General features: G+C 41.9%; 1 protein-coding gene and 1 non-coding gene across 2 annotated transcripts; both read right to left on the reverse strand.

The window, feature by feature from the left end:
• Positions 1 to 13,354: 13,354 nt before the first annotated feature.
• Positions 13,355 to 13,461, reverse strand: LOC138082481 (U6 spliceosomal RNA). The gene has a single exon (XR_011145110.1). It is a non-coding gene; the product is annotated as a U6 spliceosomal RNA (small nuclear RNA).
• Positions 13,462 to 20,276: 6,815 nt separating this feature from the next.
• On the reverse strand, positions 20,277 to 48,961 carry BEND4 (BEN domain containing 4). The gene is made up of 5 exons (XM_068975718.1): positions 48,484 to 48,961; positions 40,319 to 40,885; positions 26,986 to 27,077; positions 24,033 to 24,273; positions 20,277 to 20,494 (listed from the first exon to the last, which is right to left on the reverse strand). The coding sequence occupies exons 1-5, from the start codon at positions 48,959 to 48,961 to the stop codon at positions 20,277 to 20,279; spliced, it is 1,596 nt and encodes a 531-aa protein (XP_068831819.1).
• Positions 48,962 to 144,179: the final 95,218 nt, after the last annotated feature.

The raw sequence follows: 144,179 nt of genomic DNA on the forward strand, positions 1-144,179 counted from the left end.
CTCTCACAATAATCAGTAGACACTGATTGAAAGTCTTCTATATACGTATACAGAAGATGTGAACAACACTATCAACTAACTTGATCTTTTGACATTTGTAGTACGTTCCCTCCTGAAACAGAAATACACATTCTTTTGACGTTCACTCACATTATTTACCAATAAAGACCTTATGCTTCACCATAAAACATGTGTTGATAAAATTAAAAGGATTTCAATCATGCAAAGTATATTCTTTGACCAAAATGGAATTGAGTTTCAAAACCGATACAATGTAGAATTAAAATATATGACAGTAATAGCACAAAAGGACAGGAATAGAGAAATAGAAGACTCTCACACTATTAATGAAGTGTTACACTTGTATTTCAAGGCAGCCTGAGCAAGGCTGAAGGACACTATAGCAATGTGTGTGTTATAATAATGTGTGTTTAGCAAGGCTAAAACACATTATCAGCTCTACCTCATAGAAAAGGGGTGTAGCTGATAAGCCAACAGTGGAGATGAAATGGAAATATAATAAATATTCAGTAAATCCTAAACAAGGAATAAAGAAAAGATGAGAGAAAAATCAAATAATAAGATGCTAACTTCAATTCTTATGTTAATTCAAAGTGGTAGATATTTTACAGATAAGGAACCTGACAGCTTTAAATAACTTGCCTAAAGTGACACAGCCAGGATGTCCTGGGGCTGGGATTTCAATTCAGGTCCCCTGTCTTCCAAGATCTCTGCCCTTTATTTAATGCCAAGGTACTGTAGTGGTAGGAGCAGGGTGCGTGTGTGTGTGTGTGTGTGTGTGTGTGTGTGTGTGTGTGTGTGTGTGTACTTTCTAGCTACTGCTGCTACTGTGTGGCATTCTCAGCCATGTCCAACTCTTTGCAACCCCATGGACAGTAGCATGCTCACTCCTCTGTCCCTGGAATTTTCCAGCTAAGAATACTGGAGTGGGCTGCCTTTTCCTTCTCCAGGGGATCTTCTCAACCCAGGGATCAAACCCCCTGTCTCTTGCACCGCCTGCATTGGCAGGCGGGTTCTTTACCATTGTGCCACCCGGAAATCCTTTCTAGCTACTATGTGTACAGAATATAATTTGGACAACTAAACTTATGTCTTCCAACATTTGTGCATATAATTGACATTTACATTTCTGCATGCCTATGTAACTAAAATATATTCTCACTTTTCAAATTACAGTGACATTATATAGAATTATTTCTTGGGGGTTTCCTATCTGTCTTCACTCTCCAGCGCAGGTCAGGATATGCCTAGGTTCTCTACAACTGAGGGAGTGGGATGAGACGGTGTCAGTGTTGTCCGGCCCTGCTTCACTGACCACGGTGAGGATGACCTAAATCTCTTCTCACAAACCTCTTCAAATCTTTATGAACTTCTTGCTGTGTTCATCATCTATGTATAATACACACATATGAGCATAGTACACTAACACATTAAACATGTGTTGGCACTCCAGAAAATATGCAAGATTCTGTGGTAGGCAAAAGATATTAAAAGATGAACAAATTATGTCTCCTGATATTATAGAATTAGAAGTCTGATGGGCATGCAAACTTTATACAGAGAATCACACAAATATACACAATTTTGTCATAAATGATATGAGAGCAACAGGTTATCATGATTGAAAATTGGATGACCTATTTGCAGGGTCATCAATGGAATAGGCATTTTCTTCTTTTACAAATATATTGAAGACTTTGAAACTATTACAAATACTACTATTATTTGTAATACTACTACTATGCTAATACTATTAGTATTCTAGCCACCAAGCTAAAAGTTGATGTTTTAGTAATACTACTACTATACTAATACTACCCTAGCCACCAAGCTAGAAGTAAGATAATTAATAAAAAAATTATTTCAACTTCAGCATGCTTGGAGCCATGTGATATATTTCTAACGGAATATATTTCTATTCTCTTGAATATGAAGTGCTGTCACTTGCAATTATTTTGAAAGTTATTCAGCCTTTTCTTTCCAATCTGCTAGAAGAATGATGGTTTTTTAAGAGTAAAGATTAGCTAGGAATTTTTCATTACAATGCAGGCTTTAACTACAGGACTTTAGAATAAAACTCTTCACTTCCAGCAGTGCATTTAAAAAATGGCTGTGGATGCTTTTAAAAGAGCAGTAAAATCAGCTGTAGCTGATAGAGTGTAAGGGGCTCACCTAGACCCTGCTGTGTTCATTCTGAGCTGTGTTCTGGGGGAAGCTGAGCAGGAGTGATTCTGGGAGTAGCCCACTTCCTTGTCTCAACAAGACCAGATCACACTGGGGCTATTTCTGATTCTCTCCAACCAGAGTCCACCGGTTGGAGCCCAGTGACCAGCTGCAGTCAGTGTGAAAGCTGCACCATATCACTCTGAAAAGACCACAATACTCTTTCCTTCAGATCCCATCTTTCCCTGGTGATAGGGAAATAGAGACCCAAGGACAGGCCCAGGACCAACCACCTGCACAGTGCCTACACATACTGAAGACTCAATAAATGCTTAGAAAAGAAAAAAGTAAAACAAAATTGAGTGTGTTCAGATAGCTCAAAAGGAAGATGGAAATAAAACTAATTTTTGTTAGTTGTTGGATAAGAACTGGAGCAGGAAAAGACAAAAAATAATATGACCAACAATCCTACTACTGGGCATATATACCGAGAAAACCACAATCTAAAGACACACGTACCTCAGTGGTCACTGTAGTGCTATTTACCATAGCCAGGACATGGAAGTAACCTAGATATCCATCAACAGACAAATGGATAAAGATGTGGTACATATACACAATGGAATGTTCAGTTCAGTTCAGTCGCTCAGCCGTGTCCGACTCTTTGCGACCCCATGAATCGCAGCACGCCAGGCCTCCCTGTCCGTCATCAACTCCTGGAGTTCACTCAGACTCACGTCCATCGAGTCCGTGATGCCATCCAGCCATCTCATCCTCTGTCGTCCCCTTCTCCTCCTGCCCTCAATCCCTCCCAGCATCAGAGTCTTTTCCAATGAGTCAACTCTTCGCATGAGGTGGCCAAAGTACTGGAGCGTCAGCTTTAGCATCATTCCTTCCAAAGAAATCCCAGGGCTGATCTCCTTCAGAATGGATTGGTTGGATCTCCTTGCAGTCCAAGGGACTCTCAAAAGTCTTCTCCAACACCACAGTTCAAAAGCATCAATTCTTCAGCGCTCAGCCTTCTTCACAGTCCAACTCTCACATCCATACATGACCACAGGGAAAACCATAGCCTTGACTAGACGGACCTTAGTCGGCAAAGTAATGTTTCTGATTTTGAATATGCTGTCTAGGTTGGTCATAACTTTTCTTCCAAGGAGTAAGCGTCTTTTAATTTCATGGCTGCAATCACCATCTGCAGTGATTTTGGAGCCCCAAAAAATACAGTCTGACACTGTTTCCACTGTTTCCCCATCTATTTCCCATGAAGTGATGGGACCAGATGCCATGATTTTAGTTTTCTGAATGTTGAGCTTTAAGCCAACTTTTTCACTCTCCTCTTTCACTTTCATCAAGAGGTTTTTTAGTTCCTCTTCACTTTCTGCCATAAGGGTGGTGTCATCTGCATATCTGAGGTTATTGATATTTCTCCCAGCAATCTTGATTCCAGCTTGTGTTTCTTTCAGTCCAGCGTTTCTCATGATGTACTCTGCATAGAAGTTAAATAAGCAGGGTGACAATATACAGCCTTGACGTACTCCTTTTCCTATTTGAAACCAGTCTGTTGTTCCATGTCCAGTTCTAACTGTTGCTTCCTGACCTGCATACAGATTTCTCAAGAGGCAGGTCACTCAGCCATTAAAAGGAATGAAATTGGGTCATTCATAGTGAGGTGGATGAACCTAGAGTCTGTCATACAGAGTGAAGTAAGTCAGAAAGAGAAAAATAATGTATATGGATGCGTGTATATGGAATCTAGAAAAATGGTATAGATGAACCTATTTGCAGGCCAGGAACAGAGGTGCAGATGCATCGAACAGACATGTGGACATAGGAGGGGAAGAGCAGGGTGGGGCAAATTGGGAGAGGAGCATCGCCGTATATCCACTGGCACACGTGAAACAGCTAGTGTCACGCATGGGGCTCAGCAGCATAGCCCAGGCAGCTCAGCTTGGTGCTCCCTGATGACCTACAAGGGTGCTATGAGGGGTGGGAGGGAGGTTCAAGAGCAAGGGGACATTTGTAGACATACAGCTGATTCACTTCATTGTACAGCAGAAAATAACACAGTATTGTAAAGCAATTATACTCTAATGAAAAAAGGAGAAAAAGAAACAGTGACTTTAAAGACATTTTACAAAAACACTGGTCATTGTCTGATGACTTGTATGTAAAAATTGCTTTATTTTGGGAACAAATTTAAGTGACCGGATTTTAAACATTCTCCCCAAGTATTTTCCTGGTTAGACACTTAGTACCTAGGCAGTAAGGAACATCTGCTTGCTGAACAGATCTCACACTGTAGAGTAAAGGCACTCAAACAACGGCATTTGCTTTTCTGATTAGAGTGAAGGGGAGGGAGGGGAGGCAGGAACATGGGGGAATAATGTGGGTGGCTGAGTCTGCAGTGCCTGCCTGCTTGCAATATAAATTGGCAGCTTGTCTGCTTAACAAAGTGGGAAGGATTGTTTCTAGCACAGAATAACCATCCTTAGAAAATGTTTTCTAATAAATATTTTTATTAGTATACCATAAAGTTTTTAGTATTAATATTAAAGAACCCACCAGATTAAGGCTGAGCATCATTTTGAGAAGGTATATGCATTTGTTTTAGGGTATTTGGGGAGCAAAGCTGCTTTGTTTCAATAAAGATTGTAGCACAATGCTTTTTTAAAAAAAATAACATTTGCTCATTTTGTGCAGGTGATGTTTATTTATTATTGATTAATTAATATTAATATTTTGGCTGTGCTAGGGCTTCATTGCTGCATGCGGCCCCTCTCTAGTTGTGGTGAGTGGGGGCTACTCTGCACTGAGGTGCGTGGGCTTCTAGTTGCGGTGGTTTCCCTTGTGACCCAGCACGGGCTCTAGGCACGTGGGCTGCAGCAGTTGCAGGGCTGTGTGGCAAGTCCCAGTGCAGTGCTTTCTTAAAAGTGGGATTTCAACTTTGGAACAGGTTCGTCCATTTGTCTTTCTGATATCCTCTTTCTAGCCTAATAATTTGGGCATAACACTTTTAATATTTTACTGGAAAGCCTTTCAATGTAGCCAGCAACTACTAAGAAGAAACAAAAAAGCTGTGGCATAAGCTGCCAGGGAAAAAGTGATTCAGAGCTGAGGAGAAGGTTTTAGATTAGTATAGGAGTTCTTAACATGGGGGCCATGGATAAAACTCAGAGTAAGAATCCCTTGGAATTTCCTGGAAAATTCTGAGTGTATCTAGGGAGAGAGCCCCAAGTTTTTATAAGATTTTCAGGGTGGTCTTTCCCCTAACAGTTAAACTCCTGTAGTGTGTGTGTGAGTCCAGATAGACTAAGTTATGCTGCAGTAACAAGACGATTTTGAGACCTTGATAGCTTAAACCCCTAGTGCTTCTCACTCCCTAAATTACTTCCACTTCCCACTTGTGTCAGACAACAGATACTTGTTCAGAGGGGCTTCTGCTCAAAGTCTCCTAACTTAACTAGGGCCCCAGAGAGAGAGGGAGCAGGTCCCCTGGACATCACATGTCTTTACCTCTGGACAAGTTCCTCATTTTTCCTTATCCACCAGATTCAATTTAAATGATTGAAGTTTAGTTAATTTAAAAGTTGTATTAGTTTACACTGTACAGCAAAGTGAATCAGTTGCACATATACAAATATCCACTTTTTTAGATTCTTTTCCCGTATTGGGCATTAGAGTATTGAGTAGAGTTCCCTGTGGTATATAGTAGGTCCTTGTTAATTATCTATTTTATGTACAGTAGTGTGTATATGTCAATCTCAACCTCCCAATTTAGCTCTCCCTCCCTTCCTCCCCGATAACTGTAAGTTTGTTTTCTACACCTGTGACTCTATTTCTGATTTGTAAATAAGTTCATCTGTGCCATTTTTTTTTTAAGATTTCATATATAAAAGTGTCATATGATATTTGTCTTTCTCTGCCATCCACCAGATTCTTATCCTCATTGCAAAGAGGGGAGAGAACCCTGGCAGGGACGTGACCACAAGGGTTGAGAAAATAGATTCCAGATAGGTAAGTCGGGACAAGTAATCTGAATTGTTTTTGTTAGTGCTGGGCAGGGGTAGGTGGGGTAGGTGGCAGAAAGGGGTGAAGATTTCTAATTTCTGGGGTTAGCTTTTGAACATGACAATATATGTTCTAGCAAGCATTCTAATATACTTATCACCCATACTTCCTCTATTTCCAGGTAAAAATAGTTCATAATAATAAAGCACTGTTACAATAAACTTTCAAAGATAAATGCAAAGATGAGAAAAGAAAAAGATGGCTGGTAGTGGTGGAGAGTAAGCAGCTGGAAAAAGTGAGCTAAGGGAAGCTGCAGTTGAGATGTAACTTAACATTGGTCTTCCTGGCAGCCGTGGGAAGAAAAGGGAAGAACCAATAAGAAATTTGGACAAGTAGCTGTAAAAATTTTATGGTTCTAGGGTCTTAGAGTTTTGATATTCATATAGGCACTGCTAGCAAATAACTGCATGAACTTAACAGATTACTAGAATGTTCTGGGCCTCACTTTTCTATAAGTGATAGTAATTGCCTGCTGAATTAGACAGTATCTAAATTTGTTTTATTCATAACTTCTCAATTATTAATGACACTTCAAAGAAATGTCTTCCTTTATATATTTCATTAGGATTACTCACTTCTTCATTAAACATATGTTTATGGTTCACAGTAGATTCATGAGATTTTCCTCATTAAGCATTCTTAAAGAGAAATGTGACAGAATTATCTAATCTTTCCTAATTTTAAGGCTAACATATATTTCACATGTCACTTGTTTTTACTTTGACATTCTTCTGAAGTCACAGAAAAAAAAATATCCAAAATTACATAAGAAATGAAAGGGTAATTATTTAGTACAATGTGTTAATAGAAAACAACACAAGTCACAATCAAACACAATTATTATGTTTTAAAAATTGAATTGAAAATGCTTCTGTGTTGCCAGGAAGGAGAAAACAATCATCGTCACTGGGACCAAGAAAGAGACAGACTAGAAGACATGTCCCTACCCCTGTTCCTCACATCTTTACAGGGCCTGCGTCTTCCTAGAATCTGGCAAAGACTGGAGAATGTTTTAAATCTTGCTTACCGCTGGGAAGTGCACCGTAGCCTTTAAAAACAGCCTATATTTATACATTTTCTGGTCTCTCTGTGTGTATCCAACCACACAATTTATTGTTCACTATATTTCATTTTCATTCGTGATATTCTTATATATTCTGTGCCTTTATGAATTTTTATTTTTTAGTAGTAAAGAAGTTAAAATAAAAAATCAACACTAATCTGGTCCATGACATTTTCTTTTTCGGCCGTGTCATGCAACTTGTAGGACCTTGGTTTCCTGGCCAAGGATTGAACCCAGGCCCTTGACAGTGAAAGCCTGAAATCATAACCACTGTGGTCCGTAACATTTTTGTTAGGTGAGAATGAAAGTTGTATTTCAAACCCATGTTTTAACCTAATTTATTGAAATTTGACAATGGATCAGAACAAGTTCAAGACAGTCTATTCTGATGTATCTCACTCTACCTTATCTATTATCTATCAATCTTCTATTCACTCATTCATTTACAGAAGCAAGCATATGTATTAAACATCAGGATCAGTGAACACAGAGGACTACTGATAGAGGCATTAAGATCTCTATGGAGCTTTAGGACTGAATCAGAAACAAGACTCACCTGGGACCCAGGAATTGCCCCACTATTCATTGGGGCATTTTTTGTTTTTAGGATTTTGAGCAGTTTTTTCATGCCATTGAACAGATGAATTATAACTTCATCAGTCAAAGCTGGGTAGACTTAAGAGGTAGCTACGGGCTTCCCTTGTGACTCAGCTGGTAAAGAATCCACCTGGAATGCGGGAGACCGGGGTTTGATCCCTGGGTTGGGACGATCCCCTGGAGAAGGGAAAGGCTACCTGCTCTGGCCTGGAGAATGCCATGGACTGCCTAGTCCACGTGGTCGCATTCGGACACGACTGAATGACTTCTACTTTCACTGTTTTATCAGCGTTATTGTTACAATTCCTTTTCCAGCCTTAAAGATCTTCAAAGATCAGTTTTACTGGCGTGGATGAAACCTGGGCTTCTCGCCTGGAGCTGGACTGCCTGGATGAGCATCTTGCCCTCAGCACGCCACCACCACTAGCTCTGTGACTTTGGGCCCATGTCTCTAAGCATTAGTTCACTCAACTCTTGAGCAAGCCATCCTATTAAGTTTTCCTCACAGGCCGTAAGAAGTTCCACTGCAACAATGATAGCAAAGCATTAAGCTACTGGCCTGAGATGTTAACTATTCAAATTATTAAGAACTAAAATGTCATTTATGTAAAGTCAACTCTCAGGATTTCAGTGAAGGGGAACCAAAGAGATCCTTTGAATTCACCAACTCGTCCCTGTCATCAGTTGTGACCAACTTCTTCCCTTTACTCCGTCTCCACCTTTGCTCTGAGTCCCAAGGTGCTGACCTGTACGGGCTTCCACGTGCTCTGCTGCCCTTTGCTTTCCAGGTTCTTTCGGCTGGAGAGGAGCATCGGGAGACAGAAAGAGGGAGCTCAGCGTGGTGGTTCTCCTGGCTCCTCCCTGCAGGCTTTGCGGAGTCCAGCCATGTTTCCTCACATGGAGACCACATCTCCTAGCAGGCACTCCCAATTCCAGCGCCCCACTGCTCACCTCACTTCTTCAGGCTGATAACAGTACCCTGCCAACGCGAGGGCAGGATGCCACTCCCCACTGTAGTTTCAGGCTAACCTGCTCCCACCTTTGGACTGTGTTTTTATCAAATTTTTCTCAAATCAACTGTGCCATCTATTTCCTGACCGACTGGTTGAAACACCAGGTGTGTATCACTAAGGTGGTGTCTTAGTGAGGCCTGAAAAACAGCTTTAAGAGGAGGGAGGAATTATGATACAGAGTCAACCAGGGTTTGGGAGCACATCAAATTATATATGAATAATTCCCTGAACTGGCATGTACTTTGGCTGAGATGCTCAGATTGAATTATCTTAGTGTGACAGAGACAGACATGTATTTTCTCTTTGTATGACTGATGTGGTTTTTAAAAAAATATTGAAGAATGAGTTGCTCAGTGGAACTTAGAATTTTCTCATAACAGGTGTTGGTCCTTTTACTCCAAATAGTTACTTACCCATCAGCTGTATTTATTCCATTCTTGGGACACAGTACCTGTACAGTGCCAGGCAATCAGGCTCTCAGTAAATATATTGCATGAATGTATAATCAACTTGAAACGGTTAATCTATGATGTAGAGTTCTGCCAGGAGAACGCACTGGTCAGAGCAAACACCCTCTTCCAATAACACAAGAGAAGACTCTATACATGGACATCACCAGATGGTCGACACCAAAATCAGATTGATTATATTCTTTGCAGCCAAAGATGGAGAAGCTCTATACAGTCAGCAAAAAGACTGGGAGCTGACTGTAGCTGATCATGAACTCCTGATTGCCAAATTCAGACTGAAATGGAAGAAAGTGGAGAAAACCACTAGACCATTCAGGTATGACCTAAATCAAATCGCTTATGACTATACAGTGGAAGTGAGAAAGAGATTTAAGGGAATAGATCTGATAGAGTGCCTGATGAACTATGGATGGAGGTTCATGACACTGTACAGGAGACAGGAATCAACATCATCCCCAAGAAAAAGAAATGCAAAAAAGCAAAATGGCTGTCTGAGGCGGCCTTACAAATAGCTGTGAAAAGAAGGGAAGCAAAAAGCAAAGGAGAAAAGGAAAGATATACCCATTTAAATGCAGAGTTCCAAAGAATAGCAAGGAGAGATAAGAAAGCCTTCCTCAGCGATTAATGCAAAGAAATGGAGAAAAACAATAGAATGGGAGACTAGAGATCTCTTCAAGAAAATTAGAGATGCCAAGGGAACATTTCATGCAAAGATGGGCTTAATAAAGGATGGAAATGGTATGGACCTAACAGAAGCAGAAGATATTACGAAGAGGTGGCAGGAATACACAGAACTGTAAACAAAAGATCTTCACCACCCAGATAATCACAATGGTGTGATCACTCACCTAGAGCCAGACATCCTGGAATGTGAAATCAAGTGGGCCTTAGGAAGCATCACTACGAACAAAGCTTGCGGAGGTGATGGGGTTCCAGCTGAGCTATTTCAAATCCTGACAGATGACGCTGTGAAAGTGCTGCACTCAATATGCCAGCAAGTTTGGAAAACTCAGCAGTGGCCACAGGACTGGAAAAGGTCAGTTTTCATTCCAATCCCAAAGAAAGGCAATTCCAAAGAATGCTCAAACTACCACACAATTGCACTCATTTCACATGCTAGTAAAGTAATGCTCAAAACCAATACAGTATTGTAAAGTAAAATAAAATAAAAATATAAAAAATAAATAAATAAATAAAAGCAATAAATGTAGAAATACCTTTTATCAAAACAAAACAAAAGTATCAATTATTCATCACTCAGCTTTCTTTATAGGCCAACTGTCACATCCATACATGACCACTGGAAAAACCATAGCCTTGACTAGATGGACGTTTACTGGCAAAGTAATGTCTCTGCTTTATTAATATGCTGTCTAGGTTGGTCATAACTTTCCTTCCAAGGAGTAACTATATTTCATGGCTGCAGTCACCATCCGCAGTGATTTTGGACCCCAGAAAAATATCAGCCGCTGTTTCCACTGTTTCCCCATCTGTTTCACATGAAGTGATGAGACCAGATGCCATGATCTTAGTTTTCTGAACGTTGAGCTTTAAGCCAACTTTTTCACTCTCCTCTTTCACTTTCTTTTTTTTATTTTTATCTTTTTTATTTTTTTGAATCTCTTGTTATTTTCTTTTTAATTTTTATTTTTATTTTATTTTACTTTACAATACTGTATTGGTCTTGCCATACATTGACATGAATCCACCATGGGTGTACATGCGTTCCCAAACATGAACCCCCCTCCCACCTCCCTCCCCACAACATCTCTCTGGGTCATCACCGTGCACCAGCCCCAAGCATGCTGTATCCTGCATCGGACATAGACTGGCGATTCGATTCTTTCATGATAGTATACATGTTACAATGCCGTTCTCCCAAATCATCCAACCCTCTCCCTCTCCCTCTGAGTCCAAAAGTCCATTATACACATCTGTGTCTTTTTTGCTGTCTTGCATACAGGGTCGTCATTGCCATCTTTCTAAATTCCATATATATGTGTTAGTACACTGTATTGGTGTTTTTCTTTCTGGCTTACTTCACTCTGTATAATCGGCTCCAGTTTCATCCATCTCATCAGAACTGATTCAAATGAATTCTTTTTAACGGCTGAGTAATACTCCATTGTGTATGTGTACCACAGCTTTCTTATCCATTCATCTGCTGATGGACATCTAGGTTGTTTCCATGTCCTGGCTATTATAAACAGTGCTGTGATGAACATTGGGGTACATGTGTCTCTTTCAATTCTGGTTTCCTCGGTGTGTATGCCCAGCAGTGGGATTGCTGGGTCATAAGGTAGTTCTATTTGCAATTTTTTAAGGAATCTCCACACTGTTCTCCATAGTGGCTGTACTAGTTTGCATTCCCACCAACAGTGTAGGAGGGTTCCCTTTTCTCCACACCCTCTCCAGCATTTATTGCTTGCAGATTTTTGGATCGCAGACATTCGGACTGGTGTGAAGTGGTACCTCATTGTGGTTTTGATTTGCATTTCTCTGATAATGAGTGATGTTGAGCATCTTTTCATGTGTTTGTTAGCCATCCGTATGTCTTCTTTGGAGAAATGTCTATTTAGTTCTTTGGCCCATTTTTTGATTGGGTCATTTATTTTTCTGGAGTTGAGATGCATAAGTTGCTTGTATATTTTTGAGATTAGTTGTTTGTCAGTTGCTTCATTTGCTATTATTTTCTCCCATTCAGAAGGCTGTCTTTTCACCTTGCTTATATTTTCCTTTGTTGTGCAGAAGCTTTTAATTTTAATTAGATCCCATTTGTTTATTTTTGCTTTTATTTCCAGTATTCTGGGAGGTGGATCATAGAGGATACTGCTGTGATTTATGTCGGAGAGTGTTTTGCCTATATTCTCCTCTAGGAGTTTTATAGTTTCTGGTCTTACATTTAGATCTTTAATCCATTTTGAGTTTATTTTTGTGTGCGATGTTAGAAAGTGATCTAGTTTCATTCTTTTACAAGTGGTTGACCAGTTTTCCCAGCACCACTTGTTAAAGAGATTGTCTTTACTCCATTGTATATTCCTGCCTCCTTTGTCAAAGATAAGGTGTCCATATGTGTGTGGATTTATCTCTGGGCTTTCTATTTTGTTCCATTAATCTATATTTCTGCCTTTGTGCCAGTACCATACTGTCTTGATGACTGTGGCTTTGTAGTAGAGCCTGAAGTCAGGCAAGTTGATTCCTCCAGTTCCATTCTTCTTTCTCAAGATGCTTTGGCTTATCGAGGTTTTTTGTATTTCCATACAAATCTTGAAATTATTTGTTCTAGTTCTGTGAAAAATATGGCTGGTAGCTTGATAGGGATTGCACTGAATTTGTAAATTGCTTTGGGTAGTATACTCATTTTCACTATATTGATTCTTCTGATCCATGAACATGGTATATTTCTCCATCTATTAGTGTCCTCTTTGATTTCTTTCATCAGTGTTTTATAGTTTTCTATATATAGGTCTTTAGTTTCTTTAGGTAGATATATTCCTAAGTATTTTATTCTTTGCATTGCAATGGTGAATGGAATTGTTTCCTTAATTTCTTTTTCTACTTTCTCATTATTAGTGTATAGGAATGCAAGGGATTTCTGTGTGTTGATTTTATATCCTGCAACTTTACTATATTCATTGATTAGCTCTAGTAATTTTCTGGTGGAGTCTTTAGGGTTTTCTATGTAGAGGATCATGTCATCTGCAAACCGTGAGAGTTTTACTTCTTCTTTTCCAATTTGGATTCCTTTTATTTCTTTTTCTGCTCTGACTGCTGTGGCCAAAACTTCCAGAACTATGTTGAATAGTAGCGGTGAAAGTGGGCACCCTTGTCTTGTTCCTGACTTTAGGGGAAATGCTTTCAATTTTTCACCATTGAGGATAATGTTTGCTGTGGGTTTGTCATATATAGCCTGTATTATGTTGAGGTATGTTCCTTCTATTCCTGCTTTCTGGAGAAAAAATATGGAACGCTTCACGAATTTGCATGTCATCCTTGCGCAGGGGCCATGCTAATCTTCTCTGTATCGTTCCAATTTTAGTATATGTGCTGCTGAAGCGAGCACTAATTGATACTTTTGAACTGTGGTGTTGGAGAAGACTCTTGAGAGTCCCTTGGACCACAAGGAGATCCAACCAGTCCGTCCTAAAGATCAGTCCTGGGTGTTCATTGGAAGGAGTGATGTTGAAGGTTAAACTCCCAATACTTTGGCCACCTGATGCTAAGAGGTGACTCATTTGAAAAGACCCTGATGCTGGGAAAGACTGAAGGCAGACGAGAAGGAGACGAGAGGATGAGATGGTTGGATGGCATCACTGACTCGATGGACATGAATTTGGGTAAACTCCGGGAGTTGGTGATGGACAGGGAGTCCTGTCGTGCTGCAGTTCATGGGGTCACAGAGTCGGACACGACTGAGTGACTAAAGTGATGTAGTATGTTTCTCATTCCTTTTTGATAATTGAACACTCCATTTTGTAGATATACCACATTTTATCTGTCCATTCATCACCTGATGAATGTCAACTGATTTCACTTTTTGGTATCATAAGTAAAGCTCTATGAATATTTATGTGCAAGTTTTTGTTTAAACATTTTTTAATTCTCTTGGGTATATACCCACTAGTGGAGTTGATGGGTCAAACACCACTGAACTTTGTAAGGAACTGCCAAATTGTTTTTCAAAGTGACTTACAGCATTTACATTCTTACCAGCAGTGTATGGATATTTCATCTTTCCATATCCTATCTGTTATCACATTACCTTTTTCATTGCTATTTCACTGTGGTTTAATTTGCATTTTCCTAATGACAAGGGGACTGCAAGGAGAGCCAACCAGTCCATTCTAAAGATCAGCCCTCGGTGTTCTTTGGAGGGAATGATGCTGAAGCTGAAACTCCAGTACTTTGGCCACCTCACGTGAAGAGTTGACTCACTGGAAAAGACTCTGATGCTGGGAGGGATTGGGGGCAGGAGAAGGGGATGACAAGAGGATGAGATGGCTGGATGGCAACACTGACTTGATGGATGTGAGTCTGAATGGACTCTGGGAGATGGTGATGGACAGGGAGGCCTGGCGTGCTGTGATTCATGGAGTTGCAAAGAGTCGGACTGAGCGACTGAACTGAACAAGTGGTGTTAACCATTTTTTTGTGCTTATCGGCCATTTGTATATATCTTCACTGGAGACATGTATATTCAGAACCCTTGCCCACTTTTAAATAGGTTATTTGTGCTTTAATTAATTAGGTTGTGTTTATTATTGAGTTGTAAAAGATCTATATATTCTGGCTATGTCTTTTATCAGATATATAATTTGTAAGTATTTCCTCTCATTCTATGGGCTTTTTGTTCTTTATGTTGCTTTAGAAATGTAAAAGTTTTAAACTTTGATGAAGTACAATTTATCAGTTATACTTTCTGGTGTTGTATTGAAAAAAACTATTGCTTAACCCGATTTACTCCTGTTTTCTTCCAAGTTTTGTAGTTTTAGCTCTTCCATTTATTTTGAATTACCTTTTGCACATGGTATAAAAGTAGGGGTCCAACTTCATTATTTTGGATGCGGATATCCTATTCACTCAAGATAATCTGTCAAAAAGGCTATTCTTTCCTTATTATCTTAGCACCCCTGTTAAAAATCAACTGACCACCAATGTAAGCATTGTTTGCATTTCAGTAAGAACTTTAGGATAAGGTGGTCCATTTCTGCAGAGGTCACCTGAGATTTGCTCAGGAACTGCAATGGACTCGTAGATCAGTCTGGGAAGTACTACCATCTTAGCAATACTGATTCCTCCACTTCACTATCCTGCAGTATCTTCCCAGTTATTTAGAACTTTTAAGATTTCTTCCACTAATGTACTGTAGTTTGCAGAATACAAGTCTGGCACTTATTTTAAAAAATTTATTCCTAAGGGTTTGTTTCTGATATGATTGAAAATAAAATTGTTTTTTAAATTTCAGAGTGTTGCTAGTATATAGAAGAGTTGATTTTAATATACTGACCTTGTTTCCTGCAACCTTGCTGAATTTGTTCCTAACATTTGCTTGATTTGTAGCTTTTACTGTGAGACCTGCTACAAAATATTAAAAACCCAAGTGACTTAATAATCCTGTTTCAATGCTTTAGAATAGTAAAATAATTTAAATTTCATTTTAATTTTATATCCCAATTCAAACTCAAATTATTTGGACTGAATTGCATTTTCATCCAAAACTGCTGTTTAGGACACTCACCTTGTAGTGAAAGAAACGAAACATTTTCCCTAAATGAAAAAATATATTAGTTTTAACTTGGTCTAACTTATGAATGATACATTCAGCCTCACTGTTCAATAATATTTGATGTCAGATTTATTTTATGTAATAACTAGTGGGAAGCCACCATGCCACCTTATTTAGCCATAGCTACTTTGCTTTTGTAATGAGGTCACTGTTCATAAACAATCAACATCTTTTCACTGTTAAAAGGTCAAGAGAAGACATTGTAGCATTCCTCCTCTCCCTGAACAATGGAACTATAGAAGCATGTATTTTTAAAGTGTGAATGTACAAATGCTGGACAGAAATTTTGGATCACATGTTACTTTCACTTAATCACTGGTTGTCCCTTTCATTCACTAGATCAAATGGATTTTTTGGAGGAGTTCTGGTCAGTTCCCTGACATAACTATCTTTCACATGGGTGTTAAGCATGTAACATTTTCTTAGCATTCTGAGTCAAGCAGAAAAGCCCTAGTATCAAGGCAAAAAAAAAATTTTGTTAAAGAAAAAAACATCCAGAAAAGCATCTTGAATAAATTTGAGAAAGATGCAAAAAGCAAGTTAAAACACTTAACAGAAACTTGACATTTATTGTGCAACTTTATCTCCAACGGAACATGTGGCATTCTAGAGGTATATGAAGTAATAAAATCAATACTCCAATTAGAACACCTGAAATAACTGGCTCTAGTAACAAATGTTTCTTATAATTAAAAATATTGAATGTTTAAAAAACTCTTATAACATTTTAAGTTCCTAAAAGAAATGTGCCTAACACTTAAAAAACAACTTACTCTTCTATATAAATTGTTCACAAAAAATCTTGCTATCCTGTATTACACTATGCATTTATAGTTTTATTAACATATCTCTAGTGGGTATTAACTCTACACAGTACAATCAAATAGAAATTATTAATAAAGAATCAACAAGACTTCAACAATAAAAATATCAGGATCAATGGATTTGTCACAGTTTCTGCACATGTGTTCTTCATAGAAAATAGAGTAAAGGCAAGTTGGCCCCAGTGTCAGGCTGCTACAGGAAGTTCCAGAGAGGAGACACACATACAGAGGCAATGCTTAAATAGGGCAAGGTCGGACTGCAGCAGCAACCTTCAAGGTTTCAGGACCCCTCTCATGGCCTGGCACGCCCTGTTCCCTAGAAACAAACCCAGGCTCTGATGGCCGAGGCAAGCTCTTGAAACTTAAAACACAGCCAGAGGTGTCAAAGCCACAAGTACAGGAAAGGATCAACAGATTACTGTATTTTCCTACAAAATCTCCACGACAATTCTCACAGTGACGTCATGGTTAAAACCCTCTCTTCCAAACCAGACTCATCAAATCTAAGGTTACGAATACAACAAATGTGAAAAGTGAAGGAATGCTGGCTAACTGATGTCCAGTGCCACGTCTAACATCTATCTGTTCCCGAAGAACATCACTTCACTGAGTTCAAACTTTTGCTTTTATATCCCTGCATTTTTGTACTGGGAACCCTACGATGGAAATGTGAACAAATTAGTCATTTTTTTCACTACTTTGATTAAACAATAAATCTATCCCAAAGTGTTGATGGGTTTTGAGAACTGGAGAAAACTGGAACTACTGGAGAAAACTGAACGAGTCATTCCACTATCTAAACCCCAGGATTTCCCCTTACTAGCTGAGTAATAAGCTCAATAAAATGGGATAACAATAACAGCCTAGGGAGTGCTTGTGAGGATTAAATGAGAGGAGGCATAAAGTGCTTAGCAAAACACCTGCACACAAGGACTCTGAACTATAAGCTATAGCTATTGTCAGTGGTTTTGAATGGGCCTGAATAGTTTTCCAATGCAGGGAAGACCCATCAGGCTACTTGTACTGGGGCAATTCTGACAATGAACGCACTTTTGAGTAAGTCATCTTAGCAGATATATTTTTTATTGTAATTAGGGGAACTGTGATTCAGTGAAAGCCTAGTGCTTCTATTAGCCAGTTTTGGACAGCCATGAGGAAATTTAATCTGGTACTTTACCACAAAGATACGGTAATTCAGTACTATCAATAAGCCATACTGACCGAGCTGGTCATTAGATGAGTGAAGTCCTCTGAATGTTCTTTGCAACTGGATACACCATGGAGGGTAAAAGTGGTCTCTAACAGGTAAATATACTCATTATAATTTTGAATTTTAATTAGTAGGCAAGTACTGGTGAGTTATTACTTTTGCACTTCATGTTGTCCAGCATTAATTCTTCACTGTCCTCTAACCACTGGCTGATAATTCAAGTAACTGCAGAGGGCCCTCAACTGGGTGGCATTTTCCACATCATTTCAAGTGAAGTGGTTATTTTTATCCAGTACTTACATGACTGAAAGAAGCCATCACTATGTTTACAAAAATATATCATAATGATACATACTGCTGTTTAGAGACATTTACACTAGCGTTCTGACTCAAGCATCCTATTTGACATGTTTTGCCAAGCAGTTTTGGCAAGTGTCACCACATTGAACACACACCAGCAAGACTTGCACCATATGTTGAAAATCACTATTACATTTTTAAAAATTGGTATATAAGAGCTGTCAAAAATTATAAGCATCTGTATGGTGAAATGACACAGCATTGAATGAGAAAAGTTCAAATCTTTTCTAAAAATGAAGCTATCCAACAATGAGACTTTTTTTTAAAATGAATGAAATCTAAGAAAAACTAAGGAGGTAGTCTGTGGGCATTAGGTTCAGGTTCTAGAGTACATGCTGAATGACAGAATTCAAATGAGGGCAATATTCATTTGTTTTCCTACTTGATACTCCATCTATTTTCTGATAGCATCAGGAGGTCAAGCCATTAAAAGTGGCAGGAAAATGCAGACATCATGAACTTGGAGATTACCAAGCTTGTACCGTCGTCTAGATTTTGGGAAAAGAATCTGCTATTATAAGAATTTACTGGACTTAACCATCCTATCGCTATCTGACACATGGAGAAGCTGGATCAAATAATATATTAATATATCACCTTATAATTCTGATGAAGGTGTGTTTATGACTGGCAGAAGACTACACAGTCAATGTTTATGACCAATGAAGGGCTAAGAAAGACCCAGAATAGGAAATCACCCACTTGCTCTATGGCTGTGAAGTAGCCACATATATAACATCTTTCAATTTCCCTATCAAAAGAGATGATGACTTTTTTTTTTTTTTAAACAAATGCTCTAATGTTATCCTCTCCATTCCCAGTGAAGCCTAAAACAGCAGCAGCCTTTAATAAAAGCTGCCCATTTAGCCCTAAGCTTTACAAAGAATGCAGTTATCTAGATTAGGGTGATAAAGGAAGCCTCCCCTCCTACCCACACCTTAAGCAGGAACAGATTCTATCATCTCTAGAGCATCTGGTGATACGAAATGATTCCAAAGACACTACTACAAACTTGAGCTCAACAAATTAAACTGGGGAAAGCAGGCGGGAAAGGTCCGCGCTAACTCAGCCAAGGCCAGAAATTCAGGGGAATATTGGAGGGAAGCAAGTACAACAACTAGGGTGAAACATTTCCATTGGTGACAAAGAGAAACAAGATTTATGCAAATTCTAAAGATCAACTCAGCACAAAAAGACCCTCAAATTTCAGAGAAATTACAAACAAGCCCGTTGCATAGTTGTCAGAATGGCCTTGAAGCTGTGTGTATACAATTCCAGAACAAATTCAGTGAATACCATTGGCCTCACCACTTGTTTGGTCCTCAGTGCACCAAACGGCTAGCTGATTGAAATTCTCATTGTTCAGCCCATCACTTTGGCATTGTGTCAACAGAGCCTGGTTTAAGGCTGTGGAAATTGTGCATCTATGAACCTACAAAATTGAGCATTTGAAAATGGTTTTGGATCTTTGGATGTTTCTTGACTGACACAGTGAAAACTTTTACTGTTTGTCAATCCCAGAGATCATATAGTGCCTTCCTTATCAACATAGTAGAAATTTTATTTTTTGGTCAAAAGTAACAAAGAGAAAGAGCTAGCTTCCAACTCATCATTGTCTAGAGGTGACCTCTGATCTCTGGTTTCTGTTTTAGTAACAGGTTCTGTCAATGTAGACACAACATACAATGTCACCTATCCCATGTCTTTGCTGAGAAGTATAAATTCAAGTCTTTGGAAAACATAAAGACAACTTATCTGAACTAAAATGAGAATGCCTGTTCCGTGTCCCTCAGGACAATGCTGTGTCTCAAGCTTCTCCCATGAGCACGAAACTAACCTCCATGGGGACCAGCTCTGCTCACGAAGCAGAGCTTACCTGAAGGCGTCAGAAAGGCGACCAAGAACTCGCCTATCTTTTTTCACCCTCACCATCTAACTAGTCATCATCTGAAATCAACTGTAGTTTTTTCTTCGTATAATATAGTATTCTGAAAATCTCTGCAGGCTCCATACACTTTCCAAACAACCCGAAAATGGGCTTGTATTGGGAGCTGTTTGGCAGTAGGTCAAGAGAGTTAAGGTTTAGGATGTGTAAAGTCTGATAGAGTGACATGCTTTGGATTCTAAAGTGATGGTAATAGAACATTCACCACTGGAACTCGAGAGGAGTGGCTGCTCGTGTGGAAAGATTTTGTCCACTAATCACCAGATCCATCCTGGGAATTTTTATTGAAGACTTCATCCTGGGAAGGTTGGTGATCGATCCCTTCGTAAAAGGAGCCTCCGTTGTGCAGGAAAGTGCCCACGGCTCGCCCCTGCCGGGCGTGACCCACAGCATCGCTGAACACTTTGTTTATCTGCTCCTCTGAGGGCATCCACCAGTCGGGGTTGGAGGTACAGTGCATCCTAATGAATTCTGTGGGAATATACACAACAGTAAAAAAAAAAAAAAAAAAAAAAAGAGAGAGAGAAACAGCTGGTTTTTGCAGTGGATGATAGGAAGGATGCTTAAACTTTAACAGCAGCTCTATAAGGAAAGCTTTATGGGACATCAGATGTAGTGCCATGATGACGTCACTTATTAGACTTTAAAACTTACACCATCTACATTTTCTACTCACGTGCAAAAATAAAAATTATGTGAGTGGTCCCTCTAACACATTTGCATAAAAGGTAAATCTAATTTGTGAGGCATGGTCTGCACCATGCTAGGTTCAAACCCTGTTGCTACATGCCCACATTTTTAACTCTTTCCAGAAGCACAGCAAGTATCATTAGCATGGCATTCTTTAACCAGCTACTAATTTGTAGATTAAGTGCAAAAAAATAAAATCTCAGTAAGAACCTGCAAAGGTTTTGGTTCGGAAGAGATTTCCACATTATTACAGGCTGTATTTATGTCTCTAATTATGATATCTATACATGTACTGACAAATATTTTTTAGATGGAGTTTTCCTCTAAATATTTAATTTCACCAGATACAATTAGGAAGAGATAGTGTATCAAGAGTAGCTAAGATTCCAATAAAACAATCTCAGCCTCCCTCCAGCTGAGTTCAAATCAACCTTTCCTGTTTTCTCAGAGAGTCAGGGGACATGCAGAGTTCCCATACAGCTATTTCATTAATAACATGGGCATCTGAAAACTGAAGTGAGCATTCTGGAAAAGGTCCTAAGTCAAACTGTTTTTTTTCTGTTTTGCATAGCTGATTGAAAGTTCAGGGTGACTGCTATTTACATATCATTTCTTCTCCAGCACTGCTCCCTCTATAAGACAGCAGTTCTGGTCACAGGATTGGATTTGTCTGAAATTTACTTATGAAAGCCTGATCCTATTTGCCCTGAGAAGCTGATGCTTTTAAGAACCTGGACCAGAAAAATCTCATGAACTGAACTGTGTCTATCTTAGCAGATAAACAGGGCCTTCCCTTCAATTTCATGCCTGAGGTGAGAGACTCGTTCGTCTTGTCGAAGTCCTAGCTCCGGTGGCCTTCCCTGGGCTGAGAACTGTGTTTATTCAGCATCTCATCCTGCAAAATTGTCAGGAACCAGATGGCTGATGGTGGGGTGCAAGCCTAGCAAACACTGAAGGACACCTACATCCTCAAACCCAAGCCATGGCCACTACAACACTGAAGAGCGAGAAAGCAAGTGGGAGCACCAGGGCTCACATAGCAAGATCTCTCCCTATTATCTCCCTGTGTTCACACTTAGGCACAACTGCAACTGTCCTCAGATTGCCTCCAGCTAGGCTGCGAGCTCCACAAGTCAGGGATTCTGTTTTCTACTCCTCTCTGCCTTTCCCAGGTCTCCTACCTCAAGTATTCGCAAGTATTCCGCAACAGTTTAAGGAGTTCCCCTACCTCTGTCCAGATGCCCCATTCTCCCAGGAACATCAAGAAATGAAAGAAGGTGCCCATGAGCAGAAATCAGCCCTGCCACTCTGAGAATGTGCTGCTCTGGGATACCTACACTGCCCCCTCTTTAGCACCCACTGTTGTGACAGGACTTCCCCCAACACTGTGCCAGACGATTACAAGCTCCAGGTAGAGGTCATTCTGTTACACAGACTGGAAGCACTGTCACGTAACTGACCCCCTCTTCCTGCTGGAGACAAACCACTCCAGGGAACAGGCCCGCCTAGAATTTGATTTCATTCCCTGAAGCACCCTGCTCTCCATCCCTCAAGTGTCCAAACCTCTGCAGCTTCCTTAGCCTTCCTACGCTTGCTGACCACAAGGACGTCACCCTGGGAGTCATCACACCTGAACCTTCAGGAAAGGAATCCCATTTAGGTCAAAGAAGGCCCCAAGAGTTCAGCCTTTGGGACAGACACAAGGGCTCTAACCAGCTGCCCTGACACATCAGCAGTTCCTGCCTATGCCTTCTCCACCCATGGGCAGGGGAGGCCTGTGCATCCTGACCAGCTCTCCTGTGCTGGAGAGAACATGTTCTGATTGGGCAGCCTGGGCTGCATCGGTGTCCCAGCGGGCCTGGCAGCATTCCCAGGGCAGAAACATTAGTGCTTTGGGGTGTAAGTTAATCCCTCAGTTTCACAGACTTGCTCATTAAAATGTAAAATGTTTAACAAGGATTTATGGAAAGGGACAGTGAGCCCCCTTATCCTGATTCCTCACAAGCCACAGGGCAAATTCCTGAATCCATACTGAGCAAGTTCTCAGCAGCCCCCTCCCCCTGCTAAGCTTACCACCACTCTGGTGCCTCTGTCTGCTCTGATGATACCGGGGAATAAACGAACCTATGGCTAGTTTGCTAAGGCCGACACTGGAAATTCCCGTCACCCAGACACTCTAAATGGAATCTTTAGACTGGCCAACAAGGGGCGCTCCAGCGCACCTGCGCCAAGTTGTTAATAACGATGGTATCTTCATTCTAGGTGGCTCTGTCAAGCCTGGGCCACCTGAATCAATCATCTGGGGTGGTCGCGAGGTGCAATAATGCACGCCTCCCCTGTCCTTCCCCCAGACCGCTGAATCGGAAGTTCAGGGTGGGTCTGGGGATCTCTGTTGCTAACAAATGCTGCACAGGCACCCTAGTCGCTGTGGGTGTCTGGACAGGGGTGCAGGAGTGAGTGTCTTTCTGATGATGAAGGCCTTATCAGTGATAAGGTTTTTCCACTGTGACTTCTTCACCAGGAAATATTTTGATTCCTATCAGGAGTAAATCATTATTTAGTCCTTCCAACCAATAAAATCACTCAAACTATACAGGTTAAGTCTTTCCAGCCAATAAAATCACTCTTGAACTACATTCAAGTTAATATTCTGATATGGACTTTTCAGGTGCGAACAGAGCTTACGTTGGCAACTGTACTGTTTCTGCTTGTCTGTGCTGATCTGCAACCACCAAAGCAACCGTTTACATCTGGCTTCTTCCTCCTCACCCTCTGCCTGGCCTATCCGTAGTGTGGATCAGCTAGAGTCATCAGCTGTTAATACTGATGAACAGGTGTCATCTGAGCAGTATTTTTAAAATACGGACACTTAAAAAAAACTAGAACAGAATCTGACTGGGCGAGAAATACTTTAGGCCTAGGGAAAATTAACTAAATAAATTTAAGGAGCAGGGGCAAGTATTCTCGACAAGGGTAGCTAGACTGGGGTAAATTTTAAAATCTCTTGTCTTCTTTTCCTCTGTGCTTTTCCCAGTGTTCCAGCTTTCCTGGAGGTGGCCTTCCCAGGCAGCAAAGAAAATCTGAACTTAAAGCGTGAAACATGAGGTGCTATGCAGTGCTTATGTGCCACTAAGTGCTAAAGCAAACAAAGAATTTTTAAAGAACTTCTCGATACCAAAGAGATGGGCTACATGAAGCCTATAAAGTCTCAGCGGAAAAAAAACCAAAATACAGTCACGGCTGAACACTTGCACGGGGAGCCACAGCCAATGCGGTGAAATGAGATCACAGATGGACACTGAGCGGAAGGATGCAGTACCTCGGAGGCATGTTACTTTAACTGGATCCAGAGGGCGCCTCTCAGGACCTGTCTCTCCTGACTGCACTGACCTTTTCCTTTTTCCAAGGCCGCATGAGTACTTAAGCTCATCGGTAGTGAAAACAAATCTGATGAGGTATCGAAGGAGCCGCCTCCCATCTTTCTTTGAAGAATTTACAGCCTCATCCCACTGTTTGCTCGTTATGTAGACAGGATAGTTGTTCAACAGCTGCTTGCTTCCCTGGAAAAGCGAAATATTTTCTCATTACTTACTTAGCCAGCCAGCCAGCAGCCCGGGCGATCTCCATTTCAAAGGCAAACATGCTTTTTAACCAAGTGGCTATGCTGACAATGAACCAGGTACTGAAGAGCACAAGTAATTGCTCACTCTCAAAATGGGCACTTTTCAAATTACATTTGCATTTTCTATAACAAGAGCCAATGAGGTTTAATGAACACCTTTGAAAGAGGAGCTATTTATAACTTGCATTTTAACAGGTAGGTTAAAACGTGTCAAGATCCAATGACAGGAAACACGATTTAAATATAACCTGTAACTTTCCTTTTCAATCTATTAAAATATGCAAAAATGACTTTGAAGAGCGTGATCAAACAGGTTTCCTCATCCTTTGGTTGGCGGTTAAGTACTTTTAGAAATGATGCTGGTGGGTTATTTCCATAAGGTATATTTTTTGTGTTTAATGTACCTAATATCTGATAGCTGCTGCATTTCAGTGAAACAACATTAAAAAGTGAATTTAAAAAAAGTGGAATTGTGGAAACAGAAAAAAAACCACTAATAATAATGTAAAACAAGTTTCCTCGAATTATAGCTTCTGCAAATGCCACTATTATATCAACTCAAATTTTTCTTACTTTTCACCTTTGTAATTTATGTCTGCTATAAAATTCCCAGGCTAAATAGCTGCAATGGGACTAATTATAGGAATTTCTGTAACATTTATAAGCCATGTTTAGTCAACTGCACCTACACAACCATTATTTTAGCTCTGGTTGTCCATAAAATTCTACAGTCCAGGACAAATTAATTAACCCATGATCTCAGTTTTAATGTACTTCTTCCCCAGTAATTAAGGTGTACAAAATAAAGAAAGGAAACTCATTCAGTTTTACAACTTTGCCAATTTACTACAGGTTATAAATTGGCACTGTTTGGGTCTCACAGGTTTTTATTTTAAAAAGTGCTCTGTTAAGGTCTGAGGAGGGCAAATGGTACAGGAGCCAACAGGAAAGGAAGAGGCAGCAGCTATGAAACTGTCGCTAGATTAGACCCACAGAAACTCATCACCGCAGCGTCATACTCCTGTGAAGTAGCAGGCATGTGACTGACTGTCCTTTTTATAGGAAGCAACTGAGGGACATGGCTTGAGGTTGGAATTTAGTCAGTTTGGGTTTGAACTGAATCTTAGTTCTGCATCTTATTTGGTGTTTCTTGAACAAGTTACTTCAACTGAGAGGAAGAACTAAGTTATCATAGGTTTAAACTATGAGTATTTGGGAGCATAAACCAGCATATGTAGCATATGTCCTACGTATGATCAAAAGATGGGCAGGAGCCCAGAGGTTCCTAAGGGCCCCTTAGCCCAGACTGCTGTTTCATGGCAGGAGGGGCGAGACAGAGGGTTGACTGGCATGTTGTGGCAGTGCAGACAGGAAAGCGGGGGTCAAAGACGTAGACCAAGGGGGCTGGGCAACCAGTCCCGTGAGCCAGGCTACGGGGACTGAGGTGTTGCCGATTCCCAGGTGAAACGAGACATCCTCCACTAAGGTAAGCAACAGAGGGTTACGGTTGGGGGACGGAGGCGGCAGATACTACTGAGGACCAGTGTCTACGGCAGGTGCAATGAACATCTATTGAATGACGACTGCAGGGACTCCCCTGGTGGTCCAGGGGTTAAGACTCTGTGCTCCCAGTGCAGGGGACACAGGTTCGACCCTGGTCCAGAAAGATCCCACACACTGCAGAGCAACTAAACCCATGAGCCACAACTGCCGAGCCTACACTCTAGAGCCTGGGAGACGCAACAAAATGAGAAGCCCACACACCAGAATGAAGAGTCGTCTCCGCCTGCCTCAACTGGAGAAAGCCCATGCACAGCAACGAAGACCCAGCACAGTCAAAAATGAGAGAGAGAGAGAAAGGAAAAAAAAAGAAAGGAATGGGGAATCAGAAGAGTCCTGACACAAAGGCCCACAGAAAGAGAGGTGCAGGAGGGAAGAGAGGCGAGACTCTGGGGATGAGGAGGGCTGGGAAATGGGCCCCTGGACGGGACAACTGGGAGAGCAGCCTGGAGTGGGGTAGGGGGCAGCTCTCTCAGAGCATTCTGATAAGGAGTGGAGGTGCAGCCAGACTACAGACAGGGCAGAGCAAACAGAAATAAGAGTGGAGAAATGAACACAGACCAGTCTTTCAAGGGTCTGATCACTGAGGTTACCATTCAGCAAGTGCCTTCAACGACAGGAATGGGGCTGAGACCTGAACCTACCCTTCAAGGAGCAGGATGCGTTGTGCTGTTAGGATGAAAGTGCCGCAGGGTGCTTTGGGTGATGGAAGGAGAAAGAAAAGATAATCGTTGAGGAAGGGAGGGAGCATCAAAGAGGGGCTGATTTTCAGAGTGGGAAGACTTGGAACAAACACTGTCTCTGCCTGAGGGAATGACAGGTGGGTTCCCCCATTTCAGGTCCCTCTGAGCCGAAAGAACATTGCCCACGATATTAAACTTCTGTTTTCCCCCCTCAGAGTACAGAGGTGAATGTACTTCATGATGCATGGCCTTTCTCCACAGGATATATCCTCATTCATAAGGCTCAAGAGTCTACCAGGCCTTTTGTTGGCCAATCTGTTCTGGGGTACAGGTAGCTAAGCACCGAGATGCTTCGTCTTAAGGACCTTCCGCACGGGGCACCGTTTACCTCGCCACTGGAGACCTACCTCGGTCGGCTGGTCAGCTGGCTGTGGGATCATGAGCTGGTTGTGATGCTGGAGCACCATCTTCAGGTAATCTAAGACGGTCTGGCAGGGCACTGGGTGGAAGAAATTGCAACAATTGCACATGAGCTGAACTGTGCTGGGAAAACAGAAAGCTTTCAAGGTTTAAAAAGATTTTTGATGTAAACATCTAAAAAAAAAATCGACTCATTTTCTAAAGGAAACAGAATCTTCTTTCATTTGACATCCGCAGTTATTTCAGTTTGTAAACATGGAACAGATGCTACAGTTTGGGGAGAAATTTTGGGTTCAGCACAATTTAAGTCAAACTGACTCTAAGATGAATTTGGGTCAATAATAATGATGTCACACTGAACAAGCCACAGAAAAGACTTGTCTTCTTTGATTCAAGTTGTAACATGAGTACCCAATGGTGCTTTTGAAAATTAAGGTACTGAAGACTGTGATGTTCCACTCATTTAAAATTGATGATACAATGCTCATTATTAGTGCCATTCATCCCTAGTTCTTCAGGAAAGCAGTTAAGTCATGCACTTTAGACCTGCTTCCTGACATGGACATGCCTGACCATGTAGCGCATCCCCTCTCCAGACACTCCCCTGATCTGGTCCAATTCAGATTCAGTTAGTATGTATATCATTAACTGTTGTACTATATTTTTTGAGGCATAGTCTTATAGAACTATTGAATAATTACAATAAAACTGAACACATGAGCCCAATATACAACCTGATATATTTTTGTACCACTGCAGAAATAATTCTTACATCTCAAGATTTATATTACAGCCCTTTCTGAAGTATTAACTAATTGCTTTTAAAGGTCTCAGTAGCCTAGTTAATAACCTAATTGACATGGATCACTGGCATTATCTGTCCTGGCTATGTGTTTTCTTAGAATGTTTTTGTCACGTTAGAGAAAATAGTAAATATTTAACCTAAACCTTACTTTTAAAGTATTATCACTGAACTTTCTTCACTTTTTTTTCCTCACATTTTTTTTTTTAAGAGAGCAAACCGAAGTTATCATCTTTATCCCCTGCTAATAGCTCTGGGTTTTTTTAGGTGACATTACTCTGCAACGTAAGAAATCAAACACTGTATCAACATCCTTTGGGAGAATTTGAATGATAAGTAGCAGTAGGTTAGGAAATTCTTCTTCTTGCCAAGAAATATTTTCTTAAATAACATCCTTACAGATTTGTCTTACACATCAGTGTCACAGGTCACTCTTGCATAGTCATCTGAATATATTTTTAAAGAAGCATTTTGGGGACAACCACAAAAGTCAACAAAAAGAAGGCATATGTGTTTCAGTTTGAAGCAGGACTTTCACTAAGCCAAAGTTTAATAAAACCTGTCAAGTATCTCTAATTTTACCACTGTATTAAAAGCCTAACTCACTTTAAAGTCCATCCTGATGTAACTAAATCCTGTGATTTACAATTCTGCCAGATCTTGCCCAAATTCCTCTTAAGGGGTGCACTTACTGGATAACAGTTTTATGTTCTGACAGACACTTTTACCCTGGATATGGCTGAGTAGGAAGTTTGAGTCACTGAGAGCTAGAAAATCCACTTTCTAAACCATACCATTTCTGCTCGGGTATGCAAAGTTCATGGAAAAGTCTGAGCAAGTTAACTGAAAGACAAATAGTAATTTCCCACATTACTAGAGTTCCATAAACAAACAGTCCAACCCACTTGCTGATGCCATAGTGAGTGAGAATGAATCTTCTGGCAATGGGAACTGATTACAGGAAAAATGTAGAAGACTTGAGAAGCTAATGGAGACAGGAAACAGGTTTGCTATTGAGTTCTGGCTTTTCGCTGACTGTGTGGCCTTTGGGACTCCATTTAACTTCTGTGTCTAAGTCTCTTCTGTACATTGCCAAATATAAGGGTTTCAGGAGCAGCAATGCAGGAGAAGGCAATGGCAACCCACTCCAGTACTCTTGCCAGGAAGGTCCCATGGATGGAGGAGCCTGGTAGGCTGCAGCCCACGGGATCACCAGGAGTCGGACACGACTTCACTTTCACTTTCATGTATTGGAGAAGGAAATGGCAACCCACTCCAGTATTCTTGCCTGGAGAATCCCAGGGACAGGAGAGCCGGGTGGGCTGCCGTCTATGGGGTCGCACAGAGTTGGACACGACTGAAGCGACTTAGCAGCAGCAGCAATGCAACTGTATGTATGTCACTGCATTGCAAAGCAACCTGTGCAAGGTATTATTCTGGATTTAGTTTGGAAGTTTTAGTAAAATTTGTAAATACTCACTGACTGATTAGGATTTGAATGAAACTCCTTTTGCTACTTTATCCATATTTTACATATGTTTACAGAAAAATGTTTAAGAACAAAATGCTTATAAAACTGAATATTCAGTGTGACCTCAACCGTGTTAAAAATAATTATGTGCAAAGAGAAGAGACTGGAAAGAAACAAACCAAAGCATCAATAATTAAAAATGATCTTAAAATTATTTTAAAAAATTAATTTAAAGTAATTAAAAACTTTATCCTTTACCATCCTTGTAAAGACCAATTTAAAAAAATCTCTACAGTGGGCATAGACCATAACTTCAAAGTTGTTTAAAGAATGTCTACGTAACTGTCATCTCCCCTTCCTTTGCCATCTATGACCTTCAGTAGTTCCTTGTATAGGCTTGGAGGCAGACTCTCCCATCTCTGCACCCTGAATATTCAGGCAGCAGCGCTAACCTCTGAGCAAGGCCAGCTGACCCAAACATTCTAGAAGAAAATGGAATTTCACCTGCATTTACCAGCCATGGGGCTCTGCTGAAGGCAGGTGGGTCCTGTGGGCTGATGTCTGGGCACAGGGCTGAAGCCAGGAACACTGAGGACTAGGCTCAGGTCTAGCTACTTAAATCGACTCTGCAGAGCTGGCTGCTGTATGGTCTGAAAGCCTTGTTAAGTAAGGTTCTTCCACGGAAAACTGCTCTTTTTGCCCTTGTTAAGGGTGCTTGGGTGTCAAGTACCTAATTTTCCTGGCAGACCACTGCATTAACATCTTGATCAGCTTTTCTTCCTGTTCATTCAGCATTATTTAATCTACTCTGCTATATCATTGTTTTTAAAGACTCAAAACATTTACTCAAAATCCAGCACATACTGTTTCATAGGGAGACTGAACTCATTCACCATCCTGACAAGCATGCCATCTGTGTGCTGTATCACCTCTAAGCATCTGCCCTAGTCGCACTGTCTCTGGAGAGTATAAGTTCCTGAATTGTAAACATCTAGAAATAAACAGTGAGCTTTAAAAAGTTCTCAGCCTACAGACACATGGCTGTTCTCTTGATAATGAAAAGGTTCTGTCTCTGATTAATTTAATTGATATGTATAGACGCTATAAGAGAGCATGCCTGAAACTTGGCTGGAAATCAGGGATACAAGGATGACTCTGACTTACGTCTCTGCCCTCAAGAACCTTACATGGCCTGCCTCTCCTTGTATCAAGACACCAGGAGAGACAAAGAGTGAAAACTTGCCCTGCTACTGACTTCAAAAGAAGCAAGCATGATGTGCTACAGAAAGTGGTTAGTTCTGCCTGGGAACTGGGGGAGGGGTCTGGCAGGTAACTGTCACCTGCCTGGGATGTCACCTGAAGGGTGAGTAGGAGCTCCTCGAGTGGGGAAAAGGGAGGGTATGTCCTTAGACTGGAGGGACAGCAGGAGTTAAGGGAAGACCAGAAGCAAGAGGTAAAGAAACTGCCTGCCAGTGCAGGAGACATGGGTTCAATCCCTGGTTCAGGAAGATTCCCTGGAGTAGGAAATGGCAACCCACCTCAGTATTCTTGCCTGGCAAATTCCATGCACCGGAGCCTGGCAGGCTACAGTCCATGGCGTTGCAGAGTCAGACATGACTGAGTGATTGAGCATGCAGAAGCAAATGCATGGAGGTTTAGGAATCACAAATTGTCCAGAGGGGTTGGAGTACTCGGGGCCTGGTGTGAACTGAAGGGCGAGCCTCCAAAATTGAACAGGAGGACTCAGGTAGCGAAGGACATCATGCCATGCCACACTAAGGGTGCTGGAATTTACTCCATGCACCACGTGAAGCCGAGAGGCATTCAGCAGAGGGTGATGTGTGCTGTTTCATCTGGGAGAGCCTGGGATTGAACAGATACTGCAAGAGGCCACATTCTGAGTCAGGTGTGGATGAAAGCCGTGGGGAGAGAGACGAGGACTCCATATGGATGGGCACATACAAGGTGGAATCCAAAGGACAGAAGACCGACATGAAGTAGGAACAGAGATGCTTATGAACGGAGCTGAAGTTCCCCACCTGGGTAACTAATTCAATGCCCACCTCTTTACAAGGTTAAGACCACCACCACCAACCTAAGAAAACCACTTAAGATTTCTGTATTCTCGGGCACAGCACAGTGTCCCTCTTGGTCTCTTAAGGTTGCTGCTCTGTAAGGAGTGTTTCCTAGAAGATCTAGCAGGCACTTGATGAGCTTAATACTTCATCATTCCAGTGTTACTAACCTCATGGTACAGAAAACAGAAACTGAGGCTCAGAATGGTTATGTAATTTGCCCAAACCACTGCTAGCAAGTAGTAGGAGCAGGAATCCAAGCCCGGGTTTGGCTCTAGAGCCATTTTCTTCGGCTCATGCTCTTTTGTGTCCCACAGTCTCTCTCACAGCTTACAGCAAGAGCTGTGTGACATTTACCAATCCTAAGTCAAAGAACTCAATTGTTTCCTCCTCTGTCCCTATCACTTGCTCTTTTTTCTTCTCAGAACATATTTGTGTCTCTTCATTCTCCCTAGAACGCCCACATTAAATATGATCACTGTGTGTCTCAGGGACGGAAGTCGACCAGAGCCTTCTCCCACAGGCACTTCTGGCACGTGTGAGCTGGAGGCGGTGCAAGCAAGGTGGGCACTAGCAGACACTGCGGCTCCTCCAGGGCCTTTTTGTTCTCCCAAAACTAGTTATCCAGAAACAGACACTGATTTATCTTTTTAAAACCTTCTTACAATATCCTTACTTAAGATCAGACTGCATAATTCAGAGCTTAGCCTTGTCAGTTAGTGCAAGTGATCCTCATTATTTGCAGATTCTGTACACTTGCCTACTCGCTAATGGACTTCCCAGGTGGTGCTAGTGGTAAAGAACCTCCCTGCCAACGCAGGAGACATGAGAGACTCAGGTTTGATCTCTGGGTCGGGAAGATCCCCTGGAGGAGGGCCTGGCAACCCACTCCAGTATTCTTGCCTGGAGAATCCCATGGACAGAGGAGCCTGGTGGGCTACAGTCCACAGGGCCGCAGAGAGTCGGAAACGAATGAAGTAACTTAGCACACACACCTGACTCACTGACATGAATCTGTAATGGTCAAATTCAAATTTGGGGTGCTCTTGCTGGCACTGGAGGACTTTGGCAGGTCACCAAGAAACCCGAGTTGCTGGAATCATACACTCCTGGCTGAGGCTGAACAAGGATATGCTCTGCCCGCTTGTTTCAGCCCTCATATGACAGTGAGGGTTCTTTTCATGGTCTAGTTAGTGCCACGTTCTTTTCATTTTTGTGCTTTTCTTGTGTGGTGATCTTGCTGTTTAAGATGGGTCCCAAACGTAGAGCTGAAGTGCCATGTAGTGTTCCTGAGCACGAGGCTGTGATGCGCTTCAAGGGGAAGATGTGTATGAGATAAGCTTGGCTCAGCTGTGAGTCACAGGGCTGTGAATTTAGTGTCAACCGACCAGCACTATATATTAAACAAGGCCTCTTTAAACAAACACATACTTAAAATGAGGTTATGAACTGACTGGTTGATGAAAACGCTGCGACCTGAGGCTGCACAGAACTACAGTGAACGACAAGAATCGACTATATTTTGAGGGTGGAAGAGGGTAATAAACTAGCTCTGTAAAATGTGAACATTAATTTTTGTTTGGAGTTATAAAGATAAATCGAGATGATAAAAAAATGTACATTTAAAAAAGTAGAATGTTCTTTAATAATATCAACAATTAAGTTTACCTTCCCTATATCTGCACTTAGAAAGTTTCAAGGTATGTTTTATGTCATAGTTGTTTTACTTTGGAAGTTACCATTATTTCTAAAATTTTATTGAAGTTGATTAACAATATCATGTTAGTTTCAGGTATACAGCACAGTTATTCAGTTATATACGCATGAAAGTGAAAGTCACTCAGTCATGTCCGACTCTTGAGACCCCATGGCAGATCATGGGATCCTGCCAGGCTCCTCCATCCATGGGATTCTCCAGACAATACTGGAGTGGGTTGCCACACCCTCCTCTAGCAGATTTTCCTGACCCAGGGATCAAACCTGCAATTTTATGTCCTACATTGGCAGGCAGGTTCTTTACTACTAGCGCCACCAAAGAAGCCCTCAGTTACATATAAATATGTGTGTGTGTGTGTATATATGTATGTATGTATTTTTTTCCAGATTCTTTTCCCGTATAGGTTATTACATAATATTGAGCACAGTTCCAGGTTCTACATAGCAGATCCTTGTTGGTTGTCTATTTTGTATAGAGTACTGTTGGAAGTGGTTTTTTAATTACCATATTTTATGTTTTTAATACCTACATTTTGTCATATTTTAAAATCTCTAAACTTGGTGTTCAAAGACAATTATAAAGGGCAATTAAGATTTGAAGTGTTTTTTCTTCTTAATGGAACATAAACTACTGGTGTGTCTTATATTCAATGAGGGTTGAAATTAGATGAAATATGGCCTTTTATACCCAACTCCCTTATGAGTTCCCTTTAACCAGTGCTGACTGCAAGCTTTCTAAATAAAAGTGACTACTGTAACTTGACACCTTCTCCATTGAAATGTCTGCCCATCATTTTTCTTCTTTTAATAACCTCTCAGCTCTCTGTATCCCTGACCCCAGTATCTTCCTTTTGTGACTTTTTTCTTTAAACCTATTTCTTTTAAAAAATGTAAACTTCTAAAGACTCCGTAATTTCTCGTGTGATGTAGTATCTAGTGTAATGTCTAGTGTAACTTCTAATACAAAAGAAAATGTGCTAATCTACCTCCTGGGATAAAATATTTAGTTACCTACTTCTGCAAATAACTCTGGAAAGTAAGTTAGAAAGTACTTTCTAGAAGCCCCTCGCTTGCATGTAGCTGATACTCAGTACAACTTTGTTGGACGTTTCACAAATAATACAATAAACAAAGGCTGTCTCAGGTGGTGCTGGAAAGAACACCTCTTCCCAGTCTCCTTCCTTGAGGTGAGGGCTGGCGCCTTCCTGTCCCCCTTTTATAGCTGAAAGTACCTTCCCCCTGTAGACTAAATAAGACTCATTTCTTTTGAATTCTTAGTTCAAGAACTACTCCCAGGTATGAATGCCTTATTTCAGGGAAAAACAAGAAGAAACCGGAATCTCAGACTGCTCAATAGCATGACTCTGGAGAGAGGGACGCGCCCGAGGAACTCCTCCCCTACTCCAACCCGCAACAGGTGCCCCCATCATCTCCGGGACCTGACTCCCTCTGCTCACCCCGCATGCTCCTCTCCCCATGCTCCTCTCCCCTTTGTACTCATCCGCCTGCTTGGCCGCAGGAAGAGTGGTCCTGTGACACAAGGGCAGATCCTACGACAAGAAAGCCCCAGGTGCTTCCACGGAAATATACCGGCCTCTAGGATAACAAAGGCCCGCTGTGATCGTTGGGAAGCGTGGACACTGCTTAGGGAAAACTGACCTCAAGTCTCACAGCAAAGTTACTGCTTGCAAAATACTCCGGTTATGTGCAAAACCAGACATTATTTGCCACACTTTTCTTCATACGGGAAAAAATAACAGATTCCCCTGACCCCCAACACCAAAGGGAGAGCTAGCTCATTACAGCTAGCCAGACTGCTTTCTTGGGCCATCACCTACAGTCTGGTTTGTGTTTAGCCAAAGATGGAGCCTGGGGGGTGAGGGCAAGAGGTCAATGATGTCCTTCTGATTCAAGTGTTCATCTTAAGTGGCACTTTCAACCTGACGCCCAGCACTCATGTCCCTGGGCAATGAATCCATGAGTCAAGTAATCAAAATAGCTCGTCTTTCCTGCATTTCACACTGTTTTTTACTATACATAATGGACAAAGCGATTTTTACCTATATAGTTGAGTTTCAGTATGGACTAAACTCAACTAAACTCCGACATTAAAGAAATCAGTGAACTAAAATGGACCTGAAGGGGCGAATTTATTTCAATGACCATTATACCTACTATTGTAATTCTCTGCAATTTGATCTCTGGTTCCTCTGCCTTTTCTAAATACCTACTTCCCTTAGAAGAAATGGAGTAGCCCTCATAATCAACAAGAGTCTGAAATGTTGTAGTACTTGGGTGCAATCTCAACGACAGAATGATCTCTGTTCATTTTTAAGGCAAGTCATTCAATATCACAGTAGTCCAAGGCTGTGACCCAACCACTAATGCCGAAGAAGCTGAAGCTGAACATTTCTATGAAGACTTACAAGACATTCTAGAACCAATACCAAAAAAAGATGTCTTTTTCATCATAGGGGACTGGAATGCAAAAGTAGGGAGTCAAAAGATACCTGGAATAATAGGCAAATTTGGCCTTGGAGAACAAAATGAAGCAGGGCAAAGGCTAATAGTGTTTTGCCAAGAGAACGCACTGGTCACAGCAAACATTCTTCCAACAACACAAGAGATGACTCTACACATGGACATCACCAGATGGTCAATACTGAAATCAGACTGATTATATTTTTTGCAGCCACAGATGGAGAAGCTCCATACAGTCAGCAAAAACAAGACAAGGAGCTGATTATGGCTCAGATCATGAACTCCTTATTGCAAAATTCAGACTTAAATGGAAGAAAATGGGAAAAATCACTAGGCCACTAAGGTATCCATTCAATTCAGTTAAGTTCAGTCACTCAGAAGTGTCTGACTCTTTGTGACCCCATGGACTGCAGCATGCCAGGCTTCCCTGTCCATTGCCAACTCCCAGAGTTTACTCAAACTCATGTCCATTGATTCAGTGATGGCATCCATCTCATCCTCTGTCATCCCCTTCTCCTCCCACCTTCAATCTTTCCCAGCATCAGGGTCTTTTCTACTGAGTCAGTTCTTTGCATCAGGTGGCCAAAGTACTGGAGTTTCAGCTTCAGCATCGGGTCCTTCCAATGAATATTCAGGACTGATTTCCTTTAGTATGACCTAAATCAAATCCCTTATGATTATTTAGTGGAAGTGACAAATAGATTCAAGGGACTAGATCTGATAAGACAGAGTGCCTGAAGAAATATGGATGGAGGTTTGTGACATTATACAGGAGGTGGTGATCAAAACCATCCCCAAGAAAAAGAAATGTAAAAAGGCAAAATGGCTGTCTTAGGAGGCCTTACAAATAGCTAAGAAAAGAAGTGAAAGGCAAAGGAGAAAGGGAAGCATATACCCAACTGAATGCAGAGTTCCAAAGAACAGCAAGGAGAGATAAGGAAGCCTTCCTAAGTGAACAATGCAAAGAAATAGAGGAAAACAATACAATAGGAAAGACGAGAAATCTCGTCAAGAAAATCAGAGATACTAAGGGAACATTTCATGCAAAGATGGGCACAAGAAAGGACAGAAATGGCATGGACCTAGCAGAAGATATTAAGAAGAGGTGGCAAGAATACACAGAACTATACAGAAAAGATCTTAAAACCCAGAAAACCATGATGGTATGATCACTCACCTATAGCCAGACATCCTGGAGTGTGAAGTCAAGTGGGCCTTAGGTAGCATCATTATGAACAAAGTTAGTGGAGGTGATGGAATTGCTGCTGAGTTATTTCAAGTCCTAAAACATGATGCTGTTAAAGTGCTGCACTCAATATGCCAGCAAATATGGAAAACTCAGCAGTGACCACAGGACTGGAAAAGGCCAGTTTTCATTTGAAACCCAAAGGAAGGCAATGTCAAAGAATGTTCAAACTACCATACAATTGTACTCATTTCACATGCCAGCAAAGTAATGCTCGAAATTCTCCAAGCACGACTTCACCATTATGTGTACTGAGAACTTCCAGATGTTCAAGATTTAGAAAAGGCAGAGGAACCAGAGATCAAATTGCAGAGAATTACAGAAAAACATCTACTTTTGCTTCACTGACTATGCTAAAGTCTTTGACTGTATGGATCACAACACACTGTGGAAAATTCTGAAAGAGATGGGAATATCAGACCACCTGACTTGTCTCCTGAGTAACCTGTATGGAGGTCAAGAAGCAACAGTTAGAACCAGACCTGTAACAACGGACTGGTTCAAAATGGGGAAAGGAGTACATCAAGGCTATATATTGTTACCCTGCTTATTTAACTTATATGCAGAGTACATCATGCAAAATGTTGGGGTGGACGAAGCACAAGATGGAATCAAGATTGCTGGAGTAATATCAACAATCTCAGATATGCAGAAGACACCACCCTAATGGCAGAAAGCGAAGAGGAACTGAAGAGTCTTCTGATAAAGGTCAAAGAAAGTGAAAAGGCTGGCTTAAAATTCAACATTCAAAAAACAAAGATCATTGCATACAGTCCTATCACTTCACAGCAAACAGGCGGGGAAACAATAGAAAACAGTGATGAACTTTATTTTCTTGGGCTTCAAAATCACTGCAAGATGGTGACTGCAGCCACAAAATCAAAAGACGATTGTTCCTCAGAAGAAAAGCTGTGACTAACCTAGACAGCATATTAAAAAGCAGAGACTTTAGTTGGCCAACAAAGATCTGTCTAATCAAAACTATGGTTTTTCCAGTAGTCATGTATGGATGTGAGAGATGGACCGTAAAGAAAGCTAGCGCCAAAGAATTGATGCTTTTCAACTATGCTCTTGAAGAATCCCTTGGACTGCAAGGAGATCAAACCAGCCAAACCTAAAAGAAATCAAACCTGAATATTCATTGGAAGGACTGATGCTGAAACTGAAGGCCGCCTGATGGGAAGAGTCAACTCATTAGAAAAGACTCTGATGTTCAAAAGACTGAAGGCAGGAGGAGAAGGGGACAACAGATGAGATGGCTGGATGTCATCACTGACTCAATGGACGTAAGTTTGAGCAAGCTCCGGGAGATGGTGAAGGACAGGGAAGCCTGGGGTACTGAAGTTTATGGGGTCACAAAGAGTCGGACAGAACTGAGTGACTGAACAATAAATGGACTAATTAAAGCAATCAAGGTTCTCTATGTAGAATGGCTATTCATTCAAGTTCATGGAGGTGACTCTTTACAGCAGCAGTGGTGGGTGTTTACACTAACACTGGGGATCATTAGCCTACTTTCAACAAGAGGCATTCAATGTCTGGCCATCAAGAGGACTCAAGAAATTGCAGCATTTTTGTTTTTCTGGGCAGTCGAAAAAGACGATTAGTGGCAGGCCAGCAATGATTTACTCCTGACACAGACATTTCACCTGTGCAGATTCAGGAAAAAGCAGGTGGAGTGAACCTCACATTGGCTGAGTAAGTTTACCAAGGACAGACGGCTTGCCACACATTCCGGATGAGGAGTTGGGCAGCAGTGCTCTGCGTGCGTGTCACCCGTCCTTGCACCGTGAAACCCCTACCCACAGTGCTGAACGGCTAATTCAAGAACCTGCAGTTGGCTGACCTCAGGACACCGTGTTCTCCCCTAATGAAACAGCAGTGGGGAGTGAGATGCGACATACCCTTTTGATATTAAACCCCACAGTTAATGGATCATAATTCACACAACTGTGAAAAAAATGCCAGTCTGTTAGCTGCACCTGTATCTCTCTGACCAGGAGAAACCAACAGGGCTCTGGTTCTACTGCATTCTTCTGGGTTCCACCAGTCTCTCTCCTGGAGTTAGACTTTGCATCTAACTCCAGAGCTCAACTGCAACAACCAAGAATGGATTTACTTCACCTCTTGGTTGTCTCCCACAGGACAAACTGCACTCAATCTAACTCCAAGATATTCTGAGCCAAACCTCAGCACTATCCGGGAAATGCTTTAAATAAAAGGACAGAAGGAAAGTAAACTTTTTGTTTGGCATTTCTAATAAACAAGTGGGTAACTTTAGTCAACATTTCCTTCTTTCTATGTAAGCTGCCAAACTGTGTGATGCAAAGACATCAAAGAAGGAAAAAAAACATAATTTCTATTTATGGATCAGCCTTAAAAATTTTAAATGTATTATGTACGCTTTACTTTGAACATAATGTATTAGTATAGTAGTACATGCAGGTAAATAATCAATGGATGTGTACACTGGTGGATACATGCTCAAAATTTTTTATCAATGGGCTGCATGATTAAAAAGGTTTTAATGTCTCTTGTTTCTTTGGCCATCCCTTACAGCTTAGTTCCTGGACAAGGGATTGAACCCAAATCCTTGGCAATGAAAGCAGAGTCCTAACCACTGGACAGCCAGGGAGTTCCTATAAAAAAAGGCTTTACTATCTTTTATTTATTTAGCATTGCTATATATTCCTTTTAAAAAACTGAAGTATAGTTGATTTACAATATCATGCCAGTCTCTCTGCAAAGCCACAGGCAAGTAGCAATGAAGTCAAAGCTATATACAAAATCAGAACCTTCCCAAATAAGGAAAAAATGGCTTTGCAACCCACAGAAGATCTTGCCATAAAGATGATTTTACTACTCTGCAAATCTAGTGTCTCTGAGAGGCAGTGAATGCCTCATGTTTAGCCAGGAGCACAACTGGTTTGGGACTAGCCTATCTTTGAGCTATTCCTTTTAGTTCACAGTTGCTTGTTAACTTTAGGGGGAGTCTGCATGCTAAAGAAACCACACCTGTTGAAACTTAACAAGAAAGGCGGGAGATTAATGGAATGGAAGAGACAATTTGTTCTGAGTTCTGCCTTTGTAGGTGTCATTTCATTTCAATTTCTATCACAGACTGATAAAACACATATATCAAAATCTTTACAGATACAAAAGCTATTTAAAAGGAACAGGATCACTTTTTGAAGAAAACTCAAGCCCACAGCACATGGCCTATTTCAGTCTCACTGCACTACAACCTTGGAATCACGTTTGTATCAATGGAGACATCTTTTTAATAGGACTATAGCCTTCAGGTCTATACCCTGGAGGACTGTGACTTAAACACAGGACAAGACTAGTAGCTCAATCTGAAATTTGTTTGGCACTGGCAGACTAACACTGCGCATGCCTGTTTTCCCAACTTTTCTACATCACTGGTTCCAACAGACAACAACAAAAACCACACACACACACACACACACACACACATGCGACAACGGAAAATGAGTGGCAGTGGCTTTTAAGTAACAGGGCAGGGTACCTGGGATGCTCTCTAACTTTCTTCTGAGTTCTTCGTTTTCTTGTTGCAGCGAAATCACCTCCTGCTCCAGCTCTTGGCATCGGGGACAGTAGCCTTCCTCTTCCTCCTCCTCTTCCTCCTCAGGCAGCGTAGATGATGATGGGTGACCATGGGATTCAGATGTTGCTGGGGAGGTCCAGCCACCTAGCGTGTGCACGGGGGATGTTGACAGAGGATCCACATCTGCCAGGTGGCCATACTCGCTGACCGAGGAGGTGTTTGGAGTTGGAAAGCTCCCTGAGAGCAGGTAATTTTGCAGGGAGTCGGTGAAAACTCTCAAAAATGCAGAAGTTTGTTGTTTCCTTTGCATATATTGCATTTCAATGTCTAAACTGTCTGAGGTCTGACTGTGGACCCCTTTGCCAACAGGACATGGTTCCTGTCTTTCAGTGTAACTTGAGCCTTCCTGCTTCACACCAGATATCATGGATTGAGAATGGTTGGAGTCTAGAAGTTTGCCTCCACAATTTAAGAGGCTAAGGACTCGGCTGCATTGTTGAGCAAAAGCGTCCAAGATCATACGACTCTCTGAAACAGAGGAGAAGACACGTCAGAGACTGACAGCCAAGACAAGGGACAGAGGGTCCTCGACTTGGAACTCAACACTCAGAAATGTCAGAACCATGGACTTCTACTCTGTGCCGGACACCGGTGTGACACAGTGAATCCACATGTACCTGGATGCACAGCTTCCTGTTGCTCCCGATGAGCCACCCCAACTCGATTCTGGGAAATGGCTGGATGGGACTGGGGCACCGAATAGAGACCCCCTCTCTATGGCATCGGCTGGCCTGCACAGCTCCGAACTTACACCTTTGGCTTCATTAACATCCTCACTCTAATGAATCAAGCCAGCCCTGCAGACTCAACTCCTCATTGACAGGGGAACTTACAGCAATCATTACTGCTATTTCTGGAGTGCCCTCATGCCCTTGCTATTAATCAGCTGATACAATCCCCACTGAGAGTACGTTGCTCCCAGATGCAAACTGGAGAAGAACGAGAGGTGAAGTGCTCACTAAACAAGATAAAACAAGGAGTGGGCCTATGAGGCAAATGAGGAGGAGCCCCAAAGCAACACTGTGTCATCCACCATCTGGGTTGGTAATTCTTTCCTGTATCTGATACCTTAGCCTGATCTATAGCAGCAGCATCTGAAAAGCAACAGTGCCCTTCTCAGGGCTTCTCCCACCAAATCTCTTAACTGGCATGCACAGACAGGGCCAGTCAGTTTCCACAAATGTATTCCAAAGCGTGTTAACTGTCAATCAGTGGAAAGCAAAAAACGGATAGAAAGCAATCAGTTCACCTCAAAAAGAAAAAATACGGAAAGGCCCCCGCTCCCTGCCCCAGTCAATATTGTGAAAATGTGACTCAATGTTGTCAGTCTAAGAGTTCTGAAAATTCACCCTAAATGTAAGCGCTACATCAACATTCTCTTCTTTGTAGACCACCACCCAGAATGGGCAATTTATAAAAACCCAGAGAGATATTTTTTTAGGGTTTATATTTGGCAATGAGGGTGCCTCTTATTTCTTCTCCCCTCTATGTAAAACAGTGGCAACAAACAAAATACTGTAGATTCTAGATGCCAATATCTATTGTTTATTATAGAAATATAACTAGTCACTGAAGGACTGACGCTGAAGCTCCAATACTTTGGCCACTTGATACAAAGAGCCTACTCATTAGAGAAGACCCTGACGTTGGGAAAGATTGAAAGCAGCACAAGGGGACAAAAGGATGAGATGGTGGGATGGCATTACTGACTCAGTGGACATGAGTTTGAGCAAGCTTTGGGAGATGGTAAGGATAGGGAAGCCTGGCGTGCCACAGTCCATGGGGTCTCAGAGTCGGACACGACTCGGTGCCTGAAACAACTAGTTGCTTGTTGTCCCTGGAAATGTTGTCTAGCTGTATCTTTACTAAGGAAGAAAAGACCTTTAAAAGTGAAAAATGGTGAGATGCTCAAGGGTTTCTTTGGGGACAACAAACCAGAATAATTGTGATTTAAGAAAATTGATTTCTCTAGAAAACCCAGGTTAAAGACCAGTAAAACCAACCTTTAGAAATCTCCATACAGTATGTCATGCTCTTCTTTGTTTTTTCTTACTAGCCTTCCTAAAGTAACTAAGATATCAGGGGGAGGGGGACAAGTCTCCTTTTCTAACTCTTTATCTAAGGCCCAGAGTACACAGGAAGCACCCCTCACTTCTCCCACATCTATAAAACGCTACCATTTGTAAACCCTCAGGAAAAATGACAAGTCAGAACACAGAGGCCAGTACTCTTCAGCTCAGCAGAGACCTAAGAGACTGTATATTCCATGAGTGGACTGGAGCTTGAGGGCGAGCACAGCATCTCACGAAATATTTACTGAATACATGCAGGGACTCTTGTAGATACAACAGTATCTTAGTTTACAGCATTTGTATTCCCACCCTGAATCCCACAAATATGAGGCACAGGCCTGCTTTTTAACCACAATTACTTTGAGTGCTGAAGAAAGAACTAGATGCCAGGTATAGTTTTAGTCTAGAGCTGACGGATGGGCCGTGAAACTTGACCCAAGTAGCAGCTGAGATAAAGCTGGCTTGCTACTTTGGAGAAAAGGGGATATGTATATGGGAACTATCTTTCCTATACCAAACACTGGAAGTCATGATGACTCTGCCCACAGCCTGGTGGAAAGAAAGAAATGAACTCATGATTTGAACTGAAATGTAATTGAGAAAGACTTCAAATAGTTGGGCATTGTATTTTACAATGGCCAAAACTGAATAAATCAGAAAGTAAACAGCTGAACCATACAAGTGGGGAGGTTTAAGATGTTGCATTCTCATTTTTTACTCCCAGGTTTTTGTTCTCTTATTAGTGAAATCAAAGGACAATATTGATTGGGGATTCTCAATTCTGGCACATTAGCAGTTTTCATTCATTTAATCCTATAATCCCATTTCAGACCTGAAGTTGTATTTACTATATGCATTTTAATCAGAATAGTCCCAATCGATTCATAGCCTATACACCTTTAATACAACCTTGATGAAACAAAATATGAAAAGAAAGATTAAAACAGCATTGCTTAAAAAAAACCAGCTTGAATATATTTCTCCAGTATCCTAAAAGGAGTTCAGTTGTCTGAATACTGATAAATCACACTACGGTATAGATTTTAAGGGGAAAAAAAATCTGATGTATAGACAAGCGTGATTTGTTTTCTTAACTGAAGGAGAAACTCGTAATATGTTGAGAAAAAGTCATTATGTATTATGCTATTATGGATAATGTATTAAAGTGCATTCGGAACCTCAGAGAATAGTTATAGCCACAAAACAGTTCTTGTCTGCAGTTTTTCTGAATGTTTTATTCAGAATTTGTTCTCAGAACTGATATATGTAAAAATAGCCACTGTAGCCATTAAAAGGCTGAATTTTCTTCTTTTCAGTATCTTATAATATTTGAATAGTATTTTATGTCAATACATTGAAGAGTGTGATGAAAAATGTTACTATTATATTTGGTGGAAAACAGCAAATCTTTCCACTTAACATATAGTGCAGCCAGCAATACTTCACCTTTCCAGACAAAATATAATTAGAAATGTAGGTACTGTGTGATGCCCCATATTGCTAAGAAATGGAGAAAAGTTCTGTTTTTATATGAACACAGTTGTATGACACACTGATCCATGATTCTTAATTGAGCCAAGTGTGAGCGTGTATTTTAAATTTTTTGAACTTTTTTACCCCCACTAGTCACAGAATGTTCCACTCAAGTGTTAGCAAGGCAGTACAAAGTCAACAGATTACAGAGAGGCTTTAACACAACTTACTTTATCCCTAACTTCTCTAAAATGAAAGATCATAAAATGTTTTTTAAAAATCACAATCATAAAACACTCTAAAATGACCATGTTTTTCAAATTTGCTTTATTGTGAAACCTGTCAGGAGATAGCACCATGTTGCAAATTGTGCCTAGTCTGATTCCAGAATCTGAACCCATGATTATTTTTGTAATTCAAAAAGTCATTTCTAGAAATTCTTCAGAATTTAAGAGGTTTAATCCATCCTAAATCTGGTAAGTGAAGTGGGATGGGAACTCAGCAATGAAACACAGGCTCCCTACTTTAACATCCTTCTTTGCAAGTAAAGCCTTGAATGGAATTTGCCCATCACAGCAGATCCCCAAGAGTATTCTGTTTCTATGAAGGAGATCACAGTAGTCAAGATTAGTGGTAACCTTTTGATTTTAGCCCAGTGAAGGGTGAAATATATTAATATTAAAAATGCAGAAGCAGAAAAAAATTTCTGTGACCTATACTACCACATATCCATATATTTATTATAATCTACTAAAAGGATTTCCAACTAGCTCAAAATAGATGATTTTCTTAAAACATTAATATAACTTCTATGAGAGGACTTTGTGGCATAGAAAATATAAGTTACAAAATGAAAGCATCTCTGGAAGCATCATCCTGTTCTTAAATCAATTTACTACTGTATGTCTTTAAAAAAATGCCATCAGTTTTTTTTTCCCTAATGGCAAACATCAACACAGCAAAACAGGATGCAATTTTTCTAAATAAATAAATCAATGATGTGTCAAAAATTAACAGATGAGTTAATATACTCGGTGCTATCAAAACCAGATGGTGCTTCCTAATATTCATCCTGCTCAGTCAATCCCTGAATATTTTCTGGACCATCGGTATATAAAATAGGATGCTGCTATTTGTGATGGCAAACAAAAGCAATCATGCCTGCCAAGCACATACTATAACAGGCAGCATTTCAGCTCTGCTAGACAGAAAGTAATTAGAATGCTTTTAATGTCCAAAAGAATGATGCTGATAGGCTGCCACAGATGTGTAGATTTATGAATATTTATATGGTGGTTTATAGCTGACACTTTTATCAGTTGAAGAAGATAAAATATCTGCCTGACTCAAAAGCTTGACAGTCAGGTTAATAAAATCTCATTAAAGAGAATGACCTATGCAATTATATAGGATTTATTGTAATTCATTTTTGATTGTACTCTGCTTAAAGATGCAATTTCCCATTTCCTGATGCCAAATTTAGGCTGCATATCAAGATCTACGTGGGTTTTAACTCTAAGCCTCCCACAGAGGAAAAATATGCTTTTAGAACCATGGTATATTACCCCTTTTAAGGAAAATTATTCTCTTCAGGAGATTTTATAAGAACACTGAAAAATCTATTTTAAATCACATGTCTCCTCTCAATGGTTTATGGCCCTTAATGGCAAATAAGGTTCATTTCAACCCTTTCATCTTTTCACAGCATTTACTCTGGACACTCAGTTATCTCTCTTCCATCCTTCACTTATTTCATCTCATTGATGTTTTGATTATTTTCAGTTTACCAGGTGGCCTGAGACATTGCAGTAACACTGCAGGGAGGGTGCAACAAGCAAATCACCACCCTGCCTCCACTCCACCAAGTATGCTCACATGGCTGGCGGGGCACACATGCTCATTGGTTCAAAGCGGCACCACTAGTTCCTCAAAGGGCCAATCATCTGTTCAGGCGCCTGTCCTTCTGAGGGCCACTCACACACCGTGCCCGTTAAGAGATGGCTTTGTCCCCAGTGATTAATATTATGACCACAATTCATGATGTCTAGTTCTAAGGTCTGGGTTTTTTTGTTTTTTTTTTTTTGCCCCTGACCATTTCCCAAGAACTGACTCACTGGAAAAGACCCTGATGCTGGGAAAGACTGAAGGCAGGAGAAGGGGATGATGGAGGATGAGATGGTTGGATGTTGTCACCGACTCAATGGACATGAGTTTGAACAAGCTCCAGGAGTTGATGATGGACAGGGAAGCCTGGTGTGCTGCAGCCCATGGGGGTCCCAAAGAGTCGGACACGACTGAGCCACTGAACTGATCTTCCTTATTGTGAGGAAGAAATCTACAACCCAATTCCTGTCTTTCCAACAAGCACATGGCATCCTATTCTTGGGGCTATCACGCTTGCCACTTCATGAGCTCTCTTTAAAATGTAAGAAATGTTGAAAATAAAGGGAAATAAGAAATACAGGGAATCTGAGGAGCATCGGCAAGCTCCTTTTCACACTTTTAGAATCAGTGACATGATTTCCACCTGGGGACAGAGACAGACTAAACAGGACATCAGAGTAAACACTGAGAGAGGACATTCAGATCAAGGTAAGAAGGAAAAACAAAACAAAACAACAAAAACTCTTTATGGATAAGAGTGGGGAAACTGCCAGAGTAGAAGGGACCCTGGAAAGGACAGCAAGTAACTGGTGCAGAAAACAGAATACAGGAAAAACAACAGGAAAAAGTAAGGTTAAAACTATGGATGAACATGAAAATGAAAGGTGGCAGACTTATACTATCTTAAAAAAGGTAAAAGACTGAAAAACAGTCAGCAAAGTCTAAAAGGAGAAAGCAAGATGAGATTCAAGACTGAACTGGGTGGATAAAGAGGGGGAAACCCCTAATGAACACGATGGCGTGGAGGTTGTGCAAAGGAGTACACAAAGTACAGAATATGGGAAAAAGACCCAAACTTCTGAATAAGAAAGCAGAGCTAGGAAATTAACAAGGAATGACCATGAAGTAGTTTGTAAGAAAACCAGAACCCAAACCCAGAGAGCACACAAACCTCACTAAGAAAGGGGGAAAACACTAGAAAAATGAGGAAAATGAAAGGAGAGCCTAACAACGAATACAAAAGCACAACAGAATACAAATACAGGGAAAAAAAAACCCACCTCCTGCAAACAATGAGGACATCCACACAAGAACCCCTCCAAATCAGTGAGGGATGTGACAGGACAAGTCTTCACTATAACCTATAATTAGATTTTCTTTCTCAAAACCAATCCTTCATGTGTCAAAATATTGACAAACAGAACAGGAGCTTAGGCTTCTATAACTCATTTCAAGACGATGCTCCTATTTTCATTAGGAAAAAAAAAAAAAACCACCTCTGGATTCACTTATATGCAAGATTCGGAGGGCTCCAAAGTGCCGTAAAAGGCCTGAGCAGGAACTTTTTAGTTCCGAGGAGCGGGATAAACGGGGCTGCGCGTCCTCAGGGAGCATAGTGCACCCTTGGGCGCAGGCCCCAGGCTGCGGCCTCTCCGTCACCCCGCCTCCCTCCCCGCAGCTGGGCAGGAGGGCCGGCTTTTACCAGAAGTCTCGTACCCGGGGTGAGTGCTCCCGGAAAAGCATTTCTGAGGGGCCCGGGCCCAGAAAGCTCGATCACGGCGCGCAGCAGCGCCCACCCGGCGCGGGGAGGGCGGGCGGCGGGACCTGGAGCGCCGGGGGTTCTCGGGGCTGGGGGAGGGGCAGGAGTCTCCGTCCCTGAAGTCGCGGCCGCCCGCCCCACCCGCGTGACTGCTGCCGGGGGAGCCCCGCGTCTTACAGCCACCCGCGGGGACCCTGGGGTGGGTGGGAAAAGGGGCCGGCAGAGACCGCGCGCGCTCGCACGGACAAAACCAAACGGCCCTAGGGCCCGCTGAGGGACCGCGACAGAGCGAGGGAGAAAGAGAACCAGAGAGCAAACGGGGAGGAAAGAGGAGAAGCAAATGGAGGAGAAGTGAGAGAGAAACGGAAGAAGCAGAAGGAAAAAGTGAAGCCGCAGAGAGGGAGGGCTTCCTCGAGAGTCGCCGAAGAGCGCCAGCTTCTCCCGGAGCGGCCGCCGCTGCCACCCGAGGGTGTCCCGCCCCCACTCCCAGCCCGCGTGCGGCCCCCGGCTCCCCCGCCACCAGCCAGGTCGCCCATCGCCACCGCCGCGTTCCCCGGGCGCCGAGCGGGAGGCGAGCGGCGGAGACACCTGTTAGGAGGCGCGCGCGCGCCGTCGGAAGCCCGGGACGCGGCGGCGGGGGCGGCCGGGAAGCGCCAGAAGTTGCCGCCGCGCGTGGAGGCCTCCGGGGTGCGCTCGGACGTCCGAATCCTCCCTCAGCCGGTGTGCGCGCCCCCTGCCCACCCCCGCTCTCCCCTCGCGGCCCTCCCGCTGGGCCCAGCGCGCCGCAGGCTCTCCGCGGTCCCTGGGCTTCTCCTTCCCGGGGCCCCACCCCTCCCCCGGACGTGGCGGGACGGAAAGTTGCGCCCAAGAGTTGGTACCTGCGCTGAGCTCCAGACTGGCGCCGTCGCCGCCCGTGCTGCTGCTGCCCGCGGCGGCCGCCGGGCTCGACCCGTACCTGACGACGGCGGCGAAAGAGGAGGATGATGACGCGGCGGGGGCCGCGGGCGGCGGCGCCGTAGTCCTCAGGTGGCCCTGGGACGCGGCGGGCGTGCCGGACGGAGACGACGACGACGCGGCGGCGTTGGCCCGGCCGGGCCCAGGGGGGAAAGATCCCTGCGCCTGGAACTGCTGCGGCGGCGGCGGCTCGCTGCTGCTGATGGAGACCGCGAGGTGCGGGGCGAAGGGCGGCGGGGGCGGCCGCACGTGCGGCAGCTCCACCAGGGTGGGTCGCTCGTAGCGCTTGGCCAGCGCGGGCCTCTTGCCGGGGAACGTCTTGAGGACGCTGTAGGGGCCGCGCTGCTTGTAGATTTTGGGGACGCTGGGCCCCTCCTCTGCCGGCTGCATCTCTTCCTCCATCCTGCGCCTCCCGGCCGCTTCCCGGCCGCACGCCCCCTCGGCGCCCGGCGCCGGGCTCCGAAGATGCCGCTGCCGCCCGCCCGCCGGCTCTGCCCGGGTGCGCGCGTGTGGGAGGGTGGGTGTCTGTGCCGCGGCCGCCGTCACCACCGCCGCCTGTCGCGAAGCCTGGCATCGCCGAACCCCTGCGCGGGGGGCTGCCGCCCGAGCCCTGATTGACAGGCTGCCTCGCCAATGCCTGGAGGGAGAAAGGAGGTAAAGAGCAAGTGTTTAGGGTAATATCTGCTAATGATAATGGGGGCGGGGGCGGAGCCTGGTGCCGCCGCTGCCGCCCGCGTGGTCGCCGAGCCTGGTGTGCGCGTCCGACGGGGGAAGGGAAGGAAAGAGCCGGGACCCCGAGGGCGTCCTGCTAACAGCGCGAGGTTCTGGCCGGGACGAGACTTCGGAGCCCCGTGCACTTGAGGCTCCTGCTGTTATGGGCGGGGCCCGGTTTTAGGAAGGAGCTCTTGGCGACCCCTGCACGACCCCAAACTCTCGGCTTGCACCCAGCTGGGAGTAGTTGGGGCTGGGCGGGGCGAGGTAGCTGGAGTGCGTGTGTACCTGGGGAAGATAATACACCGCGTTCTTCTGCCTATGGAAAATTGCTCCGCCAGCATTCTGAGAACATCTTGAAGGCTTGACCCAGGTTGCTGCGAGTTGTTTGCGCGCCCAGGGGCTTTTGTCTATATCCAGCTCATGGCCTTCGAGTTCATGTCGTCATAAGAAAACACAGAGCATCAGACTTTTACATTATGTCATTAAATTCCTATGAGAGGGCATAAAAGAATCCGTTTCCCCATTCTACAGATGAGAAAACTGAGGCTCTTTGAGGAAATTGCACATAGTCAGATACTCAAGTGTGTGGCCGAGTTGCATAGATGTACCCAGATGTGCAAATTCTCACTTCTTGTAGCAGGTAGACTCTGCAATTTGGGGGAAAAAATATGACCTGATACCCCCTTTGGGGATGGTGATTAGATACAACAATATCGTTTGGGGTGTGTGTGTGTGTGTGTGCGTGTGTGTGTGTGTGTGTGCCCTTGTTGGACCAAAATTGCCCAAAAGCTCTGGCTCTCTGCGTTGCCCAGGCAGCTCCTCACTGTGTCTGGGGCCACCAGGACAGGGTTTCTGGACGGCACAAAATTTCAGTAGTTGTTTGAATGAGGGAAGCGCCTCTGTGGTTCAGAGAAGGATCCCTTGGGCTAGAGATATCTTCAAATCTAGAGGACTACCCTGGCTTCTCCCAGCCATTTTGGGAACAAATCACCCCTCCCCTAGGTTAACTCCAATATCAGCAACTCCCTCCCAGGTTTGGTTTCTAGCCTTCAATCTTCACTCTCCAGGTTAGAATTCTGGGTACGTCTCCTCCTTGATGTGTGACTGTCATCTCTCCACTGTGAAGTTAGTTTCCTTTTCAGAGCTTTCCTTTTAGTCTTGGAAAAGTGACCTATTTTCTTCTCCGGGTTGAGGACCTTGGTCTCTCATTCGCCAGACTTCTCTTCCTCTGGAAACCTTCTCTCTCTTTGCAGGATCAGCTTCTGCATTCCTCCACCCTCCATAGTCTCCCTCTTTCCTGCGGCCTCCTCAGATCCTGCTGCGGTTTTCTCCCCTCCATTTATTAGAGATGAAATAAATAATGCCATAAATAAAAGTATTTGGGAGTCCAGGAACTGTCAGGGCTGATTAGGGCATAGAGGACATTTTCTTTCTCATTATGCAAAAGCATTTCATGGGGAAATAAAAGAGGTTTCATTGTAACTCATGCATGTCATATTTCAAGGAATTCAAGATATTAATCATATTTAACATTATTTGCAACGTTTCTCCCTGGCTTCTGAAAACTGCTAAATGAGGACACGTGGATCAGTAAGAAAAAGGGAGACAAGCATGAGAGGGACAGTTAAGAAATAATGAAATGCTGGTGAAAGACAGGGAAAGAGAATGAGATGCCAGGGAGATGTTTCTTAGGCACATAAGTGAAAAATGGGGGAGGTTCTTCTCAGAGGTGAGACAGCTGAAATTGAATGATACACTGGAGGAAATAAATGATAACAAACCTCCCCATACTATTCTTTCTATAAAGCAGTTCTGAATTTTGCATTGAAATGTTTTCCTCCCACTTTACTCCCAGATAATGTGCCAATAAGTCCTGGCTTTTGAAAAGAAATTGGGTGGTGCCAGTGTGAGTAGGTAGGGGGTGGTTAGAGGGGAGAAATTCATCAGTTCTACTACTGAAGAAATAATTTCCTATACCTGGGAGCTTTTTCTTCTCTTATGTATTTTTAATTTGTATCAGCCTTACCAGTTAAGCACCTTAAGAGACTGGGAACAGTACTTCTGTTGTTATAGTTTATCAATGAAAAGGATCTGCCATTCAGTATGTTGAAAAGTGAATGTTTCTATAAAACTGAATGGTAAAATTAGTGGTTTAGCTAAAAAAATGAAACCCTAGAGGAAAAATATTAAAATTTTTTAAATGACCAGCTTTTAGATCCACATGCTAGCAGTCACCTATGTCTGGATCCATAGAAAAATGAAGTGCTTAATAATCACGTTTTAGAAAATGAAATGGGCATTTACTCCCAAGTGTGGAGTTGAACTCAATTTTAAAATTGTAAGTGACCACTGTTCCCTGCCTGGGGTTGTACGTACCTGAGTATTGTATATAAGTGTAATATATTGAGGTTTTATAAAATCATTGGCCACACTTTTGTAAGCATCTTACTGTAAATTTTAGTCCAAATTATCATTTAGTGATTTTGCTGATATCCTCTCTTTAGGGTCTCAGGGGCTGACGGGATAGTAATTACACCCATGCTTTAAATCTTTTTATATATTTACTCTTACTTAAAAAAAAAAGTGAACTTTTAAAAAGCCAAGTGGCTATTTACGGATAGGGTGATTTTTTGACTGGCAGCATGTCAATTCCTTGAGCCATCCAGAATATAGCTTTTAAATAATAAGTCAGCCATGGGAAATGCTTTTTATTGCACCAATTTCAATGATATTTAATGAGCTTCTGATTGACTGTTTGATCTCCCAATGTTTTGTGCTACTTTTAATTCATTTCGTATAATAGAAAAAAAAAAGTAATTGGAATAAAATTTTGTGACAAGATAATGACCTTCCACTTTGAAATTAAATGTCTGATTAGCTTCAACATTTTAATGCTGAGATGATATTGCAGCAGGAACAGGGGTGTGCGTACCATCACTCGGTCGAAAATGACTGAGGAATACTCCTTTACTTTTCCCATTTGCATAGTAGAAAGGGCACGGTAGCCACTTAATCATAAGCTCACAGTCCTAGAGGGACCAAAATGGTCTTTTATTCTTGTGCTTGAGTCTATGCCCATAGCTTAACCCTGTCAAGTGGTTGTATAAACCATGCTTAAATACCTCCAGTGGTGAGGACTTCACTACTTCTAGGAGCATCATTCACCCAGGGATTTATTCAACAAATATTTATTGAGTGCCTACTATGTGCCTGGGATCTTTCTAGGCAGTGGACAGTACTCATGCTAAGTGGCTTTGGTTGAAACCACATGGACTGTAGCCCTTCAGGCTCCTCTGTCCATAGGATTTCCCAGGCAAGAATACTGGAGTGGGTTGCCTTTCCCTTCTCTAGGGGATTCTCTTGACCCAGGGATCAAACTCAAGTCTCTTGAGTTTGCAGATAGGTTCTTTACCAATAGCACCACCTGGTAAGCTTTGGATATAGTGGAGCCAAATGTCCAGATCCTATTATGATAGAATTGGGGTGGGCAGGTAGTAAATAATCAAGTAGCTAGCTGTATAACAAATATATATTTATAAAAATATAATAAATTATGCTTATATGTTATAATATTTAAAATGTTAAATAATATATAATGCATAATAACACTATTATTTCAGATAGAAATAATTATTAAAAAAACAGCATGGGGATGTTACTTTTGATAGGGTGATTGAGAAGAGTTGTTTGAGGTGGAACCATCCAGTTGAGAGTTACTCCTAAAAAAGAGCCATCCATCAGAAGAGTCTAAAGGAAATCAGTCCTGAATATTCATTTGAAGGACTGATGCTGAAGTTGAAACTCCAATACTTTGGCCACCTGATGAGAAGAACTGACTCATCTGAAAAGACCCCGATGCCGGGAAAGATTGAAGGCGGGAGGAAAAGGGGACGACAGAGGATGAGATGGTTGGATGGCTTCACTGACTCGATGGACATGAGTCTGAGTAAAATCCGAGAGTTGGTGATGGACAGGGAAGCCTGGCATGCTACAGCCCATGGGGTTGCAAAGAGTCAGACACGACTGAGCGACTGAACTGAACTGAACTGATGAGAAGAGCAGTCTAGGCTGAGGGACAATAGTTGTGGAGCCATAAGGCAGGAACAGGCTTGAAGTTCTCAGGGAGCCGGAAAAAGGGCCAGTAGTCCTGGTGTCCTGCCAAAGGGTAGAGTGAGGAGATGAGGTCCAAGAGGCAGGCTGGGCCCTGGCTGGGCAGGGCCTTATCCATCTGAGGAAATGTTTGGGATTCATTCTGAAAGCAGTTGGGAAGCTTGGAGGCAGTTAAGGTGGGGAGTAACATGACCAGATTTATGTTTTTAAAAGATAATTTTCAGAAAAGGTAAAATCATGACTCCCATACATAAACAGATGTTAAAGCTTTTATTTAACTTGCTGAATGCCATCATAGTATTCAAAGGACAATTTGATGTGGAAAAAGGAATGCTGAATTGAATGCATAAATATTTAGTGTATGTTAGTTGGTTTTCCCACGAGGGATATGGGTGACAGCTGAAAGGGAACCTCTACCATGAAGGAAGTTTTGTGTATCTATCAGTTATCTAAACTTTCAAAATTGTAAAAATAGTTCAAAGACAATGAAAGAGTAGATTCAGATAACTGGGGAAGGTGTGCTGTATGTAGACAATGCAGTTTTCCAATGAAATACAATTTACTTCCTGCAACACTTTTTTAAAAAAACCTTTTAATTTTGACAGTTATATATTCTAAACTTTTCATTTTAGAATAAGCTTATTAATAAGCTTATTATTTTTAAATAATTACAGATTCACAGGAAGGTCCAAAGATAGTGCAGAGAGGTCCCAGGTACCCTTCATCCATTTCCTCCAAAGGGTGGAATCATGCAATATGTGATCTTTTGAGATTTTTCACTCGCTTTAATGCCCTTGAGATCCATCCATGTTGTTGTATCAATAGTTTGATCCTTTTCATTGCTGACTAGTACTCCACAGTGAATATCCCACAATTTGTTAAACCCTTCACCTGTTGTAGGATATTTTGGTTGCTTTCAGTTTGGGACTATTGCAAATAAAGCTGCTCTGAATAGTCTGGCACAGGTTTTAGTGTAGATGCAAGTTTTGTTTCTCTGAGTCTTTCTACAGTATTTAAAAAGATTCCTTCTGTTTTGTGAACAATGGACTGTAGAAGATCAGACTGGAAGCAGGGAGACATTTATTTTCTAAACAGTGACTGAGTAACCCTTTCAAAATATAATCATGTATTTCCACTGCCCTCCATTGTCTTCCCCCTCCATAGAGTGAAATCCAGAGTGTGCCATTGCCTGCTGAAGTCCCCTTAGGAGCTACAACTATCCCTTGCCTCTCAGGCCTCATTCCTTCTGTCCCCTCCCCACCTCACTCCACTCCAGCCTTAATGATCTTTCACATCAGATCGGATCAGATCAGTTGCTCAGTCATGTCTGACTCTTTGCGACCCCATGAATCGCAGCACACCAGGCCTCCTTGTCCATCACCAACTCCCAGAGTTCACTCAGACTCACGTCCATCGAGTCAGTAATGCCATCCAGCCATCTCATCCGCTGTTGTCCCCTTCTCCTCCTGCCCCCAGTCCCTCCCAACATCATAGTCTTTTCCAGTGAGTCAACTCTTCGCATGAGGTGGCCAAAGTACTGGAGTTTCAGCTTTAGCATCATTCCTTCCAAAGAACACCCAGGACTGATCTCCTTTAGAATGGACTGGTTAGATCTCCTTGCAGTCCAAGGGACTCTCAAGAGTCTTCTCCAACACCGCAGTACAAAAGCATCAATTCTTCAGCGCTCAGCCTTCTTCACAGTCCAACTCTCACATCCATACATGACCGCTGGAAAAACCATAGCCTTGACTAGACGGACCTTAGTCGGCAAAGTAATGTCTCTGCTTTTGAATATGCTATCTAGGTTGGTCATAACTTTTCTTCCAAGGAGTAAGCGTCTTTTAATTTCATGGCTGCAGTCACCATCTGCAGTTACCAGGTTCCAAATGTCCTGCATCAAGATTCTTACTTTTAATGTTCCTTCTGCTTAAAATGTTTCTTTCTCCAGATGTCTGCATAACTCTGTACCTTATCTCATTCCAGTCTTTGCTCTAGTATTTCTTTTACAATGAGCCCTTCACTAGTCACCCGATTTACAATTGAAGCCCCGCCTCCCTGCCCCCATACTCCCCACCTCTTTTTCTCTCCAGCACCTATCACCATCTGTCATGCTATACAGACTATCTGCTGTGTAACATCATGTATATTACACGGGCAGCCCTGCATATCCTTGCGTTCCCCACCTGTGATTTCAACCAACCATGGACTGAATTTCAAAATTTGATTTACTGATACCTAGAGCTGACTGCACCACTGCCATTTTATGGAGGGGACTTGAGCAGCCATTTTATGCAAGGGGCCTGAGCAGCCATTTTATTTAGGGTCTTGAACAGCCATTTTATTTTGGGGTTTGTGTAGCCATTTTATGTAGACTTGAGCAGCCATTTTATGTAGGGAATTGTGCAGCCATTTTATGTAACATACTTGAGCATTGGAGGATCTTGGTATCTTCAGCGGATCCTAGAACCAATACCGAGGAATGCTATGCTATGCTATGCTAAGTCGCATCAGTCGTGTACGACTCTGTGTGACCCCATAGACGGAAGCCCACCAGATTCCCGCATCCCTGGGATTCTCCAGGCAAGAACACCGGAGTGGGTTGCCATTTCCTTCTCCAATGCATGAAAGTGAAAAGTGAAAGGGAAGTCGCTCAGTCGTGTCCAACTCTTCGTGACCTCATGGACTGCAGCCTTCCAGGCTCCTCCGTCCATGGGATTTTCCAGGCAAGAGCACTGGAGTGGGGTGCCATTGCCTTCTCCGACTGAGGAATGACTCATTCATTTTTTTGCTTCCAGTGAGTAGTATGCAAATTCCTTAAGGGTAGGAGTTCTGTTTTTGTTCTGTTCCTTGACTCTGTAGCATCTAGACTAGCATCTAGCACAGAGTTGAGGCTCAGGAAGGGCTTGTTGGATGAATGGGTGACTTTAGGAGGCTCTGGCAATAGTCCAAATGAGAACTTGGACTGCTTGGACCAGTGCACTGGTGGTTTCAATGAAAGGAAATAGATAAACGCAGAATGTATTCAAGATGCAGTTGTTCCTTTTTATACAGCTTTGGAAAGTGGAAAGTTTATGCTTATGTCAAGCCCAAATTTTCTTCTTCTAACTGTTGGCTGTTGGGGTTATTCAGAAGAAGTTCAATACTCTCCCTAACTTGAATTTAGAATGAAATCTTACAACATTTTTTCTTTCCTTCCTGTGATGGTTCCTAGGACCTTTTTGAAATGGATCCATCCTTTTAAACAGTAGATTAGGATAAGCATCTTTGGTCTAATTACTATTTTTCTCACTAATAAGATTCTGTGTTCATTAGGACTCTTTCAGTAACATGTGGCAGAAACCCAATACAAATGAATTATGCATAAAGATGCTTATGGCTGTCATAACCCTGAAGACTAGAGGTAGGCCATGTGTAGAGCAGATATATATGCTCATATAGTATTATTAAGAATATACCTCTCTCCATTGCTTGCCTTCAATTTTCTGTTGATTCATCTTCTGGCAGGCTCTTCCTTTGTGGTGGTCATCTGGTCACCAGCAGTTATCACCTGTGTGAAAAGAGAGCACCTTTTCCCCGTCAGCCCCAGGGAAATACCAGAATTAACTGTCATTGTTTTGTTGTGTCTTGATTAGTTTACTTGTTCCTTGACCCTTCCAATGTTGTGATGTTGGGGCTGTTTCCCTTAAGGGGAAAAGAACTAGAGAACAAGGAATTGAAGGAATTTCCCCGAAGTCAAAAAGTGAATTAATTGGAGTTTAATTCAAGTGAAGAGTCTTATGTAAAATCAGAGTAGCAAATATAACTTGTTAAGCTTAGTAAATATAATCTTTTACTCTCTATTCCTCACTTCCCTCCAATTTCTGAATGAACATTCCTCCCAAAGGGCTGAAAGCACCCTAGACAGAAGTATGAGCTTGAGAAGTATATGAAAATCAAGTTGCATATTAAAGCCTGGAGGGCAAAAGGAGGAGCAAGTTATTAAGGGAAAGTCGAGGAGATGTAGTAATAGTAAGTTGAACTGTGGGTGATTCAGTTTTTAAAAAAATTGCAGTCTTCACCAGCAAGGTCAGTTTCCATTTTGCCCTCTTAACTTCTTTAATTAATTTTAAAATTGTCTGGCCATGTGGCATGTGGGATCTTAGTTCCTTGATCAGGGATCAAACCTGCATCCCTTGCATTGGAAGCGCAGAGTCAGGGAAGTCCCTCTTAATTTTTTTATATGAGTATTGTATCACAACAGGAAACAATCAGTTCCTAATGTTAGTATTTAAGCCAGGATTTTAGTACATGGTACCACCAGAGGACCAACTTCCATGCAGAAGGTCCTGAAATGAGCCAGTGAAATGCAATCTGAAGTATTTGGCAGTTAAATATTGAGATTTTGTGACATCACACATTGTATGCTTTACTGAAATTTTTACAAATTAATGCATGCCGTATGTCCCCAACCAAGAGAGTGATTTTTCTGTTGTTCTGGCTGCTTGGAGTATTTCATGGTTTGCTAACAGAGCGTCTTTGTTTTATTTATTTACTTGTAAAATTTTATTAAAGTATAGTTGACTTACACTGTTGTGTTAGTTTCTGACATACAGCAAAGTGGTTCAGTTACACACACACACACGCATATAAAGTTTGCATTTTCTAATCCTAAACTATCAATCTACTGCACCCCCTTGGGAACTACAAGTGTGTATTCTGTGAGTCTGTTTCTGTTTCATAGGTAAGTTCATTTGCGTCATATTTTATATTCCACACATAAGTGATACCATATAGTATTTGTCTTTCTCTTTCTGGCTTACTTAATATGATAATCTCTAGGTCCATCTATATTGTTACAAGTGACGTTATTTCATTCTTTTTATGACTGCGTAGTATTCCATTATACATTTGTATGCCACATCTTTTTTATTCATCCATGTGTTGGTGGACAGTTTAAGTTGCATGCATGTCTTAGCTGTTGTAAACAGTGTTATGAACATAGGAGTGCCTGTGTCATTTTGAATTAGAGTTTCATCTGGATGTACGCCCGTGAGTGAGATTGCTGGATCCATGCTACTTCTCATTTTAGGTTTTTGAGGGAACTCCATACTGTTTTCCATAGTGGCTGCACTAATTTACATTCCCACCAGTGTGGGAGGGTTCCTTTTCTCCACATCCTCTGCAGCATTTGTTATTTGTTGACTGTTTAATGATAGCCATTCTGACTGGTGTGAGGAGATACTTCATTGTAGTTTTGATTGGCATTTCTCTAATAATTTGTGATATTGAGTATTTTTTCATGTGTTTTTTTGCCTTCTGTCTTTTTTGGAGAAATGTATATTTGGGCCTTCTGCCCATTTTTTGATTGGGTTTTTTTTTTGTTGTTGTTATTGAATCATATGAGGTGTTTGTATATTTTGGAAATTAAGCCCTTAATGAGGCTTCTTTAAATACCCAATTTTGAAAACCAAGAGAAATATGTTTTTCTGCAAAAATTATGATAATTTTCTAGCTGAATTCTCTAATATCCAGGCAGCTGGGCTTTTTGTATCTGTTTTCTAGGTTACAAAACAGGAAAGTTTTATTTTCCCCCTGTGCTTTTGTCTTCAAAAAGCAACTGGTAATAAATGTCACATGTTGCATGAATATTAATGATAACACTTTGGTCTTGTTTTCAGGTTAGTCAGACTTCGAGGTTCCCCACCCCCCAATAGCTGCAAAGATGACTGATTATAGAATCATAGACTTCGCTTTTCAATAAGAGATGATATTCATTTCCTAGGGCTGTTGTAATAAAGCAGCACAAATTCAGTGGCTTTAATCACAGAAATTCTCACAATTTCGGAGGCTGGAAATATGAACTCGAGGTGTCAGCCAGGTAGGTTTCCTTTTGAGGACTAGGAGAAGAACCTGGTCCGTACTCTCACCTGACTTCCGGTGGTTGGATGCTGGCTGTCTCTGGGGTTCGACTTGTAGAAGCATCACCCCAACTCTGCCTTCATATTCCTGTGTGCCTGTCTCTCTTCAAATTTCTCTCTCTATACTTTCTTACCTCAGCCCTAGCAAACTAACACACATACCGTTGAGGAAGATTATATGATAATCTCTAGTAACAAAAATGAATTATGGCAGAAAGGTCAAATGTTTGATTTTTTTAAAAAGCAAGACTACCAGAACTTGTATGATTTAAAATACATTGCTGGAAGACTTATTTGCACACAATGCTGCTGCTGCTGCTGCTAAGTCACTTCAGTCATGTCTGACTCTTTGCGACCTCATAGACGGCAGCCCACCAGGCTCCGCTGTCCCTGGGATTCTCCAGGCAAGAACACTGGAGTGGGTTGCCATTTCCTTCTCCAATGCATGAAAGTGAAAAGTGAAAGTGAAGTCGCTCAGTCGTGTCCAACTCCTTGCGACCCCGTGGACTCAGCTGACCAGGCTCCTCCATCCATGGGATTTTCCAGGCAAGAGTACTGGAGTGGGGTGCCATTGCCTTCTCCATTTGGACATGGTAGATATGCACAATTGGGCATAAACAGTGGCTTCCCACAAGGCTACAGCTCACAGGGCCAATTGTAAGTGAGGTTATGAGCAGGGACCTTTGACTATTCCCATCATGCCCCTTGAATTTAATGAATTCAAGCACATCCCTGAGAATGCTGAATGAGAGTTACACAGAGCTAATACCTCCATGCCTTCTCCAACCCCACCCTCAAAGGTATGGTCAGAGAACAAGTTGAGTCACACATAAAACTTATTAAAAGCATGTATAAATATATATTTAGTCAGCCAGTCTTAATGTTGGCTGACTTAACTTTGCTGGGAGGATTTTCAAACATACTGTTGCCTAGATCTTTCCTCAGACCAGTCAAAACAGAATGTCTGGGGTAGGGCCTCGGCATTGGTGGTTTAAGAATCTCTTTGGATGATTTCAATATAGAGCTATCTTTAGACTCGCTGACTGAAGCAACAGCAGTGTCACTAGAACATAGACATCATTATATCAAGGTAGCTGTGTGGAAGCCTAGTATACATTGGGATGCTTGAGAATTTTGCTTTTAATGAGCGAACAACATATCTCCCTGTCGCCCCAAAGATAAACTGATACAGTTAGAGAGCAATCATATTGGCCTGGAGTCTGAGCTAAGCAGGGCTGAAACATAGGAAGAAATGGACTGAATGCAGAAGAGATTGAGACTAGCCAGACAACAGGTTTACTGGGTATGAAAGAAACTCAGTCCTTTGCAAGAGGAGAAAATATAGTCAGCTCAAGTAGGCATCTTCATGAGAGGTCAAGGCAGTGATTTTAAACGAGTCTTTAATATTATAACTCTTTTGGTTGCAAGAGGCAGAAATCCAACTCAAACCAGATAAGCAAAAAGGGAAGTTTACTGACTCATTCAACTCAGAAGGATTTCTAAGATATCTCATAGGAAAGACGAAAGGACTGCAAGAATTAGTCTTTGAGATTAGAAAAAGAGACTCACTGACGGTAGAATTTTTTCTCTCTCCGTCTAACTCTCATCTCTCCATGTTGCATGAGAGATGGCCTCCAGTAGACCCAAAGTGTTATCTTCCTAGCTTAAAATCCACAACAGAAAGATGGCTGTCTCATGCCATCCTTGGTTCAGTCTTCATTGTTTTGGAGAGAGGGTTCTGTTATCGGCTAGGCCGGGGTGCTGCACGTGGGAAAGTGATTCCCTGAGGATGGGATGCAGGTAGACAAAAACAACTGCTCTCTACCCCATCTTCAGAGTGAATTAATAACTCTTCTTTCAGCCTTTAGTAAAAACCATTTTTATGGGATTTGAATGCTACCTAAATCAAGGAAAAAGCCTTCTTTGGAAATGTAAGGGGAAAATGAAATGACAACAGAAGACAAGCTTGAATATCAAGAGTGAGAATCAAATGGTTTTAGGCTTAACTGTCTCTCTTTTCTAGTTGGTGAAATTTAGGACTGTTCTAGACTTGTTTGTTCAAGGACAGGTATACTTGTGCAAATGAGAGCTTGACTTACTCTTGACACACTCTGCTCTGTAAACCAGGTACAGCATTTTCTGTAACATGCATGACAACAGCTGTTACTTAGGTTAGTTACTTTCCCTTTAATGATACAGCCTAGTGGTTTTGTTTTGATTTTCTCTCCCAGTGGAACTCCAGGCTTCCCAAGAAAGGTCATCCATGAATTTGGAAGATAAGAACAGACCTATGGGTGTGACACCTGCCTTGGGGAGTCTTGAACTTGGGGGCATGTGTTTTCAGCCTGTTGAAACTATCATGGATGTTTCTGATTTCCAAGAACACAGATATGGTTACAAGTGTATAGATTTGTTTTTCTATGATATAAAGTTAAAAGAGATCTCATTTTGTTTAGAAACTTGTAAGCCACTCCATATCCCAGGTGTCTCCTTTTTGCTAGTAGAAGGATAAAAGTCTGAGTGGTACAATGTACAATTACAGAGTTGTGGGCTGGGCTAACCATTCGCTATCCATGTGTCTTAGTAGAAAACATAGAATAGAAATTAAGGATATGAGCTCTGGAGCCAGTGCCTTGGGTTTTATGTTGGCTCTTCTGCTTACTAGCTATATATTCTTGCACCAGTTACTTAACCCTTAGTGCCTTAGTTTGTCCATCTTTAAAATGGGGATATTTATAATAGTGGCAGCTTGGCAGCATTGTCCTGAAGATGAAAGGAATGTGGCACATAAGCAGAGCCTGGCACACAGAAAACGTTTGGTAAAGATTAGTTCTTACCATTGTCTGTATCATTAGATACAATCAAGTGAAGTCTTCTGGCTATATCTTAATCCCAAAGGAGCAGCTGCCCCAGAGAGGAATCTATGAAGCTTATGCTTCTCTGCTGGCCTCTTCCTAAGCCCCATAAAGAGCACAGACCTTGGTACCAGCAGCCCTGGACCCAAATTTAGGCTCTGCCACTCTTTGAAATGTGGGCAAGTCTTGTGACTTCAGGCAGATTAGGCGTGCCTGTGCATCCCATTGTCCTTGGTCATGTAGCCAGGATGGTCCTGCTATACTCATGGCTTTAGCGGGCGGGCAGGTCAGTGAGGCAGCACTCGGCAGCTGCCCCAGGCCTGAGGTCAGCAATGGTGAGCAGCCAGCAGCTCAGATGCACTCCGAACTCGCCTTCCTCTCTCCCCCAACACTGGTAATGTTTCCGTAGACGGAAGACACCTACAGTGCTCTTGTTTTTAACAGTCTCCCATTTTGTCTCTATCTTGCTCTCAAGTTTTTGCTATTCTGGATTTCAGAAAATAGTTCAGTTGCCAAAATTGGTTGAATGAGCTACTTTTAAAATTAGTCAAGTGATACGAAGTATTGCTTTGCGGAGCGGTTCTAGCAATTTCCCTTCACAGAGCCATCCTCTAAGAGGGTGTTTTGACAAAAGGGGAGGATTTACAAAATTCACTTTATGAGAAACATCCACACACCCAGGGAAATTCATGTCGTAGAAATCTCTTCGGTTCCCTAACTACGATAAATCAAGACATGGATCATCATTCAAAGATAGACATTTTAAATTTATTATTATTATTCACTTCAGCATGAGGTCCTTCTTGGGCTACTGGTTTAGTCCTATCTGGATGGCCTCAGGTTCTAACCTCAGCTATTTAATTTCAGCTCAGTTCAGTAGCTCATGTTTATGGATAAATGAGCAAAACAGTAAAGATCAAAAGCAAAAAATAAAATTACTATGGAATTCAATATTTCAGAAGCTGGAGCCCAGTAAATGTTAGTGAAGTGTGGCGTTCAGAACGAAAGGCCCGCACTTATGATAATACGCCTAACAAGGAAATGAGATTGACACAGCAATTCTCTGTTTTTGTTGTCCCCTGAGGTTAGAGATTATGCAGTGCGTGTTTCTGTTTTTAGCTTCTTTGGTAATTCCTGTGGTGAGAGACTACACTCTGCATATTTGTCAAGGCTGCACTCCTGCAAGGTGCTGGGTCTTTGAGGTAGCGCAGGAAACACGGTTCTCCTCTGAGCCTTGAACTCCATCCCTCCCCACTCCGGTCACCCCGTGATCCAGGGGCCCCCTCCTGTGACTGATTTCTTTATTTATGCTCAGTTGCCAGGGAATTCCACAGAGGAAGCATAAGTCTATCTTACCCACAGTGGTTGCTGTGAGAAATGTTGAAACCGGTGTCCAGATGACAAAATGTTTATGTTCTTTACTTAATATTTCATTGTAATCATGAGGCCTTTTAACACCAATTGAAGGTAGCCTAAGAATAGGAAACTATGAAACATCAGTGTGGATTTGAATGAAAAGTGAACTAGGTTGGCTTCTTTTGTGACAAAAATGTGGGTTTGGGACTGGTGCCTCTTTGATAATAGTTATTCTGGCCAAGTCCTAGGGTTGCAGTGTCATCTATAAACTCAACTCAGACCAGTTGAAGGAGCTTAGGGCTGTGTCAGTTGAGGTAGCTGGGAAGGATATGGGGTAACAGATTTACTACAGCAGCCAAGACTGTAGTCACTGGCATGAAGGGGTTGGTGCTGGCAGGACTCTTCCCTCCCCATCCACACCTTATCCCTGCTTGCCTATTTAAAAAAAATATTTGTTTATTTGTCTGTATTGAATTTTAGTTGCAACAGGTAGAATCTTTTAGTTGTGGCATGCAAACTCTTAGTTGTGGCATGTGGAATGTAGTTCTCTGACCAGGGTTTGAACGTGGGCCCCCTGTACTGGGAATATGGGGTCTCAGCCACTGGACCACCAGGGAAGTCCCTCTGCTTGTCTTGCTTCTGTGTAAGTCATCCTTACTCTCTCCTGCTGAAGATGCACCCTGTCCACATGGCAGAGTACACAGCCAACGTCAGCCTCAGCTTAGTACCCAGGTAAAGCTGGCTTAAAGCTCAACATTCAGAAAACAAAGATCATGGGATCTGGTCCCATCACTTCATGGGAAATAGAAGGGGAAACAGTGGAAACAGTGTCAGACTTTATTTTGGGGGGCTCAAAAATCACTGCAGATGGTGATTGCAGCCATGAAATTAAAAGATGCTTACTCCTTGGAAGTAAAGTTATGACCAACCTAGATAGCATATTCAAAAGCAGAGACATTACTTTGCCAACAAAGGTCCGTCTAGTCAAGGCTATGGTGTTTCCAGTGGTCATGTATGGATGTGAGAGTTGGACTGTGAAGAAGGCTGAGCACCGAAGAATTGATGCTTTTGAACTGTGGTGTTGGAGAAGACTCTTGAGAGTCCCTTGGACTGCAGGAGATCCAACCAGTCCATTCTGAAGGAGATCAGCCCTGGGATTTCTTTGGAGGGAATGATGCTAAAGCTGAAACTCCAGTACTTTGGCCACCTCATGCGAAGAGTTGACTCATTGGAAAAGACTCTGATGCTGTGAGGGACTGGGGACAGGAGAAGAAGGGGACGACAGAGGATGAGATGGCTGGATGGCATCACTGACTCAATGGACGTGAATCTGAGTGAACTCCGGGAGTTGGTGATGGACAGGGAGGCCTGGCATGCTCCCATTCATGGGGTTGCAAAGAGTCGGACACGACTGAGTGACTGAACTGAACTGAAAGAGAGTTCCTTTTGTCCAATGCATGCTCAGTCACTCGGTTGTGTCCAACTCTTTGCAACCCCATGGACTGTAGCCCACCAGGCTCGTCTGTCCATGGAATTCTCCAGGCAAGAATACTGGAGTGGGATGCCATTTCCTACTCCAGGGAATCTTCTAGACTCAGGGATCAAACCTGAGTCTGCTACTTTGGCAGGTGGATTCTTACCACTGAACCACCTGGGAACCCTTCCAGTGTTTGTATGTAGATCCCAGGTGAGGAAGCAGGTTTGCTCTGCTTTGGAACATATGCCCATTCCTTGGACCAGTCAATCTCTGTGGATGGATATTATGATTGGTTGGCCTGGGTCTGATGCTTCCTACTGTAGCCCGGGCAGAGAGTGAGTTCCCAGGAGAAGAGGCAATCCAATAGTTGATATTTGAGTCCAGGACATTCCACCCCTTGTCTGTCTGATGAGCGTATCGTACAATCACCAGCATGCATTCACTGATCATAACTGTGCCATGTTCAACCAAAACGCACTCACATACTCCCTCTGAGAGAAGCAACCTGATGTCACATCCGGTTACCACATCTAGCTCCAATGCGTGGCTCTTTATGACCCAGCAACCTGTGACTAACCATTTCCAAAATACCCAATGGATATCAATGCGTATATCACAATGGAGGCAAAAGAAGATAAATACATAAAAACTCCTAGTTAGAGAAAAGGGAAAATGGAGAGCAAATTGTTATCAGTGGCCGGTCCTTAGCCTTTTCCATATGCTGCTAGGTAGACAGGGATAGGAAGCAGTCCTTTCCCTAGCAGTGAAACCCTTCCAAGATCCGGTGACTTGAAGTGGTTTTACTGGCAAGCTTATAATTAAGCAATAGGATGGGTATGGCACATTCACTTTAGGAGATGTGGAAGATATACTCTGATCCCCAACATCCATGCCATCCTCAAACCAGTCTGTTTATGGGTTGGATTACGTGCCAGTCCTATATTCCAAAACCCAAACCCAGCTTCCTGATCAGTGATTCAGGATTTAGATAACAAAGCATTAGCTTTGCAAGGACTTGCTTTTTTTATCTGAACCATTTGTATTGGAACCTTCTACAATATAATGCATACTTTCCTGTGTCGTAAAAAAAATGAGCAATCTGTATTTGTTGTGAAAAAGGAAAACATACAGATGAACAGCAAAATGTTACCCGTAATACCACTATCCAGAAAGCGACCGTAAACACTTGACTTACATTCTTCTGGATGTTCTTTGTTAGTATGTGTGTGTGTGTTGGTGTGTATGTTTAGCAAAAATGAAATTATAGCATACAACTTGTTTAAAGCCTGCCTTTCAATCCTTCTGCCATTCTGAAAGGTGATAGGATAACTCAGGAGAGAGGGAAGAGAATTGGTCTTTTTAAGTGCCTGGGTATACGCACATTATCTTGTTTAATCAGAACTGTGAACCTAGGAACACAGGAGTGGTTCCAGCCTAGGGCTCAACCACTGTGGCCTGCTAAATCTCCTCTGTCCACTTCCTCACCAATCCTGAGTTAGTTTCCCTTGAAAGAATCTCTCCTCCTCCAGCCTTCCGTTCTCTTTCCTCTCTCTGTGACAGACACCCCTGATGCTTTCTGTTTGCAGCTTTGTGGGAAGTTCTTTAGGTTCGTTTAGATGATTCGTGGGGCCAGTGGGATACAAACTATGAAACCATGACTGTCCTGGGATCTCTAGAACTAGAGGTCACCATCCAATATCAGAATAAGTGCTGAGTTCCTGGTAGAGAGGGCATGCTGCTGTCTGGGGCAGTAATCCTTGGTTCTGTCATCAAGACTGAATTTTAGGATTTGGGTCAGGTGCAGTCTTTTTTTGTTTTTTTATTCCTTTCTTCTCCCCTCAGGTTCCTCGCAGCAACTGTACTTGCAAACCTTTGCCTGGACCAAGACTGAGCTCTGAGCGTGGTCCAGAGGCTGTAGACTTGGATGCACACAGAGCCTGACGTCCTGTGGAGGGGCAGCTCTGTACCCCACCCTGTACTGCTCTGGTCTTCTCTGTAGTATGTGTAAAATGACAGAATGGCTGTTTTCTGCATCTTTGCCAAGTGACCTCTCAGTCCAGTTTTGAAAATCTCAGTGGGAATATTGAAGTTGAATTGGTGGATGGGTACAAACTCTGGAAGCTGATCTTCATCTTTCTGGGGAACTTCAGGTCAATGTATCCAGTGCCTGTACTGCTGCCCCAGAGGATGATTTTTAGAGGGAAGTTGGGTCATCACTGCTTTGCTCAGATTCCCAGTGGTTTCTGCTCTCACTCAAATGAAAGCCAACACAATGCCTGCCAAGGCCCTTACTATCCATCCCTCTTTTTTAAAAAACTGTATTTATTTTAATTGGAGATAATTACTTTACAGTATTGTGCTAGTTTTCGCTATACATTAGTATGAATTGGCCATAGGTACACACGTGTCTCCTCTTCCCTCTTCCCCCCTGACCCCCACCCCTCCAGGTTATCACAGAGCGCTGGCTTTGGGTGCCCTGCATCATACATAAAACTCCCACTGGTTATGTATGTTATGTACGGCAACGTGTATGTTTCAATGCTTTTCTCTCAAATCATCCCACCCTCTCCTTCTCCCACTAAGTCAAAAAATCTGTTCTTTACATCTGTGTCTCCTTTACTTTCTTACACATAGATGGTTGGTATCATCTTTCTAGATTCTGTATATGTGCATTAATATCCCATATTTGTCTTTCTCTTTCTGACTTACTTCAATCTGTAGAACTAGGCTCTGCATTCATCTACCTCATTAGAACTGACTCCGATGTGTTCCTTTCTTTTAGCTGAGTAATATTCCATTGTGGGTATGTACCACAACTTCCTTATCCACCCATCTTGTCCCCTGTCTTGTTCTCACCCTTTTGTGGTCCCCCACTCCATCCACACCAGCCTTGCTGTTTCTGGGGGTCACTTGAGGGGCTGCCATTTCAGTGCTGGCAGTTCCTTCTTCCTGAATTCTCCCTGCACATCCACACAACTTACTCCTTCAGCAGCAGCTGCTGCTGCTTTTCTTTTTTTTGGCCACATCATAGCATGTGGGATCTTAGTTCCCCAACCAGGGATTGAACCCATGTCTCCTGCAGTGGAAGCTAGGAGTTTTAGCCACTGGACTGCCAGGGAAGTCCTTCCTTCTTTAAGTCTTTGATCAAATTCTCCGTGTAAGTAAAGCAGGCCCTGAGTAAGAGAGCAAACCCTCAGTTCTCACTGAGATCATCTCTGCTCCCCTGACCTGCTGACCACTTCCTGTCCAGACTTGATCACTACTTCTTTCTGCTTGCCTCCTGCATTTGCAGTGGACCTCCCCTCACTAGAAAGGAAGCTCCTTGGAGATTGTGATGATCTCTGCAGTATCCCTAGCATCTGTAACACTGCCTGGCTCGATAAATATTTGTTGAATTAATGAATTGATGGCAGTTTCTTCAGAGGCTAAATGATCCTTACTTAGAAACCCCCTTGCCCCCCAATTAAAAATAAATAAATACAGATGTCCACTCACTAATGGAATAGGTATTTTTTTGTAAGTTGGCTATGAAATCAAATCTGTTTGCCTCTTGATTTTCATAATGAAATTAAAGATGCATTTCTATGAAAAAAGTCTCCCAGGAGATTAAACAAGGATTAGGAAAGCTTCCAAATCTATGACATTCTGGGCATCATTGCCATGCTGTGTTTACTCGCTGCCTTGACGTTCACCTGTCCGTTCTTGCTTCTTTACAACACTTGCAGCACACAGTGACAGTTCTAATGCTGCCCCTCTCTCTCCAAAGAGGGTTTTTTTTTCTTTTTTTGATCTAGGATCCCCTCATTCCATGTTATACATTGTTCTAATCTTTCCTCTCCTTTCTTTCTCTGAGAGCCTAATGTATTGTCCAGGGTTATCAAGCACACCATCTTACAGTTTACAGTTAGTTAGAAATGAAGCACAGCATCAGTTTAGATTTCCAGTTCTTACCCTCATTTATGCTGCAGAGTCTCTTGCCCTGAAACCATCTCTCCTAATAGGTATTTCTTAGAGTCCTCAAAGGTGAGCCCCATAACTTGAATGTCACCTATAGACACCATTTGGTGTCTGCTATATTCTTTCTCTCTTGATTAAGCTGTCCATAATCGAGGTCCAGTGCCAAAGACATCTCTTGAAGGACTCTCATCATTATCAGTGCAGGTGGTGTTCACTGGGGGCCGCTGCTTCCTGATGCTCCCAAGGCTGCCAGTCCTCTGGAGTTCTCACTGCTGAGAAGTGGAGGAGTGACTGTGGGCTAAGGATATTGCTGCATTTGGTCCTCTGGATATCGAAAAGCATTGCTTGGGTTTGTTGTTGTTGTTGCTGTTTGTTTATTGTCTTCTTAAAGCTTTGAAGTGATGGTTGACTTGACTTCTACCATTCCTACCAATGTTTCAGAAATCTTAAGGTCAAGTTTGTTTTTTTTTTTAAATTTTAAAAACCCATACATTTAAGGTCAAGTTTTAATCAGAACTCAAACCCAAGATTCTACATGAGCTTGTTTTTAAAAATAATTTTCTTTCTTTATTTTTGGCTGTGCTGGCTGTCTCTGTTGCTGCTAGGGTTTTTCTCTAGTTGCGTCATTCCAGGGCGACTCTCTGGTTTCAGTGCATGGGCTTCTCCTGTTGCTGAGCACAGGCTCTGGGACACACGGACTTCAGTAGTTGCAGCTCCTGGGCTCTAGATAACAGGCGCAATAGCTGTGATGCTCAGGATTAGTTACTCCATGGCATGTAGGCGCTTCCCAGATCATGGATTGAATCCATGTCTTCTGCACTGGCTGGTTGATATTCTTTACCACTGAGCCACCAGGGAAGCCCCATATGAGCGTCTTGATGCTGTCTGAGCTTGCAAGTATTTGAATTATCCCATGAGGGGGAGGTCTGGGAATGAGAGCTTTGAGAAAATGATCCTCCTCTTGCTCTAAGAATCGCTGCTTTATTCTTGTAGGAGAACCCATTACCCCAGTGAAGCTGACTGTTGCAAGGTTCCATGGTGGTGTTAGTGCATCGTTCGTTCACACTGTTCCATTCATTCCTTTATTCACCAGATCCACTGAGCGCTTACTCCATGACCTGTTGAGAAGACAACAGGGACCATACAAACATGACTCCTGTCCACCTGGAGCTCACCTGTGGTCTTAAAAGGGGGTAGGTATTACACAGGTTGGGCTTCCCTGGTGGCTCAGAGGTTAAAGCGTCTGCCTGCAATGTGGGAGACCTGGGTTCGATCCCTGGGTTGGGAAGATCCTCTGGAGAAGGAAATGGCAACCCACTCTAGTACTCTTGCCTGGAGAATCCCATGGACAGAGGAGCCTGGTGCGCCACAGTCCACAGGGTCGCAAAGAGTCAGATACAACTGAGCGACTTCACCTCACCTCACCTCATACAGGTAAATGCCCATTGATTACAGATGAGTTCAGACCATTAAAGGAAAAGCCAGGTTTATTGAGATTATGAGGGGGGAGGTTTAGTGGGACAGTCTCCTGGGTTGTGGGAAAGGGGTTCTGGGACAGCCCCCCCTTGAGGCTGACAGAGGGAAGCCGAGACCTGAAGCATGGGTAGGAGTTACACAGGAGTAAAGAGGAGAATGATGTTCTAGGCAGAGAAAAAAAATTTTAAGATCAAGGTATCAGGGAATCTATAAAATATGTAAAATGTTAATTTATCACTAGTAAAATGGCTGACTGTAGCATATTAAGTTTAAACATGGGTTGTAGTAATAATAATATCCAAAATAACTCATCTTATTCCCAGTGACTCAGGACACATTTTCTTCGTACCTGCTTCCTGCTCTGCAAAACCTGTGGTAAGTGAATATCTATAAGAATGTCAGGACCCTTTGGTTGATCAGGGTTTGGTTTTTTTTTTATTTGTTTGTTTAGTTTTGATAATATAAGTCATTTCCAGGGAATTCCCTGGAAGTCCAGTGGTTAGAACTATACTCTCACTGCCAAGAGCCCAGGTTCAATACCTGGTCACAGGGAACTAAAATCCCACAAGCTGCATGATACAGCCAAAAAATAAGCAGTGTCCAGAACCTAATCCTTTGCTTAAGCCATAGAATTTCTTGATATGTTTTTTAAAGTGGTCATCAGCTTTGTGCTTTGGTGGGCTGGATCAGTGCTTGAAAAGCCCCTAAGTGTACATGTAAGGGAATTTCTGTGTCTTGATGCACAAATGAAGGAAAAAACACATTGCGTAAGAAAGGTGCAGCAAGAATTTCAGTATGGAGACCTTGGACATCAGGGCACAGTGAGGCAGCTGGATGATAAGCACATTTCTTGCTCTTTGGCTTATCCAGTGGCACTAGTGGTAAAGACTGCCCCCCTGCCAGTGCAGGAGATGTAAGAGACACGGGTTTGATCCCTGGATCAGGAAGATTCCCTGGAGGAGGGCATGGCAAACCACTCCAGTATTCTTGCCTGGGAAATTCCATGGACGAAGGAGCCTGGCAGGCTACAGTTCATAGGGTCACCAAGAGTCAGACATGACTGAAGCGACTTAGCATGCATGCATGCACACGTACAGGTATAACTGTTTCTGGGAACTGACATGACCTTTCTGGAAGAAGATGAAGTAGAATTAAGAAGCCAGGGAGCCTCCTTTCTGTGCAGCCTTTGGACATACTGGAGTTTTCATGAATCATGGACCACAACCTTGGTGGATGCCAGAAAGAAACATCCAGCAGTAGCCTTTGCTTCTGTCATTCTCGTATTCTTTTCTCTTTACAGTTTTATTTATTTGTTTATTGGCTGTGCTGTGTCTTCGTGGCTGTGCACGGGCTTTCTTAAGTTGTGGTGAATGGGAGCTACTGTCTAGTTGCAATGCATAGGCTTCTCATGGCAGTGACTATTCTTGTTGTGGCACATGGGCTCTGGGCAAGTGGGCTTTAGTCATTGTGGTGGACCAGCTTAGTTGCTCCGAGGCACGCAGGATCTTCCTGGACCAGGGATTGAACTCATGTCCTCTGCATTGGCAGGCCAATTCTTAACCACTGGATCATCAGGGAAGTCTTTATATCCTTTTTGATAGTTCCTGAAGCTTGTGAGTAAAAATAATCTGCATTCATGAGATTTATTTCCACCATCCATAAACCCATCTCTGTGTCTCCTGCATCTAAGACAAGGACACAACATTTGGATATCCAAGCAACTTGTACTCTTGGGTGTTGTATACATGATAACACCCAAGTGTCCCTTTTCTATGCCAATTTTTATAAGTTCCCATATTTGTCTATGTAACACTCCAGTGTCCCGTTTTTATGCCAATTTTCACAGAGTTCCCATATTTGTCTATAGAATAGTATTGACTTACGCATAGCACTTTAAAACTGCCTCATGAGCTATGCATAGGTGTCTCATCCATTCATTCATTCAATCAGCACATATTTATTGTACTAATTGAATATGGGGCTTCCCTTGTAGCTCGCTGATAAAGAATCTGTCTGCAATGCAAGAGACCCCTATTTGATTCCTGGGTTGGGGAGATACCCTGGAGAAGAAAACAGCAACCCACTCCAGTATTCTTGCCTGGAGAATCCCCATGGACAGAGAAGCCTGGCTGGCTACAGTTCATGGGATCGCAAAGAGTCAGACATGACTGAGCAACTAAGCTCAATAAGTACTGTGTATCAGGTGCTGTTTTATGAGCTTCTGGTGAACAAAACAAATTTCTTATCCTAATGAGCTCACATTTAACTGAGAGGCACAGACAGTGAACTTCTTTATGTATATAAAGAGAGAAATATGTCAATAATATAAGTGCTAAGAACAAAAAAAAAATGACAAGCAATAGGGAGTGATGGGAGTAGGGTATACTACTTGGTATAGGGCAGCCAAGAAGACCTGTCTGAGCAGATAACATTTTAGCAGAGACCTGAAAAAAAAAGGGAAGAAACTCCATGGTTTTGCGGGTAAAGAGCATTTTGCACAGTTGTTTAGTCGCTAAGTCATGCACAACTCTTCTGGGACCCTGTGGATTGTCTGTAGCCTGTTAAGCTCCTCTATCCATGAGATTTTCCTGGCAAGGATACTGGAGTGGGTTGCTGTTTCCTTCTCCAGGAGATCTTCCTGACTCAGGGATTGAACCTGTGTCTCCTGCACTGGCAGTAATAAGCATTATATATGTTGGCAGGCAGATTCTTTATCACTGAGCCACCAGGGTTTTGCCCAGAGGGTACAGCAAATGCCAAAGAACTGAGGGACGGGTATGTTTTACTTGTTCAAGGAATAGTAAGCACAGTTGTGGGTGTGGGATGGGGCCTTGAGATGATGGTGGGTGGGAAGGAGAATGTGTTAGGACAGAAAAGTCTGAGAAGTAGTCAGAGGCCAGAACAAGTTGGGCAAGGTTTAAACAAACTCTGTGTGATAGGCAGGACTGGGAAGGTCTTGAGCAAGGTCTGACGTGATCCAACTTAGGTTCCATCCAAGAGATCCCAGAATGGCAGAGACCTTTGTTGTCAGACTGTGAGTGGTTGTCCCTGGAAGGGCTCCAGGACTCCCACCTCCCTCTAACCAGGGCAACCTCCCTTTGGTCTACTTCACATGTTTGACTTCTGGATAGAATTTTTTTAAAGAAAGGTTCTAATTATTTCAAAAACTCCTGAAAATTATTGTTTTATATTACTTTTGACATTCATAAAAATGAGTGGCAAGTGGAAAAATTAAAGTAATAGGAAATGAGTATCTCATACATTTTACTCCATTGAGAAGACAAAAATGGCAACTACTATGAAGGCAAGGGCGGTCGATCTGAACCTCAGCTGGACCATCTACATTTAGACCAGTTTGGTTGTTCCTTTGTGTTAACTACAAAGTGAAAGGGTGAAATTACAGGTGAGGATTATGTAGGGAAATTATAATACTTTTCAGTTGGGTGGGAATAGAAGGCTGTTTAAAACAAGTGGATTGTTCACATCCATCTTTAAGAACACATGTAGTCAAGACGGGGATTCCTTGTGCAGTGCAAAACTGAGCTTTAAAAACATAAGCTGTAAATTTACATTTTAGATAGAACTTGTCATTTTTGCCTCTTGTTTTTGCATTACTTTTTTGAGTGGGAAAAAAATCTAATGTCAGAATTTTAAAAAATTGATATTTTAAAATATTTCCATGAATTTTTAAATTCATTATCTCAGAGAGGTATTTTTAAGGTATTATTAAGTTGTTGGCTACATTTACTAAGTGACAACAATATGATAGGGTGTATGTTTTTATGTGATTGATTTAAAAAGACATAAATCTTTAAAACTCAAAACCTCAGTAAAAGTATGTCATTATTGAAAGGAAGCTTGCTCTCTGCTAGCCTCTGTGTTGAACGTTCATTTTACATGCATTAGATATTTTAATCTCCACCACCACCCAGAATCTGGCATTATTTTACATTCCACAGATAAACTGAGTCACAGAAAGTAAAATGATTGACCCCGACTAGGAGAGCTGAGCTTGGGAAATGGATCTACCAGCCTCAAGGCCAGCCCTTTTATGGCTGCATGGAACCATTCTCCCAGGAAGGGAAGGGTGGTTTGTCTGGAATACTCTAGACGTGGTCCAGATCTTGGTGACAGAGAGAAATTTCACAGCCTCTGTGCCTTTGTAAAACTATCTTCACGTGAGCCCATCATCCTGTGACCACATGAAGGTTGTTCCTAATGCTCTGGGGTATGGAACCTTCACAGATCAGCATCTTGGGGTTCTTCTGGGGATGGATATTTACCATCTGAAGTAACTTTAAAAAAATTACCTAATGAACCCCCAAAACTTTGATAGCCATGAAATAATACTAACTGTGCTTGCCTGCATAGTGTGTTGCTAGAAGTGAACCCCTGATATTAAGATGTATTTGTCAATATCTTTCTCCTCAAGAAATCAAGATATCTAGGAATATCAGTCCTTAGAATGTTCTTTGCTTGAATAAATTTATTTTTTAATCCTGAAAACATAAAAGCCTAGTCTATAGTGTTTGGGTTTTAATGTGTAAAAAAACGGAAATGGATTAAAAGGTAGACATTGACACTGAAGGAGAAGGAACAGACATTAATTGTGTGAATGCCCTTGGGTCACAGTGTGTTCATTAAATGTTGATAGAATCTGAAGTTCTTCAGCTGGAGGAATCAGGCTGAGGAGGAACGAAAATAGTCAGTTGTCTTCAGTGTCCTCTCTACCTTCTCTGTCTGTGTGTGTCTCTGTTTCTCTCTCTCTGTTGCCCTCCTTTTAGCTGAAAGAGAAAAAGTACTAGGGCAACCAACAAAATTACAAAAAAAAAGTAGAATAGAAAGTGGGAACTTAACCTAGTAATTTGAAAACACATTGTGAGATTACAAATATTAAAACAGTGCTTGACCAGGAGTTAGGCAGCAGTTGTTGTTCAGTCACTAAGCCATGTCTGACTCTGTGGCCCCATGGACTGCAGCACATCCGGCTTCCCTGTCCTTCAGTCTCTCCCAGAGTTTGCTCAAACTCATGTCCACTACAGTGGTGCTATCTAACCATCTCATCCTCTGCCGTCCCCTTCTCCTTTTGCTTTCAATCTTTCACAGCATCGGGGTCTTTTTCACTGAGTCAGCTTCTCTCATTAGGCAGGAGATCAGATTAGAAGATCAAGAATCAGATTTACTTCCAGGTGGGTAAAGGAAAACAGAATCAGTGAGAAAGTGACTGGACGGATATTTAAAAACTAATTTGTTTTGTCATTTTCTAATTCTTTAGGAAAAAAGAATGACAAAGTATTTTCTCATTGCTTACATCAAAGTAAATTCCATTTGGAGGAGATTTTAATGTAAAAACTGAGCTTCATAAAATATTAGAAGAAAATAAATATCTTAGGATGGTAAAAGGTTTTTAAAGCATAACTCTAAAGTAGAAACAGGAACAGTTGATTGATTTTATTAAATTTTAATTAAGAGCTTGTATATGATTAAAAATATAACACCCAGTTGAAAGACATATAAACTTGGACCAAGATAAGCAATGTTATAAAAGTTATTATCTTTATTATATGAGGAGCCCTTCTAAGTAGAAAAAAATCATCCCTCCAGTATCATAGTTTAACAGAATTGTGAACATACTTAACATCAATTTTGCTGAAAAGAAAAACTGTTTAGTAAGTGTTTAAGAAAATACTTTTAATGTCACAAGCAATCAGATAGTTGCATATTGAAATGAAGAAGGAGGTGGAAAGTAAATCCTTGGGATGTCCTGGAACTCAGGGGAGCGGTGTGCTAGATTCATGGGCTTAAGACGTCAAAGGCCAGGAGGTGGGTGATGATGCAAGATGGGTGAGTGACTGAGAGAGTGGTGAGAAGAGAGGTGACGTAAGAACGGTACTACCAGAATGCTTCCAGAGGTTTCCGTGGAGAGTGCCCGGGGGCAGGAAAAGCTCCGGTTAGTGATAGTAACACTGAGAGAGGATATAGTTCCTGAAGGAGGATGTGATTCACAGGTTGAAAAGCCACAAAGAGGTTTAGCAAGATCAGGGTTAAAAAGAAAGATGTTTAAAGGTTAGTTGTTGGCAGCCTCCCTGAGAACATTGTGTGCCCGGCCAGATTACAGTGTGTTTAGGAATAGATGGATGAAGAAATTGAGAGATGACTCTTTTGAGAAGCTGGCTGTGAAAGCCTGGAAAGAATTCAGGTTATGGTAGGGGCCATTATTATTCTTTAGTTTTATTTATAAGAAAGGATTAGTAGAGCATACTTATATACTGAGGGAGTAGGGGAATGTTATGGGGTGAATTGTGTCCTCCAGAATTCATATGCTGAAGTTCTAACCTTGAGTACCTTAGAATGTGACTTATTTGGAAACAGGGATTTTGGAGATATAATTAATTCATATGAGGTTATATTGGTGTAGGGTGAGCCCTAATCCAATATGACTGGTTTCACAGGTGGGTTCTTTATGGCTGAGCCACTGGGAAAGCCTTAAAGGAAATGTTGTGTGGAGATATGCAAACAGAGAGAATGCCATATGAACAGGAAGGCAGAGCTTAGGGTTATGTGTCTACAGGCCTAGGACCACCAAAGATTGTCAGCAAACCACCAGACTTGAGGTGGGAGACTTAGAACAGGTCTTTCTCTAGCACTTTCAGGGAGGCCATCACCCTGGCAACAGTTTGATTTCCAACTTCTATCCTCCAAAACTGTGAGACAATACTTCCGTTGTTTAAGGGGTACTTTGATGTGGGAGCCCTGGAGAAAAGAGACAACAGAGGAGGAGAAGGGAGGGATGGCAAGAGGAGACCTGAATAAAGCCTAAGTCGAAGGCTCTGGCTAGGTGGCAATGTCACAGCAGCATATGCTTAGTGGCCACTGCGGGAGATTTGTTAAAGGATATGTGGAAATGCTTCCGAACCAACTAGGCAACTTGTAGAGGCCTACATCCAGTGTTTTGGTTGCATCTCTTTGATCAAATGACCTAGAAGTCACTTCTACATACTACCTGCCGAAGACAAAAATCCTTGTGATTTTTTTCTAATTGATCATTTCTTTATTATGTAAGTTCAATAAAATCTAACATCACATAGCATAATTCAGAGTGCTTTTAAAGATAACAATTATAGGAATTTGGCAAGATAAATCTTGGTAGTATTGACAAAGTGCTTATGCAGATTTTTCCAAATACCTCAACTTGAGCAGGAAAGTGGGAGTGAATAAGTAACAAATTGCACTCAACAATATTTTAACAAATTGATTTCCACTAAAATGAAAAAAGATTCATATCTTGGCTGAATATTAATTCTTATGCTCTTTATAGAGGGCCAAATTAATCTTTAGAATAAAATTCATAATTCAACCAAATAAAAACTACATACATCAAGCCAAAGAGCTAGAAATTTGTTCAATGAATTGCAGCTGCTGCTTAACTCAACTTGATTTTCATCTACTTTTGGGGAGCAAATGCATTATCAGACAATTGCTACCGTATCTACTTTGCGCATGACTTTTAATATTTATGTATTTATTTAGCTGTGCGGGGTCTTCTTTGTGGCGCACAGGGTTTCTCTAGTTGCAGTGAACCAGGGCTACTCTTTGTGTGGTACACAGGCTTCTTATTGTAGTGGCTTCTCTTGCAGAGCATGACCTCTTGGCGCTTGGGTTTCAGTAGTTGCAGCACAGGGTCTCAGGAGTTGCGGTACATAGGCTTAGTTGCCCCATGGGATGTGGGATCTGTTTTTGGACCAGGGACTGAACGCCTGTCCCCTGCATTGGCAGAGAGATTCTTAACCACTGGACCACTAGGGAAGTCCCTGTAAATGACTTTGGATGATGTTGTTTTTGCTAAAAGAATATGAATACTATGATGAGCAGGAAAAGGGCTATTTTGTGTTTATGGATTGCCTGGAAAATCCTACATCTGAGCATGTTCAGTGGTGGCGTATGAAGTGAAGAGGGGGGAAAAAGGAGCACCAAACAGACAGGTTACAGCTTGCAAAACTGTGTGGCCTAGGGCAAGTCACTTCACTTCTCTGGCTCTCAGTTTCCTTATCTCTGTTGTTGTTTAGTTACTCAGTAAGGTCCACCTCTTCTGCAACCCCATGGACTGTAGCCTGCCAGGCTCCTCTGTCCATGGGATTTCCCAGGTAAGAATACAGGAGTGGGTTGCCATTTCCTTCTCTAGGGGATCATCCCAACACAGGGATCGAAACCACGTTTCTTGCATCTCCTGCATTGGCGGGTGGATTCTTTACCACTGAGCCACCAGAGAAGCCCTTCCTTATGTCTAATGGGGTTAACTGGGCCTACTTCACTATTGTATGGGGAAGCATCTAGCAGAGTGTCTGAGGCAGAGTAAAAGTGCAATTCATGTTGGTAGCATCTCTTTAATAAAGAGGATCTGTAATGGGTGACAGTATAGTGGAGTGGGAGACAAGTGAGTTTTGGAATAGGCTGATCTAGATACAAATTTTAGCTCAGCTTCTTACCAGAGCTTGGTTGACTGAACTTCTTCGAGTCTTGTTGTCTTCATCTTCACACTCTTATTTTGGAAAGTTATATATTGATTAAATGAGATAGCATAAAAGAAGAAAGCATCTGGCATAGTGACTCTCAGAGTCACTGCTGGCCTGTATGACATCTTTATGTGAATTGCAAAAATCAAGCCCTTCTCCAAGTGGTTTGACTTTTGCCTGTTAGAGAATCTTCCTAGTTTACTGATAATTAGAACAAAACACTTTACTGCTTACATTAATTTTCTAGAACCATGGCAGGATATCACATGTTGGGTGGCTTTTAAACAGGAAGAGCTTATTTCTCATAGTTCTGCAGCCTATAAAGTCGTGATCAAGGTGCTGACAGGGTTGATTTCTCCTGAGGCCTCTCTTCTTGGCTTGTAGACGGCCGCCTTCTCACCCTGTCCTCACATGGACTCACCATGTGCACACACCATTGCTGTCTCTTCCTCCTTTTATAAGGACACCAGTCCTGTCGGTTTAGGGCTCTGTCCTTTTGATCTTATTTAACTTAAATTACCTTGATAAAGGACCTATCTCTAATACAGTTACAGTGGGTTAGGACTCCAATGTACGCATTTACAAGGGACACAGTTCACTCCGTAACACTACTGTCTGCCAAAAAATTGTCAGACTAAATAGGCATATCTGTGGTGTTTACACTTTGAATGTGGTGCTGCTGTGCAGAGTGTGACTTGGAGAGCTAGTTACAAGTCTGGCACATAGTAGGTGCTGACTTAATGTATATTTTCTCTTCTTCCCTCTGTCTGCTATCTCGGTCTTCCTTTCTTTCCCCCAGGCAGAGCACTCCCATTGGTAGACCTTGCAGCCTTATCTGAGTTGTCTCCATTCTGATTCGAGTGGCCATGACCCCCTAATGAGGACTCTCCATGGGGAGCAAATATAGCTTGATTTTTCTGGTCCCTACATATATTGAGTCAGAGTTGATGCTTCCACTGTATATCCCACTGTTTCCTCATCTCCTCAAGCTAACCTGTGAGAATGAAACTGGAGGAAATCAAATGGAGCTCCTCAGCAGTAAAAGGCAGGGGAGTTCTGGGAGCAGAAGCCAAACAAGGAAACAGTTGGTGAAGAGGAACTGATGCTGGACCAGGTGCTGTGTGTCTGCCCTTTCATATTAGCTCCACCATTCCACTCACTTCTTGAAGTCTTTTGTCCAGTGGTCTTTCTGGTCACCTCTATGCTTGTCATCATTGATGACTTCAACTTCTAAGAGCTGATCCATCCAACACCTGAGCCAGTGACTTTCATCTCCATCCCACTGCAGCTGCCATACTAGTCATCTTCAAATATTGCAACATTCCAAAATGACTGCTCCACTCAGCCCACTCCTTAACTGAAACCTCCTGTACTTCCATTTGTTTTGCTTGATTCCCTGCTGTAACGTTTCATTACTGTCATTGAGATGGCTGGTCCACTGATCAAACTCCTTTCTCTGTATCTTGCAGAGCCCTCTTGTCCTTTCCTTCCCTCATTATCTATCTTAGATTCCACGACACATCATTGTAATCACCGTCTTATAGATATCTTGAATTCCCTTGATTCTTTCATCTTTTGTTACTCTTACGTGGTAAAAGTCTGAGCTTGGATGAACCCAAGCATTTGCCTTCTCTAGCCTTACACCTGAATACTTGGGCATTGCTACCTTGTACCTGTGGTGGTCTTACCTTAACTTGAAATAAGCTTGCTTTCCTACTTTCCCAGTGACATTTTATGACCTGCTTGATACCCAGACTTCCCAACCCTTCCTCCATTTCTTCCAAGTAGTTGTCAGCTGATGAAATTATCTTCTTGGAGAAATAGAAGCCATCAAATGAGATCTCCTTTATCTTTCCCTTATGGTATCTACAGACCTTTCTGAGTCTGCATCATCCTGGCTCTCCCTCTGTCATGCACTTCCTGTACTTGCTCTCTCTGTGCCTTTCCCTCTTTCCCTACCTGACTGTCTCCTCTTCTTACTGGAGCATAGAAGCCTCCTCACATTCCTCCCTTGACCCAATCTTCTTCCTGTAATTGCCCCATTTCTCTGCTTCTCCTCATTGTCAAACTTCTCAAAGGGACCGTCTTTTGTCTCTGTATTTCCACCAAAAACACTCTTCATTTTCATCAATTGCCTAATACGATGGACCCTCTTCAGTCCTCATTTTGTTTGGCTTAGTAGCAGCAAGTCAACAAAGTTAAAAACTCCTCTTTAGTACTGAGGTACCACTGCCTTCTAGTTTTAGATCTGTCTTCTTATACATTCTATCTCTGAGTATCACATTTTCTTAGGAATTGGTCATAGGCCCTCTTTTTTTTTTTTTTCCATGCCATCTTTCCACATCATCCTCTCCATTCCCATGCTTTTAGATACCATCTATAGAGTGATGATGATTCCAGCTCCACTTTCTCTTCTGAACTTCAGAACTAATGAAGATCTGACATCTCCACTTGGATGTCTTGCATAGATCTTAGTCATGAACTGTCTATAATTCTTTATAGTCACTTCTCAAAATATTTATCTCAAACTCTTTACCATGTCAGGAAATGGTAATATGTAAGTAAACCAGCTGAAAAACCTGGGAGTTATTCTTTGTTTTTTTTTTTTAAGTTTATTCATTTAATATTTTTGGCTGCATTGGGTCTTTGTTGCTACTCATGGGCTTTCTCTAGTTGTGCCGAATGGGGGCTATTAGCAATGCATGGACTTCTCATTGCAGTGGCTTCTCTTGTTGCAGAGCATAGGCTGTAGGGCACGTGGATTTCAGTAGCTGTGGCATGTGGGCTTAGTTTCCCCTTGGCATATTGAATCTTCCTGGATCAGGGATTGAACCCGTGTTCCCTGCATTGGCAGGCAGGTTCTTAACCCCTGGACCACCAGGGAAGTTCAGGATTTTCCTTGATTTTTTTTCTCTGCCTTACCTTCCATATCTAATACATCATATTTGGACTTGACTTCCAAAATATTTTTGCAGTTAGGCTACATCTCTCCATTTCTACTGCCATCAACAAAGTGCAACCAATATAACTTCACTACTGGACCACTGTTCCTAATCTGTCTTTCTAATTATATTCTTGCAGCTCTCCAAACTACTTTCTACCCAACCACCATGGTGGTTTATACGATGTAGATTTCATCCTTCCATTTCTCTGATAAAGAGTATTTAGAGACTTTCTGTTGCTTTTGGAATAAAAACTGAATGCTGTTCCATGTCCATACAAGCCTGCCCTGCATGGATTGTTGTTGTTGTTGTTGTTTAGTTGCTAAGTTGTATCTAACCCTTCTGCAACTCCATGGACTGTAGCCCACCAGGTTCTTCTGTCCATGGGATTTCCCTGGCAAAAATACTAGAGTGGGTTGCCATTTCCTTCTCCAGGGTATCTTCCTGATCCAGGGATCAAACCCACATCTCCGGCATTGCAGGCAGATTCTTTACCACTGAGCCACATAAATGATTCCCAATTATTTAGCTGAAGTGATTTCTAAGCAAAGTGTTGAAGGTGTGGCTCGACCCTTCCTGACTGCTGATAGTAAATGCCAGAAGAGAAAAATGAATAGAAGATGGAATTGTTAAGGAGAAAGGAACTAGACTTACAAATCTGGACAATTCTCAACCTATCCATATCAGAAAAAGTGAGAAAGCATGTTCAGGAAAGAACCCTAAGGGTATACCCGATTGACCATTGGATAAGGAGATTAGTAAGTGTTGCAACACGGACCTCATCAGCCATCTAGATAGAGGCCAGGTGTTAACCTTTAAGACAAGGGGGAAATGACCCCAAAGGTGACAGAGATCATTAGGACTGTTTCCTTCGTTTCAAAAGGGAGAACTATTGCCTTACTTTCAGCAGGCCAGCTGACCTCTGCCTAAAGCCATGTGGGTAGGGCCATCCAGAACCTGGGAGTCCCCACCCCAGTGGGACAGAGTTTTAGGTCAGGGTGGATCACTCCCCGAGTGGGTCCAGAAGGTGGGACTCTTGTCCTAGTGGGTTTGAAAGGTAGGACTTCTGTTTCAATAGGCCTGGGGCACAGAGAATTGAGCTAAAGAGGTTTATTCTTGAGCTTTAAGATGAAGAAGAGCTAAAGAGCCTCTTGATGAAAGTGAAAGAGGAGAGTGAAAAAATTGGATTAAAGCTCAACGTTCAAAAAACTAAGATCATGGCATCTGGTCCCATCACTTCATGGCAAATAGATGGGGAAACAGTGGCAGACTTTATTTTTTGGGGCTCCAAAATCACTGCAGATGGTGACTGCAGCCATGAAATTAAAAGACACTTACTCCTTGGAAGGAAAGTTATGACCAACCTAGACAGCATATTCAAAAGCAGAGACATTACTTTGCCAACAAAGGTCCATCTAGTCAAGGCTATGGTTTTTCTAGTAGTCATGTATGCATGTGAGATTTGGACTAAAAAGAAAGCTGAGCACCGAAGAACTGATGCTTTTCAACTGTGATGTTGGAGAAGACTCTTGAGAGTCCCTTGGACTGTGAGGAGATCCAACCAGTCCATCCTAAAGGAGATAAGTCCTGAGTTTTCATTGGGAGGACTGATGTTGAAGCTGAAACTCCAATACTTTGGCCACCTGATGCGAAGAACTGACTCATTTGAAAAGACCCTGATGGTGGGAGAGATTGAGGGCAGGAAGAAAAGGGGACCGCAGAGGATGAGATGGTTGGATGGCATCACCGACTCAATGGACGTGAGTTTGGGTAAACTCGGGGAGTTGGTGATGGACAGGGAGGCCTGGTGTGCTGCAGTCCACGGGGTCGCAACAAGTCAAACATGATTGAGCAACTGAACTGAACTGAAGATCTCATGGAGTTTGCTTGGCAGTTTGGACTTATTTGGGACCCATTAACACTTTATTCTTTCCTGTTTCACCCTTTTGGAATAGAAATGTCTGTCTTATGCTTGTCCCACCATTATATGTTAGAGGCACACAACTTGTTTAATTTCACAGGTCCCAGATGAAGAGTAATTTGCCTCAAGATGAATCATACCTTGAATCTTACCCGTCTCTAATTTAGATGATATTTAGATGAGACTTTGAACTTTAGACTTTAGGGTTGTTGCTGGAATGAGTTGAAACCCCAGGGCTGTTGAGATGTAATGAATGTATTTTCATATGAGAAGAACATGAATTTTGGAGGGCCAGAGGTGAACAGCTATAGTTTGAATATTTGTGTCCTTTCTAATTCATGCGTTGAAACTCTAACCCCTACCATGATATTACTAGGAGATGGGATTTTTGGGAGGTGATTAGGTCATGAGATTAAAACAGACTCTGAAGAGCTCCCCCATCCTTTCTGCCATGGGAGGAGACAATCGTCTGTGAGTCAGCAAGCAGGGTCTCACCAGATACAAAATCCGTCAGCACCTTGCTCTTGGACTTCAGCCTCCAGAACTCCAGAAATAAATTTCTGTTGTTTACAAGATATTGGTGCCTACACACTTTCCTTGGGGTTTTGATACATGCTGTTTATCTGTCTGGTATTATCTTCCCTTCAATCTTTGTTAGGCTGGTTCCTTCTCAATTGTGAAGTCTCTTTGTAAATATCCCTCCTCCTGTAGACAAGAGGGTCTTGGCCACCCTTTATCAAGTGTGTCTCCACCTCTGTTATTCTCTTACGTAGCATGCTGCTCTTTGCCCTCACAGCATTGATCACAGTGGTGATTTCATATTTATGCCTTTGTTCTTGTTTATTTCTGGCTCTCCCACTAGACTGTCAGCCCCGTGAAGGCAGGAACCGTGTTGGGTTGTCCTCCATCGTGAGCCCAACACTTAGCATAATGCTTAGCACCTAGGAGGCACATTTGCTGAAGTTTTGAATGAACCAGCTGTTAGATTTTGGTTAAATCAGTTATCATTTCTGAACTTAAACTTCCTCACCTGCATCCCCTAAAGTATCACCCTAAGATTTATAGAATGATTAGTAGAAACATTATGAGGCATTATGTTTTTAAAATGTTTCCATTTTAATTAGTACCTATTAATTGCTTGCTAGGAAAGGTGAGGGAATTAACACTCCCACTTCTTTCTCCTCATCCCCCTCTGTTTTTCTTGGTCATATTATTTTATTATATATTGGCAAGGTCCATAACATTTAGACCTGTGAATTCCCTCAGTTATCTTAGCTTTCTATTTAAATGGATTAATTGCTCACCATCTGTATCAATTTAGATTCATGATTTCAAACAACAAAGACCAACTTTGGTTAATTTAAGTAGAAGAGGAATTGATCAGAAGGATATTGGGTGTCTCACAAGTGGGAAGGTAGGAGAAGCCTGCTCAGAGGTGGGCAGGACTGAGAGAAATGGAGCAATGAGAAAACTCAGCTGAGGTCCTATCATGTGAGCGCCTGGCTAGGATAGACCTCAGGATCCCTCTCCCACTGGACAATCCCTCTCTTTCTTCTTTCCTCCTTCTTCCTTCCTCCTTTTCTCCCTTTTTCCCCTCACATTTTCCCCTCCTCCTTTGCTGTAGCTTGTGTGAAAGCGTTCTTGTCATCTTTTTTCACTTTATTGAAACTTTGCTTACTCCAAGAAGATTTTCCAAATGATATCTTCTCTCATGTCATGTGGATGAATTCCCCTTGACCCTTTCCTTCCACTGGGTCTGAAACCGAATTATTGTCCATTCTGTGTTGTTTAAAGGAAAGATATCTTGTTTTCTTTCCAGCTTTTTTTTCTAACCTTTGGAAATGGGTAAAAAAAGAGGGAAGATGGGGCTGAAGATGTGGGAAATCTCCACCAGAAAGCCTATGCTTTGTTTTGTATGTTAATTTTATCAAATGTACTTTATGATAATTCACCCTAGTTAGTTGGAGTGGATCACATTCCCATGTGTTAGAGCTCCAGAGTATTCCATCCCCACCCTCTAGGACCTAGATTCACTGAAGGGTCCTGAAGCTTTCATTTCTAGCAGAGAAAATGGGCCCTGGGTGTCTTTTCCTATTTCATCCGTCCATCTATCTTATTCCCTCCCAATAAGAAGAGGGAAAATATGAAGTATACCCTCAATCCACTTCTCTCCTGGTTAAGAATAAAGGAGCTGAAGTTTAGGATATTTTTGATTCCTGTTACTGAATCTGTTGGGGGCCAGGGGAGGGTGATGGTATGGCTGGAGAGCATATGGTCCAAAGGTCGTATTTGGGAGCTGTGTTAGATCAGAAACTTTATTCTTGTTCCTTAGCAGCCTTCCCCATGTTTGGTTGATATTGGTGAAATTTCTGCTAATTGTTTGACTTTAGTGCTGAAGGGGGAAAGTCTGTCTATCTTCACTGGTTCTAGCATCCTGATCATATATGCCCTGTTTGCTTAATCTGGTTCAAGCTGGATTTTTTTCACTTGTGAGTCAAACAGTACTAACAAACGCAGTGTAGTAGATGCAGGAGGCAGCCTACTAGTCAAAAATGAAGTGCCCAATTTGTATCCGATCAACTCCTAGCCTTTCAGCTCAGAGGTGGGTCAAATGGAGCTTACAACCAGGAACATCTCTTTCTCCAGGGGCAGCATTAGGTTATCTGCTTAAACACTCAGTTTGCAAACCCATAAAACTACCGTTGCTGTTGTTCGTCAGTTGCTTAGTTGTGTTCGACTCTTTGCAACCCCATGGACTGCAATATACCAGGCTTCCCTGTCTTTTACCATCTCTCAGAGTTTGCTCAAACTCATGTCCATTGAGTCGATGATGCCCTCCAACCATTTCATCCTCTGTCATCCCCTTCTCCTCCTGCCCTCAATCTCTCCTGCATCAGGAGCTTTTCCAATGAGTCGGCTCTTCATATCAGGTGGCCAAATTATTGGACTTCAGCTTCAGCATCAGTTCTTCCAATGAATATTCAAGCTTGATTTCCTTTTAGGATTGACTAGTTTGATCTCCTTGCTGCCCAAGGGACTCTCAAGAGTCTTCTTCAGCACCACTGTTCAAAAGCATCAGTTCTTCGGCATTCAGCCTTCTTTATGGTCCAACTCTCACGCCCATACATGACTACTGAAAAGACCATAGCTTTGACTAGATGGACCTTTGTTGGCAAGGTAATGTCTCTGCTTTTCAATATGCTGTCTAGGTTTGTCATAGCTTTTCTTCCAAGAAGCAAGCATCTTTTAATTTTGTGGCTACAGTCAGTGTCTACAGTGATTTTGAGCCCAAAAAAAGAAAGTCTGTCACTGTTTCCACTTTTTTCTCTTCTATTTTCCATGAGGTGATGGGACCAGATACCATGATCTTAGTTTTTTGAATGTTGAGTTTTAAGGCAACTTTTTTACTCTCCTCTTTCACCTTTTTTTCTTTTAATTGGAGGCTAATTACTTTACAATATTGTAGTGGTTTTTGCCATACATTCACATGAATCAGCCATGGGTGTACATGTGTTCCCCATCCTGACCCTCCCTCCTATCTCCCTTCCCATCCCATCCCTCAGGGTCATCCCAGTGCACCAGCACTGAGCACCCAGTCTCGTGCACTGAACCTGGACTTGTGATCTATTTCACATATGATAATATACAGGTTTCAATGCTATTCTCTCAAATCTTCCTACCCTCACCATCTCCCACAGAGTCCAAACGTCTGTTCTTTACATCTGTGTCTGTTTTGCTGTCTCACATATAGGGTCATTGTTACCATCTTTCTAAATTCCATATATATGCATTAATATACTGTATTGGTGTTTTTCTTTCTGACTTATTTAGCTCTGTATAATAGGCTCCAGTTTCATCCACCTCATTAGAACTGATTCAAATGTATTCTTTTTAATAGCTGAGTAATATTCCATTGTGTATATGTACCACAGCTTTCTTATCCATTTGTCTGCTGATGGACATCTAGGTTGCTTCCATGTCCTGGCTATTGTAAACAGTGCTACAGTGAACATTGCGGTACACGTGTCTCTTTCAATTCTGGTTTCCTCAGTGTGAATGCCCAGCAGTGGGATTGTTGGGTCATGTGGCAGTTCTATTTTCAGTTTTTTAAGGAATCTCCACAGTGTTCTCCATAGTGGCTGTACTAGTTTGCATTCCCACCAACAGTGTAAGAGGGTTCCCTTTTCTCCACACCCTCTCTAGTATTTATTGTTTGTAGACTTTTCAATAGCAGCCATTCTGACTGGCATGAGATGGTACCTCATTGTGGTTTTGATTTGCATTTCTCTGATAATGAGTGATGTTGAGGATCTTTTCATGTGTTCATTAGCCATCTGTATGTCTTCTTTGGAGAAATGTCTCTTTAGTTCTTTGGCCCATTTTTTAATTGGGTCGCTTATTTTTCTGGAATTGAGCTACAGGAGTTGCTTGTATATTTTTGAGATTAATTATTTGTCAGTTGCTTCATTTGCTATTATTTTCTCCCATTCTGAAGGCTGTCTTTTCACCTTGCTTATAGTTTCCTTCATAGTTGAGAAGCTTTTAAGTTTAATTAGGTCCCATTTGTTTATTTATTTTTTAATTTCCATTACTCTGGGAGGTGGGTCATAGAGGATCCTGCTATGATTTACATCAAAGAGTGTTTTGCCTATGTTTTCCTCTAGGAGTGTTATAGTTTCTGGTCCTACATTTGGATCTTTAATCCACTTTGAATTTATTTTTGTGGATGGTGTTTAAAAGTGTTCTAGTTTTATTCTTTTACAAGTGGTTGACCAGTTTCCCAGCACTACTTGTTAAAGAGATTGTCTTTTCTCCATTGTATATTCTTGCCTCCTTTGTCAAAGATAAGGTATCCATAGGTGTGTGGCTTTATCTCTGGGCTTTCTATTTTGTTCCATTGGTCTATATTTCTGTCTTTGTGCCAGTACCATACTGTCTTGATGACTGTAGCTTTGTAGTATAGCCTGAAGTCAGGCAGGTTGATTCCTCCAGTTCCATTCTTCTTTCTCAAGATTGCTTTGGCTATTCGAGGTTTTTTGTATTTCCATACAAATTGTGAAATTATTTGTATCTGCTGCTGCTGCTAAGTCACTTCAGTCGTGTCCGACTCTGTGACCCCATAGATGTCAGCCAACCAGGCTCTCCCGCCCCTGGGATTCTCCAGGCAAGAACACTGGAGCGGGTTGCCATTTCCTTCTCCAGTGCCTGAAAGTGAAAAGTGAAAGTGAAGTCGTTCAGTCATGTCCGACTCTTAGCGACCCCATGGACTGCAGCCTACCAGGCTCCTCCATCCATGGGATTTTCCTGAAAAATACCATTGGTAGCTTGATAGGGATTGCATTGAATCTATAGATTGCTTTGGGTAGTATACTCATTTTCACTATATTGATTCTTCTAATCCATGAACATGGTATATTTCTCCATCTATTTGTGTCATCTTTGATTTCTTTCATCAGTGTTTTATAGTTTTCTATATATAGGTCTTTTGTTTCTTTAGGTGGATTTATTCCTAAGTATTTTATTCTTTTCATTGCAATGGTGAATGGAATTGTTTCCTTAATTTTTCCTTCTGTTTTCTCATTGTTAGTATATAGGAATGCAAGGGATTTCTGTGTGTTAATTTTATATCCTGAAATTTTACTATATTCACTGATTAGTTGTAGTAATTTAGAGTCTTTAGGGTTTTCTATGTAGAGGATCATGTCATCTGCAAACCGTGAGAGTTTTACTTCTTTTCCAATCTGGATTCCTTTTATTTCTTTTTCTTCTCTGATTGCTGTGGCTAAAACTTCCAAAACTATGTTGAATAGTAGTGGTGAGAGTGGGCATCCTTGGCTTGTTCCTGACTTTAGGGGAAATGGTTTCAATTTTTCACCATTGAGGATAATGTTTGCTGTGGGTTTATCATATGTGGCTTTTATTATGTTGAGGTATGTTCCTTCTATGCCTGCTTTCTGGAGGGTTTTTTATCATAAATGGATGTTGAATTTTGTCAAAGGCTTTCTCTGAACCTATTGAGATAATCATATGGTCTTCATCTTTCAGTTTGTTAATGTGGTGTATCACATTAATTGATTCATGAATATTGAAGAATCCTTGCATCCCTGGGATAAAGCCCACTTGGTCATGGTGTATGATCTTTTGAATGTGTTGTTGGATTCTGATTGCTAGAATTTTATTAAGGATTTTTGCATCTATGTTCATCAGTGATATTGGCCTTAGCTTTCTTTTTTTGTGGCATCTTTGTCTGGTTTTGGTATTTGGGTGCTGGTGGCCTCATAGAATGAGTTTGGAAGTTTACCTTCCTCTGCAATTTTCTGGAAGAGTTTGAGTAGGATAGGTGCTGGCTCTTCTCGAAATTTTTGGTAGAATTCAGCTTTTAAGCCAGCTAGTCCTGGGCTTTTGTTTGTTGGAAGATTTCTGATTACAGTTTTGATTTCTATGCTTGTGATGGGTCTGTTAAGATTTTGTTTCTTCCTGATTCAGTTTTGCAAAGTTATTCTTTTCTAGGAATTTGTCCATTTCTTCCAAGTTGTCCATTTTACTGGCATATAGTTGCTGACAGTAGTCTCTTATGATCCTTTGTATTTCTGTGTTGTCTATTGTGATTTCTCCATTTTCATTTCTAATTTTGTTGATTTGATTCTTCAGCCTTTGTTTCTTGGTGAGTCTGGCTAATGGTTTGTCAATTTTATCTTCTCAAAAGAGCAGCTTTTAGCTTTGTTGATTTTGTTTCTTTTGCATTTATTTCTGCCCTAATTTTTATGATTTCTTTCCTTCTACTAACCCTGGGGTGCTTCATTTCTTCTTTTTCTAGTTGCTTTAGGTGTAGAGTTAAGTTATTTATTTGATTTATCTCCTATTTCTTGAGGTAGGCTTGTATTGCTATGAATCTTCCCCTTAGCACTGCTTTTACTGAATCCCATAGGTTTTGGGTTGTGTTTTCATTATCATTTGTTTCTATGCATATATTGATTTCTTCTGTGATTTGTTGGTTATTCAGAAATGTGTTGTTTAGCCTCCATCTGTTTATGTTTTTAATAGTTTTTTTTTTCCTGTAGTTGACATCTAATCTTACCACATTGTGATCAGAAAAGATGCTTGAAATGATTTCAGTTTTTTTGAATTTACTAAGGCTAGATTTATGGCCCAGGATGTGATCTATCCTGGAGAAGGTTCCATGTGCACTTGAGAAAAAGGTGAAATTCATTGTTTTAGGGTGAAATGTCCTGTAGATATCAATTAGGTCTAACTGGTCCATTGTATCATTTAACGTTTGTGTTTCCTTGGTAATTTTCTGTTTAGTTGATCTGTCCATAGGTGTGAGTGGGGTATTAAAGTCTCCCACTCTTATTGTGTTACTGCTAATTTCCCCTTTCATACTTGTAAGCAGTTGCCTTGCATATTGTGGTGTTCCTATGCTGGGTGCATATATATTTATAATTGTTATATCTTTTTCTTGGATTGATCCTTTGATCATTATGTAGTGTCTTTCTTTGTCTCTTTTCATGGCCTTTATTTCAAAGTCTATTTTGTCTGATGTGAGTATTGCAACTCCTGCTTTCGTTTTGTCTCCATTTGCATCAAATATCTTTTTCCAGCCCTTCACTTTCAGTCTGTATGTATCCCTAGGTTTGAGGTGGGTCTCTTGTAGACAACATGTATAGGGGTCTTGTTTTTGTATCTATTCAGCCAGTCTTTGTCTTTTGGTTGGGGAATTCAACCCATTTACATTTAAGGTAATTATTAATAAGTATGATCCCATTGCCATTTACTTTGTTGTTTTGGGTTCGAGTTTATAAACGTTTTCTGTTTCCTGTCTAGAGAAGATCCTTTAGCATTTGTTGAATGGCTGGTTTGGCGGTGCTGAATTCTCTCAGCTTTTGCTTGTCTGTAAAGCTTTGGATTTCTCCTTCATATTTGAATGAGATCCTTGCTGGGTACAGTAATCTGGGCTGTAGGTTTTTCTCTTTCATCACTTTAAATATGTCCTGCCATTCCCTTCTGGCCTGAAGAGTTTCTATTGAAAGATCAGCTGTTATCCTTGTGGGGATCCCTTTGTGAGTTATTTTGTTGTTTTTCCCTTGCTGCTTTTAATATTTGTTCTTTGTGTTTGATCTTCATTAGTTTGATTAATATGTGTCTTGGGGTGTTTTGCCTTGGGTGTATCCTGTTTGGGACTCTGGGTTTCTTGGACTTGAGTGGCTATTTCCTTCCCCATTTAAGGGAAATTTTCAACTATTATCTCCTCAAGTATTTTCTCATGGCCTTTCTTTTTGTCTTCTTCTTCTGGGACTCCTATGATTCGAATCTTGGGGCATTTAACATTGTCCCAGAGGTCTCTGAGGTTGTCCTCATTTCTTTTCATTCTTTTTTCCTTTTTCCTCTCTGCTTCACTTAATTCCACCATTCTATCTTCCACCTCGTTTATCCTATCTTCTGCCTCAGTTATTCTACTGTTGGTTTCCTCCAGAGTGCTTTTGATCTCAGTTATTGCATTATTCATTATTGATTGACTCTTTTTTATTTCTTCTAGGTCCTTGTTAAACATTTCTTGCATTTTCTCAATCCTTGTCTCCAGGCTATTTATCTGTAACTCCATTTTGTTTTCAAGATTTTGGATCATTTTTACTACCATTATTCTGAATTCTTTTTCAGGTAGACTCCCTATCTCTTCCTCTTTTGTTTGGTTTGATGGGCTTTTATCATGTTCCTTTACCTGCTGAATATTTCTCTGCCTTTTAATCTTGTTTAGGTTGCTGTGTTTGGGGTGGCCTTTCTGTATGCTGGAAGTTTGAGGTTCCTCTTTTTTTGTGGAGGTTCCTCCCTGTGGGTGGGGTTGGATGAATAGCTTGTCAAGGTTTCCTGGTTAGGGAAGCTTGCATTGGTGTTCTGGTGGGTGGAGCTAGATCTCTTCTCTCTGGAGTGCAACGAAGTGTCCAGTAGTGAGTTTTGAGGTGTCTATGGGTTTGATATGACTTTTGGCCACCTGTATTTTTGTGCTCAGGGTTATGTTCCTGCATAGTTGGAGAATTTGCTTGGTATGTCTTGCTCTGAAACTTGTTGGCTCTTGGGTGGAGCTTGGTTTCAGTGTAGGTATGGAGGCTTTTGGATGAGCTCTTGTCAATTAATGTTCCCTGGAGTCAGGAGTTTCCTGGGTGCGTAGTGGGAGTGTCGTCTCAGGTGTGCCATGTGTCTCTTCTGGGGGAGCTGTTCCCTGGCTGCTACCCTCCTGGTGGATGTCAACCATCCAGAATCCCAGGAAGACTTGGTTAGCAACTGGGAGCCTGCTCGCAGTTTGGTAGAGGATGCCATCTCTGGGACTGAGTTTGCCCTTAGCCTTCCGGCTCTGGCCATCACCCGCCTGCCTCCCTGCCTCTGGTGGGAGATGGGCTGGTCTGCTGCCAGCCAGCTCTCCTCTCATATTTGCTCAGTCCTTTGTTCTGTGAGTGGGCCTGGCAGTGCCTTAGGTTAGAGCTTTTCACGGGAAAGTTCTTTCTCTCTCCTCTTTTTTTTTTTCTCTCTCTCTGGCTATCCCACAGTTTGGGTTGCTATCTCACCTTAGCTCCCTCAGATTGCCCTCAGGGCATTCAGGCCCCGTCCTTACCCTAAGCAATGCAGCCCTCGCCTGCCTGTTCAGCCTCTGCTTGCTGGTGGCGGATGCGAGTGTCTGGGCTACTTCTCCACTGGGAGTTGCTGGTAGGCACATAATCTGTGGGTTTTATTTATTTATTTATTTTTCCTCCCAGTTATGTTGCCCTCTGAGATTCCAAAACTCCCCACACACCCACCGGTGAGAGGGTTTCCTGGTGTTTGGAAACTTCTCCTTTTTTACAACTTCGTTCCCGGGTTGGGTCTCCATCCGTAACTCTTTTGTCTCTCTTTTTATCTTTTATATTTTGTCCTGCCTCCTTTCGAAGACAATGGGCTGCCTTTCTGGGTGCCTGGTGTCCTCTGCTTACGTTCAGAAGTTGTTTTGCAGAATTTGCTCAGCGTTCAAATGATCTTTCAATGAATTTGTGTGGGAGGAAGTGGTTCCTCCACCATCTTAGGACTGTCCCTCCTCTTTCACCTTTAACAAGAGACTCTTTAGTTCCTCTTTGCTTTCTGCCATTAGGGTGGTGTCATCTGCATTTCTGAAGTTATTGATATTTCTCCTGGCAATCTTGATTCCAGCTTGTGCTTCATCCAGCCCAGCATTTCACATAATGTAGTCTGCATATAAATTAAATAAGCATGGTGACAATATACAGCCTTGATGTGCTCCTTGCCCAATTTTCAGCCAGTCTGTTATTCCATGTCAGGTTCTAATTTTGCTTCTTGACCTGCATACTGGTTTCTCAGGAGGCAGGTAAGGTGGTCTGGTATTCCCATTTCTTTAAGAATTTTCCGCAGTTTGTTGTGATTCATACAGTTAAAGACTTTAGTATAGTCAAGGAAGCAGAGGTAGATGTTTCTCTAGAATTGCCTTGCTTTTTCTATGATCCAACAGATGTTGGCAATTTGATCTTTGATTCCTCTGCCTTTTCTAAATCCAACTTGAACATCTAGAACTTCTCAGTTCATGTACTGTTAAAGCCTATCTTCAAGAATTTTGAGCATTATCCTGCTAGCATGTGAAATAAGTACAGTTGTGCAGTAGTTTGAACATTCTTTGGCATTGCCCTTCTTTGGGATTGGAATGAAAACTGACCTTTTCCAGTCCTGTGGCCACTGCTGAGTTTTCCAAATTTGCTGGCTATTGAATGCAGCACTTTAACAGCATCATCTTTCAGGATTTGAAATAGCTCAGTTGGAATTCTATCACTTCCACTAGCTTTGTTGGTAGTAATGCTTCCTAAGGAGTGACTTCACACTCCAGGATGTCTGGCTCTAGGTGAGTGATCACACCACCGTGGTTATCTGGGTCATTAAGACTTTTTGGTATAGTTCTGTGTATTTTTGCCACCTCTTCTTAATATCTTCTGCTTCTGTTAGGTCCATACCATTGCTGTCTTTTATTGTGTCCATCTTTACATGAATTGTTCCCTTAGTATCTCTTAATTTTCTTGAAGAGATCTCTAGTCTTTCCCATTATATATTTCCCCTCTATTCCTTTGCATTGTTCACTTAAGAAGACTTTTTTTAATCTCTTCTTGCTGTTCTCTCAAACTCTTTGTTCAGACTGGTATATCTTTCCTTTTCTCCTTTACCTTTCACATAAAACTATAATGTTAAGCATTAACAGATCCAGTTTACATTGGATTATTTTTAAAGTAGCTTGATGGTTAATTTTTTGTGTCAACTGGATTGTGCCATGATACCCAAATACTTGGTCAAATACCAGTCTGGATGTCTCTTTGAAGATATTTTAGAAATGTGATTAATATTTAAATTAGTAGGACTTCTCTGGTGGGACAGTGGCTGGGAATCTCCCTACCAGTGCAGGGGACACAGGTTTGATCCCTGGTCCTGGAGGGATTCCACGTGCCTTGGAGCAACTGAGCCTGTGCGCCACAAGCACTGAAGCCCACGGCTTTAGGGCCCACAAGCCCTATAGCCTATGCTCCACAACAAGAGAAGCCACTGCAGTGAGAAGCTCATGCACCACAATGAAGAGCAGCCCCCAGTCACTGCAGCTAAAGAAAGCCCATGCACAGCAATGAAGACCCAGCACAACCAAAAATAAAAGAAAAAATACATGGTATCACTTGTTAGTTTAAAAAAGTTTACATTAATAGACTTCACATAAAGCAAATCCAGAGAAGGCAATGGCAACCCACTCCAGTGTTCTTGCCTGGAGAATCCCAGGGACAGGGGAGCCTGGTAGGCTGCTGTCTATGGGGTTGCATAGAGTCGGACACGACTGAAGCACCTTAGCAGCAGCAGCAGCAGCAAAGCAAATCATCCTTAATGTAGGTGGGCCTTATCTAATTAGTTGAAAGCCTTAGGAGAAAAAAGATTGAGGTCTCATAGGAAAGAGGGAATTCTGCCTCCAGAATCTTCAGACTCAGTCTGAAACATCAACCCTCCCATATGTCTCCAGCCTGCTGGCCTATCCTGTAGCTTTCAAGATTTTGAATTTGCCAGCCCTATGACAGCTTAAGCCAATTTCTTAACCCCCGCCCCCCACCCCATATACATATATGTATATACACACACATTCACACACCCTAACTAAGTCAAGTAGAAATTACTGAACATCTCTGCTGCTATAGATTTTCAATATGTCTCCTAAGGTGTGACTAGCTTTGCCTCTTGCTAACTCCTGTAGGATTTATCAAGATGAGTTTGCTACAAAGAGAAGAGGCAGACTCTGGAGGCAGACTGCTTCAGGCAGGTTTCAGCCTTCAGCTCCACCACTTACTTGCTCTGTGACTTGACAGCTTATTTACTCTCCCTATACATCAGTTTTTTCATTTGTAGAATGGGACAGATGTTTGGATAAACCTTGTAAGGTTCTGTGAAGATTAACTGAGATAATAGATGTCAAGCATTTAGAATAGGTTCTGATATGTAGCAACTTCTCAATGCCCAGTCGTGTCCGATTCATTGCGACCCTGTGGATTGCAGCACGCCACGCCTCCCTGTCCCTCACCATCTCCCTAAGTTTGCCCAAGTTTGTGTTGATTGCATCAGTGATGCTGTCCAGCCATCTCATCCTCTGATGCCCTCTTCTCCTTCTGCCCTCGATCTTTCCCAGCATCAGGGACTTTTCCAAAGAGTTGTCTGTTCACATCAGATGACCAAAATACTGGAGCTTCAGCATCAGTCCTTCCAGTGAATATTTAGGGTTGATCTCCCTCAAGATTGACTGGTTTGATCTTGCTGTTCAAGGGACTTTTAAGAGTCTCTTCCAGCACCACAGTTTGAAGACATCAATTCTTTGCCTTCTTTACGGTCCAGCTCTTATAAAAGGCCAACTTCTCAGTAAGTAAGTCTTGAACTTACGGTTCACTGTAGTTCCATATCTGAAGCCTTACAGAATGTGTATTGTATGCTGCATAACATCCCTGGTAATCAAATACAGTCATATTTCTACAGTGAAATCCACTAAGAGGAGTAAATAAAGACCATAACCTCCTACTCTACTTGTTCAGGTCAGTTTTTGCCACCAAATCAGTTTGGGAAAAACTTGGTTTTCAGAGCTCTGGATTTTGGAATTGTGGCTAAGCAATTGCAGACTCACATCACACGATAATGTTTTGAAGATCCTGAAAAACAATTGACTTGCTGGATGAGCTGAATATTTTCTGCTTGAACACTGGAGTACATCTATTAGAAAAATGATTTTTATTTAGGCATACTTGATAAACAGCCATATTTTAGACTCAACTTGGCACTGATATGAGATGCTTCTGGAGATCTCTCCTGGTTTCCCAGGCAAAAGCTGTGCCTTCAGTATAAACAGAATGCTTGTCTTCACTCTGAGTTGTTTGTCACAGCAGAGGGTGTCCTTTCACTTCACACCAAGTCCTCCCTGTTTCTTACACAGGCTGCTAGACTGAGAGACCAGACTGGCCATGTGCTGGGAGGAAGCCAGGCTCTTGGTGGGGTGTGGGGTATTAGAATCATACTCCTTTATCTATTCAACATATATATTTTTGAGTACTTGTTCTGTGCTAGATATTAGAAGCTCTATCTATACAGCATTTTATGTTTAGCAAGTGCTTCCACATTCATTGCGTCTTTTAGTAATCTGATAAGGAGGCTATAGTAAATGAGATTATCCTTGTTTTATTGGTGAAGAAGCAGAGTCTTAGACCATTTGTGTCACTTTAAGGCACAGTTGTAGCTGATCTTAGACACAAACCTGGCTCTTTTTTTCCTTCGTGCATTTTGTGAAAATAGGGGTGAATATATATTTTTGAACTCCAAATGAGTAAAATGTTTAGCAGCCATTGGTGCCAATAATCACAATAGGATCTAAATTACTTTAGCAAAATATTTCATGGAACCTGTTTCAGCTTTAGGTAAATAATCAAATATTTCATATTATATGGGGTTACCCTGTGCTGAGCATGGTGGGGTAGAGACCATGGGGTCACAAGGAGTCAGACACAACTTAGTGACTGAATGCACACACACCCTGTGCTTTGGATGCTATTGCTATACCGCCCAGATCCCCCCTTCAGGACTAAAAGGCTCAGCCCCTTAGCTCCCGGGAAAGTTGTTGCCCTTTCTTTGGGAATTCCCATAAGGTGGAAAGAGAGTCCCACTCCTGCTTTGGGGGCAGCCTGCCTCCCCTGATGCTGATATAGAGGCCCGGCCCCCCTTCCCCTGACTACCTGACTGGACACACAGCTCTGAGGTCCATTCCTGCTCTAGACTTGCTGTGGCATTGGCTGAGACTTTGCTGTGCTTGCACCATCACCCAATACCTCCCCTGTCCAATCCCCCTTCCCCTCCTTCCTTCCACAGGGGTTGAGCCAAAGGGTGTTCTCCTAAATAAACTCCACACCTAAATCATCCTGTCAGAATCTGCTTCCTGGGGAACCCAACTGCAGAACCAGGTCTCAGTGGGAAGTGGAAAAAAAAATAGTTTCCAGGTCTTTATTGTATGAGAGAATACCCACTTCTGAGATTTCCTGTCCTTGTTCCTTAAAGGAAAGAAATGACCCTCTTGAAATTTACCAGGTCTTTTGATGGAACTAGACACTCTGCTGTTTGCTGTTTCCTTTTATTTATGAACTTTCACTCTAGTTTTAATTTATCTCAAAATACAAATAGCCAAGCCTACTTGAATTCATTTCACCATTGAAACTTTTGTGGAACAGAAAATTACACAAGGAACTTAAAGGACAGGGCATTCGTTGGAACAGGAAGCACAGAACGTTACAGGAGCCTGGAGTACTTTTGGTAATGATGCATGGGGTTGAAATGATGTGAAGGGGATATCATTTAGCCATATAAAGTGAACAAAGGAGAATTCTATGTTAATGATTCCAGGCCTCAGTTTTTAAGGAATGAAAACGGTGGGCATCAGAATATGATCTCTCTGACACATGTGGCATTTTAGATCCATCAGTCTGCTTGCATTTGGCAACCTGGTTTGAGTCTCTGCCAGAGCATGAGTTAGTTTTTATCTCAACAATCCTTCCTCTCCTTTGAGGGCAAAACATAGGCCCATTTTATAATATACCACAAACTATCTCAGGGTAAGAGCTATTTTAGGTAAGGAGCATTTTCACAAACAAATTGGCAGCTCAATTTGCACTGGAGTTTCCAGGTTAAAACAGTTGCATTTACTGGAGAAAAAGAAGAGGAGGCAGGGCTGTTATTGTGATTGTTTTTTTCTAATATTTCCTACCAAGCCACTGCTTTGGGATAACAAAATGATTTCACTATGGAAAATATGCAAAGAAAAGAAACTGGGGCTGTTTGATTGGCTAATAATGAACATAAAGGACTTCATGCTTGTTGAATGGCAGATTGAAATCCAGTGTGTATTCATGCAGATCTTATGGGGGTGATATTGGATTGGACCACAAATTAGTGCTGGCATTAATGAGATGGAAGCCATAAAATACAGAGAGTTCCAATAACCATGATCTCTGATAAGGCCCAGTTGAAAGCACCCGGACCTTTCAGACAAGTCCTCTGTGAGAGCAGAGCAATAAACAACAGAGACAGTCAAAATGGGGGAAAACTGGGGATTACATAACAGACTGAAGTGGTGTTAGACATCTTGGTTAAAAGGACACAGCACAGCTGAATGACAAACATAGCCTTGCCTAGAATAATGATTTTTAGAAACAGACACTGTTTAGGTGCTGCTCAAATGATCAGGAGAAAAAGATTATGCACCTTCATTTTAGGGAAATTAGTCTAAATAGGAACTTCTCCATGATAATACCCCTACTGCTACTATTACTACTACTACCTATACACCTTATATGTGATATATGTTGTGATTTCGTGTTTTCCTCACCCTTGACATTTGTTATCCTGTTTAATCTTCACAATATTTTCACATTAATAGTTGAATCCATATCTGCACACTCAGTTAGTGTTTGAATTCCTTGACTGCAGGAACTCAATCTTACTCATTTTATGAAACTCTTCCTCTTTCCATTTAATTGTTCATGTACAAGTAATTTGTCTCAAAGAACACTGCCAGGTGGAAAATCTCTCTTTGCCAGCATTTTTGGGATCATCTGGCATAAAGAACAAATACTGCTATGGCAAAATTATATGATTAAATTAAGTTGATAAATGAGCAGAAAATACCATGTCACATTAACACAGGTGGATTGAATTTGCACATGGAATTCTTGGATGACCCAGTCTGCAAAACTCATCCACAGCCACTGTCACTGTATTCTCTTTCTCAAGTACACTGACAAGGTCTCGGCGAACATGTGTACATCTTCACTCAACTTCCTGGTATCCTAGAACTCCATCAGTAAGTTTTCAGGAATTCTTCTCAGTTTTGTCTCAGGTGGACCAGATGGGACCTCTCCTGTTGGTGCCACCCATGCCTATGTGTTGCTCATCGTCCAGTGTTTTATTTCCTGTTCCTCTGGGGAAGCTCTGGGTAATGAAGAAGCTATGGCCTGTCCAGCGTACTTTTTGTTTGAGGCATACATACTGGTTGCTGTGATGCTCCAGAAGCAGGATTGGGAGGGAGAATTTGTTTCATTTCCATGATGGTTGCCATCTTGGTTTTGTTCTTCCATATCATTTCCTCATATAACTTGGGAGTTATTTAAATGCCTATAGGTCCTTCAAGGGTATCATTGGGTACACTGTCCTTTAACTTGCTTTTTTTGTAGTCTGTCCTTGTTATTATAATTTGATACCTTTGTGTCCAGCACAAGGCCTGACATACAATATATGTTTATTTAGTAAATGTTGAAATGAATGGAACAACTACCCTGTGAAATAGAGGCCCTTCCATAGTCATTAGACATATGAGGAGCAGTTAAACCAAAAGACGTATATCAACAATCTTAGATAAAAATTTACAGCTAGGAAAACCCTTAGAAATCAATTAAACCTCTCCACCTCATCTCCACAATTTGTATTGATTAGAAAATTTAATTAAAAGGAAGTTGACTTTTCCAGTATCTAGTAGTTAGAGGGTAGATTAGTAAAGTCTAGAATCCTGAGCCTGATCAGAGTCTATCTGTGCCCCCCTGCCGCCCCCACCCACGTCTTTCTCAAGGGTAAAGACTGTAGGTGTAGAGAGGCTTCTGTGTGCATTGTATCAATCTTATTTCAACATCTTTCTGCCAGTCATGGCATACTGATGGATTTTTATCCTTGATAACTGCTTGTCTTTCCAATCAGAGAATTTAAGAAATGTCAAGGAAGGAGAGGCTGGAAGCTTTCCTGAACTGGCTGATTCAGAATCATTGAATCTATAGGTCAGAAGAGGTTTTACAGTTTCCTCTGGCCAGTCATACTGTGAAGTTTGAATCTCCATCTATGACGTTTTGATAAGTGGTCATCAGATGCTATTGGAATATCATGGCCTGTCTTTGGGCAGAGCTGGCTCAAGATTTGACTGAAATTCATCTTCCTGAAGTCTTTACTTGAGTTACAAGTCCACCACTATAGAGACTCAGAACAACTGAATTTTTGGCCCGCATCGCTATTCTTCTGATTTGGTTTTCCATGATGTTTCTCCTACATGAACAATTTTTTTCTAGTAGAGTTTCCGAGGCTTTTGAACTCCAAGGCAGATACAGAAAATGATATTTGCATGACATCCTGGGGTGAACCTGAAGTGAATTAAGGATGTCTGTCTGGAGATTAATGAAAAACTCGTTATATTTTCTTTTTAGTAGTATATAATTATGATAAGAAAATAAACATAAAATATTAGGGAGGAGATTAAATATTGTATTTGTATAAAGCTTCCAAATAAAATCTTTTTGAAGGTTTGACAGTGAAACTTAGCTTGATTCCATGAATATAACCTGTGATATCAGGTTTGACATTTGAAATGGTTACATGTGATTCCTGATGAAGACTTGTTAATGCTGGTTTCTTCAAATTCTTGGTAGCCATAATGGATGAGAAACAATGATTTAAAATATAATACCATTTTTTACAACCTTCAAAATGTATGACAGTTGCAGTTATAATTAGACTCTCATGGTTCTTTCTTTACTTTCTAATGTTGTTTCTAATATAAATTTCTAATGTTGGTGAGAGAAGACTTCTAATCCAGTTGAACTTTTTCATATTAAGTGTTTCAAAATACACTGAAGCTCTATTTGCAGAATGCAGGTGCATTGTTAGAGTGGCTATCCAGTGGTGCCAATGCCTCCCAGAGGGGTATGTGAGCTCCACAGGGAGAGAAGTAGCTGTTGTATGTGAAGAAAGGTTCTGAACAGCCCTGGAACCACATCCACTGGGGCACCTTTCAGCTTCCTTCCCCAACCCCCTATCTCCGACTGGCAGCACCTAGGGTCAGACACATGCTCTTTGGGCATCTGGAATATGAACTACCTCAACATCAGGTTCCTCGGTCCCACTTTCAGGATGGGCAACAGTGTGCTCTGCCAAGATGGATGTCTCAGGTGGTACAGCACCTTGTTTATGCTCAGTATATCCAGGCTGAGAATCAGGGCCAAGAGTCACTTTTTGCCCTTGTGCCACAACCATGTGCTGTGCAACAAGAGCATGCTCAGTCACTTCAGTTGTGTCTGACTCTTTGTGACCTTAGGGACTGTAGTCCACCAGGCTCCTCTGTCCATGGGATTCTCCCAGCAAGAATACTGGGGTGAGCTGCCATGCCGTCCTCCAGGGGATCTTCTCGACCTAGGGATTGAATCTGCATATCTTATGTTTCCTGAAGTGCAGGCCAGTTCTTTACCACTAGAACCACCTGGGTAGCCCCTGCAACAAGAGAAGCTACTGTAATGAGAAGCCTGCACAGAGAGAGTAGCCTCCACTCACCACGACTAGAGAAAAGCCTGCATGCAGCAAGGAAGACCCAGCACAGCTTAAAATAGTTACTTTTTGTGCTTTCCTCCAGGGAACCATGAAAGGCATCCTCAGACCCACTGCACTTGAACAATGCAGAGCCCCTACTAGGGTTGCCTTGGCCACACCTGGCTGGTATGGAGTCTTCAGCTGTTCCAAGTCATGCTCAAGGACTGAACAATTCATCTCCAGGCACAGCTGTACACGATTCGGAGCACAGGGATGCCAAGGCACACAGGTTGGGAAGATAGGCTTTCAGTCATTTCTTCCATCATATGGATTCAAGTTCATTCATCACTGTGGCTTCTTTCTGATGATCATGTCTGATTGATCTCCATCTTTTTCACAGCATGATGCCTAGACCTAAACTCCAGGAGTAGTCTAATCAGCAAATGTATATATGTGAATATATACATTCACATCATTATGAAACTATCACCACCATCCATCTCAAGAACATTTTTCATCTTCCCAAACAGAAACTCTGTACGTATTAGACAATAACTCTCCAGTCCCCTTTGTTCCTGGTTCCTGACAACCACCATTTTGATTTCTGTTTTTATGATTTGACTATTTTGACCTACAATATTTATCCTTTGAGACTGACTTATTAGCATAACGTTTTCAAAGCCTGTCAATGTTATAGCATGTTTCAGAATTTTCTCCCTTTTTAAGGTTGAAAAATGTTCTGTTGTATGTTTATACCATGCTGTGTTTACCCATTCATACATGGATGGGTTGCTCCCCACCTTTTGACTATTGTGAATAATGCTGCTAAGAACATGAGTGTACAAATGTCTACTTGGGTCCCTGCTTTCGGTTATTTTGCTATAGACCTAGAAGTGGAATTCTTAAATTATATGTTAATTCTGTGTTTTATTTTTTTGAGGAGCCATATACTGTTTTCCTGGTGGCTCAGTTGGTAAAGAATCTGCCTGCAATGCAGGAGACCCAGGTTCAGTCCCTGGGTGGGGAAGATCCCCTGGAAAAGGAAATGGCAACCCATTGCAGTATTCTTACTTGGAGATCCCCGTGGACAGAGGAGCCTGGCAGGCTGAAGGCCATGAAGTTGCAAAGAGTTGGACACGACTTAGCGACTAACCCACCACCATACTTTTTTCCACAATGGCTGCACCCTTTTATATTTCCACCAGTTATGCACAAGGGTTACCAGTTTCTCTACAACCTTGCCAACACCTTTTACATTCTATTTTTCTGCTTCTGTGATTGCTTTTAAATAGCAGTCATCCTAATGGGTGTGAAGTGGTATCTCACTGAGGTTTTGATTTTAATTTCCGTAATGGTTGGTGACATTGAGCATCATTTCATATGCTTATAGGTCATTTATTCTCCAATACCCATTTTTGATTGTTTACTAGAAGCACATGCTCCCCCTCAACTTTAACATTTCATAAATTCATACTAGGCAAGTCACAACATAGTATAGTGGTAATTTCCTTTATATATTCATGATATGTTCATACCCTCCTAATCAGCACATTTCTGGACCATCTTACTTGTTACTTGTGAGTTACTTGTGATAAATTGCCAATCTCAATTACTAGATGTTGATTTTTTTTTTACCTTTAGTTTCGGAGGGTGCTTTTTTATCCACCATGTTGCCATAGTCTGATGAGCAAGAAAGCTTTTGGTAGAGATTATAGCAATGTGAAAATAGACCCTATGTGTTGAATGCTTTCCCAAAAGAAATTTAATGAGTATATCTTGAGCATCCCCTGACAATGTTGACCACTTTATTCTTTTTGAAACGTTTTTCTCCTTTGGTTGTCCTGACACCATTCTCTCTGGCTCCCATCCTACCTCTTTAACATTGCTCCTAAGCCTCCTTCTTTCCTCATTCTTTGTCTCCTGTTCTTCTGCATCGATTGAATTGGTTGGATGACATCACCGATTCAATGGACATGAACTTGGGCACACTCAGGGAGATGGTGAGGGACAGGGAGGCCTGCCGTGCTGCAGTCGATGGGGTTGCAGAGTCAGACATGATTTGACGACTGAATGCCAATAGCAACAATGGCAATTGCCTCCTGTTCTTCTATATACAGTCTTGTTCCCATCAAATCCATTCCTTAAATTCTTTCAATCAGGACTGATTTTTGTCATAACACAATCTTATCATCCTGCCCAAAACACCTTGAAAAAGAAAAGTGAAAATGTTTGTCACTTGTGTGCCTCTTTGCGACCACATAGATAGACTGTGGCCTGCCAGGCTCCTCTGTCCATGGAATTTTCCAGGCAAGAATACTGGAGTGGGTTGCCACTCCCTTCACCAGGGGATCTTCCTGAACCAGGGACCGAACCCTGGGTCTCCTACATTGCAGGTAGACTACCATCTGAGCCACCAGGGAAGCCCCAGAACATCTTAGTGGCTCCCTGTTGCCTACTGATTGTCTTTAAGCTCGGCACACAAGGTCTCCAGGATCTGGCTCCTGGCCCTGCTGCCTCCATCTTTGGCTGCTTCCCCACTGAGCCCCACATTCCTGAGCAGATGCCTTCAGTCCTCTGAACACAGCATCCAGTTGCACAAGTCTGTGTCTTTGCCCACACTCCTTCTTATTCATAAAACGTGTTCTTTCCCTTTGTCCTGTGACCACAGCTCGTCCTTTGAGGCTCACCAGGTGACTTCTACCCATTGCCTTCCCTGACTTCAGGTTTTCCAGGATCATCCCCCCGCGGACTATCGCCCTCATTTGTGCTACTGTAACTTGCACATCATCACAGGCAGTACAGGTCTCCAATCAATAAAACAGAAATCGCTGACAACATTTCTGATGGACGTTTTTCCAACATTGAAAATAACATAAAATTGTAAGGTCCAATTCTCCCTGGCAGTCCTGTCACAGTACCATTTTTTTTTTTTAGATTGCTTTGTAATCATCTTTTAAAATGTCTGCCTTCTGACTAATGTGAAATATGGGGAAAGACCTGGGTCTTCTTTGCCTTTGCAGCACTTGGCTTGACACCTGATAGCAAGTATTTATTGAGCACCATCTGTATGCCAAGCACTGCTTTAGGGGTGGGGGGAATCATAAGGAACAAAATTCCTGCCCTCCCTGAAGGGAGCCTGTGTACTGCCCATCGTTTTCCAGTCTCTTTCCAACCCAAAGGCTGATGTTATTCACTGAGTTTTCTGTGATTACTAATATAAAGGGGGGGGGGAATCACTCAGAGAGAAAATATGAACTGTCAGATGAGAATGAAATTATAAGTGGTAAGAGGAGAATTAAATTAAGAGCAGTAAGCATCATGGATTTATAAAAACAAGTCATGTCAGACAAACTTAATTGCTTTTCCTGATAGAATTACCAAATTAGGGGATGGCGGTGTACAATATCCTGAGAGCAGTTTCTTTCAACAACCAGGTAATGAATATTATTTTTGAAGTTAGCAGAGCCCTTTGAAATAGTATCTGTTGAAATTGTACAAAATGAATTCAAATTGACTTTGATGTGAGTCTATTTCTCTGACTTGACGGTAGTTTAAAGAGGAGAAGAGCTAAGGCAACTACAAGCAGTGTAGTGCTCAGCTGAGAAATATTGCAGAGCAGGAGCTCAGGGGGGTTTTATTCAGATGGGTTTATTATGATCATTGTCAGGGTCAAAGTAGGATTTTATGGCATTTAAACAACAATGAAAGAAAATCATAGGACTTTGGGGAAATCATTGCATGGAGCACAGAAATGAGATGGTTCAATGCCATCATTATAACGGTATGGCCTTTGGAGTGCTGGGCTTCCCTGATAGCTCAGTTGGTAAAGAATCTGCCTGCAATGCAGGAGACCTTGGTTCAATTCCTGGGTCGAGAAGATCCGCTGGAGAAGGGATAGGCTACCCACTCCAGTATTCTTGGGCTTCCCTTGTGGCTCAGCTGGTAAAGAATGCGTCTGCAGTATGAGAGAGCTGGGTTCAATCCCTGGGTTGGAAAGATCCCCTGGAGAAGGGAAAGGCTACCCATTCTGGTATTCTAGCCTGGAGAATTCCACAGACTGTATAGTCCACAGGATTGCAAAGAGTTGGATATGACTGAGCAACCTTTACTTTCACTTTGGAGTGATAATACCTAATATTGTGTGTGGTGCTTTAAAACCTTGCTACACAAAGTGGTGTGCAGACAGCAGGAGCCTGGGGAGCATCTGGGAGTTTGTGGGAGATGGGGACTCTCAGTTCCCACCCCTGGAGAAGGCAATGGCACCCGACTCCAGTACTCTTGCCTGGAAAATCCCATGGACGGAGGAGCCTGCTGTGCTGCAGTCCATAGGGTCGCTGAGAGTTGGACATGACTCAGTGACTTCACTTTCACTTTTCACTTTCATGCGTTGGAGAAGGAAATGGCAACCCACTCCAGTGTTCTTGCCTGGAGAATCCCAGGGACAGGGGAGCCTGGTGGGCTGCCATCTATGGGGTCGCACAGAGTCGGACATGACTGAAGCGACTTAGCAGCAGCAGCAGCAGCAGCAGCAGTTCCCACCTCAGTGAAGCTGAATCTGCATTTTCACAAGATCTTCATGTGATTCATTTACACATTAGGTTTTGAGAAACACTGCTAGGTTTATTTCATATGCTACTATGTCTTGATGTGTAGACCCTTCTCAGAGGTACAAGGTGTTAGGTCAGTCTATTATATCTAACCAATTAAGCCCTAGTCTCAATAATTCCACTGTTTCCCCCTTTTACTTTCCTTAAAGTCAAGAATATGAAGCTGATGAAATTGGATCTGTGGTGAAGTTATTTCAGCTCAGTGGGTCATACCATCTTCTTTTGTAAAGGGGGACTAACAACCGGTGCCTCCTCACAGCATTTTTATGTGCAACACATGTTCATCATCTGCTTGTGTCCTTTAACATCACTGAGAAATGTATTATTGTTCCCATTTCACAGATGGGGACATTAATGTTTGGAGTGTTAATGTAATTGACTTAAATTCATGGTTTCAATAAATGGCAGAGCCAGGATTTAAACCTAGGTTCTGTCTGACTCTCAGAGCCTTACGATTTCACATCTAGATGTTACAGGGGTTCTAATACAGCAATGTGTGAAAAGAATTTCAGAGGCTGGGACCAAGAAGGGGATTCAGTTAAAAAATATTTACTGACCACCTATGATGTAGGAACTACTGAGAGTATTCATTAAGGAATAGAACGAGGGACATGCCTTTGTGAGGTTTAGAGCAGAGATGGGAAAATGTGTGTTTGCTTTGAAGTGCTGAGAGTATGAGGATATTGCTTCCAAACTTGTACCATGTGTTGCATATAATGCAGATGTCAAAGATGCTGGAAAATGGCTCCAAATGTAAGGTCAACTGGATGATCAGTAGACATGAGAGTATGGAAACATAAGTTAAAATATGTAACATACTATTCAGCAATTAATGACACACTTTTAGCCAAACATTTTGCCAAACATTTAGAATTTATTCCAACCTTCAGTTCAGTTCAGTTCAGTCGCTCAGTCGTGTCCGTTCGTGATCCCATGAATCGCAGCACACCAGGCCTCCCTGTCCATCACCAACTCCCGAAATTCATGTGCATCGAGTCAGTGATGCCATCCACCTATCTCTTCTTCTGTTGTCCCCTTCTCCTCCTGCTCCCAATCCCTCCTAGCATCAGGGTCTTTTCAAATGAGTCAACTCTTCACATGAGGTGGCCAAAGTATTGGAGTTTCAGCCTCAGCATCAGTCTTTCCAATGAACACCCAGGACTGGTCTCCTTTAGGATGGACTGGTTGGATCTCCTTGCAGTCCAAGGGACTCTCAAGAGTCTTCTCCAACACCACAGTTCAAAAGCATCAATTCTTTGGTGCTCAGCCTTCCTCACAGTCTAACTCTAACATCCATACATGGCCACTGGAAAAATCATAGCCTTGGCTAGATGGACCTTTGTTGGCAAAGCAATATCTCTTCTTTTGAATATGCTATCTAGGTTGGTCATAACTTTCCTTCCAAGGAGTAAGCGTCTTTTAATTTCATGGCTGCAACCACCATCTTCAGTGACTTTGGAGCCCCAAAAATAAAGTCTGACACTGTTTCCTCTGTTTCCCCATCTATTTGCCATGAAGTGATGGGACCAGATGCCATGATCTTCGTTTTCTGAATGTTGAGCTTTACAAGAACCTTATTGGGCCCTTAGAGAATTTTGCTCTTCAGTGTGTGCCAATGAGAACTTTGGAAAGGAAAGTTGAAGGAAACCCTTAAAATGCCAACACTGTTATTACTGACTTTGCCCAGTGTCTAGGTCTGACTCTCTGTTGGTTTTTGAGGTATCTGGTGGCTCAGACAGTAAAGAATCCTCCTGCCAGTGCAAGAGACCTGAGTTCGATCCCTGCATCAGGAAGACCCCCTGGAGAACGGAATGGCAACCCACTCCAGTATTCTTGCATGGAGAATTCTATGGACAGAGAAGCCTGGTGGGCTATAGTCCGTGGGGAGAGTTGGACACAACTGAATGACTAACACTTTTACTTTCAAGAGAAAGATACTTGTTTTGGGTGTGAATCTGGTCTCCAAAATACTGCAGGGTGACAAGTATTTCAGAAATCTAGAGCCCAAGAGACCTCAGTGGGGAGATGGTGTGTTGAGAAATGTTCCATGATCAAGCATCCCTTGGATGCTTTTCTCCTATGAATTCTGTTTCATTCCTCAAATTCCACTGAATGCCTCTTCCCCAGGAAGGTTTGTCTGTTCCTGTGGACTGGGTCAGGAGGATGGCATCTGTCAAATGGTCCTATACAGCTTTCAATTTTCCTTCAAAGTCCTCATCAGATTCTAGCTTTTTGAAATATTCATCTCTCCCCACTAGCTCTCAGCTCCACGAGCACAGAGCATGCGTCTCTCACAGTAAATATTGTATCCCTAGGACCTAGCTAAGTACAAGGCATATAGAGTAGGTGTTAAACAATGACTCAATAGCTGTATTAGAATTTGGAAATGTGATATTTTTTACTTTAAAAATATGGCTCAATAATTATCTTTTATTATTTTTTTGTGGTAAAATACGCTTAACATAAAATTTATCATCTTCACCTTTTTGAGCATACAGTTCAGTTGTATTAAATACATTCACAGTAGTGTGCCACCACCATCCATGCACAGAACTCTCACCTGGCAGAACTGAATCTCTGTAGCTATTAAACACTAACTCCCCACTTTCTCCTCCCAGTTCCTGGCATCTGCCACTGTGCTTTCTGCCTCAATGAGTAGACTCTTTCAGTGTTTGTTCTTTAAAGACCATTTTACTTTATCCTTCTGTATTACCAAGGGACACAAACTACATGGTAGTGTTTGTGGGTGTCTTTTTAGTATCTAATTTAAAAAGACGTATGCTTACTCTTTGGTTTCCCAGGTGGCACTAGTGGTAAAGAACCCACCTACAAATGCTGGAGACATAAAGAGATGCAGGTTCGATCCCTGGGTCGGGAAGATCCCCTGGAGGAGGCCATGGCAACCCACTCCAGTATTCTTGCCCAGAGAATCCCATGGACGGAGGAGCCTGGCGGGCTGTGGTCTATAATGTCACAAAGAGTTGGATATGACTGAAGCGACTTAGCACACATGTGTGCTTATTCTTGGCTGTTTATATTGATAGAACCAGAAAATAACAGAGAAGAGTCTTCTTCAGGCACCTGGCATTTTAGCCTGAAGTATAAGGTTTGTTGATAGACTGAAATTCGAGTGGTTCAGAAATTGACCAGGTATTTCTTCTCCAACTGTCAAACTACTGAATGTGAAAGTTCACGATAATGTAATTAAAATAGTGTTATTTATTTTTACATCTTACACAGACTTCCAGCATAGTATTGGAGGGAAAGCACAGAGTCAACCTATGGAATGCAAATAAAAAATAAAGACAAAATGAATGTGGCAGAGATCCTTGAGCAATTGTGTAATACCTGAATCTGGGGCCTAAAAAAGGTGTTAGCTCTGGTCTCTCTGATCAAATGAGACTGGCCAGGCAAGTTACATGATTCTCATTTATGCTTGGGCTGAAATATGCTGAACCTGAAGCTGAAACTCCAATTTTTTGGTCACCTGATGCCAATAGCTGACTCATTGGAAAAGACCCAGATGCTAGGAAAGATTGAACGCAGAAGAAGAGAGCAACAGAGGAAAATAGGGTGACAGAGGATGAGATAGTTGGATGGCATTACCGATTCAATGGACATGAACTTGGGCAAACTCTGGGAGATGGTGAAGGACAGGGAGGCCTGACGTGCTGTAGTCCATGGACTTCCAAAGAGCTGGACATGACGAGGTGACTCAACAACAACATACTTGCCAAAAAAAAAATTTTTTTTTTATTTAGTGTTTTGGAGATGGCAGAGGGGGCTTGTAAAAAGTCAGATTCTACAGATGTAACATCTCTTGACAGGCCAATAAATTGAGAACAGTAAAGGTGAGACTTTTGAGACCTGTGTTTAGGTTAGCTATCTGTATTACTCAAATTCCCCTCTCTGTGGTATGGGGAGGAAAAGGGGGAGATGGAGTGGCTGGAGGTCGCACAGCTCCATGAGCAAGGCCAAGAAACAGGATTCTCCTTTGTGGCTTTGAGCATCCTGAGATTCTGGAGGACACATAAGCAAAGAGCTGAAGAAGACATCAAAGTTCAGTAAGCTGGTTTAAGAGGTCTGAACAGGGTCAGAGATCATTACCAGAATCAAGAACTATAAAGCTAAGGGTTTATTAAGTAACAGTTAAGACATAGTGGGCTGCAGTCTGGGGCAACAGCCAGGATGAGATGTTTTCTGTGATCATGGCCCATGATGAGTGTAATCCAGGCAAGTTTAAAGGTCTAGGAAAATTATAGACATATGGTGCCCAAATTGCTAAACAAGTTGCATGTATTTTACTATGTAGACTTGTCCAAGGTGCCATGTCACTATCTCCTTTCCCTAAAACCTGTCTCCTCTAGGTGTGGGACATTAACCCAAGCTCTGTGACCAGCCTCATATTCCTGTTATGGATCAACCACCCAGATGCCAGTGCACTTAACAGGGGTGGGGTGTCCTAACAAGGTAAGTTCTCGACCCTCCACGATTCTCCCTGAACTAGAAATGTGTATCCCATTTTGAGAGCCCTGCAGTTGTCTGAGAAACTTTGGGTCTTACACAAAACCATTTTCATGTCTAACACACATTTAGCTCTTGCATATGCAGAAGTGATAATGGGCCTCCATTTATTCTTTTAACTTCCTTTGACTACTGAAAGAAGTAGTTATAGAGTTTGCTGAGAATCTTTGCACCCCAAGTGCAAGAAGAATATATATATCATGGATAATATAAATGTTATATATATATATGGCTTCAGAAACCAGCCTTTGCAACCTCAGGTCCTACTTCTGGACCAGATGATGTTTTCCTTCTTGGGTCATGTGATATGTGCCTCAGTCTGAATAACATTAAAAATATTTTTCTTAGCAGGATGTGGTGGGTTGTTTTCTTTTTTAATTTCAAATAACACCACTCCTTGAACTGGGAACAAACAATTCACTTGCAGCTCGGCTCTGCATTTATTTGTAATTTTCACATAAATCAACTTATATGAAAATGTATTCATAATTTGAGCTTTCTCTATAGCGATAAAATGTTTCTGCTTCTGTGGTAGAAAATAGCTTATTATGCAAACAACATTGCCACTCTTACATTATGCATGGGATTTACCTGGAGAACATCACAAAAGCTTCAAGAAAAAAAAAGAAAAAAAAAAGACTGGGGAGGGTGAAGGGTGCTTCATTTACTGCACCACTTACCTGTAATAATTAGCTACAAATGAGCTAATACCTGTATTTAGCAACTTGTTTAATATTGCTTTGGTTAATTCAGTGAAACAATGGAAGGAAAAGAAAAAAATACAAGGGAGGTCTCCTGACAAATGGTGCCTTTCAGGATGTCAGCCCAGTGAAAAATGAGATCTGGTGGTTTCAAACTTAGGCCAGTGGTGGTGAGTAATTAATGGCTAACTCATTTGAACTTGTGTGCTCGATCTAATTTGGGATATTGAGAGTTCACACTGATTTGCCTTTAAAAAGAATGTCTCTGTCAAATAAAGTGAATGTATAAGATTGATATGGAGATCTCTGACTTGGATGTATAGCCTATTTTATATTTACAAAGGCGGCAGCAAACAGTATTATTTCTAACTGTGCGTGCAGTGGGACCACCATTTCTGGAGGGAAAGCTGTTGCCCTTTCTAGATCGGATTCAAGCAGGGATCACATTGGGTATAAATGGTGTATGGTACTTATTTTTTCACTCTTATAATAAATACATTTTGAATACCTTTTCACTGTGTTCAGGCCTGTGGATAAAGCAATAGTATAATATGACCTCTTAGAATTGATGCTTTTGAACTGTGGTGTTGAAGAAGACTCTTGAGAGTCCTTTGGACTGCAAGGAGATCCAACCAGTCCATTCTGAAGGCAATCAGCCCTGGGATTTCTTTGGAAGGAATGATGCTAAAGCTGAAACTCCAGTACTTTGGCCACCTCATGCGAAGAGTTGACTCATTGGAAAAGACTCTGATGTTGGGAGGGATTGGGGGCAGGAGGAGAAGGGGACGACGGAGGATGAGATGGCTGGATGGCATCACGGACTCGATGGACGTGAGTCTGAGTGACCTCCGGGAGATGGTGATGGACAGGGAGTCCTGGCGTGCTGCGATTAATGGGGTCGCAAAGAGTCGGACTCGACTGAGTGAACTGAACTGAACTGATGTTACCTCCCTTGTGACTGGGGAGGGCAGTGGGTAGACAAAGAACAAGTAGCATAAATAAATGAAATAATTGCAAGATGAGTGATAAATGCTATGAAGGAAACACACAAAGAGCATGATTTAAAAAGTGTGGGGGGAAAAATGAAGAGTATGGAGTGTTCCATCACCTTTAAGATATAGAGTGTAATCCTTGACAAACGATTAACCTCTTTAAACTTACTCTTTGTAAATTATAAAAGAAGATATGTGCATGAATTATCATTATTTAACATAGTTTTACACAACCCTACACAGTTGCCCTTTGTGAATCCACTATCTTGAATCACTGTTTGTGGTCAATTTGCTCCATCTGGATGATCTCATTTCAAAGGATCAGATACCAAGGAGATCATTCTCTGGTTGGGGCTTCTCAGCAGTTCACAGCTCTTCTTTGTAAGGCTTGTGACTGCTCCATTGGGTATTCTCCAAAGGTGACTTCTTTCATTGGTCCTGCTATAGAATTTCTGATGTCTTTGTTTCGGTCAGGATTTCAGACTTATCCTGGAGAGAGGAGGTGGTACATGGTAGACCAAGGTCCAGGCCTGGAATCAGAACCCTGGTATTTCATTCCTAGCTTCATACCATAATAGTTGCTTGATGTTAGTCAGCCTACATACTTTTCTGAACATCTACTCCTTGTCATGTTTAAAAGTTGCATAACAATAATACTCTCGCTCCAAAAAAGAAAAATAATAATAATATCCTCTCTCATAATATCTAATAATACCTTTCTAAGTTGGTGAAGTAAAATTATGAAGTAAAATGAAAATTCCTATGTTATGTAAATAATTTCAGGCCCTAGGGAAAAAACCAGACAATCCTTTAGTTCATTTTATAAAACTAATATAATCTGATAAGTATATATTGATTTCACTTATTAATATGATGCAAAAGTCTAACTAAAACATTGGTTTACCAAATCTAGCCCTGTATAAAATGAATAATACACCATAACTCAGTAGGCTTTATTATCTACATGAAAGTTCTTTAAATGAGCAAACTAAAAGAAGAAACAAGCATTGCTTTAAATTATAACATACTGTAACATAACTTTATAAAATTAAATAGCCATTCTTGACTAAACTATAAGCAAAATAGGATTATAGGGATATTTACTTAAACATGAAAAGACTATCAAATCCTTTTAGCAAATCTAATATGAAGTCCAATGTTGAGGTTATTTTGTTTAAACTCAGGAACAAAATAGAGCTCCCTTTTATGACTGCAATTATTTACATTGATTTGGAGGTACTAGCTAATGTAATAAGATGAGAAAACTAAGTAATAGATATAAATATTAGGAGAGATGATGTATTTGTAGTGATATTGATTGGTTACTTAGCACACCCATGGAGACTAAAAAATGTTCTAGATTTGATAAGGTGTTTAGATAATTGATAAATGTACAAAATCTGTAATTTTTCTTTTTTGCTAGTGTCAATAAGCTAGAAATAGACTTTTAAAAAAAACCCAATTACAAGCGCAAAATTTAAAATACAGAGGAATAGTTTTACATGATTTGAACCCATATTAAAAAAACCCCTAAAACAACTTATTGAATAAATGGAGAGATGTACAGTCATCTATAAGAAATACTTAAAGCTGTATAATTTTCTGTTCTTTCAATAAACAAATATTTGCAATTTCACTCAGAAGTTTTAATGTTTTTGTTGAATAAAATAATTTAAGTTCAAATGGAAGAATAGATATCTTAAAGTGGGTGCATGCTCAGTCTCTTAGTCTTGTCCAACTCTTTGTGACCCCATGGATTGTAGCCTCACCGGGCTCCTCTGTCCATGGGATTCTCTAGGCAAGAATACTGGAGTGGGTTGCCATTTCCTCCTCAAGGGGATCTTCCCAACCCAGGGATCGAACCCATGTCTGCTGTGTCTCCTGCATTGGCAGGCAGATTCTTTACCACTGAGACATCTGGTAAGCTCATCTTAGAGTATAAAATACAAAAGAATAATAAGACATACTTCCTTCCCTAGATAGTAAGCCTAGTTTTAGAGCCACTGTAATCAAAATAGCTTGTTATTGGCATAAAATCAGATAAATGTAGCAGTGAAACAGAATTGAAACTCCAAAAAGAGATCCAGGTGTCCATGAGAATTGCCCATATGTCAAAAGTGGCATTACAACCTATGAAAAGGGTGGCTTATTTAATAAATGATGCTGGCAAAATTGGCTAAACATGTGGCAGAAAGCAAAATTTGTAATTCCTACCTCTTAATACAAAAGATAAAGTCCAGATGGATTAAAGAAAGTAATATGTCGATAGCTATTAAAATGAGTAATGTACCTAAGCTCTGACCTTGCAAAGTGAGTAGAATTCTAGCCAATAGAATTAAAGCACCAGTATATAAGGACATGTGTACTAATATTTATTACAGCATTGCTTTCATTGGCAAATAAACAAAAATTGGAAACAACCTTACTTTCCATCAAAAGAACTATTGAATAAGAAGATCCATACATTGGAATTTTATGCAGTCATTTCAAAGAGTGAATTCCACTTCTAATTGTTCACTTGGAAAGTTGTCTATAATGTAATTAAAGGAGAAAAGCAAACTGCAAAATTATGTGAAGAGTATGATCCAGTTTTTGTATCTATACATTATATGCACATAAAAAGGTTTGAAAGTGTATAGCTGGCTGTTAATATCTGTTTTCTCTGGGAAGAGAGTGAGAATGGAGGAAGATTTAAAGAGAGATGCATAATTTTTTCTTTATACGTTGTTAGATTGTATCACTTGTTACAATGAGCACATGTTCATTTAAAAATTTAAGAAATGATTTAAAATATTTTTTTTGATGTGATCACTAATTTATTTTATTTTATTTTTTTTCAGGATTTTTTTTTTTAATTTTAAAATCTTTAATTCTTACATGAGTTCCCAAACATGAACCCCCCTCCCACCTCCCTCCCCATAACATCTCTGTGGGTCATCCCCATGCACCAGCCCCAAGCATGCTGTATCCTGCGTCAGACATAGACTGGCGATTCAATTCTTACATGATAGTATACATGATAGAATGCCATTCTCCCAAATCATCCTACCCTCTCCCTCTCCCTCTGAGTCCAAAAGTCCATTATACACAGCTGTGTCTTTTTTCCTGTCTTGCATACAGGGTCGTCATTGCCATCTTTCTAAATTCCATATATATGTGTTAGTATACTGTATTGGTGTTTTTCTTTCTGGCTTACTTCACTCTGTATAATCGGCTCCAGTTTCATCCATCTCATCAGAACTGATTCAAATGAATTCTTTTTAACGGCTGAGTAATACTCCATTGTGTATATGTACCACAGCTTTCTTATCCATTCATCTGCTGATGGATATCTAGGTAGTTTCCATGTCCTGGCTATTATAAACAGTGCTGTGATGAACATTGGGGTACATGTGTCTCTTTCAATTCTGGTTTCCTCGGTGTGTACGCCCAGCAGTGGGATTGCTGGGATCTAATTAAAATTAAAAGCTTCTGCACAACAAAGGAAAATATAAGCAAGGTGAAAAGACAGCCTTCTGAATGGGAGAAAATAATAGCAAAGGAAGCAACTGACAAACAACTAATCTCAAAAATATACAAGCAACTTATGCAGCTCAATTCCAGAAAAATAAACGACCCAATCAAAAAATGGGCCAAAGAACTAAATAGACATTTCTCCAAAGAAGACATACGGATGGCTAACAAACACATGAAAAGATGCTCAACATCACTCATTATTAGAGAAATGCAAATCAAAACCACAATGAGGTACCACTTCACACCAGTCAGAATGGCTGCGATCCAAAAATCTGCAAGCAATAAATGCTGGAGAGGGTGTGGAGAAAAGGGAACCCTCCTACACTGTTGGTGGGAATGCAAACTAGTACAGCCACTATGGAGAACAGTGTGGAGATTCCTTAAAAAATTGCAAATAGAACTACCTTATGATTTAAAATATTTAATGACCAAATGAGAGTAGATGTGATATGCTCTGTCTGATTGGCATTTTTTTTGGTTTTGGTTTTTTTGGGGGGGTGGGCCCTAGAATAGAAAATCAGCTTATTGAGAATGGGCCAATTATTCTTTAATTAAATAATATTTTTCCAAATATACTCCATGGAGCAAGCCTTCCTAAAGAATCCTAGAATCTCAGCCCTTCAAATCCCAATTACTTTCCTTCAGACTCTAATAGTTTTTCAGTCACCCAGTTGTGTCTGACTCTTTGAGACCCCGTGGACTGCAGCACACCAGGCCTCCCTGTCCCTCACCCAAGTTTGCCCAAGTTCATGTCCATTGCATCAGTGATGCCATCCAGCCATCTCATCCTTTGACGCCCTCTTCTCCTTCTGCCATCAACCTTTCCCAGCATCAGGGATTTTTCCAATGAGTTGTCTGTTCGCATCAGATGACCAAAATACTGGAGCTTCAGCTTCAGCATCAGTCATTCCAATAAGTATCCAGGGTTGATCTCCGTTAAGATTGACTAGTTTGATCTCCTTGCTGTCCAAGGGACTTTCAGGAGTCTTCTCCAGCACCACAGTTTGAAGGCATCAGTTCTTTGGCGTTCTGCCTTCTTTATGGCCCAGCTGTCACAACCATACATGACTACTGGGAAGACCGAAACCTTGACTATATGGACCTTGTCTCTGTTTTTCAACACACTGCCTAGGTTTGTCATTCCTTTCCTGACAAGAAGCAATTGTCTTCTGATTTCATGGCTGCAGTCAGCATCCACAGTAATTGTAGAGCCCAAGAAGAGAGAATCTGTCACTACTTCCACCTTTTCCCCTTCTATTTGCCATGAAGTAATGTAGCTGACATCCATGATCTTAGTTTTTTTAATATTTAGTTTTAAGCTGGCTCTTTCACTCTTCTACTTCACCCTCATTAAGAGGCCCTTTAATTCCTCTTCACTTTCTGTCATTAGAGTGATATTATCCACATGTGGTTAGCATCCACAGTCTCTAATTACTAATATTTAAAAAGTACATTGGACAATGTTGTTTCTTGTTTAGTACCTAAGATTTGTCTGACTCTTTGTGATTCCACGTGCTGTAGCCTGCCAGGCTCCTCTGTCCGTGGAATTTCCCAGGCAAGAATACTGGAATGGGTTGTTATTTCTTGCTCCAGGGAATCTTCCTGACCAAGGGATCAAACCTATATCTCCTGCATTGGCAGGTGGATTCTTTACCACTGAGCCACCTGGGAAGCCACATTGGGCAATAAGAACAATTAAAAACCCTTTGGTTGGAAAATGACATGAGATCAGTCTCCAAAGGAACAGATCCTAGGGCCTGTGGAGTTCTAAAAGGATAATGGGGTTCCAGTTGGGAATGCTAGGGCCCCCTCATGCCTGACTGAGAATCTGTTCTTTCTAGGGCCCCATACTACCTCTCAATCTGGACAAAGGGCACCAAACCTACTCCAAAATGGAAATGTTTTCTCTCCCACCCATTTAGAAGAACCTCTGAGCATTTTACAGACTCCTATCCTGAACTGTGAGTATCATACAGCTCTGAGGATGGTGTGTTGTTTTGAACTCTTTGGTTTTTAAGACACTGAAGTAAACATTTTCATAGGCTGGCCCTGACCACTTTCTGCCAGACCTGGCACGACACCTGCAGTCAAACTGATGCCAGCTTCTGTCTTGTTCATTTCACTGCTGATCCGGTGGAAGTTAGAGATGGTTTGCAGTCTGGTGAGAACCGGAAGCCTCTTGGTCCAGTGCCATGATTCTCTAGGTGTCTGACATGGGCCAGGGTAGCCTGGGGAGGCAAGCTGGTGAAATGGATGAAGTACGTGCTCCAGAATTAGAGGCACGCCAGCCCAGGCCTTTGTGTGTGTGTGTTTGCAAGGCTTAGAATTGCCTCGATAATGATCACAAGCACTTCTTGATGTTTGCAACCTGTGAGCAGATGCCAGCAATTGACTGGCTAAGCTGGATGCGTGTCCCAGAGGATGGGCTGTTGGCAGCTGTTCTCGGTGTACCTTTAAGCATCGTTACTTGTGAGAGAAGAAATAAAATTGGAGCAAGAGAACAGCTTGGCTTCATTCCTTGAGTAGTGGGAAAGGATTGTGACTCGAACTCATCTATCTGTATCCTGATGTTAAGAGTAGCTCAGATGTAAATTTCAAATTAAATAAGAAGGTTTGAGAGAATGCATTATGAGCTCAGGGCTCAATGAACAAAATAGAAAAAGATTTCAGCCAAGGGAGTTAATTTTACTCTGGGGATAAGTTTCTATGTTTCCTCTTTAAGCATGCTTGGAATTGAGTTCTGAGGGTCAAATATTGGAATTTACGAGATGACTTCTTGTATTATACAGCATGAATAGCTGTAAATACAGTCACCCTCCATATCCGTGGAGGATTGGTTCCAGGTCCCCCGCCCTCACCTTGACTACATGCTATATTATGAACAAATCACACAAACATAATATCAGTCACAAGAAGCCAGATATGGAAGAGTACACTCTGTGATTCCACTTATATAAAATTCAAAACCATGCAAAACTGGTGGTGTCAGAAGTTAGGAATGTGGCTGTCCCTGAGGCAGGAATGACAGGAAGGGGCAAGAAGTGGTTTCTGGTTGCAATTTCTTGATCTAGGTGCTGAGTTTATGAGTTTGTTCAGTTTCTGAAAATTTCATCTACCTGTATACTTATGATAGGTATATTTTTCTTGTGTGTATATATATATATATATATGTCAATAATTATACAATAAGGAAGTAACGGAGATGTAATGTACATTATTGTGACTACAGCCAAACATATTGCAGTGCATATTTGAAAGTTGCCGAGAATAAATCTTCAAAGTTCTCATCACACACACACACATATATGTACCTGTCATAACTATCTAGGTAGATGAAATTTTCAGAAACTGAACAAACTCATCCACGCATAAAATTTTAACTTCATATGGTAATTGGTGGTAATTAGAGTTACTGTGGTTGTCATTTCACAGTGTACAAATATTGAATAGTTATGTTGTACATCTGAAACTAATATAATGTTACGTGTCAACTATACCTCAATAAGCAAAGAACCTCCTCTCCTCAAAAAAAAGTAAAAAGGAAAATCAATTTCTTGTGACCTTTCTTACCTGCTTTAGTGTCTGTGGTAGATGGCAACTGTTCTTTCTCCATGACACGTCCATCCTCCAGGTAAATCTTTAATCAGGGCTGCAACTAAGTGTTACAGTCAGCCCTCTGTATCTGCATCCGTGGAGTCAGACTATCTTGGATTAAATATATTCGGAAATAAAATTCCAGAAAATTCTAAAAACCAAAACTTGAATTTGCCACACATTGGCAACTATTTACAGAGCATTTCCATGATATGTATAGCTATTTACATTGTGTGTACAGCTATTTACATAGCACTTACATTGCATTAGGTATTATAAGTAATCTAGAGATGATTAAAGTATTCCAGATAGGCACAGATTCTATGCAAATACTTCACCATTTTATATAAGGGACTTGAGCAGGCTTGGCTTTTGGTTATTCATAGGGGTCCTAGAACCAACCCCCTGTGGATACCGAGGGATGACTTACAAACTGTTTTGAGTCCTTGACTACTTAGAATTACTTCATTTGTTACAGTCTTTTCCACCTTATATTTTACAGAGGGGGCAGCCTAATAAAGAAAATAGGTGCAGACAGCTTGAAATAAATGTTAAGCATGAGGAAAATAATGCCCATTAACCCCACACAGTGAAGGTTGCTATAACTGTAGATAGAAAGACAGCTTTCATCCTCTTCACAAATTTGCCTAGGGTCTGGTCAGCTAACTGAGCTTTTAATCTTTGTTCTGGATAGTTTATTTATTCTCTCTAGTGGCAGGGCATTGATTGGAAACCCTCTGGAGATCTTTTCTGCTTTTTATTTCAGATAATTAAGCCTATCAGGGCAATAATCATGAATGGTAAAGCTGTAGAATCTTTCAAGCATGGTTAGGAGTTGAGATATTATTATCTTTCTAATAGAAGGAAGACCTCCAGCATCCTCCGGCTGTGAGTAGACCACTTCTGCTGTGGGTAGTCCCAAGCAGAGACCACGTAAGAGTGAATGAAGGCAATGATGAAATCTGGTTGGCCATTAGGTCAGGACATTTTGCCTTCAGCTCAGTAGCATCTTTTCAGCCCCTATCCCAACCCTTTTCCTCCTGAGCCCATCCAAGCTGCCCATGCTGACTTACCTTTGGTTTGTTTGCAGATCTTACTTAACCGTTATTTCTGTTGAGGTCTCCTGGTGCCCGCTCTCTGCACAAATCCATCTCTCACTCCTGAATTATGAACCCAGGCATCATTTTGAGTGGTTTCTCTCAGTGAGAGATGGCCATCCGCCTGTTGGCACTTGCCTAGCATTATACTTATCTTTTCTCTCCAAAAGGACTCTACCCTAGCTTATTTTGGAATGTGTTTTCACTAGGGCTGCTACTATCCCTTCCTCATATATCAGTGGATCTTTAGTTCAGTTCAGTCGCTCCGTCGTGTCCGACTCTTTGTGACCCCGTGAATCACAGCACACCAGGCCTCCCTGTCCATCACCAACTCCCGGAGTTCACTCAGACTCACGTCCATCGAGTCAGTGATGCCATCCAGCCATCTCATCCTCTGTCGTCCCCTTCTCCTCCTGCCCCCAATCCCTCCCAGCATCAGAGTCTTTTCTAATGAGTCAACTCTTCCCATGAGGTGGCCAAAGTACTGGAGTTTCAGCTTTAGCATTATTCCTTCCAAAGAAATCCCAGGGCTGATCTTCAGAAATGGACTGGTTGGATCTCCTTGCAGTCCAAGGGACTCTCAAGAGTCTTCTCCAACACCACAGTTCAAAAGCATCAATTCTTCGGCACTCAGTCTTCTTCACAGTCCAACTCTCACATCCATACATGACTACTGGAAAAACCATAGACTTGACTAGATGGACCTTAGTTAGCAAAGTAATGTCTCAATGGGACTTTGAAGTGAAGTGGTCACTCAGTCGTGTCCGACTCTTTGTGACCCCATGGACTGTAGCCTACCAGACTTCTCTGTCCATGGGATTTTCCAGGCAAGAGTACTGGAGTGGGTTGCCAAGCTGGCACTAAATGGACAAAAATGAGAAGTGGGAGGAGAAGAAGAAGGAGAAACTGATAAAATGTGCTAGTCTGTCTTCACGGTGGTTTAGTTCAAATGTTAGTTTCTTATACAAACCTTCTCTAACCTCCCTTTCTAAAATGACTATCATTTTCCATTATAGTACTCTGTTTTTTTCACTACTACTGAAATTATCTTGTTAATTTTGTTACTTGTTTGCTGTGTAATTCTCTACTTCCCCACGACTGTAGTCTCTATAAAGAAATTCTTACCTTTCTTGTTCATTGTGACATTCTAACATGAACAGGACTTGGAACCATGGTATGACTTAGCTGATAATTTTGAAAGAATAGATGAATCACTAAAAATACACTAAAACATGGAGAAAGTTTGAGCTACTCTTACTCTGAGTATAATACATGAAAATTAAAATAGTCTTGATCACTACCAGTTCAGTTCAGTTGCTCAGTCATGTCTGACTCTGCAGCCCCAGAGACTGCAGCACAATAGGCCTCCATGTCCATCATCAACTCCCGGAGTTAACTCAAACTCACGTCCATTGAGTTGGTAATGCCATCCAACCATCTCATCCTCTGCCGTCCCCTTCTCCTCCTGCACTCAATCTTTCCCAGCATCAGGGTCTTTTCAAATGAGTCAGTTCTTTGCATCAGGTGGCCAAAGTATTGGAGTTTCAGCTTCAATATCAGTCCTTCCAGTGAACACTCAGGACTGATCTCCTTTAGGATGGACTGGTTGGATCTCTTTGCAGTCCAAAGGACTCTCAAGAGTCTTCTCCAATACCACAGTTCAAAAGCATCAATTCTTCGGCCCTCAGCTTTCTTTATAGTCCACTCACATCCATATATGACTACTGGAAAAACCATAGCCTTGACTAGATGGACCTTTGTTGGCAAAGTAATGTCTCTGCTTTTCAATATGCTGTCTAGGATGGTCATAACTTTCCCTCCAAGGAGTAAGTGTCATTTAATTTCATGGCTGCAGTCACCATCTGCAGTGATTTTGGAGCCCCTCAAAATAAAGTCTGTCACTGTTTCCACTGTTTCCCCATCTATTTGCCATGAAGTGATGGGACCAGATGCCATGATCTTAGTTTTCTGAGTGTTGAGCTTTAAGCCAACTTATTCACTCTTCTCTTTCACTTTCATCAAGAGGCTCTTTAGTTCTTCTTCACTTTCTGCCATAAGGGTGGTGTCATCTGCATATCTGAGGTTATTGATATTTCTCCCGGCAATCTTGATTCCAGCTTGTGCTTCATCCAGCCTAGCATTTCTCATGATGTACTCTGCATAGAAGTTAAATAAGCAGGGTGACCATACACAGTCTTGACGTACTCCTTTTCCTATTTGGAACCAGTCTGTTGTTCCATGTCCAGTTCTAACTGTTGCTTCCTGACCTGCATACAGATTTCTCAAGAGGCAGGTCAGGTGGTCTGGTATTCCCATCTCTTTCAGAATTTTCCACAGTTTATTGTGATCCACACAGTCAAAGGCTTTGGCATAGTCAAGCAGAAATAGATGTTTTTCTGGAATTCTCTTGCTTTTTCCATGATCCAGCAGATGTTGGCAATTTGATCTCTGGTTCCTCTACCTTTTCTAAATCCAGCTTGAACATCTGGAAGTTCATGGTTCACGTACTGTTGAAGCCTGGCTTGGAGAATTTTGAGCATTACTTTGCTAGCGTGTGAGATGAGTGCAATTGATCACTATAGTCATAGTGATTTTGTCTTACAATATCCAACTGGTCAAAGATTGTAGAACACCCACTTGGGTGTTACACCATGATGCCGACTTAGACTTTCTTAGGGTAAGTGCAGATCATTGGCCTATGTGGAGAGGTTGCTTCCGACTCTGGAGAGGAGTGTAGCTTTTAGTTACTGAGTTGGGAGAGCATGCAAGGTGAATTCTGAGTTAAGCTTCAGGATTTTCTCCCTAGGGAGATCTAGAAATTGCTAAGACTTTACATTAATATGTAACCAAAATTTAAACTCATATTTCAGCAACAAGGAGTAGTAAATAATGCATTGCTTCATGAAGATTTGCTTAGTTTATTTACTTACATTATTTATAGGTTATGTTGGGAATAGACTTGGCCTGCTTTGCTTTGTTCACAGTAACATTCCATAAATATAACAGCAAGTGATAAAATAGCATTGATTCAGAAGTGAGCTCAGGGCTTCATAGAACATCAAACATAAAAGCTGTGTTACAATGATAAATACTAAATCTTTAAAATATCTTTAAAATATCATTGGCTTTTTACTGCCATTACTTATGCAGTGTGTATTTCAGATTTTCATATTCAGTATTGAATATGAAATGTATAATATTGTGAGTTATATCCTGAGCTTTGGTGCAGTCTGTACAAAATTGGCATTTTGAAGTTGTGGATGGTGGCAGAAGAACTTGATTCAGGTTCAAAAGATCAGCCTAAATGGTTCAGGAAAATCTCAGGAAAAGAACAATTGGCAATAAAATATATTGCCTCTTTTTTTTCTGTGTGTGACGTTTAAGAGATTTGGGCAAAAATAGTGAGAGTTAATAAAAGTCATGAGAAACAGACATAGAGAACAAACATAGGGACACTAAGGGGGAAGGGGGGATGGGGTGAATTTGGAGGCTGGGATTTAAATATATACACTATCGTATAAAATAGATAACTAATGAGAACCTACTGTATAGCACAGGGAACTCGACTCAGTGCTCTGTGGTGACCAAAATGGGAAGGAAATCCAAAAAAGAGAGGATATATGAATACGTATAGCTGATTCACTTTACTGTAGAGCAGAAACTACCAAACATTGTAAAGCAACTAACTGTACGCCAGTAAGAATGAAAAATGGTCTTTTACACAGATGTGTATAACGGACTTTTGGACTCAGAGGGAGAGGGTGGGATGATTTGGGAGAATGGCATTCTAACATGTATACTATCATGTAAGAATCGAATTGCCAGTCTATGTCTGACGCAGGATACAGCATGCTTGGGGCTGGTGCATGGGGATGACCCAGAGAGATGTTATGGGGAGGGAGGTGGGAGGGGGGGTTCATGTTTGGGAACGCATGTAAGAATTAAAGATTTTAAAATTTTAAAAAATAATAATAAAGAAAGAAAGAAAGAAAAACAAAAAAAACAACAACAACAAAAAAAGAAAAATGGTCTTTTATTCTTTCTATGGTAGGAGATGCCTTTGTTTTCCTATTTGGTGTCTCCTTGAGTTTTCTCAATTCCAGACAGTCTCCACATGGCCTCATGTTGGTGTGATGTAAGCCAAGATGGTTCTGTGAAGACCATGGGAGATGGGTGTGCTAAGACGTAGTGGTGCGAAATCTGGACCTTGCAGTCAGGTAGGTCTGGGCTCAGGTTCTGGCTCTGCTATTAACAAGTTGTATGTCCTTAGGCAAATAAGCCCCAATTTTCTTATCTGTAAGTTAGAGATAATACCATATTCCTAATAACGAGACTATCCAACAAGGTAATATTTGTAGAGTGTAGTGCCTGATATATAGTGAAGGTCTGTAAATACCCTGTTGCCTTGCAAATGTGCTGAGAGAGGAGATGAAGGTTATCATGGCTATGTAACCAAACTAGGATTTGCAAATTACCTGGTATTTATGACAGAAATGAATTACATGAAATGGTCGTAATTATAGATTGAAACCTCACCTTAACACTACTTGGCATAAGGCATGTCTGTCATGGACTCTTTTTCAAGAAAAATTTTAAAAGCTGGTATAGCAAAAAAGCCTGTCATACAGGTGGATTTATGCATGTCTATTTCTATGGCAAAGGCCTGAGGGCAGTGTGAATATATTTTAAAAACAGGATCTGTGATATAGCTGAGTCTGAGTGTTGCATAATTTTGTGATTTTTTTTTCAAAGCCTTTATGAAGGTGCAGTTGAGTTTTTAATATAATGAAAGACTTAAAGGAAAATGGAGGAGATGGAGGGGAGCAAGCCCCAGGAGGGATGGCCCCCATATGGAATCAGTCAGAACAAGCCTCAATATTTATGGGGCACCCTTCTCTATTTGCAGTCAGGTAGTCTGTGCTTGATTCTCAGATTAGAAAGCAGTGGCTCTGATGGTTAGAGCCCCTCGTGAGGTGACCTGAATTACAGCCTCCATATTCGGAGACACAGGGGATTTGTTACAAAATTATCTTTTCTCTCTTATGGCATCTTCAAGACTTACTTAATCCTCTCTCAAAGTTTGAAGAATACATAAGAATTATGGTATCTTGTTGGGAGTATCCTTTTAGAAAACTGTTCACCTTTTAATTTTTAAAGTTTCATTTATTGCTAGGTTCAAGAGTAATGTAGTGAATGGCCACATATCTTAACCTGGGTCAACCTGTTATTATTTTTGTACATTTGCTCTATCTATGCACATCTCTATCATAGATGATATGTAATATATGTTATTTCTTTGTTTCACACTGAACCTTTGGAAAGTAAATTGCAGAAGTAGTGATGGTGGCAGCCAGTATTTCCTGAGAACATTGACATTATGACCCCATCAAATCTGGCATATTTTACATTGATCCAAGGCTATTATCTATTACACCATCCATATTCCAATTTTTCTATTTGTTCTAAAATTATCCTTCCTAGCGATTGTTTTTTTCCACTCTAGAGTCACACACTGTGTTTAGGCATTGTGTTTTTTAGCCTCTTTTAATCTGCAGCTTTCCCTGGACCTTCTTTTTTATTTCCTGACATTGCCATTTTTGAAGAGTACTGGCCCCTCATTTGGTAAAATGTGCCCCAGTGTGGGTTTGTCTGATGGTTTCTTTATGATCTGTTCCATTTTTGTCAGGAATACCCCTGGTGGGAGGCTATGTCCTTGTCAGTGCCTCATCACAGGGGATATGCAATGTCAGTCTGAACATTTTCATTGGCATTAAAAAATATTTTTAATAGTTTTGCTTCTTATTCGTTAACATGAAGACTCTGGAGTATTTCTTGGTTGAAAAAGTCTCCTTGAAAACCTTACTACATGAAACATTACAACCATAAGACTTGCCACCGTTTCTTGGAAAAATGGTTGTAGATTCATCATTCTGGTCTTTATCACTAGCAATAGTGCTGATGTGTTTGAATGTTTAAATATCTTAGGGACTTCTGCTAAGATGCCTTGTTATCAGGAGAATTCAATTGTGCTGGAAGTCTGAGGGTGCTAATTAATCACTGTCCCCTTTCTACAGGTTCTTAACACAAGGAGTAAAATGCTGATCAGCTTTTTTACGAGTAAGGCTGGAGGATGTGGCAAAGCCTCTAATCTCCCTCTCCAAAGCAGAACCTTTAATGCTATCCTAGTCCTGCCCTATTCATGCTCAGCCCATATTGGAAAGGTTGAGACCTGACCAGGCTCAATTTGTCCGCTGCCTAGTCGGGAAAGGAAGAAGCCAGCCATCTTGTTGAACCCATGCAGATCTGAGAGGTGGAGGGCAAGTGAGAAGGGTGGGCCTAAACTGGCCCCACTCCCGAAAATGGTCCATGATTGTCCTAAGGGGTGGGTAATGGAAGAGAGAATGCGCAGGTGCTCCAGTGCTCCCCTAGAGACCAAAGATGAAGCCTTGTCTATGGTTCAGGGTAAGAACATGGGGATGGAAGGAAAAGTATTCTTATAATATTGCCCACATTGATTTCTCAGGTTGTATCAGATGGGGTGGAAAAGGAGACACTTTGAAGACTACCTGGAAAGTGAAGTTACTTCTTTCCAGCTGACGCTGCAGATTACCAGGACGTCATCTTTCCTTTTCAGCTTGGGAAAAGCTATTGAAGAGAGACATTGGTCAGCTTTGCCAGCCTAGTTAGACCGTTACTAAAACAGTGTCTCCTGAACTGTTGTTCATTTTCATAAACAAATAATATTGATCCATTCACATGATGAAACATTTTAAAGTCACAAAATTTACACAAATCGCCTTTTCCCCTTTTCCCTCTACTCCACTCTCTTTCCCTGAGGCACCAGGCTGCCCTGTACTGTTTTATTTTATGTTTTTAGTTTTTAAATTAATTTTTATTGGACATAGTTTCTTTACAATGTTGTGTTGGTTTCTACCGGATAGTAAAGTGAATCAGCTATACATATACGTATATCCCCTCTTTTTGGGGTTTCTCTCCCTTTAGGTCACCGCAGAGTGCTGAATAGAGTTCCCTGTGCTAAATGGTGGATTCTCATTAGTTATCTATTTTATACATAGTATCAATGATGTATATATGTCAATCCCAATCTCCCAATCCCTCCCACCCTCTCCTTCCCCTGTTTGGTGTCCACACGTTTGTTCTCTACATCTGTCATCTGTGTCTCTATTCTATTTTTGCAAATGAAGTCATCTAAACCATTTTCTAGATTCTACATATTTGCATCAATATACAAGACTTATTTTTCTCTTCCTAACTTACTCCAGTCTGTATGACAGTCTCTAGGTGCACCCCCTGTACTGTTATGAGAATTTATTCACCTTTCAGACGAATCATAATCACCTGAAGCTTCCTCACCCTTCCCCCTGGTCCCAATCTTTTGATATTGAAACCATTTGAAATCAGAGTCCACCTCGATGCTCTGAGTGCCTGCTCGCCTGCTCTGGGTTTTCCATAGCACTTACCAGTATCATCTAATTTTTAAAGTTATGTTTGTTGTTTATTTTCTGTCTGTCCCATTGGAAGCAAGTTCTGTAAAGGCAGAGATCTTTGTTTCCTTCCCTTGTGTAGCTTTGGCACCTGGCTACCAGCCCACAATAGGTAATCGATAAATGTTGAAATCTGAAGGAATAAAGCCATCTCTCCCTTTCCTCCAGACAGAAACTGAGGAGGTAGAGGATCCAATTAAAATATATCACATTACCCCTTGAACTGAAGACTTCTCCTTGCATTTCTAAGGGAGCAGCTGTTAAAAATATATGGCTCAGAGCTGGGTATCTTTCTTATTTTCTGTGGGTCTGAGGAGACATGATTTGGAAGTGGAAAATGAAGAAAAGAATGGAACAGTGTTCTGCATATTGATGTGATGCACTGATTCTTTTGAGAGGGCAGCATCTTGAAATTGCTGAGCAGTTAGAAAATGATTTCTCTTCATCTGTCCAGGTTAAGATGGTACAGATGAAGTGCATCCCTTCCCCACATCAAGCCTGCCCAGCCCCTAAATCTGCATCAAGTCCTTTCTATCTGCCGATGATACCCACGTTTGTGTCTCCAAGCCTGACATCCCCATGTGTACGTTTTGTCTGATTTGTCCCCGCTCTCCTGGCCCCTGCTGCTGCTGCTGCTGCTAAGTTGCTTCAGTCGTGTCCGACTCTGCGACCCCATAGACGGCAGCCCACCAGGCTCCCCCGTCCCTGGGATTCTCCAGGCAAGAACACTGGAGTGGGTTGCCATTTCCTTCTCCAATGCATGAGAATGAAAAGTGAAAGTGAAGTCGCTCAGTCGTGTCTGACTCTTTGCGACCCCATGGACTGTAGCCCACCAGGCGCCTCCATCCATGGGATTCTCCAGGCAAGAGTACTAGAGTGGGGTGCCATTGCCTTCTTCCTCCTGGCCCCTAATCTTCACCATCTCTGTAAATGGCACCATCACATACATTCACGGTGGCTCAAGTCCCAAACCTCCCAGTCATCCTTGATTCCTCTTATTGCTTCACTCCTCACAACTCATTCAATGGCAAGTCCTAAGAGTTCTTCCTCCAAAATGTGTTATATCCAGACACTGTTCACTGTCTATCTCCGCTGCCATCACCCTAGTTCATGTGACCATCAGGTCTCCTCTGAACTGCTGCCAGAGACTCCAACTGATCTTCCTTCTGCCTCCCTAGTCCCCAAGAATCTATTCTCACAGATCAGCCCGAGGGAATTCTTTCAAAGATGTGAATCTGATTCTGTCTCCCTCCTGCTTAAACCCCTTTAACATCTTTCCTATGAAATTAGGAGTCAGCCGCTCAGCATGGCCAGGGCTCCACCTGGTCTGGTTCTTCTTGCCTGTTTCTCCATCACATCAAGGTTCTCACACCTCCTCCTTTACTACAGTGAACTCTTTTTTCCTTCTTTGAATATATGGAGCTCATTTCCTGCTTCAGGTCATTTGTACTTGCTTTTCCTTTTGTCTGGAAGGCTCTGCTCCAGAGCATTGCTGGACTCTCCTCATTAGTCACATTACCTACTCAAAGAGCCCTTCCTGACCATGCTGTATAATGCCTTCCCATGCCAATTGCACAGGTTTTATAAACAGTGCCTGGAATCATTTTGATTAATTCCTTACATCAATGAGGTTCCAGAAGGAAACATCCCACTCAAATGAAATAGTGAAAAGGAAATTAATAAAGGGATCATTTACAAAGATATAGGTGGGTAAAGGGAAAGCAACAAGTGATGATGGTGGTCCTTGTAGCAACATCAGGGAATGTTGCCATCTCTAGACCTGAACGGGGCAGGGGCAGGGAACAGCTACCTGAAACTGGACAGAAGAGAAATAATTTACAGGAGAGGCCATCTGGTGGTACTGTGGCCCAGCGGAGAGGACGTCAGGGGGTAGACATTCATATCTGACTCTGCTTCCACCCAGCCTTCTGCTAGGTGCTCACTGGCCCAACCCAACCCGAAGCCAAAGGGCAAGGCTGCCTATTGATGTGATCTGCAAAGGTGGGTCTCCGTGACACACAGTAGGCTTCTGAGAGAGGATCTGGCAGGGCAGACAGAGGGTACTCAATATCCAGCACACGCCTCTATTAGAATGCAGGCTTCATAAGAGGAACAATGGTCCTCAAAATCTAGGAGAGTTCCTGGCACACATAGGTGCCGAATAAATATTTGTAGAATGAAAGAATGAATGAGAATTCTTTGTCTTTAGGGGATGTGTCTGTGTAGCCCAACAGTTATTAGCTATAAAATTGGGAAAATATATAGATGTGCCTCAGTTCACACTGATGGGGTAGAAGACCATGAATGGACGGACTTACTTTGGCAGGTCTGTGCCCTCTGGATGCTGTACAGTGGTGAGCAGCTGAGAGCCTGCCTCTTCCGACCCTGTTGAAGCTTGGGTCAAGGTGCTGCTGTGTACTCACCTCTCAGACTTAGAGAGATACACCTTGGATTGGTGTGTAGGAGGGGATTCATTCAGGACTGACACCAGTCTCTGAAAGGAGAGGCTGTAGTTTCTGGGTTAAAGTACCCAGAAGATGGGTACTTTAATAGAAATGTGCAAACTGGAAGATGGGGTTCCCCGGGAACCATTACCATCTGGAGGTGGCATCTGAAACCCCTTAGCTGCCGTTTTATGTAATACTTGCTTCAAGTCAGAAGACAGAATGTCAACATTAAAACTGTTTTTCTTAAGGAAGAGATGCCATGGATCACTGCGTCTGTGCTTGTATTAAGGGGCAACAAATGATATATGCAGATTTGTTACTAGGAACTCTCCTCTCTTGATGCCTCTTAATATCATTAGTGAGAGACTTGTTCCTTGTTTAAGATCTAATGGGATTAGACCTTGGGGGAAAAATGGTTCATTGTGGGCCTCTCAGTTTTTACATCAGGGAAAGTTAGAGGGTGAGAGGAGAGGGAGAGGGGGCAAGAGAGAGAGAAGTTGGGAAAAGAAGAGGGAGTGGTAGGTGTGTTAGGCAAGTAGTCAGACATGAGTAGGTCGCCACCTAATGCTGGATGGGATCTTCATTCCCTCTCCACCTGGATGCTAGTGATCAGAAGGCACCAGGAGGTTCTCCCGCTTCTGGTCAAGGACTGCTACATTTTCAGCCTTATCAGGATCAAACAAGATAAAACTCAACAGCACAGGTTGGCACAGGCATGCCAAGACCTAAAAAGTGACTCAGAGTGACCCAGGGTTCATTGTAATAAATTAGCATTGTGGTTTTTACTGTCCCCCTCCCCCATGGTTTCATTTGCATACTTGTGTTTAAGTACCTGTGGTCTAGGAGAAAAGTTATATAACCTAAAGCTGTCAATCAACTTGTCAGTCAAATAACACAGGACAAAGGGAAGGATCACCACTCTAAAATATCCAACTCCACCCTCATTACCTCCCAGATGGCTCAGTGGTAAAGAACCTGCCTGCCAACACAGAAGATGCAGGTTCAATCCCCGGGTCAGGAAGATCCCCTAGAGACTAGAAGGGCAACCCATTCCAGTATTCTTGCCTGAGAAACCCCATGGACAGATCTGGCTGGCTACAGATTAGGGGGTCTCAAAGAGCTGGACACGACTGAGCACACATGCATAGCCCATTACAGAGCTGTTTCTGGTTCCCAGACAGCCTGCTCTTATTCTTTTTTGAAAGTGTATTTTGCTTTGCTTGATAAACCCTTGCTACTTGAAACTTCTCTATGTCTCTCAATTGAACTCTTTCCTTTTGAAGGACAAGGACTGAAGAATTGCCATTTTGCCTGTAAGATGGACCAATCTTTTTTTTTAATTGGAGTTTAGTTGATGTACAATTTTATATAAATTACAGCTGTAAAATATAGTAACACACATTTTAAAGGTTATAGTTGTGATACAATACTGGCTATGTGCCCTCTGTTATGGAACAGCCTTTTTAGGAAGGGGAGATAAATTTTAATATCTTCTTTGTGACATTACACATATACAATCTTATTTATCCCTATGACAAGCATATGATGTCAGCAGTATTATTGTTTCTTTTCTATAGAGAGGTAAACAGATTAACCAAGAGATTAAGTAAATCATCCAAAGTCACATAGCTAGGCAGTTGTGAAATCAGTCCACTGTTTGAGAGAATCCTGTACCTCTCTCAAATCCTTTCTTTCCCCTGCTAGACAGAATTAGAATGGAAGGTTGCTGGGAACTCACCTGGAACCTAATGGACTTCTTTCCTTCCTGGCGTTTCTCCGACACAGTAGGCCCTGCTCTGAAAGAGCTTCCCAGTGAGAATGAAGGATTGGTGGGATGGGGCCACTGAGCCCAAAAGGAGTGGGAGGAAAGGAGTTGGTTCATTTGTGTTTCACACTCTGATATGGTGAACACAAAATCTGTTCTGGTTTAAGAAAAAGTCTTCCTTAGGAAAAGTCTCTTAGATAAGAGAGAAGTGAAGTGAAAGTCTCTTAGTCATGTCCAACTCTTTGTGACCCCATAGATGTAGCTTGCCAGGCTTTCCTGTCCATGGAATTCTCCAGGCCAGAATACTAGAGTGGGTAGCTACTCCCTTCTTCAGGAGCTCTTCCCAACCTAGAGACTGAACCCAGGTCTCCCACATTGCAGGCAGATTCTTTACCATCTGAGCCACCAGGGAAGCCCAAGATAAGAGAGAGTGGGTTAAACAATATCTTTCTAACCAGTCACCAGTGATTGGGAAGCAATATGGATAATGCACTGGTGGGTAATCAAGAGTGAATATTGCAGAGTGAGTGTAATGATCTCCATTTCTTGAATTTCAAGGACAGAGGGTAGAACTCTCTTAGAGAACATGGAAATATTGGCTCAAAGGGCTTCTCCCCTCTGCATGCTGTTTTTGTAGTCATAGAACACCCTTTGTGTAAAAGAAATTTGGGGTTGGGGAAGGAGAGGAATATGATAACCCAAGATCTTTCTTTGGTAAAAATAAGAAAGCATGAGAGGAGTAATTGTTGCCAGAAAGGTTTGTGCAGAAAGAAATACAAAGCTACCCCTAGCTCTATCTGGATCGTATCATGTGGAAGATATTGTGCCTTCACACTGACCATGTCCATCGAGCATGGGGCAAGGCAAGGCAAGCCAGCCCGTGTATAACACTTTTATCCCATATTTTGAGGTCTTTGAGGTTTAGAGATGATTCTATTGCCCTGGTTTCAAACTAAAACAGCACTATGTACTTACTAGTTCAGTTCAGTTCAGTTCAGTTGCTCAGTCGTGTCTGACTCTTTGAAACCCCATGAATTGCAGCATACCAGGCCTCCCTGTCCATCACCAACTCCTGGAGTTCACTCAGACTCAAGTCCATCAAGTCAGTGATGCCATCCAGCCATCTCATCCTCTGTCATCCCCTTCTCCTCCTGCCCCAAATCCCTCCCAGCATCAGAGTCTTTTCCAATGAGTCAACTCTTTGCATGAGGTGGCCAAAGTACTGGAGTTTCAGCTTTAGCATCATTCCTTCCGAAGAAATCCCAGGGCTGATCTCCTTCAGAATGGACTGGTTGGATCTCCTTGCAGTCCAAGGGACTCTCGAGTCTTCTCCAACACCACAGTTCAAAAGCGTCAATTCTTCAGCGCTCAGCCTTCTTCACAGTCCAACTCTCACATCCATACATGACCACTGGAAAAACCATAGCCTTGACTAGACGGACCTTAGTCGGCAAAGTAATGTCTCTGCTTTGCAATATGCTATCTAGGTTGGTCATAACTTTACTTCCAAGGAGTAAGCGTCTTTTATTTTCATGGCTGCAGTCACCATCTGCAGTGATTTTGGAGCCCAAAAATATAAAGTCTGACACTGTTTCCACTGTTTCCTCATCTATTTCCCATGGAGTGATGAGACCAGATGCCATGATCTTCGTTTTCTGAATGTTGAGCTTTAAGCCAAGTTTTTCACTCTCCTCTTTCACTTTCATCAAGAGGCTTTTGAGTTCCTCTTCACTTTCTGCCATAAGGGTGGTGTCATCTGCATATCTGAGGTTATTGAGATTTCTCCCGGCAATCTTGATTCCAGCTTGTGTTTCTTCCAGTCCAGCGTTTCTCATGATGTACTCTGTATATAAATTAAATAAGCAGGGTGACAATATACAGCCTTGATGTACTCCTTTTCCTATTTGAAACCAGTCTGTTGTTCCATGTCCAGTTCTAACTGTTGCTGACTTCACTAATGCCCACTGATATTTCCAATTTCCTCCCCTCCTTGGACATAGGAGAGAGTATGTATTCCTCCCCCTCCAGGAGTTTTGGGTGGAGCAATGTGACTAATTCCAGCCAATAGGCTAGGAATAAAAATGATGTGTGTCCCTTCTGGGAAAAACATTAAGTGTTGGTGTGTTATTTCCCACCTTCCCTCTCCCAGTAGGGTGAACCAGGGAGCATCATGTTGAAATGGAGATGCCTAAGATGGAAGCCTGAAATGGTGAGCCGCTACATGGAGGATAAATGTCCCGCAGAGCCATCTAGGTCTGCAATAGGTCTGGTGTGTTCTGTTGTGTTAATGCCTGGAGACTTTTGGGTGATGATTATTGCCACAGCCTAAGCTAGCCTATTCTGAGTAACACACACACACACACACACACACACACACACACACACACACATAAGTTGAGAAGAATGTATAAAAGATGCCATTGGTTCTGTGTCTAATTATCTTCTGATTCAGACCGATGGCATAGAGGATGGCGATTCAAGGGTGAATCCCCTCCTCTGCTTTTTGCCATCCACTGCTCAACTGGGTACCTGTAACCTCAGCTTTTAGAGCTACCAGCTGTTCGTGTTTCTCAGGTGGTCCTTGCCTGAACCCACACTTTTTTCTAACTTCCCTTACCTGGGATCTGGCAGCCTCTCCTTCCTCACCTCTGGGGTACATTTCCCTCATTCCATTTTGTCCTGAGGATAAGACTGAAGGTACTTAGGATTCTTGTGTAAGGATTCTAGGCCAGTTAGAATTTTCCCCTTCTGGGATGTCACCTCTTAGCAGGGCTTCTAAGAGTTCTGACAGAATCCGGTATCTGGATTGTCTGCACGTTGGTCTGTGCCGTGTCTTAGGAAGAGGTGTTTGTGTGCTTGAGGAGAGATGGCAAGAGCAGGGAAACTGACTGCCTTGCTGCCACCCTGAGAGACAAGAAAATGAGGCTCATCTCTGCTAGAATTCTACAGATGCCCAGAAAATGCTGATGATGATGGCACCTGGCTTTTCATATATAAATGCTTTTCATTTTTTGTTTCTGCCCTAACCTGAATGTGGTGTCAAGGGAACTATTAATGGCTGCTCTTTAGGGACATGTGACTTGGTATTTATATATTACCTGCCCACTTCATAAAGTGCTAATGAATGTTTGCAAAGCTCTTTGAAATCCTCTGGTGAAAGGTGCAACGTTAAGTGAAAAATATTATTATCATTATTAGAAGGTAATAGACAGCTTTGAATGATCGGTCGTACAAATAATTGACACAGCATTAAAAGAAGCGCCAGAAATCATCCAGACTGTTTCAGCTTCTCCAGCCCTATCAGCCTCCACATTACATATATTACACTGTTTCCCTGACACCCATCCTAATAACCATATAATTCACACATTAAATCACCACTTCCAGGGAAAGGTTGAGCTCACTCATAGCTCTACCGATAGTGACACTGAGAGGGTATTAAGTGTTGAAAGGTCTGAAATGGAGAAGTGCTTCATAGATGGAGAGGCCAGATTTAGCCACTGAATGGCCACCACCTTTAAAAGACGATGAGCATGGAATGAGTCAAAAATACTTGGAAATGGAGAGGAAACTTTAAAAATAGATGTGAGATTGGAAAGCCTTGAAAACAATATAAATTTGAAGTGAGATTGCCTATTCATAGCAATATTCTTTATTGTTTGCCCTGTCTGGTTTGAAAAATAGTGGGAAGGGTTTCCTAATGTCTTTAACTTGGAGTTATTTAGAAGCTCTGTCTTCTCAATAAAACACAGTTTTGGTCAGAGTTGGGAAGTTGGATCCAACTCACTTGCTAGCTCTGGCTGGATGGCAGTAGTCGCTTGAAGTACAGTGTTGAAAGAATGATGGAGGTGTGTTTATACTTGGCTGGAAAGTGTGCTGTGATCTATTAGCAATGTCTGCCCTGGGACGGGGTGGAGGAGCGGTGGCATGTATGTGGGCCAGGACTGACCGGATGTGAGTATGGCTGAAAAGGATGGCTCTAATTTAGTTCAAGGTTGCTTTTATTCTGACTTTTAACCAAAGCTATTAATATTAAAAAGCACTCTAAGGGCTTTACTCTTGGTCAGATGACCTCTGGTCACTCAGAGGATTAAGAACCGAGGGCCTGTTGTCTTTTGTGCTGAGAAACCACTTATGCTACCTCCTAAGGCGGTACTTCTGCCAGTCAGCAAGCTTGTCTCCCAGGCCTGGTGTCTGGGTTCTGGGCCCTCAGCTGTAGGGTCTGGGCATTTTCCACTTGTGTCCACCACCTATCAGGGGCAGGCCAGTGCACCACAGTGCACCACAGAGTGTCTGTGCCAAGTGGCTTCTGGAGTGGCATTGGGAAGATCTCTGAGCCTCCTCTGGCCAACAGCCTGCTGCTTATTATTCATCATGAAGGAGTTTATATTTCAAACAGCTTTGCTTTGAGAAGCTTAGACTTCTATGATTTCCATTTGGTTTATTAAAGTATATACTGCAATATTGTTCTATCAGTAGAGAAAGGAGGAGGGGTGGCCAGGTGGCCTTTGGGGACCATTTGCTCAGTAACTTTTATAATAGTAGTAACAGCTAACATTTATTGAGCACTTACTGTGCACAAGGCATTTTTTTTCTAAATATTTGTTTTCATTACCTCATTTAATCCTCTCAACAGCTGGACTGTCCATTGTACAGATGGGAGCACTGAGGCCTGAATTTTCTCAGGCCACACAAGCAGGGCGTTAGGGCTGGTTTTGAACCCAGGTCAGGTGAACTGGCACTCACTGCAGCGCACCCCTCCGTGTGCCGACCTGAATCCTTGTTGCAGCAGATAGGACTATCTCCTTTGACCCTTCCTGGTGGTTATTAAACAGTCTCCGCAGAGAACTCAAATAAAATATTTTGGTTGTCTGTTCTGTCCCTTTAAAACTTCAGTCTCACATGTAACCTTTGGATAATGTGACTACTGCAAATGTCACATTTACAGTTTGTCCCAAAGGACTTTGGTTTAAAATAGTGGGTAACATTTCCTTTTGTTTTCCATTATTTGATTTAGAAAAAATCATAACGAGGCAAAAAACGAAATTGGTAACATCTATCATCAATAAACTCACCCTTGATGCCAGCCATCTCTTTCATTTAAGTTAATATATAGAAGCAATGTAGCTGTTCATTCTCTTCCTTCTTTAGGTTACATCAGTCAGTTCAGTTCAGTCGCTCAGTAATGTCCGACTCTTTGTGACCCCATGAATCGCAGCACGCCAGGCCTTCCTGTCCATCACCAACTCCCGGAGTTCACCCAAACTCATGTCCATCGGGTCGGTGATGCCATCCAGCCATCTCATGCTCTGTCGTCCCCTTCTCCTCCTGCCCCCAATCTCTCCCAGCATCAGAGTCTTTTCAAATGAGTCAGTTCTTCACATGAGGTGGCCAAAGTACTGGAGTTTCAGCTTTAGCATCAGTCCTTCCAAAGAACACCCAGGGCTGATCTCCTTCAGAATGGACTGGTTGGATCTCCTTGCAGTCCAAGGGACTCTCAGGAGTTTTCTCCAACATCACAGTTCAAAAGTGTTAATTCTTCGGCACTCAGCTTTCTTTACAGTCCAACTCTTACATCTATACATGACCACTGGAAAAACCATAGACTTGACTAGACAGACCTTTGTTGGCAAAGTAATGTCTCTGCTTTTGAATGTGCTATCTAGGTTGGTCATAACTTTCCTTCCACGGAGTAAGCATCTTTTAATTTCATGGCTGCAGTCACCATCTGCAGTGATTTTGGAGCCCCCCAAAATAAAGTCTGTCACTTTCCACTGTTTCCCCATCTATTTCCCATGAAGTGATGGGACCAGATGCCATGGTCTTCGTTTTCTGAATGCTGAGCTTTAAGCCAAGTTTTTCACTCTCCTCTTTCACTTTCATCAAGAGGCTTTTTAGTTCTTCACTTTCTGCCATAAGGGTGGTGTCATCTGCATATCTGAGGTTATTGAGATTTCTCCCGGCAATCTTGATTCCAGCTTGTGCTTCATCCAGCCCAGCATTTCTCATGATGTACTCTGCATAGAAGTTAAATAAGCAGGGTGACAATATACAGTCTTGATGTACTCCTTTTCCTATTTGAAACCAGTCTGTTGTTCCATGTCCAGTTCTAACTGTTGCTTCCTGACTTGCATATAGGTTTCTCAAGAGGCCAGTCAGGTGGTCTGGTATTCCCATCTCTTTCAGAATTTTCCACAGTTTATTGTGATCCACACAGTCAAAGGCTTTGGCATAGTCAATAAAGCAGAAATAGATGTTTTTCTGACATAAAGCTTTTTAAAACAGCATATAATTTCTTATCCTTTCTTATTAGCATCCTAGTTTCTTGTCAACCAGCTTCATTGCTTCAGTGGGTAGACTCTTGGTTTTGGGGTGTCATAGTGACAAAAGCATTGAGTACTTTTATAGCTTTCCTATGCATTCTCTTCAAGGCAAAGTTGTTGTGTTTCTACTGGGATGCACTGACTATGGGACATATCATTAAAAATCACTTGTCACGGAGGAGCCCATATCTCAGAATAAAATTGCTAATGTATCAAGAGTCTAGTGAGGATGCTGGAATTACCTTCAGAGATTTCAAATGTGGGTTTATGGATGCCTTTTGACTGTGCCAGGCTGAAGTGGTTGAAATTTGATAGTATGAAAAGTCATTGGTTTACTAAAAATTAGCCTTTGCTTTGATTCTCTCAGGTTCCCTTGGGCTAATTCCACTAGAAAATCATTAGCATGTTTACATGAATAATTTCAAACCACCAGCAGGTACTGTGGAGATCTCAATCCAGTTTTGTTTTGTTTTTTAAAGTGGAACTTAAAATGGATGTCTAGATACATTCTTCTCCTCTCCCATCCTGATGCCTGTCCTGTTTGTCTTTACCAGACAGGTAGCAGGGAGAGAAACAAAGATGAAGGAAAACAAGGGGAGCCAGGTTGTTCTTGAAAACCTTGCCAGACTGCAAAGAAGCTGTAATTCATAATGCAGAGAATATAATTGGAAAAGCTGTTTGACTTACTGATATCTGTGTAACATCAAATAATTTAGAGTAGTAGGGAGTGATCTTAGAATTCTGAAAAGATTAAAGGTGATTAGACAGTTGGAGAGTAACCACGCTAGACCACTCACTTTGGGTGGGATTTTGAGTCACCTCAGTCCCTGTCAAGATCTTTTAACAGTCTCCTTCAGCCCCTTGAAGATTGGAGCCAGGTCCTAATCCTTTCTGCATCTACGCTGAATCCTGTACTATGATACTAGGTGCTTCATAAATATCTGTTGGGTGATTGAACTCTTAACTGCTAATGTCAGCAAAGGATGAGGCTTTCTGTTTCCGTACCACTGTGGTGCCCATGGAGACAATGAGAGCAGTTCAGTTATTCAGTTTTCCCTAAACCTGGTTCATTGGATGCTTTCAACTACACATTTGGAACCTCCTTTTCCTGTTCAGTGTTGTCTCCCACAGGACTTCTCAGTCTGACTCCATAACTTGTCATCCACTTTTGATTACTAGAATAGCTCCAACTGTATTACTGAAGACTCGCTTCCCAGGTGGCTGCTAGTGGTAAAGAGCCTGCCTGCCAGTGCAGGAGACATAACAGATGCAAGTTCAATCCCTGGGTCAGGGAGATCCCCCAGAGGAGGGCATGGCAACCCACTCTAGTATTCTTGCCTAGAGAATCCCATGGACAAAGGAGCCTGGCGGGCTACAGTCTATAGGGTTGCAAAGAATCAGACACGACTGAAACAACTTAGCACACACGCATGCAGGGCTCGTCTTTGAAAAAAAAAAGTCAGTCTTGCATGTGATTCAGATCTGTGCCCTTCCCTCTCTTGTAATATGGGTAAGAGTGTACCTGCACAAGAATGTGTAAACTTGTTTAAGTGTATCTAATTGTATGTGTAAAGGTGTAAGTATGTATGGATGTGATAACCATGGTATGTGTCTGTGTGTGTGGATTTATGGAGGAGAGTTGGTCTTGCTCTTGGACATCTCCTCCTCCTTCTAAGAACTCGCTTCTCCAAAGTGCTGGGAGCAAGGGGAGGAAAAGGTCAAATACCTCCTTGCCGTTCTGGACAAGTTTCATCCGCCTCTCAGTTGGCCATCAACGCTCTTCCTGCTCAATGTCCATGTAGGAATGGTGGTGATTTGGATGGTAGTCATTTGTCATTGTCAATCGACCAAGGGCTCATGCCCAAGGAGTTTCCTAAGCGTTAGTAAATCCTTTCAAGATTCTGGGCTTTCCTGGTGGCTCAGACAGTAAAGAATCTGCCTGCAATGTGGGAGATCCAGGTTCAAACCCTGGGTCGGGAAGATCCCCTGAAGAAGGGAATGCCTACCCACTCCAGTGTTCTTTCCTGGGGAAATCCGATGGATAGAGGAGCCTGGCAGGCTACAGTTTATTGGGTCGCAAAGACTAAGCAACTAAAACTTTCTCACTTTCAAGATACAGCTGCATCGTACAGCAGAGCCTGGCTGGTGGTATTCCATTGCATTTCCCTGGTGTGTGCACCTCATTGTCCTTCATGCTGTGAGGGTCCCCAGTCTCTGCTCCAGGAGCTAACTCTCCAGCATTACAGGCTCCACCCCCTGTACCTTTCACCTCCAAAAACTCAAGGTCTTGGCTTCCTCTCCCCTGACAGTCTCATGCCTGCCTCTCCTACCCTGCCATGTCATGCTTTCATAATTCTTTTTTCATGGTCACAAGCACTGGAGCCAAATCAGAAGTCTTCTAGCTAAGTGGTCATCTAACTAGGTGATGAAAGGTTGGTCAGCTCTTCCTTTAGGAACACTTTTCTCAACCAGTGCATCTCTTGAGGCCCTTGTTGGGATGAATGGAAGGAACCGTCTCACTACACTCCCCCTAATGCCACCTTCTCATTCTTTAAATCCCCTCTTTATATTGACCGGAGTGATGTAAATGGAGGCAGTTGGTGATAGAGCCAGTCCGAAGATATTTCTTGCCAATTCTTGTAAGCCTTGGAGAAAGGAGACCACCCCTATTTACAGTGACCTTGCTTACAATGTGGTGTATCGGGCCTTAGCTCCAATTCTAGGACAGGAAGAAAACTTCTAGCATATTTTTGTACAGACTTCAGATGAGCATTCTAACTCTTTATTTACAGCCAAACTACACTTTAAAGTTAACAAGTAGCATAAGCTAAGAAGTAAAATAAGAGGCAAAAGGTAAGTAAAGAATAAAATGAAACAAATTAAAAATACAAAGCAAAATATTTAGTACAAATATAAGTCCCTTTAATAATAATAATGGCTTCAGTTCAGTTCAGTCACTCAGTCAGGTCTGACTCTTTGCGACCCCATGAATTGCAGCACACCAGGCCTCCCTGTCCATCACCAACTCCCGGAGTTCACTCAGACTCATGTCCATTGAGTCAGTGATGCCATCCAGCCATCTCATCCTCTGTCGTCCCCTTCTCCTCCTGCCCCCAATCCCTCCCAGCATCAGAGTCTTTTCTAATGAGTCAACTCTTCACATGAGGTGGCCAAAGTACTGGAGTTTCAGCTTTAGCATCATTTTTTCCAAAGAACACCCAGGACCAATCTTACTCTATGTCAAATACTGTTCTAAATTGATATGTATTATCTCATTTAATCCTGGCAACAACACTATACGTTCTTTTTAAGCACTTATTTATTTATTTTATTTTTGGTTGCACTGGGTCTTCATTGCTGCTCGTGGTGGGCAGGAACAGGTAAAATTAATTGGAATAGTATATTTTACTTAACCCAAGAGTTGGAACTTAAAGAAGGCTGAGCATCCAAGAACTGATGCTTTTGAATTGTGGTGCTGGAGAAAACTCTTGAGAGTCCCTTGGACAGCAAGGGGATAAAGCTAGTCAATCCTAAAGGAAATCATTTCTGAGTATTCATTGGAAGGACTAGTGCTGAAGCTTTCAATATTTTGGCCACCTAATGCGAAGAGCTGACTTATTGGAAAAGATCCTGATGCTAGGAAAGATTAAGGGCAAGAGAAGAGGGTGTCAGAGGATGAGATGGTGGGATGGCATCACTGACTCAATGGACACAAGTTTGAGCAAGCTCTGGGAGATGGTGAAGGACAGAGAAGCCTGGCATGCTGCAGTCCATGGGGTTGGAAAGAGTTGGAAACAACTTAGTGACTGAACAACAATATATCCAAAATGTTATTGTTTCAACATGAAATTAATATATAACTATTAGTGAGGTATTTTACATTCATTACTTTTTGTTCTGAGTCTTCGGAATCTGGTGTGTATTGCATACCTACAGCACATTCAGTTTGGACTGGCCTCTTCCACATGCTTAATAGCCCTGCATGGCTGGAGGCTCCTGGAAAGGGCAGTGCAGCTGCAAAATGCTTAGAACAGGGCCAAGCGCATAGTAAGTGTTATTCAAAGGTTATTGATTATTTTACCTTCCAAATATTTTTCAAATCGATCAATTCTTTCCTTCTCCACTGATACCCCTTAGATCAATTTATCCTCATCTTTGTCAGAAAAGATGGATGGACCTCCTAACTTGGCCTCCCTGTATTCACTAGCCACAGCCCTTGGCCATCTATTTTTCACCCTGAAACCCAAGAGATCCTTTGAAAATATGTATCGGTCATTTCCTCACTCCATTACCCCTGAGCCTTTCCTGTATTGAATTCCTGCTTCTCTGTGTGTCAGCCACTAACCTTTGTTCTGTTCCTTGGATGGTCAGTTCCTTGCTAAGCCTTGACTGCGATGTCCTTTCCCCCCAAACCCCCATATCTACTTCCTCTGGCACCTCTGTTTGTACTTTCTTTCTCCTCAGGAA

The sequence above is a fragment of the Capricornis sumatraensis genome, chromosome 7, assembly GCF_032405125.1.
Source record: "Capricornis sumatraensis isolate serow.1 chromosome 7, serow.2, whole genome shotgun sequence".
In the NCBI taxonomy this organism is placed as follows: domain Eukaryota; kingdom Metazoa; phylum Chordata; class Mammalia; order Artiodactyla; family Bovidae; genus Capricornis; species Capricornis sumatraensis.

Coding starts and splice junctions, on each gene's coding strand:
- BEND4 (XM_068975718.1), bottom strand. CDS start 48,961: ATGGAGGAAGAGATGCAGCCGGCAGAGGAGGGGCCCAGCGTCCCCAAA. Junction 40,886..48,483: donor CAGTCTGGAGCTCAGCGCAG/GTACCAACTCTT, acceptor CCTCTGTTTCAG/AGAGTCGTATGATCTTGGAC. Junction 27,078..40,318: donor AAAGTTAGAGAGCATCCCAG/GTACCCTGCCCT, acceptor TCTTCCACCCAG/TGCCCTGCCAGACCGTCTTA.